Source organism: Apostichopus japonicus, chromosome 15 (genome assembly GCF_037975245.1).
Source record: "Apostichopus japonicus isolate 1M-3 chromosome 15, ASM3797524v1, whole genome shotgun sequence".
Taxonomy (NCBI): domain Eukaryota; kingdom Metazoa; phylum Echinodermata; class Holothuroidea; order Aspidochirotida; family Stichopodidae; genus Apostichopus; species Apostichopus japonicus.
In genome coordinates, this window is record NC_092575.1 from 19,755,656 (window position 1) to 19,899,834 (window position 144,179).

The 144,179-nt window shown below is 38.7% G+C and overlaps 5 protein-coding genes, 2 long non-coding RNA genes and 1 pseudogene across 10 annotated transcripts in view; 4 read left to right on the forward strand and 4 right to left on the reverse strand.

The window, feature by feature from the left end:
- Positions 1–1,810: 1,810 nt before the first annotated feature.
- Positions 1,811–36,223, forward strand: LOC139980455 (clathrin heavy chain 1-like). Its single transcript, XM_071992052.1, has 29 exons — positions 1,811–2,003; positions 3,475–3,682; positions 12,606–12,874; positions 13,374–13,535; positions 14,636–14,749; positions 15,286–15,459; positions 16,633–16,830; positions 17,482–17,682; positions 18,165–18,257; positions 18,624–18,806; positions 19,399–19,629; positions 19,910–19,981; positions 20,877–21,128; positions 21,610–21,828; positions 22,562–22,704; positions 23,860–23,982; positions 24,524–24,758; positions 25,087–25,232; positions 25,808–25,991; positions 26,510–26,702; positions 27,348–27,505; positions 28,049–28,213; positions 28,856–29,131; positions 29,882–30,031; positions 30,405–30,575; positions 31,126–31,368; positions 31,979–32,200; positions 32,881–32,953; positions 33,856–36,223. Exons 1-29 carry the CDS (start codon positions 1,965–1,967, stop codon positions 33,990–33,992), a joined length of 5,034 nt encoding a protein of 1,677 aa, XP_071848153.1. The 5' UTR covers positions 1,811–1,964; the 3' UTR covers positions 33,993–36,223.
- Positions 34,313–78,959, reverse strand: LOC139980454 (uncharacterized). Its single transcript, XM_071992051.1, has 29 exons — positions 78,800–78,959; positions 69,973–70,261; positions 69,364–69,506; positions 68,848–68,880; positions 66,680–66,968; positions 64,129–64,271; positions 63,153–63,185; positions 61,587–61,875; positions 60,998–61,140; positions 59,572–59,604; positions 57,998–58,286; positions 57,404–57,546; positions 56,326–56,635; positions 55,340–55,476; positions 52,997–53,032; positions 52,139–52,467; positions 51,089–51,244; positions 50,026–50,197; positions 49,330–49,521; positions 47,335–47,540; positions 46,547–46,727; positions 45,803–46,131; positions 45,100–45,255; positions 43,810–43,948; positions 43,499–43,684; positions 42,910–43,119; positions 40,642–40,812; positions 39,616–39,873; positions 34,313–38,574 (listed from the first exon to the last, which is right to left on the reverse strand). The coding sequence occupies exons 1-29, from the start codon at positions 78,852–78,854 to the stop codon at positions 38,396–38,398; spliced, it is 5,229 nt and encodes a 1,742-aa protein (XP_071848152.1). The 5' UTR covers positions 78,855–78,959; the 3' UTR covers positions 34,313–38,395.
- On the reverse strand, positions 53,748–53,824 carry LOC139981711 (U2 spliceosomal RNA; annotated as a pseudogene).
- A 17,677-nt stretch (positions 78,960–96,636) lies between the features above and the next one.
- LOC139981565 (uncharacterized) lies at positions 96,637–102,159 on the reverse strand. Its single transcript, XR_011797890.1, has 3 exons — positions 101,579–102,159; positions 97,815–100,103; positions 96,637–96,837 (listed from the first exon to the last, which is right to left on the reverse strand). It is a non-coding gene; the product is annotated as an uncharacterized lncRNA (long non-coding RNA).
- An 852-nt stretch (positions 102,160–103,011) lies between these two features.
- On the forward strand, positions 103,012–106,737 carry LOC139981147 (uncharacterized). Of its 2 annotated transcripts, none has more exons than XR_011797789.1 (3): positions 103,012–104,092; positions 104,884–105,098; positions 105,973–106,737. It is a non-coding gene; the product is annotated as an uncharacterized lncRNA (long non-coding RNA). The 2 variants fall into 2 exon arrangements; XR_011797790.1 differs by having other exon boundaries at positions 103,012–103,453.
- An 8,737-nt stretch (positions 106,738–115,474) lies between these two features.
- On the forward strand, positions 115,475–120,328 carry LOC139981127 (solute carrier family 35 member G1-like). The gene has a single exon (XM_071993310.1). The coding sequence runs from the start codon at positions 115,516–115,518 to the stop codon at positions 116,563–116,565; it is 1,050 nt and encodes a 349-aa protein (XP_071849411.1). The 5' UTR covers positions 115,475–115,515; the 3' UTR covers positions 116,566–120,328.
- A 1,658-nt stretch (positions 120,329–121,986) lies between these two features.
- LOC139980482 (E3 ubiquitin-protein ligase RNF34-like) lies at positions 121,987–139,444 on the forward strand. Of its 3 annotated transcripts, none has more exons than XM_071992114.1 (7): positions 121,987–122,114; positions 123,503–123,758; positions 124,250–124,834; positions 128,838–128,969; positions 132,902–133,115; positions 134,569–134,601; positions 135,442–139,444. In XM_071992114.1, exons 2-7 carry the CDS (start codon positions 123,516–123,518, stop codon positions 135,618–135,620), a joined length of 1,386 nt encoding a protein of 461 aa, XP_071848215.1. In that variant the 5' UTR covers positions 121,987–122,114; positions 123,503–123,515; the 3' UTR covers positions 135,621–139,444. The 3 variants fall into 3 exon arrangements, with proteins under 3 accessions (XP_071848215.1, XP_071848213.1, XP_071848214.1); XM_071992112.1 differs by having other exon boundaries at positions 122,065–122,532; XM_071992113.1 differs by having other exon boundaries at positions 122,065–122,252.
- Positions 139,445–139,920: 476 nt separating this feature from the next.
- Positions 139,921–144,179, reverse strand: part of LOC139980481 (uncharacterized) — a 24,618-nt gene continuing 20,359 nt past the window's right edge. The window contains exons 14-16 of the mRNA XM_071992111.1: positions 144,113–144,179; positions 143,396–143,672; positions 139,921–142,759 (exon numbers count right to left, since the gene is read on the reverse strand). The exon at positions 144,113–144,179 is cut by the window's right edge and continues 63 nt beyond it. Of these exons, the coding sequence (XP_071848212.1) occupies positions 142,699–142,759; positions 143,396–143,672; positions 144,113–144,179 (405 nt within the window). The 3' untranslated portion in view covers positions 139,921–142,698. The remainder of the gene's footprint in view (positions 142,760–143,395; positions 143,673–144,112) is intronic.

The following is a 144,179-nucleotide window of genomic DNA, read 5'->3' on the forward strand; positions in this document are numbered from 1 at the left end:
CGCAGCTCGCTGCTTCTGGCAGTCACACCATCAATGATATTTTTAGTCGTCGACGAACATCTTAAGGCGTTTATGTTGATGTCTGTAGAAAAAAGGATCAAGTTTGGCCAAGATCCTTTTCTCTACAGACATCAACATATAAACGCCTCAATATGTTAATTTTGAAAACCAAACACCGTACTGTACGTGGTCACTTTTATTCATACATAATCTCTCAGGAATTAGCTACTGAGCGATATCCAAATAATTTAATAAGATTTTACCTTATTTTACTTCGTTTTCTTGAGTTCGAGGTACAGATGAATAAAATATGTATTCTCTGCCAATGCTATGTATACATATGTCAGAATGCATTGGTCACCGTACTTGTATATTTTGTCGTAAAGAATATTAGCACGGCCGGGATGCCAATAACACGTTCTTTTGTTACGAACTAACAGGACCGACTAACTATATAGCATGGTGATTTCATAAGCTGATTCCCAGTTACAAATATATTTCTACACAGCCCGTCTGTATCTATTAACTACTGTGAAAATTGGCTGTAATTTTTATAAGGCTCCCCAGCCTCGACCGGCCCACCGGGTCACCGGCCCACCGGGCATTGCCCAAATGCCCCTGTGGCCAGTCCGTCACTGCGCTGGAGGCTTCGATTCTCTATATCTGCCTTCAGTTTAGGGAAGATCTTGGGATTTTCATTCCTAGCTATCGCTAGATATTGCTAGATATCCATACAGTATACAGTGCCCTTGGGATTTGGGAAAGTCGGGAGTGGTCACACACCATGTAGGCCAGTGCACCTCTAGACGTCACTAATACACAACCCGATCACTTGTTACCGATGAAGTGATGTGTTGCCGGATTTTTTCAAGAGGTCTTGGTACTACGGGCGAAGGTCATTAATTAAGTTTCGTAACTCATCGGGAAGCGATTAGAGCCTATGGTTGTGGGCGCACGTTTTCATGCAGATGGGAACAATCTCAAGAAGTGGTGGGCCCGTGCGTCCTTTTTCTCTCTTTCTTCTTTTTCTTTTCCCTTCCTTCCTTCCTTTCCTTCCTCCTCTTTTCCCCCCTCTTTTTTCCCTTTTCCCTTTTTTCTTCTCTTTTTTTCCCCTCATCTTTTTCTTACCAGGGGGGCGCGCGCCCCCAACCCCCCACCTGGATACGCGCCTGCATCACTACCGTAGGCGAGATATTTGGGGTATGAGCGAACCAGTTGTTAATAACTTATTGCCTGGAATACTCTCCAATTCAGTTCACTTCGCATTTCCTCAAATCCCACAAATATATTTCTTTTCCTGTAACATTTTGAAATAAACAATATATAATGAACATACAGTACATTACTAGAGGTAGAAATGTCGCGCCTTCCAAAATGTATATTCTTTTCTTATTAGACTGGGTTTATACCTTTCAAGTGTCACGTTTTCATTGCACAAATTTGCAACTGCATTCGCTTTACTCTGTACAGGTTGTACTAAATTGTCCTACTTCGGCCTACTTCCTGTAGGTAATTGACGTACTACTTTAATACACTCATGCGCGATTTACACAGATGTGTAGTTCTGCGAGGACTACCGAAGAAAATGTTGGTGGAAGGATACATGATGTCATCCACTTGCCCCACGTATCAAACAAAATATGTTCCCTGAAATTAATAGAGTATTTATTTTAAGTATCTGAAAGAAATAAGCGCAAATATAATTTGACATTCATCAATGATCATTTTGATTTTTTCAATATTCAAAAACGATAGAAATACCTTCTAAAGGTCAGATATATTAAATTCTTATAATGGCGAATATATACTGGATCTACTTCTCTTTTACTACAAATAGTCGGCCGATATACGATCAGCGGCCGGGAAAGATAGCACAATTTCAACTCAGTTTTCCATGTAAAGAACGAGTTCAATCGTTACACTAAAGAGTGAATTTTGGAAAGAACGTAGAAAACCGACGCAACATGTCGAACCTTCCAATTCGCTTTCAGGAGCATTTACAGGTAAGATATTTTCTCCGTTACATTGGAACCGACACGTACCGCCAATGCATAGGCCATTCATATTACACACTTGTTAATGGTAGGAGTTGTCAATACGATTTCATTCACAAAAAGAACGTACACGCCCTCCACGTGGATTATTCCTTACAGTTCATGCTTTCCTCAGTTTACGATAAATGTGAAAACAACATAAAAGAACTGCGTCCATCCAACTCGTATTCGAAAAATAGAGTCCGTAATCGCATGCATCTGACTTGACTATATTAAAAAATAAATTAGGGGGAGGCGTAGGTCACATGACCTCAAACACAAATTGCACTGTAACATGTACTACAGATATACTGTGTAAAAGTAAGCCTAGGCCTAAGCGAAGTTTGATATAACTTGGGCTATTTATAATGATGTAGATTGGTTGTGACTTACTTAATTTTGTTCAAAGACTAATGCCTATCTTTATTTTTACTACTTCAGTGTATTTAAGAGCAATCGTAGTGCACGCATTGACATGACACTCATCAGATTTATGGTTTTGAGCACAAAAGAGTCAAGATGACTAAGAGTAACAAGTAAGATAAAACTTGGCCTAGCCAAATATAGGCCTAAGTAGACTAAGTACAGTAACCATTACATGACCTTTAGTAAGGGACCTAGGACTAAATTGGTTATAGAAGCATGGTTCTATAATGGCCTGAGTCAATTAATTCCTTTAGGTACATACAAGTGTTTTCAGGAATTACAGAAGAAAAAAACTATTGAAACATATTCTACAGTACAGATACAGACCTGTCAACCAGGCATCTATTTTTTGAGTTTGGGTTTCGTTAGCATAATTGTACCAGTGGAGTGCTGAGCAAATCACATATTGGTTCTATATGCAAGTCACTCTGGCATATTTGTATCACCAGTATACACTAATACACCAATGATAGGGTTTGACAAGCTAATATATTAATTTTTATGATCCTTTCTGAGGATTGTACATTGGTACTAGAGTACTGAAACTAACATGGCTTATATAGTTTTGTTTCTTTAGAGGTGTGATCAACTCGAGGAACCTATAACCTGAAGCCACAATCACTAAACCCTATGTACAAATGCCAGTGCACATCATCATGTAGTTAACTTTCCACCATATCTCCCAGCCTCTGTACATCAGTGTCCCTAGTGTGACGACATGCTACATGGTTATTGAATCTGTACAGATCAGATTGATACCATTTCTTCATCATTAATATGTTGTCAAAGGCCTAGGCCCCAATAGTAATGTTTCCTCTTCATTTTCAGAGTGTTTTATTGAAGAAACAGACTAATGAAAAATAAAATAAACAGACTAATAAAACATGCTCTTACAGTAGGCTTAGAATCTGTGGCAGTAGTCATTTGACATGTTCAGTCTCTACAGTTGATAACAAATTATTGCCTTTGAAATTTTCTAGAGTTTCATTTGTCATATTTTATTCTCTTTTCTTAGCTCCAAAACCTGGGCATCAATGCCAACAACATTGGGTTCAGCACCCTTACGATGGAATCAGATAAATTTATCTGCATTCGCGAGAAGGTGGCAGACCAGGCGCAAGTTGTGATCATTGACCTTGCTGATTCGGCTAATCCAATTAGACGACCCATTTCCGCTGATTCAGCCATCATGAATCCAGCTAGCAAAGTCATTGCCTTGAAAGGTTTGTATAAAACCAACAAAATTGTTAAGCTCTGCACTTGTGTTTTTCCACATTACTTTTCAGTTATTAAATCCCTTCTGCTAGTGAAGAGAAATGAGACTATGAAGCTCATACTCGACAATTTTGTTCGTTTATCGATGCCTCAGTGTATTGGTTAGCTGCCATCCATTGACCATTAGTTGTGTAAGTGCCTATGGAGAGAAGAAACGAAAAGGCTAGGGACCACAGTACATTATAAAAAGTAACTGCCTATCAACCATAACATGGAAAACATCTGGCAACACGATAGTTAGTGTTGCGTCGATAATCGTTTGCAATATCGGTATCAACCAATGTTTGCAATGTCAGCGGCACATCAGTATGGGTAAAATTTGGCTTCATTGCCTTTAACGGCAAACCGATATTGACATTTTGTTCACAACAAAGCCACTTCTTGTTACTTGTGATGATTTATTAATCTGTTCTAAAAGCCCCATTTCTTTAGCCTCAGTTTTGATTTTGATTAATAGCCAGTGGTCAATATGCCAATCAGCTGGTCAAAGAAACATGACCTGAAAAATATTAAACGATAACGATCTGAAAACAGACCAGTTAGGCCAGTTACGTACATAGGAGTCTTTGTCGCCCATTAAAGTAATTTTCACCAGGCAGTCTGGCCACTGTATGATACAATTGAACACAACATAATTAAACCTGAACCTACTTTCTGATATCTGTTTTGCCCTTGCAGATATTCTTGGCAAGAATCAAAGTAGTAAACATGGCATATGCAGACCTACGAACAATGCACTGCGGTCACACACAATATAAGAAGTAACTTATGTTACATTGTCAAACATATGATAAAACTATGCATATAACTGCAGTAGTAGCCTATCACACTAACTTGCACTGTGCTTCTGAGTGTTACGCTGAGAATAAACGTTTATAACACGTGCAAAAACCCTACTTGATCATTCCCAAAATCTTTTTAAAAAGCTGCAAAAAGTGTACATGCAGTTTGTTCAAACATCAATGACTGATGAAAAGATTGTATTTTTAGAATCAAGTTTGCATATCACAATTTGTTGCCTGTTGGTTTACCGAAATATCGAACACAAAGCACTTGCAAATATTGGCTAGACTGAGTTGTTTAGTATAGCCGGCTAATTTTTTACAGAAGTTAGAGAAAATGTTTTGGTTTTGTTAAACACAGGGGTGGTAAAGATCTTAGCCAGGGTATGCTCTTTTCTATGTGAAAACAGATTTATTCACACAATTGTCATCTTTCAATATTTTTGCTAAGAAATTTGTGGCTGTAATTTTACGACAGTGTGTATAAGACTTTCAGCCTACTGTAAGCATTGAAAGTAGTTGGTCAAGCAGAGTAACAAATCGTTCAACAGAAGTAACAGGAAGGACAGACTTGTGTTTTTCAAAAAAAAAAAAAAAAACCCAGCTAACACACAGTCACATGCAAATCAACTTGGTGGGGAAGTTGATGGTTCATTTAAAAAGAGATTTGGACTAGTCTCATAGAATACACACATACTGTATATCTTTTAGTAATTTACTTACAGGATTCCACAAATGAGTTATATATACAAGTGGTTACTGTTTGTGAGTTGTGCAAAACGATAATAAGTTACGATAACCAATTCTAAATTTAATACTTAATGTTTTATTACATGGCTTAAAGTGCTAAGTGACCTTCATTCTGGCCGTCTAAAAATATGGGTATCAAGCCGAAATCATGAATGGAATATTGGATATCAGCCAAAACCGATATTGGCTATATCGGTACAACACTATTAATAGTGCATGTCTGAACTTGTAACTAGCACGTCCATAAACCTCAAAAAGTAATGTACAGTAGTACTGACAAACATGGATACTGCCTAACCTGTTCAACTTACCATGTTAAGAAGATAGATGAGAACTATCTTCTAGCTACAGCATAACAGTACTGTCAACTGCTACTAGCTGAATGACAAGTAACAATGGGCAGCTACAGTAGTATGGACCAAAGAAACACATTTGCATAGGGATGCCAGTTAAATTCACAAGATGGCAATGTGTATTATCTGTGTGAGGCATGATAAACGTATGGAAAAGAAAACCTATGGAAAAAAACCTATGTAGCGTAACTCAAAATAAGATTGCAATTGATCAAGTGAAGAGAACCCAGGGAATAATTTAGTGTTCAAATCCTGTGCAGCCAGTGGCATTGCAAAGAAGGGGGGGGGGGGGGACAGGAGCCCAAGCATTTCCCCAACCTCAATCGTTAGTCCAGTGACATTCAGTTTTGGGATTTGTTTGACACTCAGTTGGGGATGGATTAGAACATTCCTCTGGGTTGAGTATGCCCTCAGGTATGGATCAAAGGGGTGTGAGGTAGGAGGGGAGGAAATGGCACATGCACACCCCTTTTCAACAAATTCACACACTATTAATTAGCACAACCTTGTGCTTAGACCAGGCTATGTACATACCTAATTTATAGTCCAAATATACCTCACAATGCACCATTTGATGTCTAAGATTTTCATTTTTTTGCTGGGGGAGGGACCCTCACAAATCCCCTACATGGTAGTCTGTTTAAACAACCCAAGGCCACATCCCTTATATGCATAAAACTATGCATCTGTCTGGCTTTTCCATAAATTTTCTTGGCCCTTCCTAAACCAGTCGCAGAAATTTTGAAGTTACCCCCACACCATCCCACCACTGAAATTCTGTTCACTTTACTCCTTCAAATAATAGAACTTGCAAGAATTTATTTAGTATAGATGCAAGCTTGTCCAACAGTAGTTTTGGTGGAAGTGATAAACCTAATTGCTTTATTTCAAATATGACAGAGCACATACAGGTAGTGCTATTTATGACAACCTTCTTCAGACAAGTGTTCAAAGTTCATGTGCACTGAACTACTGAAGACTGTTACTGTACATACATTACTACAGACTAGAGTGTACAGTATGCAAATCAGATGTAGCCAAGGAAGAAGGATGTGAGCATTTACACCATGACGTTAGTAATTTGTATATACTGCATGTATACAGTACTGAAGGATAAATGTGTATTGATTTACTGTATGTTTTATCTGATACTGTGTTAGAGCTGGTTTTCAAGCAGTTTGTTTAAGTTCTGTACTGCAAAAACATTGTGGCACAAAATTTTTGAACCCAGCAGAGATGTAAACGTATTTGGCTGCTGCATCAGGTGCCCCCTTTTTGTTTCCTTCTAGAAAAAGGAAAATGACTCACAAAATAAACAAAACTCATCAAGAAGCATACCTTCTTTCAGTCCTTGCAGGTGATTGTTTGACAACAAATAAAAATAATATGATCAGCTACAATGACTCTGTACACCGCCAACAATATTGATACAGTATCATAGGCAACTTAGTTTGCATCCTTGCCTGCCTGTCTACTCACAATGTAAGCACTCTCGTTCCACGGTGCCAAGAATCTTTTTAGCACTGTACACCCTTAACAATCCAGTCTGTTCCGTGGATTTAATAACCCACCTTATTCTACCACCCGAAGTGTTGTCATTATGTGGATATTTTGTTACTGGTTTCCATTGGGACAATAGAGTGTGCTAATTTTGTGATAGGACAGGTAAGTTTGTCGCTGGTAAATATCGAAAGCAGGTAAGTTTTTAGGTTTTTCTTGCAGAAAATTAAAAATAGTCTTTTCTGGGGATTTTATTGACTACTGTACTAGGCGCTTACCAATTATCAGGAAGTCTTAAATGTCCATGCACATTAACCGTGAAGTTCGTTGTTGAATTTCACCTATTAGTTACAGTACTTTGTAGTGTTTATGTACCTGTATAATAATGTTTGTGCTATGAGACATCAAATGAGTATACTGTACAAAAAAAAAAAAATCAAAATTTTAAACTGTTGTTATTTTTTCAACTTTTTGAGTTTGCTGACTTTGTGATACTGTAGTTTGTTTCTGATTTTTGTTTGGATTGAAAAATTGATATTAAGATTGACAGTATGACTAGTGGTACTGTGCCTACTGAACTGTAGCATGGCAACACCTGTGCACTTGAAGTAAGCAATGATTAATGTGAAAATCTATAAATAGAAATGACCGATTATCTAGGTATGTTACAGTAGATACTCTCCATAACCACTCCCAGTGTGTCTTGTCTGGATGACTGGATAGATAGCCTCCACATATTTGGACAATAAGTCATTCTCATAGAGCCAAATTATTGTAAAAACTGCATGTATTGCACTACATATTTAATACAGCATGCCAAGAACTCATCAATTTTGTGTTATTTGCCAATCAACGAAAGATATTTTCTCAGAACATTTTTGTTTGCATATATTGGCCCTGGTGTTAATACCACAAACCCATATATGAAATACCCACAGTTAGTACTAGGGTGACGGGTCCAAGATAATATTTGTTTTTGTGAATGTTTTGTTACTGTGTTTCTTAAATTGATTTATTTGTTAAGAGTGCCATTCTTTATTAAGTTCCTCTAGATACTAAAGTAGACAGGTTTGATCTCACAGGTCTGCACACTGACAAATTTGATAAAAATTTTTCTTTAACATTTACAGTATTTTCTGCTTCCAAATAAGGATTTTTCTCCACATGAATACACTACAGTCATAGGTATATTGTTATCATTAAATTCCCTTACATTATGTTATAAACCCCATAATCCAAGGTCAAAACAATAACTCTAAAAAAAAAAAAATTAAACCCACCTTGCTGTCATTTTAAAACTATGACTGCTCACCTTGTTGTACCAGCTGTGACAACTTATCCTGAAAAAGCTTTGTTGGATTTGTCTACAAATTTCAACAGTATGTGCAGAATACTGTACAGTTAGTCTTACATCAGCCCCTAATATATTTTCCCCTGGTCTATCATTTTAAGGCGGATTTACTCTGCGAATGTCCCGTACTGCTGTATAGTAACCTCATATGATTAGAAGACTACACATACTGCAGATGTAACTTTACTTTTCCTTGTAACTGCATATTTGTTATGATTTAGTAAGTTATCAGCCTCATTCTGAATCAAAATCCAAGAAATATATTAGGGATGCACCAGAAAAGAATAATAAACCAGAAGAAAAAATTCTCTTCCATTATCACAAATTGTGAAGATTTGTTCAGAATTTAGCAAAAACCACAAATTTAAAGTTACTACCAACATCATTTTTCGGCTATGTTAATGTGAAAAGATATCAGTTTTTGCACACAGGAACAACTGTATATAGTATTGTACAATAGAGAGTCTTCAAAACTGCTACAGAAAATTTGAACACTGAATTATAATACCTTTGTGAGTAGTGTTTTGAAGTGGTGAAGAACAAATTGATTGTCATTTTCCTTACTCTGGAACTGTTGGCAGTGATTTATCTTGAGAATTGATAAAGTGCCTTCAGCTAAATTTATGAATAAAAAAATTCAAAAGCAGGTCTCAGGATTATATTAAACTTATGAGAATTGTGATATTAATTTTGTGATAATACGTATATTGTCAGGGGTAGTATGGCATTCATTTTATGCCTTTGATATATTGTGAAAGTAATATGCTGTTCATGAATTTTTAATTTAGTGTATAAAGTGAATTATATTAATCCTACTGTAGGCCAATGGGTTAAATTAAAGAAATAAAATATATATGATAATTATTAATTAACTACGTACTTTAGGAACCAACTGTTTCTTAAAAGTGCTGATCTCTGTATCATTTTCATAGACTACAGTCAAGGGCTTTTGATTTTCCATGGAATCATAAAACTTTCATTTTTGGCCCAGAAATTCACCAAAATTACACAAAAACCTCCTGTGCTCATTTCTTATGTTATTGGTTTTATGCCAAAATGATGAAAATAACAAAAAGAGAAAAAGACAAATATAAGCAAAAGCAAATTGTGTTAAAAACTAAACAGGAGTGAACAAAATGATTTATCCAGATAGGTTTCAAAATCCTGTTTTTTTTAAAACCAACTTTTTAAGTACTGCCATGTATTGTTTGTGTACACATACACACACAAACTGCAGAGCATTTGTAATGTATTGTACCCAACTTTGTCATTCAGTTAGGCCTAGGGGCCTAACTGCAGATTGATATCAAATGACTACATATACTTTATATACAGTGTACAGTATATGCAAATACTTCACATGGTTCATAGTGCATATTCAGACCCACAATACAAACTGAAGTACTTAGTACAGTGAAAATTTGTGTATACTGTATTACAGTAGGCTGTGAACGTACTACAGTAGCTATTGCAAGTGTTGCATAATTGATCACTGTTGCAGTCCATGTAACTTTTTTTGATGGACAAACTCGCAGCTTTAGGTTGAAATCTAAAATATAAAGCTACATGTTTTTCTTGGAATATTGGTGAGGGATAGAATCAATGAAATGTTTAAAGAAGACATTGTGTTCTGACATTCTGTTTGACATTCTGTTTTGACATTCTGTGGGAGGATAGGGTATTGGGTTGAATATTGAATATCTCTGTAGGAGAGCTATGGTTCATGAAAATTGTATCAAAGGCAAGTTACCTCATTAGTAACTCCAAAGGGGGCAGCACTAGGAGATTTATCTTGATTTTCTCCCCTAACATAATATATTAATTATGTTATCTAGTTAAAAAAATAATAGTTGGCCTATAAGTGAAGCAGTACTACCCAGGGAAGTTGGACACTAAATAAGAAAAACAGTTGAAAACTGAAAAGAATCTTTTTTACTGAAAACTAAGTAAGATTGTCAAGGTGCCATTTTCAGCAACACAATAATTTTCACCTAAGAAATGTATGTATAAACTGCATTATGTTGACTTCAACACACAAACAGAGAACTTGTATTCCATCATAGCAAATTACAGTTACGAGTGATACGATGAAATTATTCATAGTTCTGTAGCTGACATATAGTCCATTAGCACAGTACAGTACCACGATTGGTCGTGCCGATCGTTTGTGTGGTACGTAGTTATTCCATTTATTTTACAAGCTTGCTGCTTAACTGTCCGTCTCATCGAGTACTACTCCGGTAGATATGGAGCTGTCAACAGAACCCTATCTAGTATTGATTATGCAGTCAAGCATAGACCTATTAAGAAGTAATGGAATGCCTCTGCAAATAAGAATTTAATATACAGTACTGTATTATGTATGCTGTTTCAGTAGCCTAGATGTGTATTAAGTATGTGAGAGGCACCCTTACTAATGAATCTGGAGACTGCACCATTTTAATATACTGTACATACAGAAGGCCTTTTAGTTTAGATATCTAATAATGAATGCATCAACGGACTCCTTATTGTTAACTTGGTATATATAGTTTCCTGTTGTACTAATGTGCCAAACTTGTGTCTCTATGTGCTGTACAGAGAGAGCTGTATGCAATGACTGCATAGTCCAATGTACAGTATGTACTGTACATGTAAACATTATACTGGCCAGCATCAAATTACGCATAAGCTTTTATGTATGTTAAGGAATTCACAGACTGTGCTTGTGTAGGTCGTTGGTTGAAGGTGGTTCAAAGATGACAATGTTATGTACATATGTTGTCATATGCTTATGATACTGTAGTGGTACAGTAGCTCTCACTGGTCATGGACAGTGCATGGATGTAATGTTATAGATCTCCACACCGTGTAACACTGTCTCAACTGAATATTGTTACACATTTGGAAGTAGCAGTTATGTACTTTGCTTTCCAAGTCAACAAAGATGCAGTACTCATCATACTCAATGTACTCACTATTAAGATGTACTGTATGGCAGCTAAACTAAACTAAAACTCACATTACAGTAGACCTACAAGATCTTGGAATCATGCCACTTTATGAAAATAATGACAAAACAGATATCTGCAAGTCAATGATAATGATGACGATGCATCTAGTGTCTGAAAACACCTGCAAATTTGTGTAAATAACCTTCAACATTCGTTTAGTGCATGGTGACAGATGCACATGTATATTACTACTACTTAAATGTCAGTTATTCCTGTAGGAATTGAGTACAGTATTACTGGTGTTAAATCTCCTTTCAAATCCTTACACTGTACTGTACTTACTGTACATCATACAGACTCTAGTAGTCAGTATACAGTACTGTAACAAAGCACTGCTCACTCAGTGTTACAGCAGCACTGGATTCATTCCTGTGCAGTGCTTTGGATTAATTCATTTACTGCTCTGTGTTCCGTTCATGCTAATGAGATATCTTTCACTGTCCACCTTTGCTGGAAGCCCTTGTGCAATCAATTACTGTGAGGGAAAGGTTTTACCACTGGGCAGCAGTGTCCCTGGTGTACAGTATCAAAATAAACCATGACAGATTGGATTGATGTGATTCATATGGGTTACTGACTGTTGAGGCAGGCAATCTCCCTTGAAATTCATGCTTGCTGCTTACAGTTAGTATCATCGTGCAGAATGTTTATAGTTACTGAAGAGAGGCAGAGAAATATTAATAAATGGCGTGGAAGGGTTTTTCTTTTGATGATTTTCAATTCGAACGGAAATTGAAATGTTCCTCCCCACAATACAGTATGCTTATGTTAATTAGTTAATTTAATTAATAGATATGCATTCAGGCACTTGTAATTTACCAAGGTGCCATGTCATCTTTAGAAACAGTTTTGCCGTGGGATTTTGTAAGAAGTTAATAAAAAATAATTAGTGAAGCAAGAGGAAAGAGGGACATCAACACTGATTATATAGTAATGTTATGGCTAATTAATTTATTTGGAGGACTTTGTTATCTAATGTCTGGTATGAGGAAAACGTACGTACCTAAAGGGTTAGCTACACCTTGTTAAATTTTTTACTACTATGTAGGTAAGCAAAACCATAATGACTTATTTTGTGTATTACAGAATGTATGGAGGCAACTGTCTTCAAAGAATTAATGTAAACTGTTCTCTCTTTTTAGCTGGCCGTACTCTCCAGATTTTCAACATTGAAATGAAGAGTAAGATGAAAGCTCACAACATGAATGAAGATGTCACCTTCTGGAAGTGGATCAACCTTAACACCCTTGGTCTGGTAACAGAGGGCGCTGTCTACCATTGGGGCATGGAGGGCGACTCGCAACCTCTGAAGATCTTTGACCGTCACTCCAGTCTAGCCGGTTGCCAAATCATCAACTACAGGACTGATGAAAAACTCAGCTGGCTGGTTTTGATTGGTATCTCAGCCCAGGTATTGTATTTTCTCCCTTCTGGCTTACCTTCCCCTCTCCCCCTCCCCCCAAAAATATTAAATGTGATTTTACTTCATTCCTCTATTACCTGTCTCCTATACATACACACTCCGATCTACCCCAGCCTATGTTGTGGTAACTTCCTTACACTGCCTCCAATTTGACCCTCTCTAGGGTTGGTGTCCTCTTCACCCCCATCTACCATTTCAGAATTCCTTTTGATACGATTTTCTAATCACAACTTACAACCATTGGGTTCGACATGCTTGGTTAAGAAATGGACCATTTTTGAGTACAGCTGTTCATTAGTGCGAGTCTCAAATACATGTTTTAGGAACTGTACATGTTTAAACACAGGCTAACCTTCCCACGTTTTAGAGACACGCTAACCAACATAAATGGTTCACATGAACATCGTGTCAGTGTTTGTTGTGTTCTTTCCAAGTGAAATGATGATGTCTAACTCATGACTTTTCTTTTTTGGTGGGGGAATCACAGCAAAACAGGGTCGTTGGTGCCATGCAACTCTACTCTGTTGAACGTAAAGTAAGTCAACCGATTGAGGGTCATGCTGCCTGCTTCACTGAGTTCAAGATGGATGGGAACACTGAGGCCTCCACTCTGTTCAGCTTTGCGGTCAGGGGGACTGCTGGTGGAAAGGTGCATACGATATTTAAAATGTTTCTATGATTTGGTCTATAAAATTCATGAGATATTAACTGTCCCCTCCTTAAGACAAACTTTCCCTCTCTCATTGCCTGTAATCATTTGATGACAGCATTTTCAGCCCTATACATTAGTGTTATTGTCATAGCCTGTTTCGTCATACCGTATAAGAAATATATCTGCTACTACTTTAAATGTTCTCACCACCCGCACAAAACAGTTCGGCAACCGTGTATTTTCTGGGGCCAGGCAGTGGAATGACTTGCCGTCTTCGGTTGCTATTGAATCCACATTTCTCTCTTTTAAAAAAGCTCTGAAGACAGTTCTCTTTAATAAGGCCTTTAAGTAATCCTATTTTTTTCTCTTTTCTGTCTTTTGTTTTTTTTGTTCATTTGTATGTTTTATTTTTTCCTGGTAAAGCGCCATAGAATATCGTTTTAGTTGTGGCGCTATATAAATGCCTTATATATATATATATATTGGAAATTGGCAGGCAAGGCTTTATCAGATTTGCTGTTCCTCAGATTGGCAACAGAGGTATGCAACCTTGCATAATATCGTAATCGTTTATTATTTCATGACAGCTCTTCAGATCCCTGATCCTTCATATGTACTGTTGCTACTATTGGGTTATTACATGCATTTAAGTCATGTCCATAGCTTTGTATGTGATTTTGATTACATACAGTTTTGTATATCAATTCATTTCAAAGATTATTGCTGCCAGAAAGAACAGTTTAAGTTATTTGATATTTTGGAAAGAAGACAGAAATTCAAAAATTCATGAGAAAAGTTAGCTTAAAATGTTGCAACAAAGAAGGTGCTTAAGTAGCAATTATTCAGTTGTGGACGGTAGTGTTTGGAACATTTCTTAATTATTCAAGAATGGACCATTTTCTGCTAAACACGTCAGTATTGGTAAAGACTATGTCAAAATAAGAGAAAAGGAGTCACATAATGGTATTCCTCTTAATCTTGTAGATCTCAACATTTGAATTACAACATTTTTCCATTTCATCCAGTCAGTATATAATACTGTCTTATTCTTGTACATTGAACAACTAAATAAAGTCTTGACATTTCTTCTTTCTCAGCTTCATGTCATTGAGGTTGGTACACCAGCTACTGGCAACAAGGCTTTCCAAAAGAAGGCAGTAGATGTTTTCTTTCCTCCAGAGGCTCAAACCGATTTCCCAGTCGCCATGCAGGTAAAATAATTTATAGTTACCTTGTTTCAGCCACAGAGGATAACATCACAAATATCTTTTGCAGTTAATCTAGATCTAGGTGTCAAAGGATCAAGATTTAGTTTACTGATTTTGTTTGTTCCTTGATTCATTGATCGATTTCCTCCAGTCATTCTAAAAAATGAATTAAAGATGATGAAGTTCTGTGTGTCTAAGAACACCAACCTATCTATCAGTATTTTAGTGTGTATCTAGCAGCAGTCCTGTGCTCAAGAAATGTTTCGCCTACCATACAAGATTTAGTTCACTGATTTTGTTTGTTCCTTGATTCATTGATCGATTTCCTTCAGTCATTCTAAAAAATGAATTAAAGATGATGAAGTTCTGTGTGTCTAAGAACACCAACCTACCTATCGGTATTTTAGTGTGTATCTAGCAGCAGTCCTGTGCTCAAGAAATGTTTCGCCTACCATACAAGGAACAGGACAAAATTCTTTTCTGCTCTTGTAACATGGAAGTATGAACCTTGACATTAATTAATGTTTATCCATTTTCAGGTCAGCCCGAAGCACTCGATGGCCTTCCTCATCACCAAGTATGGTTACGTTCATCTCTATGACATTGAGACCGGGACCTGCATCTACATGAACCGTATCAGTGGGGAGACCATCTTTGTCACCGCTCCACATGAACCCACTTCAGGCCTGATAGGGGTCAACAGGAAGGGACAGGTGAGGAATAATGAAGAGGCTTGGCAGGAGGTGTCAGTGTCAGGAGGATACTGTCCTGGGTGCTGGGGATCAGTAAGGGGGTGGGGGCCAGGGGTACTCTGGCATCAGAATTATGTATTCTCACTTTCGTAATAAACTTTAAGGTAACATCAAAACACTCAAGACAATGCCTGACCTGACTCTCCATGCCACAAGGAATGAATGGGGGTTTGGTTTTTTTGGGGGGGGGAGGGGAGTTTGTTATGACCATCACATCAGTTTTTGCTAGAAAGTGGTCTTTCTTTGAACCTTATTAAGTTTGACTGCACATACTGGCTTATGGAGACATATCAGAAGTTTTACTTGATATATATTTTTTCTTAAAGCCTGGGAATTAACCTTTTGCTAGATAACATGATTTCTGCACTGTTATAGTTATAAAAATGGAGACAACAGAGTAACTGACTGACATGTTCAAGTGATATATCGTTCAGTCATGATCAATATCAACATTGAAAATTCTAGATGGTGGAAAAGGTTGGAAGATATTTATTTAGAGAAGTGTTGTGTGTTAATTTTATGTTGACCTCTTTTCAAGGGGCCTGGGTGCTCATCAGATAACTAAACACAACAATCAAGGTACCGAAAGAAAAACACAAAAAGTACTATAATCATTTATACTGCTGTGTAAAGATGCTAGCTAGTAATCATGTGGTAGTAGTATACAAATAATGAATGGTTATGAGTGCAATAGTGCAAATATTTCATGAGTTGAAAGATGGAATGTTCCATTCAACGAGGCGCAGCCGAGTTGAATGGAACAAATTACATCTTTCAACGAATGTAATATTTGCACTATTGCACGAATGGAAACCATTCATTATTTGTTTTATACAACATATTATATTAAGATGGGTAAAATGCACTCATGCAACAGATTGTTTTGAACAGACAGGTTCTTCTGCTCTCTTACCATTGAAAAAAGTGCTACCAAAAAAGTATAACCCATGGTTCTATTTCATAGAGTGGAATAGAGCGGATTTTGCATGCAATCAACGAGCAGTTGACCAATCAAATGACCAGAATACAATTAGGTGTTGTATAATATTCGATAGTGCAAGGATGCAACTAAGGCAGAGAAAAGCATTGCATTAGTAGTGTGTTTATTTAACTTATCCCTGATCCATTCCGCAGGTCTTGACCGTCAGCGTCGACGAGGAGAACATCGTCAATTACATCACAAACACCCTGCAAAATGCCGACTTGGCCCTGAAAATAGCAGTCAGAAACAACCTGGGTGGTGCAGACGAGCTCTTCACAAGGAAATTCAACCTTCTCTTTGGACAAGGGAATTACTCCGAGGCCGCCAAAGTTGCTGCCAATGCACCCAAGGTGAGTTCTACTCTTCACCTCTGTTATGTTTCACTTCAGATTGAAAGGAGAGGAATATGATGACACTGATATTGAGGGTAATTTGTGAGGGTTCTACTAGTTGACTTGTGAAAACCTTGAAACATATAATAGCTTTGCCCCTCTCCCCCTCTCCCTCTTCCTCTCCCTCTCCCTCCCCCTGTTGGTGGTGTTGTCACTGTTAGGAAAATTTTATACAGATTGGTCATGAAGCAAAAGAATTGATATAGAAGTTTCTATGTTGTTATGATTTACTTCACTCCTCACTTACCTGTCTCGTCAGAACAACTGCACTCATCTCTTTAACATGTTTAAGAGTGTCCAGTAAAATTGTAAGGTTAACGTGAAGTTCTGACAAAACTGGCCACCATGACCAACTCACTGTGCTATTAGTCTTGTAGGTAAAATTTGCTTTTTTCTGTCTGAGTCATTTTGAGCTCTATTAGGCACCTTTAGGTAGTGTAACAGATCCATCCCCCCCCCCAACCCTCACTTGCCCACTACCACTCTTTTGGTAGTTAAAAGTAACCATAGGTATAGGTGAAGATATTGTGCACAGTGTTTGCTTGTGTCTAGTCATCTGATATATTCGGGTCATCTCTTGTGAATGCTCTGTTGCTTGTTTCCATCCAGGGTATCTTGAGAACCCCACAGACCATCCAGCGGTTCCAGCAAGTGCCCTCTGCAGCAGGACAGACTTCACCCCTCCTCCAATACTTTGGAATCTTGTTAGACCAGGGTCAACTCAACAAGTACGAATCACTGGAACTTTGCAGGCCTGTCCTACAGCAGGGTCGCAAACAGCTCCTGGAGAAATGGCTCAAGGAAGACAAGGTGAGAATCAAACTAAAAGTCTTCTTAATACCTAACTTTGAACATTGATATCAGGAACGACACAAGCGCAGGTCTGTCGGTTGTGTACAAAAAAGAATTAAATTACTTAAAAACATAAAGAAATGTTTTTATGTTCTTCCACTAGTTCTATGATCTTGAAGAGACCCTGCAAAAAAAAGGCTTTCTTGATACAGAGTCATTTTGAATTTGTTGTATCTAACTATATTGATATATTTCCCTACACAAAGCTCATGTTTAAACTGTAACATTGTGGAGTTGATTACTATGGATACTTTTATACCTATATGGAGGCCCCATCCCTGTCTCTTTATCTTGTGTCGTGTCTCATCTACGATGGAGATGTCAATTGTAGTCAAATGTCTTTTATGAAAAGTAAGATTTTCCTGGCAAGAATATGACCTGACTATTTCTCATCTGCCAAACCAGATCATTCATACTAGTCCGTCTTTTTTCTTCTTCAGTTGGAATGTAGCGAAGAGCTGGGTGACCTTGTGAAGACCCATGACCCTACTTTGGCGCTGTCAGTCTACCTACGAGCCAACGTACCACAGAAGGTAAAGAAACATTAATGTCCTGCACTTTGTTATTCTGACACATTTGACCGTGCATTGGAAATAAAAAGACGGATGAATATCCTATATAGATCTTGTAAATATTACCTCAAAAGTAAATGGGAAAGATCAGAAGTTATTTCTAAAATTATTAAGAGTTATGTTTTGGTTGGTGTTCTTATATAGCCAAGGCTATTCCAAGGGTGGCCAGAATCCCATACTGATTTAAACTAACTCCAAAGCTTATGTATTGGCTCAACAGTTCTCACCTGTTTGCAGGTATTTGGTGGTCATATGTGTTTTAATCATTAATGCTGGTCATTTTTCCGAGAAAGAGGATAAACTTATTAGTTGAATAATCCTCCATAGGTGATCCAATGTTTTGCGGAGACTGGTCAATTCCAGAAGATAGTTCTCTATGCCAAGAAGGTCAACTACACCCCAGACTACGTTTTCCTTCTTCGTAATGTGATGCGAGTCAACCCAGAGCAGGGAGCGCAGTTTGCCCAGATGCTGGTGCAGGATGAAGAACCACTGGCAGATATCAACCAGGTAAGAGTTTACTTTTCCACACATCCACTTTTGATCTATGTGAATTCTTGACATGTGCTGTTTGGATGGAGATGTGATTGAATAGAAGAAAACAAGCAATGAATAGGAGATGGCAATGGGGATGAATAATGACAAGGTAGAGGACAATGGACAGTGAGGACAATTGACAGTGAGGACAATGGACAGTGAGGACAATGGACAGTGAGGACAGTGAGGACAGTTAGGACAATAGGCAGTGAAGACAATGGACAGTGAGGACAATGGACAGTGAGGACAATGGACAATGAGAAGGAAAACAAGAACTTCGAAGGGGCTGCAAGATACAAGCAGAGGAGAAATAAGACAAATGGAGAACTAATAATGGCAAGAAAGTATAAAGGGAGCAAAGGAGATGAAAAAGGCATGAGAGGAGAAAAGAAAATTATTTTTGCAGTAGATGAATAGTTTTGTTAACAGTTCTTTTATTGTCTCTTGAAAAGTAGTAAACAATGGTTTATAATCAAAAGTGTACCTCTGAGACTGTCATTACAACTCTACTGCGGACCTTGTCTTGTTCCTTGTCTGTATATCGTTCTCTTGATTCGTTTTCCAGATTGTAGATGTTTTCATGGAGCAGAACATGATCCAACCATGCACTTCCTTCCTCCTGGATGCCCTCAAGAACAACCGCCCCTCGGAGGGTCACCTACAAACTAGACTCCTGGAGATGAACCTCATGAGCGCCCCACAGGTAGCTGATGCCATCCTTGGGAACCAAATGTTTACCCACTACGACAAAGCACATATCGCTCAACTCTGTGAAAAAGCAGGTCTCTTGCAGAGGGTGAGTGTGAAATTGGAGTGGAAAAAAATGGAGTCCCGGTCAATCTTAAAATTGTTAAAACAGTAAAGCAGGCAATGATCATACCCCTATGAGTTGTCATGAAATGCTTGAATAGTAGTTTTCAAAGAAATTGTCCAGGGATAAATGTATGTTTCCATATTGATAATAATAAAAAGCTTGTACCTCAATTAAGAAGATGTAGAGAATAAAAATGATCTCTTTTCATTGAGAGAAATATCTTTCGTGTCATTCACTATTTTCCATCTCGTTTTGTTTACAGGCTTTGGAACACTACACGGATTTGTATGATATCAAACGAGCTGTAGTACACACTCACCTGCTCAACCCAGAGGTAAGAGATCATATTTACTCTTTTTACTAAATTTCAATTATCTCATCAGAGTGATTAATTGGGTCAATCATTGCTCCGATGATCCTCAATCACTCGTAAAGTGAACAAAGATGATGTCTGCTTGTTTCTGTGGAGGTCAAAGGTCCTTTGAGGTCGTGCAAGAGGTCAAAATCTGAAAATCTTGTTAGCACAGTTTACTCTAAAGGGTTAAAAAGCTCTGTGAACTTTGTAACTGTTGTGTATATTCTCTGTGAGAACCAGACCTCTATTGTTATCTGTGGAGGTCAAAGGTCATTTGAGGTCGCACAAGAGGTCAAAATATGAAAACCTTGTTAGCACAGTTTACTCAAAAAAAGACAATTTACTTTGCTACTCGCTTACCTGTCTCCTCACAACCTTAGCACCTTGTTCTACCGTGCCAATAAAGTCCTGGTAAAATAATAACACTGCGCCCTCTATGACCGGACCCCCCGGTCACTGCCCTTCCTTCTCGTTCTACCATTAAAAGTGTCATCACACAGATTTCTCGTAAATATCCAAACCAGTAAGTTTTGGAATTTGTTGTGTATATTCTCTGTGAGTACCAGACCTTTATTGTTATCTGTGGAGGTCAAAGGTCATTTGCAACCAGTTTAACGTTCTCATATGAACGTAACACAGTGTCTGTTTAATTACTATTATGTGATGGGGTCTTGCATTACTTAATCTTTTATGCTTATAATTGTTTGTTTTGACAGTGGTTGGTCAACTACTATTATGGGATGGGGTCTTGCATTGCTAAATGGTTTAATTCTTATTATTGTTTTGTTTTGACAGTGGCTGGTCAACTACTATTATGGGATGGGGTCTTGCATTGCTAAATGGTTTAATTCTTATTATTGTTTTGTTTTGATAGTGGCTGGTCAACTACTTTGGCTCTCTATCCGTGGAGGACTCTCTGGAATGCCTCAAGGCTATGCTGACGGCAAATATCCGTCAAAATCTTCAGATCTGTGTACAAGTGGCCACCAAATACCACGAACAGTTGAGCACCGACTCCCTGATCGACATCTTTGAATCGTTCAAGAGCTTTGAAGGATTATTCTACTTCCTGGGTTCAATTGTAAACTTCAGCCAGGATCCAGAAGTCCACTTCAAGTATATTCAGGTTAGTTTAAGAAAAAGGAAAAATATTCCAATCTGAAAAGAAAATAGCAGTTCCCCAAATTTTTCCAAAACTTTAACCATGTCAGTTTGTTTGGTAATTCCATTTCTTTGGTGTTATTCTCTTAGTCTCAAAAGTCAATCATTTAGTTGCAAAGAATCTTTATTTTTTGTTCAGAGGTTTTTCACTCTCTGCCCATTTTGACCTTTGGATGTGACCCATATACTGCTTAGAAGTAAACTAGAACTGACTGGTATTGATTTTATGCAGTTTATTTGAAAAGACAGCTTGTTATTTGAGAATTTATTCCATCAATAAAAACAATTCTTTAGCATCTAACCTTAAATATTGTTGAAGTACTCCCACGCATCATCTATTATCCACGGTAAAAGTTTCGATTTCAGTTTCTGTGCTAGTGATCACTTTCATATATTGTTTATCTATCTAAGCTTAAACTTACCCTTGATCAATTTGTTCTCGTCAGGCTGCTTGCAAGACAGGACAGATCAAAGAGGTGGAGAGAATCTGCCGTGAGAGCAACTGCTACAACCCAGAAAGTGTCAAGAATTTCCTGAAGGAAGCCAAGCTTACCGATCAATTGCCTCTCATCATCGTCTGTGATCGATTTGACTTTGTTCATGACCTTGTCCTCTACCTCTTCAGAAACAACCTGCAGAAGTATATCGAAATCTACGTACAGAAGGTAAGTTGCACATTCATTGTGTTGTTGGTAGAGAGTGGGGCTGGTTTAGGGATAGGAATGGGGTTGGAATGGGGTTGGTTAAGGGATGAGACTGGTTTAGGGATGAGGTTGGCTTAGGGACAGGACTGGGCTAGGCATGGAGTTGGTTAAGGGATAAGGCTGGTTTAGGGATGGAGCTGTAGGGATAAGGGGCTGGTTTAGTGATGGGACTGGGCTAGGAATAGAGTTGGTTTAGGGATGAGGCTGGTTTAGGGATGAGGCTGGTTTAGGGATGGGGCTGGCATAGGGACAGGACTGTTTAGGGACAGGGCTGTTTTAGGGACGTGGCCGGTTAAGGGACGGGTCTGGTTTAGGGATGGGCTATTCCAACTAACACACGATTGATGGTTCCCTTGTCAAAAAGAGCAAATGGCTGGGCCACATTTTCCAAATTAGCAAAAGAGAAATAAAAAGCTAACTTGATTACTCGTTGCCCCACTTAGCCATGTTTTAGGCAAAAAAGCCAAAGCCAAAATTCTCAGGGAAAAAGTTGTCCCAGATGTTTCATGAGCGACTGTTTTGGGAACGAGAAAACATGATTGATATTTTATCTTGACAAAAGATATAGAAAATGAGAATTCGACTAAGGCTCAAAGTTCCTTGATTGTTGTAAAACTATCAGGAATTTACACTTGAATGATGTCCTTTTGAGAGCAACGCGGTTAATGACTGCCTGTGATTGCTTCTATTTTAGGTCAACCCATCTCGTTTGCCTGTCGTGATTGGAGGATTGCTGGATGTTGACTGCTCAGAAGATGTCATAAAGAACCTCATCATGGTGGTCAGAGGACAGTTCTCAACGGATGAACTGGTGGAAGAAGTAGAGAAGAGAAACAGGTTAGACATTAGCAACATCATCACCCCCTTGTCACCACCCCCACCCCTCCCCCATAAACAGGTTAGACATGAGCAACATCATCAACCCCTTGTCACCACCCCCCACCCCAGAAACAGGTTAGACATTAGCAACATCAGCACCCCCTTGTCACCACCCCCACCCCTCCCCCATAAACAGGTTAGACATGAGCAACATCATCACCCCCTTGTCACCACCCCCACCCCTCCCCCAGAAACAGGTTAGACATGAGCAACATCATCACCCCCTTGTCACCACCCCCACCCCTCCCCCAGAAACAGGTTAGACATTAGCAACATCATCACCCCCTTGTCACCACCCCCACCCCTCCCCCATAAACAGGTTAGACATGAGCAACATCATCACCCCCTTGTCACCACCCCCACCCCTCCCCCAGAAACAGGTTAGACATGAGCAACATCATCACCCCCTTGTCACCACCCCCACCCCTCCCCCAGAAACAGGTTAGACATGAGCAACATCATCACCCCCTTGTCACCACCCCCACCCCTCCCCCAGAAACAGGTTAGACATGAGCAACATCATCACCCCCTTGTCACCACCCCCACCCCTCCCCCAGAAACAGGTTAGACATGAGCAACATCATCACCCCCTTGTCACCACCCCCACCCCTCCCCCAGAAACAGGTTAGACATTAGCAACATCATCACCCCCTTGTCACCACCCTCCCACCACCAAACACCTGAACCAGAGTTTCTGGCACCTAATAAAATAGGTCAACACTGTGTTTATTTTACATAACATTGAAAATTAAAGGCTGATCTAGATCTCCCAGGATATATGCAACCTCTTGTCTACCTGTCCGTGCACTCATTCCTTTGTGTTCATTAATGCTGGTTGCACTTAAGTGTTAGTACAAAAGTAGTGTTAATTCTAAAAGCAAACATTTTTTGGCCACTTCAATTTCTGTCAGCTCATTTTAAAGAGGCTTTGAATGAAGACTATGTAAGTTCTAAGTAAAAATAAGATTGGTGATGCATTTACAAAGCTTCATGTCGTTGAGTAGTAGAGTGTGAGAGCATTACCGTCAATATTTATTCACAAGACCTTGAATCTAACGAGAGGCGGCTATCCGAGTTGTTTTCCATTTCCATGTCCGACTATTGTTCTCACAGGTTGAAGCTCCTCCTCCCCTGGCTGGAGACTCGTATCCACGAGGGAAGCGTGGAACCGGCTACCCACAATGCATTGGCCAAGATCTACATAGACAGCAACAATAACCCTGAAAGATTCTTGCAGTAAGTCATTTGAAAATGGATTAAAACAAATCAAAGTAACAGACTGCAGGGCTGGCTTGGGGTATTTCTTTGCTAATTTACAGCAATAAGTAGTGGTGTGTGTCATGTAGTGAATTCAGCAAACTTCGCACAAGGTGCTAAGTTTCAGTGATGTTGCAGAATGTTTCACTTATAATATTTGGTGGTAATTGCAGTTATGTGCATGCTAATCTGTGTCTTCACATCCTCATAGAGGCTGGTCACGTCTCTGTACAGCCAAGATAACAAAAGTTAAGTCCATCACTCAGTTTGTAGTGTGTGATATTTATGTATTCCATTGTGACTTAGTTGAAAGGTTTATGTAATGGTGGTGCACCAAATCCTTTGGCATTTATGCTGTGGAAAACTGGGACAAAGGTGCATAACTGGTCTCTTTTGGACAAATATTAACTGTTTGAGTATTCTCTGATGAATTCATGAATCATAATAATTTGCCATAAAAATTTACTTCCACTAAAGTATCCACTGTGATGTGCAATATGAAATTTATCGTCTTTGGCAGAGAAAACCAGCATTACGATAGCCTAGTTGTGGGTAAATATTGTGAGAAACGTGATCCACATCTCGCTTGTGTAGCCTACGAAAGAGGACAGTGTGACAGAGAGCTCATCAAAGTGTGTAACGAGAACTCCCTGTTCAAGAGTGAAGCCAGGTACCTGGTTCGTAGACGTGACATGGAGCTCTGGGCCGAGGTTCTGCAAGAGGATAACCCATACAAGAGACAGTTGATTGACCAGGTAGGAGACCACTTTTCTCTCTCTTTTTTTTCTATTTCTTTTTTTCTGTTTGTTTGTTTTAGGTCTTTTTCTGACTGGTTTGTTCTCCTTTTTTACTTGAAGAAAGAATGTGTGAAATATACAAAAGTAGTTACAAAAGACTAATACCAAAGATAGATTTTTTTTTGTTATGAAGTCACTAAGTCAATTGTCAGATCATAGGTTAGCAAAGGTATTAATGAGCACCTGACCAAACCTTATCAGAGGAGATTATGCTAACCTTAAACCTGTAAGATTCACCCGGCACAAGTTACATTTTGTTTCCCTGCATTATCTTTGGCCTTCTTAGATCGTCCAGACAGCACTGACGGAAACTCAAGACCCCGAGGACATCTCTGTGACGGTCAAGGCTTTCATGACTGCTGATCTTCCTAATGAACTTATTGAATTATTAGAAAAGATTGTCCTGGAAAATTCAGTCTTCAGTGACCACCGGTAAGTACTCACAGATGGAGCGATGTAGTTGGAAATGATGTTGTCGGAGAGGCGCAGCAGTGGACAGTGTCATGAAGAGCCGAGACTCCAGGGCGCTAAATTTAAAAAAATGATGTGATGTGAACGAATCTGTCAACCTTTTACCAGTAGAGAATCATACAGGAACCATCCAGAACCCTCACAAGTAGTGCACAAAATTATGAACGCTAAATTACTTTTATTAATTCACACAGTGCTTTATAGGGATGTTTCTTCTGAGTAATATGAACAGTACAATCTTTATGAGATTCAGACATTACAAGTTCACCCTGGTTAGCCCCAGGCTTGGTTGATACCCAAGAAAAAAGGGCAATATTCCGGGTATCGCTCGATCTACAAAGTTACCAAAGATTTTTCCCTTATCTTACTCCGCAAGCTTTTTGGTGAAAGTTAATTCCTGCTGCAGCTGCTTCATTAGCTAAGGCTAAACTGTTTTGACAGTGAGGGTTCTTAAATTAGATCATATCTTTTTAAGAACCATAGAACCATTTGTTAAATATCTGTGAGTTTTCATATGATTTATTCTTGTCATCCAGAAACCTCCAGAACCTGTTGATCCTGACGGCTATTAAGGCTGACCGCACCCGTGTGATGGAGTACATCAACCGATTGGATAACTACGATGCTCCAGACATTGCCAACATTGCCATCGGTAGTGAGCTATATGAAGAGGCCTTCGCCATCTTCAGGAAGTTTGAAGTCAACACCTCAGCCATTCAGGTAACTCATCTGATCAATGATGAATCAGTACAAATTACTGATGTCGTTCACTCTCTACTATTACACTCTTGTTGAAGTTTTTGCTCAAGCGAAAACTTTCAGACTGTGAAGAGTATAGTTCCATTCCGACATGAAGTGTAAGTCGTAACCCATTTGGCATATCCCACGTGCGGTGTGGCTGTCTGCTAACATTGTAAAACGACTGTTTCCGACCAGTGTTGTCAAGATTTGGTATGTCAATAGTGAGCTTGCAAGGTAAACCGGTTTTAGTCACGAACCAGTTTTTTAGTTTTCACGAAACCGTGCAAGCGTAGTCAACAGTGAGCAAATTGCTGAGATGATTGCACCACTGAAAGCATTAACCTAAGCCAGTGTCTCTATATTGGTGTACCATAAGTTTCTCTTTACCTCCCTTTTCCCTTCCCATTCCGCCCCCCCCCCTCACTCCCACTCCAGTCCCCTTTCCATCATACTAAAGTAGGGTTATTGAGCACCTCTCCTCTGGTTACTTTCTCCAGGTCCTTATCGATCACATCAAAAACTTGGACCGTGCATATGAGTTTGCTGAGAGGTGTAACGAACCAGAGGTATGGAGCCAGCTGGCCAAGGCACAGATGGAGTCAGGAATGGTGAAAGAAGCCATCGACTCTTACATCAAGGCAGACGACCCATCCACGTACACAGATGTTGTGGCTGCTGCTTCAGGCTCAGGTAAGATCCACGTCACCAGACTAGGGGGTAATCGAACATAGGGTATGGAACGAACCATCTTAATACACAGGAAAGGAGGAGAGGTGGTGATCATGGAATCATAGACCCTTTTACAGATCTCCTTGGGTCATTCTCCCTTAAAGATTCAAAGGAGCAAACTGAACTGTTTCGCTGTCTTGTGTATTTGATGATGTCTGTCAATTTCTTATCGATTCTTAACGATTTTTTAAGGCATGTCACCATGCTCTATGCAACCAGTGCAATGTCAGTCACCATCTTGTGATTGAAGCAAATTGTAATTTTCTTTCCTTGATTATTGAAAACTTGATTAAAATTCCTTAACTGTTGTCGTCCAAGGTTGCTATTGACTGGAGATTAACCCGTTCTGATCTTACCTTCGTGTTGGAGTAGAGTCTTGTCAGGTCTATGAGAATTGATACAATCTCAAAACATTGGTGACTTAAGTTGGCCTCAATGTGTGTCCCGATAGTCGGCTCCTCTGTGGAAATAAAGAAAGGTATTTCTGCCTGAAATGTTATTTTTGTTTGCATTGGAGTAGAATAATGACTTGTTTAGGTAATCCCTGAAACGGTTTCGGTAACCATTGCCGTTTCTAACGTGCCTCTATATGATTGATTTATGCAGGCAACTGGGAAGATCTAGTCCGCTACTTACAGATGGCTCGTAAGAAGGCCAGAGACACCTTTGTAGAGACCGAGTTGATCTTTGCCTTCGCTAAGACTAACCGCCTAGCAGATCTTGAGGAGTTCATCTCGGGCCCCAACCATGCTCAGATTCAGCAGGTTCGTAATACATTCCTCTCTGTACAACGGCTTCATCCATTCTGGTTTCCTATTTCGTTTGTATTTAAAAGAGAAATATGATGTGAATTAAAATTTGATATTCTCTTGGTAACGACTCTTTCATATTATTGTTTCATGTTGGAATCTTAGGTTGCTTTGTGAATTGTTTGTAATTTTATAACTGTTCACAGTAGGTTAGGTTAGCCAGCATCTTGACAATGTTGAGAAATACAGCTGGAGTCTCCGACACGATTTCAAATTCAACCAGAAAAGTTTGGTTTTTGGCACAAATGAAATCTGTTCAGTCATCTTAGGTAGCTTTGTGAACTGGTTGTAATTTTATAACTGTTCATAGTAGGTTAGATTAGCCAGCATTTTGACAATTTTGAGAAATACAGCTGGAGTCTCCGACACGATTTCAAATTCAACCGCAAAAGTTTGGTTTTTGGCACAAATGGAATCTGTTCAGTCATCTCTCTTTATCATATGATCTTCACGGAAGCATCTTGTCGACTTACCGTATCGTGATCTTTCTTCCCTCAGGTCGGTGACAGATGTTACGATGAGAAGATGTACGAAGCTGCCAAGCTACTCTTCAACAACATATCTAACTTTGCTAGGTTGGCTTCCACCTTGGTCCACCTGGGAGAGTACCAGGCTGCAGTAGATGGTGCACGTAAAGCCAACAGCACCAGGACTTGGAAGGAGGTAAAATAATAGGCAGCATGTACAAAAAAACAATTGAAGTACAAAGATAGAAACTTGATGAGTGTTCTGTACATTGTTTGTTAGTCTGTCACTCTGTGAACTCTTCACATTCTAGAAGGTTCTTTGTTTGGGGTGGGGGGGGGGGACTTTTCGAGTATTTGCGAAACTTGTACCATATTCTGCCTAGTAGTGGGATGTCATAAAACAGTTAACTATCTTTTGTGAAATTGGAATTGATGTGATGTCTCTTAAAGGCAGCGGTTATGGTAATAAACAACCTCTCTACAAAAGCTGGTCCTATTTCTATTTTTTTATAGTGATTCTGCCCAATAGTTCACTGCTGTGATATAATCTTACATAGCAACTAGCAGCGTCAGTGACGATGGATATGTCATGAACAATCTAATGTTGCATCTTGTATCGATGTGTCACCCGCAAATTATTTAATGCGACTCATTGAGTGCCTCCAAATAAGGTATACGCTTCAGACTATCTGAAGCAGTTGATGTCAAAGGTCACTTGACTTATTTCCTTTTGTCACTAAACTTCTCTACTTCCCATGATTAGCAGTTTCCAGAAGAGTGAGTTCTCCATGTTGACTTCTCTTTTGCAACCTCTAATACGAGCTTATTTTCCCACCAGGTCTGCTTTGCCTGTGTGGACGGTGAAGAGTTCCGCCTAGCCCAGATGTGTGGCCTCCACATCGTGGTCCACGCCGACGAACTAGAGGAGTTGATCAATTACTACCAGGATCGAGGATACTTTGAGGAACTGATCCAACTTCTGGAGGCGGCTCTGGGTCTGGAGAGAGCTCACATGGGCATGTTCACCGAACTGGCCATTCTTTACTCCAAATACAAGCCTAGTAAGATGAGGGAACACTTGGAACTCTTCTGGTCCAGAGTAAACATTCCAAAGGTAAAAAAAGCAACTTTACTTTCGGATTCTCTGTTTGTAGTTTATCAGTTGTCATCATTTATTATTCCTCATTTTGTGTTATGTTAGCTCTGTGTGGATCTTCACATACCAAGAGTTGGCTGCGAAATATCTGTTATATCATATCCTAGTTCTGTCACGCTGAAAAACACAACAATACCGACTTACAAAAAAAAGAGGGGCCAAGCAAATAACCCCCAATCTTATGGTTAGTAGAAATACTTATTTGCAGTATATAACTAAGAGTGCCTTTAGAAGAAATATAAAAATGAAATGTTATTAATTGTTTAGGGAGGAATACTATTTGTTACCCTGCTATGCTACCTTTCGATTTGAAGTTTTTGTTCACAACCGCTATATCCCTCTGTAATGCACTCTCAGTGTTTCATATGTAAGTGAGCTCACCTGTGGAATAAATATTTATAGCTTCATGCTTAGTATGTAGATCCTCCTTATTAACCACAAGTACCTTGGGTGAGCACAGTTCATCTCCTATTAGATACAGGGCAAGGTGTCACTAAGCCTGTAGGCTCTCTGTTTATCGTATATTGTCCTATGATATATGATGTAGCCTATGTTGCTAGTGTAACATTGATATAGTCTGCAGTGCGATGGCGAAGTGAAGAACCATTCTTCTCGTCTTCCATTCATCCTCCCTATCACTACTCCATTTTCTCTTTGATTTTCCTGCTAAATGCTGTACTGTGTTTTTCATATTTGATCTTTCTTCAGGTCCTGAGGGCAGCTGAGCAAGCGCATTTATGGGCAGAGCTTGTTTTCCTGTATGACAAATATGAAGAATTTGACAACGCCATTGTCACAATGATGGCCCACCCCACAGATGCTTGGAGGGAGAATCATTTCAAAGATATTATTCCAAAGGTAAAGTGTTTGTGGCAATTTAGAAGATTCTGTGTTCTGTAGGATCATTGTTGAAGTGTGAAAGGTAGGATACTGGACTGAGGGAGATGGGGTGGGGGTGGTAGGGGGGGGGGGAAGATGGGACCAGTGTATTGGGAGGTTAGCTAAGATAACGTCAACAATGACAGGTCAGAGATAACATTCTCCTCTCAGGCTTGGTACTTTATAATTATGCCGTGATAATTTATTGATCCCACCACTTCAGCTTCAGATTGAATATGTCTATTTCATTTTTGGAAAATTTTCTCTCAAAATTTCAAGAAGATATTTTAAACTACATCATGGTGTAAGCTTGGTAACTACTCTTATTTTTCCACCTCTTTGGTTTATGCAGGTAGCCAACATTGAGCTTTATTACAAAGCCATTCAGTTCTATCTTGACTACAAACCAATGCTTCTAAATGACCTTCTCACCGTCCTTATACCAAGAATGGACCACACCAGAGCTGTGGGTCTCTTCAGCAAACTGAATCAACTGCCACTCGTTAAGCCATATCTCAGACAGGTAAGAACCGCTTAATTTACTAGGGTTTACTCCCAGTGAATCCATGAACAACAAGCACCAGAGAAAAGTCTTGTAGGTATCTCAAGGTAGCTACAAAATTACCTTAAGTTCAGGCTCTTTGCATTAGGTTTCAATCAAATTTAATACTGTAAGGTTTTAAAATCTCAATCACGATGTTGTTCGTTAGTTCAATTAGTAAAAGTTGATTTCTAACAGTGAAGCAACCTGTTAAAAAGTAAACATGAAATAATCTCTCTAAGGATGTTCGATTTGATGAGAAATGTACAAAACATGTAAAAAGTACTTTATGATTAACATAAAATAATTTAAATAAGTTACTGTTGCTCCTCTTTCAAGTTATATATTTTTTGGGCATTTTTTTGTCCTGTTTTGTGAATAATTAATTGCTCATGGCCTGAATCTTTCCAACAAAGAAAACATATGTAACTGATTAACCTTCATAGCAGAATGTAAGAACAGCATTGATGGCAAGAGGAAAGGCCATCCCTTGAAACAAATTGACTATTCTATTTCTCTTGGATTAAAACAGGTACAGAACCACAACAACAAGGCCATCAACGATGCCCTGAACAACCTCTTGATCGACGAGGAAGACTACCAGGGTCTCAGAGCGTCCATTGATGCCTTTGATAACTTTGACAACATCGCCCTCGCTCAGAAACTGGAGAAACACGAACTGATCGAATTCCGCAGAATCGCCGCCTACCTATACAAGAGGAACAACCGTTGGGCTCAAGCTGTGGAACTGTGCAAAAAGGATAGACTGTTCAAGGTATGTGGTGCTTGCTCAAAGACAGAGAAAGGGGGTGGGGTGGGGGGGGGGGAGAGGAGGAGAGGAAGGGGTTAGTCTTTGTCGTCAGTGCCAGAGGAGGTCTAAAGTCATTAATGTTGATTTGAAGGTGAATGTTTGGATCTCTGATGTCATTATCTTGCTCTTACATGGATATATTGTTTGATACTAACATCATTTTATCAATCATAGCCTCCATACTAACAATATGGAAGTAATGCCAGTGGGTGGGTGGGTGGGCAGCCTCTGCCATTTTCAGGATAGGTATCCTGCTTGTTGATGATCAAAAGATAGATGCTTGTTTGTTGGTTGCAAAGAATCAAACTCCATGACTCTTAGCACTCTTGAGGAGTGGTGAGTTTTTAAAGGAGCCACATAACCCAACCATCATTATTGGAAAGTTTGACAAATTATTGTCATGAAAAATTTCAACAAAACAACTAAGGAAAATGGTATTTAATTTTGATATATATTATCCCCATCACACACAAGGCTGAAGACTTGATCAAGTCTAAATATGAATAAATATGACATCGTTGAGCCACGTGTGCGTCAAGTTTCAATGTTTTCCTCAAACTTCTGTCGTCATCAGGATGCAATGGAGTACGCCTCAGAGTCACGAGAGACAGAAATAGCGGAGGAGCTGATCGCTTGGTTCCTGGATCAGGATAACTTTGAGTGCTTCAGCGCATCTCTCTTCAACTGCTTCGATCTCTTGAGGCCCGATGTGATCTTGGAGCTGTCTTGGAGGCATAACATCATGGACTTTGCTATGCCATATATGGTGCAAGTAGTCAGGGAATATTTAACAAAGGTAAACTCAAAAAATCATACTGAAATATTATTCTTATAAGAAGACAAATGCAATGTTTCTAACTGTTGTTGGGGGAAGGGGAAACATTCATCTAAACTGAGGAAAGGGGTTTTAAGCTCTTATTTTTGACCGAAAAAAATAATGGTACATATAGATTGTGGTCACGAATGTATCTATTTTAATACTTCTTTGCAGAAGTTATTCTTCCAAAGTAATGGTACGGAAGTTGTTAACGAGCTTCCATATCTTGCAAGTATTTAGATGAGTGACAGTGTCTCATATTGGGTGAATATAGAGTGCACACAAACATCATGGATGGTTTTAAGTACATTTTATTGACCTCTGATATTGACCTCCGATTGACCTGATATTGACCTCTGATAGAAGGTCACTTGAGTGTAGCCAAAACGTCGCTCATGTTTTTCATTCTCCATTCGTCATTAGGCTGTGACCTGTGTATCAGTCGTGACGGTATAAGTACATCGTAATTTATCTGATAAATTCAAGAGTGAAATCTAGTTCATTGCAGACAGTATTATTTTGTACATCAGATCAGATGTAGCAAGCAATACTGATGAACCAGAGGCTGTTAGTCTCAAATTCTCATTTAGGTAAGACTTTTGCTAAACGGAACCTCACTAGTTAGTATGCTTTAATTACCTCATCTTGTCCATCGTCAGGTTGACAAACTTGCTGAATCAGAGAAGGAGAGGAAAGAGGAAGCATCGGAGGCACCAGCCGGTATGGTCATAGGTGAGTAGATGCCGGGGGGGGGGAGGGAGTTTATCCATTGGGGCATAAAATAGACCCAGTAGGATGCTGCTTTCATTCTAAATTGTATGGCTGTATTAGGAGTTCCAACTTTTTGACTTATTTGAAACTGTTTTTAAACGTTATCCACAAGTAGTGCTTTTTTTGAAGGTGACTGCAGAGAGAGGTATTTGCACTTGGAACATTGATCTGTGGCTTTGTATGTTTCAAACTTTAAAGCAGCGTTAAATGTATTGGTGTGCAGTTTTACCAAACCATCTTTCCTGCATGTTACTCAAAACTAGATTGATATTATGAATAGTGTTGAGGAAGCTGAAGATTTTTCCCCTCTATTAGATGTTTTTTTTTTAATCAAGCATGGGTTCATTCAAGTATATAACTCAACATTGCCTCACTCAGATACCTTTCAGATCAGTATTTATGGAAATTTTGCAAAGGAAATCAGAAATGTTTTATCAAATTCTTTTGACTTTTTATTCATTGTACGATGTGAAACTTGAGTAGTCTAGCTAATGGATCAAGCTCAGGTGATAAAAAGAAGCTGCTTTTTGAAAGGAAAGCCACACACCTTACTAGTCTCTGAGATCTTTGAGTTGTGATGACTTTGCAAGGGGAATTGGGGGATGTTTCGTGGGGGTGGAGGGGGGGGGATTGGGAGGTCGTGGTGATTTAAGGCTGTCAGTAACTCTGGCATTGATTGCTCTGTTAAAAAAATTCAGACTAAAAATATGCTGTTTGATATTGATTGAAATATTGCAGAAGAGTGTGATTGGGTGATTGTGTTGGTACTCTCCTTTGGAGCCTGTTTGGTTTCCTGCTATTAAATCGATGTATTATTTAGTGTTGTTACTGTTGCTTTATCGAATGTGTGTTCTCATTTACAGGTGAAAGCCAACTGATGATCGCCGCACCACCCGTTATGGGAATGGCTCCAGGCATGGCGCCCGGTATGGTCCCAGGCATGGTCCCCGGAATGCAGCCAGGGATGCCACCTCAGCCTGGCATGTACGGAGGGATGTGATGTACAAATTATTTTTTAAACTTGCAAAAAAAATCATTTACTTCTATTATCAGTTGGTAGTATTTAGCACTATGAACCACCCTCATACCTGAGGAGGGAGGAGGAGGAGAGATGAGGAGAGGAAGGAGAAGATAGGATAGGAGAATTGGAATTGTCAGAATTGGAGAACCAATGAGCTTTATCCAGAGTCACTTCGATGTGAATCATAAGGCGTTGTTTTCGTAGGGAGGCCTGGGCGCGCATGGTCTCTGTAAAGGGCTGTCTTTCTTTGAGACACTTCCTCACAATTTGTATCATGTTTGCTTTCCAAATAAGAGATGAAAAATATTATTATTAAAAAAAAAGAAAAAAAAAGCTGTAACCGTTCATTTCTTAACTTTTTATGAATTTCTGCTGTGAAGAGAATAAAAAAAAAAGATTCAAAACTCTTTTAAAATTTTTCTATCGAAATCCAGGAAAGAACTTGTGGTCTGTTATCTATAGAATTATTCATATTAACATGAAGAAGAAGAAGAAGAAATGGAAGGAATTGTATTTTTATTTAATTTTTTGTGTTTGACAATTTGGCCAATATTTTGACAGCAAAGCATACTGTTTTTTTATGGGTGTCTGTTGTAAGAGAAATGGACTAACATGGTGATGAATATAGTCGAAGAAGGGTGAACATGTATAGTAGCAATTTAATGTAATTCTGGAAGAAATGAGAAATTTAAACCAGTGAACCTTAAGAAGTAAATTACGGATTTGTTAACATAATTCTTGAATGTATTGTAAGGGGAGATGATCTGATGTAGGTAGATAAGGAAAATGTGAACAAAAGCACATATGAAACCAACGACCAAATAAGGAGCTTCTTGGTGAGAATGTGTGATGGAGTTCCAGATGATTAATTTGGGACTTTTGTGGACCTCGGCGTTGTTAATATTTGATGTTTCTTTGGAATGTGGTTGGTTCAAGAAAGGATCGTAGAGAGAAGGAATATTTATGGTAGATGGTAGCTAGGAAACCCAATCCTTTTATCTTTTGATTTGTCGTTAGAAGCTTAGAAGCATTAACAAAAAGAAAGTATATTTGCACTGCCTATATTAGCTGAAGGGGCCATGGGGGGGGGGGGGTGTAGAGCAGTACTTAAAATTGATTGGAAATATGAAATTTCAGACTGGAATAAGCAGTATAAAATGGAATGTATATTAGATTGAGCATGCTACAAAAAAAAAAAAAACACAAAATTACCTTAGAAAATATTGCTTGATGCAGAAGCATCTTTTACACAAAAATAACTGCGTTGAAAATGTGAAACAAACTATATCAAAAGTTTTGTTATAGTTGTTTTTTAGTCAGAGATTTGGATATTTATGAATCAGCTGATGTAGAAAACTTATACCGAAGTGGTAGGTTTTTTGGGATAACCTACCTGGAAGCTATCGCATATAACTTTCTCTTAAATGTATTCACCTTTTTGTGAAACTTTAAAATCAAACAGAACAAGTTTCAGATACTTGAGAGCGATCTCAACATTTTATAAATGATTGAATAACTCAATCAAAAGCTTGTTGATGGATTCACCACGGGCGGATTTCGTTTGCCTCGTCATTCTGTCCACAATGCACTCCTTTTCTTGTTTGGTTTCTTTCTGATCCAGCTTTCTGTCTATCACAGGCAGACATTTCATTGTATTCAGCTGCTGCTTAGGTGACCAGCAAACTAGAGAATGGTTCTCGACAGAGCATCCTCTCAATCAGGGCGCGATGAAATGAAGTCATCTTAAAAGGACGCCCAAAGTGTGAACTTATATAACAAATAATCATCGGCTACTCCACAATAGTTTTTGAAATTCAAATTCGGTAGTCGAAGACTCCATCAGTCATCTTTCACTCTTTATATTAATTCTTATTCTTTTTAGTTTTCTATTTTGTTTTCTTTGGGAGGAAGGGGTGGGGGAGGGGGAGGGGGGTAATTTGATTCTTATTGTAACTCTAATTAGCATGGCAATATCATGAAGAATTTAGGAAATAAAAATTTCAGTCTATACTTTTTAGTTTCAGCGTTAATTATGTTGTCTACGTGGTTGGTTATTTGGTGGATTGTTTGTTTTGTTTTTTTCTTCAGCCATTGTTTCTTGGCAGATAATTTCAAAACCACTTGTTGCTTCAGCTGTGTATCTTACTTGTTACCATGTCCCTCCCTACTACAACAACAGAGAAATAAATGTACGTTATGTGATAAATCAATATATATATGCTTTATATTTGCCTATCCTTGATTTCTGATCAACTTGGGGCTCCAGTGGGCACCCTTTGGGGGGGGGGGGGTTTGCTATCAATAACAAACCCTATTGGGGTGCTAATGGTGGACAGCATTGCAGTCCCTTACAGTGCTGGAGTATCACAGAGAAGAAAAGTTGGTGCTTTAGCAGTCCCGACTTTGTTAATAATGATATGTATTGTATGTATGTTCGCGAAGAAGCCATCATTGGCTTATCAAAGCCGCAAGCTGACCGAAGTCAGTCTCTTAGATTCATATTTAACATCTATGATTATTAATTGTCAACAACTCTGTAACTGGATGACATACATTAATCTTGTAGTGACTCAACTCTGGACCTTATGATTGAAAGGCACCGGCTAACACTCCTAGCCACAATTGTGTGTACATTACTACGATACACAGCAGTCCCAGAGCGACTAGTAGTTAACTCAACTGTAATAAAGTGGTGCTTGGGATTGGCACCATTGCAGTCCCTTACAGTCTTGGACTAGTACAGAGGGACAAATATTATTATTATTATACACAGTAGTCCACATTGTGCAGGTAGATACTTACAGCAACCTTTACTGTAGGAATGCAAAGGATGAACATCCCATCACTCTAATCACTAACAGTGCTGACCTCAACTTTCAACGTCCATGAATTCCATATTTTCATTAATAATTACAGAGACATTCATTTTTTTTCCTTCAAGATCTTGAATGTTAAATTCTCGTTTATTTTTCTCATATTCAATTCAACAACATTTAAGGGCTGTGAATGACATCTTATAACAAAACGGCAATCCTTAGTGGCCATTCTCGGGCTTAGCTAGACCGTGTTGAGGTCATACACTTGCAACACTCTTGCAACAGAGTTATATTAGAGGAAGTCAACCAGGTAGAACTTGGGCACAAAAAAATTCAACTTTATTTCACCAAACCAATTGCATTCTCAGCCCAAGTTCCCCCACCCACCTCCCCCTCCCATTAATATCTCTCCTCCCCCTCAACTGATGGTATAATCTCTCAGTATAACCTGCCGCTCTGATCTTGTCAGAAATGCTTACCTTAGTTTAAAATTTTCCAAATCATTTAAATTTAGTTTTAACTGAAGCTGAGGGTAAAACACTTCTTACAGGCATTCTCTGGTGACATTTGATAGGGATAATTTGTGAAAAGAGAAACTTTTCCCATTACATGTCATCTATATCCTGTCCCTAAATTCCATTCGTACCTCAAGAAATCAGTTTTGTTTTGTTACTTTTGTTATAAAATACCTCGTTTTCCTCAAGATCACAGAATGATGTGAAGTGGGCAAGACTCTTTGTTAACTTTTTTAAATTGACGAACTTGTCTGGGATTGGAATTTGAAAAGTTTGCGTATCTTAGAGCTTGTATAATACTTGTATAGAGCTTGTACTTGTATAATACTTGTATAGAGCTTGTATAGAGCTTGTATAGAGCTTGTATAATAGAGCTTGTATAATACTTGTAGAGCTTGTATAATACTTGTAGAGCTTGTATAATACTTGTAGAGCTTGTATAATACTTGTAGAGCTTGTGTAGAGCTTGTATAATACGTGTAGAGCTTGTATAATACTTTGTCGTCTATAGAAAACAGCATACAAAGTTATTTAAATCTCCCATACATCTGTGTCAACATTGTGAAGAAAGAACAGCTATATGTGTAATCAATTTGCCAAGATGACATCACAGATTTCCTATCATGCACTGTATTTCTGGAGGAATAACCTTTCTTGAAAATTCATATCTTCCAAACGCAGTATGCTATTGAAATGCACTTTTCACTTCCAAATACATTTTTTTGTTGAAACCATCAAATTCAGTCACCAGCATACGCTTTAAATTCATAGTGGAACAACTGTAACAGTGTGAAATGTGTCGTAGCTCAACAGGCATTAGATCGATACTGTGTCCTTTTCCACATAATTCTTCTATATGTACTGGTTATCATTATTATCCATTAGCCAAACCCTAGGCTAGCCTTCCTGGAATTATTACAAAGAATAAATCTTCCGGATTTTAAGTCACCCACACCCCCCCCCACCCCCCGCCCAGAGTTCTCGACTTCTAAAACCACTAAACTAAAGGGACATGACAGGGTCTGTAATGTAATATTTTAAGGAATCTAGGCTAATAGCCATCAATTTCACAGATGAATGCCTTCTCCTCAGAGCAGAAATGGTCATTCCAAAGTCCAGGATGAAGGAAGTTGGTCTCCAAGCATCTCTCTTCACTCTCGTAGTTACTCGGTTCCCCATAACGAAAGTTGTCAAAGTTCCATGATTCCTCAGTATCCCACATGAACTCGGCTAAAGGAAACAAAAAATGTGTAATGTTACGTTCAAATGTGAATAGACAAATTATTCTTATTAAATGTTCGTTTCCATATATTAGATTGATATAGCTGGACTACACGAAAGAGTGATGTGGCTATACGGTCGTGACTCTTATGTACGGGGGTATGAGGTTCCTCCCTCAGAGACCCCCCACCACCCCCTCCCATTTCCAACTCATTACGATTTCAATTATATATATAGGCCTAATTGAAATCGTAGTGAGTTGGAAAACCAAGAACAGTGGAAAAACTTCCAGCCTCCACCGGGATTCGAAATTTCGAACCCGGGCCTCCCGCTTTGTATGCGGACACCCTAACCACTAGGCTATGGACGCTGATTGTAGGCTATGTCCAGAGGTTCGAAACCGGTAAGGAAGGTCGTATAATTCCACTTTTGGCGTTTGTCACCTGTATCGAACAATACTAGTTCTGTTTTGGTGACATATTTGCCTTACTCTATAGAGATCAAACATGATGTTAACCAACTCGAATTCATTTATATATAATCAAAGTTTAGGCGTCAAATGATACATTCTAATACATATTAGACTTCAAATAATTTATAAATGCAAGGTTGTGGTAATGAATACTTTTATATTATACCCGACTGAACGTTTTTAAAAAAATATTTTCCCTGACTAACGATGGAGGTATACTAGGGGTCATAGCCGCGGTGGGTGAATCTATTTTGCTAATATGGCCCGACACTGCTTGATTAAATTATTGAAGGAGATGAGAGTAGGGGTGAGGTGAAGGGGACGGGGACGGGGGAGTGTTGGGTTAGATATGAAATATATTTATTAATATGATCCATGCAGTTTTCTTTTTAAGTAAATTGTTAATTATGTTACAACAGTGACGGGAATGTGCAGTATAGGCCTATATCTAGCTGATCAAAAAATATTGAATATTCATAAAAAAAATTGATAGCCAATCATGTTGATAAAAAGGGTCTGAATGTATACAACTGGGCAAAAAAATATTCTGTTGTCCAAGGTTTTTTCTCCGGACTTACTTTCATAAAACTTCCAACTGCCAACTCTACTGACTGACTTAAATCCAATGTAGCGAACACGCATCGGTAAAGGATCTTTATACTCCAGTATCAACTCTCGGTTCTTCATATCACCAACTTGGATTTTACCCTCATGGAAATTCACGAAGAAGTCTCTGAATCTTCTCTTGTGGAGGTAAGGCTTTCTCTGCTCAACTCTCGGTGAACAGGCTTGGCATCGTCGGAGTAAGTTCAGTTTATTACGGTCAGCTCCGAGGACTAAAAACAAAAGCAACAAATTATCAACGTTTTTTGAAAGAATCATACTGTCAGTGAACCTAAACCCGTTGAAATTTGTGGTTTCTTGTTCTTAAATCCTGTGTCAAAAGGCAATGCTAGCTTTCCAAATTTGAAACAATATCTGAGGATTTTGTTTGTTTGTATGAAAAGGATAAATCATGTGAGTAAACCAAAACTCAAACGTGTAAACATTGTTGGATAATTTATACTTTTTAAGAAAAAGTCACCCAGGAAAGAACCTGGGCACGAAAACCAAACTACCAAACGACTGATCCGCTCTCAGCCCCAGTCCCCTTGCATCGGGACTGTGACTGTGTGATCATTTATAGACCCTTTTTGCTGTATTTGTATTTGTAAACAATGCTGTCATTTTGTTCGTACACAAAGAAACTTATCCACCCTCACCCTCAATGCCTGCATGTATATCAGGGAAGGGCAGGTTATTCCTTTTAAATCCTATTTCGATCACTACCACAACATATCGATCAATCGGTGAGTCTAAAGACATAGTGGGTATACACCGTAGCAATCTTGTAGAGAGATCATTGCTGTCAAACCCCCACACAACTTTCATGCAACACCTCCAATGATAATGAGAACGTGCAAACCAATTAAGTTGACGTCATTGCAATATGTTACAAATCCGCCATCGCTCAGTTTGTAGCAGTTCTATTTAAACCAGTTTCATGCGCCATCGACCCATGTATATATCAGTTAATGAATACATATATTATAATGTATAGTTACCTATCTCATAGAGGGGTGTGTTATCGTCAATATCTTTGGTGCTACTGAGTAATAGATGGGCCTCACTGTGTGACCTCACCGAAAATCTAAACGAACCGATTCCCCTGGTGAGCCGATCAGGTAGGAGTGTATAAGTATCGTCCGCCGCCGACTCGTACGCAGAAAACGTGGCTGGAAAATAAAATAAAAAAATGAAAAATCGGAGTGATGAAAGTTAATGAATGTTAAAATATTCCATGATATAATGAAGTCATGTCAATTTGATTACTACATAATATTAAAAACTTATAAGGACTATACCGTGACGTAGAACCTGCTAGAATTGCTAAACTGGCCACACTGTTTGGAAACTTTACTTTAGGAATTCATGCAATATTCTGTATGCTAGTATGGGGGAGGAGGGGGGGGGGGTGGGGTGCCCACCTGATCATTCTTCGGAGGGGGGGGGGGCAGTGGCGGCGGAACCGGGGGGGCTTGGGGGGCTCAGCCCCCCCAATAAAAAAGTTGAGGGGGCAAATGCATGATAAGCCCCCCCAATATTTACCAATGCTCCGAAACGTGCATCTGCCCATTTTTCAATGCATATTTGTCGATCTGTCCGATGCACACGTATACTCTATAGGTGTAATAATTTTAGTAATTGCTGGGGGACCCTCGGCCCGTCCCCTGGCTATAGACCACATTGTCACCCCAACCGCGTCTTCACGCGGTTGGGAAGCAGTGAAAAGTGGAAGCAGTGAGTGTGAGTACCGGTAAGCGTAACACAACTTCGTCTTAGGCCAATGACTTGCCTCATTTCAGCCAGTTCTCCAACATCCCCTTACTTAGTGGCGGAGCGTCCATATATACAGTCAGGGGGCGGATGCCCCCCCCCCTGACGGACTCAAATGGACTGCTGGCGCCCTTTTCAGCTTTTCGCTACTTTTTACTTATTCGCGAATTTTGACTATTTTATTGCGCTCTCATATACCTATTGACATTTGTCATATTCTGTTGGTTTAATTTTCCGACAAAATGGCGACGACACCTATTTATTTTCCGTTTATCTGCAAATTAGCAAGGCCCCGGAAAGGGTCATTTCCTGCAATCTAGGGAGTATCTTTACTCAAAAATTTTCTGTACGCTCCGTGCAATCTGAGAAATTGCAGGCTTGAGACCCATATTTTAGGGCTGGTTATTCGCAGCATAAAACACTCGGAAAGTGCCGTTTCCGGCCATCTGGGGGTTTGAAAAAACCCAAAATTTTCTTGTACGCTCCGCGCCAACCGATGGTGGCGCTCCGCTTAGATAGTCTCTACACATTAGCCCCCCCAATAATTTTTCCGTTCCGCCGCGCCTGGGGGGGGGGCTCTATAGCTAACTACCCTTCAAAACTATACATGGTTGCGCCCCTGCTAATTTTTCACCATTCACTCTGTATCAACGCAACAAATAACAAACCCTAGAAACAGATGCAACCATGAAATGTGTCCTTCTCCTTACACTACGATGATATAATTACAGTAAATTTCAACAAACAGAAGATACTTTGACTCATGAGTAATATAAACTCAAGACTTGTCAGAAGTTCATTGCTTATACACAACAGGTTGGTTGCATTACACAAAGAACCTTTTGGCTAAGACCATGTGATCATATGTAAACAGTAGACAGTAGATAGCCCACTAACCTTATCTTCATCATGTGTGTAGTATACGTCACATTCAAAGGACTAGTGATACTCAATTGACATAACATCGTCCTCTTCAGTACGGTTACAGTCTCGGAGTACAGGGAATGGGGTTCAGGGTGGATTAACTTGTTCGGTGGCGTAGGAAGGTACTTTTGAGTGGGGGGGGGAGGTCTGAAGACTGATGGCCGGCCTGGGGGAGGGGTATAAGTCCCCCTCCCCTTTGGAATTTTTTGGCATTTCCAGGTGGCCTCAGATGCAATTTGGTGCAATGTAGCACACTTCAACACCCACTCCATTTTTTAAATAATTTTGCATTTTCACCTGGCCTTAGATGCAATTTGGTGCTCCAAATGAGATTTTTTCTCATTTGGAAATGAAAAAGGGGTCTTCTGACTTGCGAAGCGGGGGTGGGGGGGCGGAATGATACTTCCGCCCCTCCATATTTTTCACTGGGGGGCTGGCGCCCCCAGCCCCCCGGTTCCTACGCCCTTGAACTTGTTTGGTTTTATTGATCATGCTCTCTTTTGGGGGTGAATTTTGTTTAAAAAAAAGAGAACCTTGAAGTATCTAGTTGTGATGGTAATTATCTAATTTACCCGAAGAGTTTCTGGTAGCTCCGAGCCACAACCTCTCACTCTCCCCGAGATCAGAGACAAACATATTTTCCGCTCTTGAGCTGATCGTCACCAAATGTGCTCCTTCCGCCTCACAGGTGTCCCTGGCAGCTTTATAAGTCACACGATCTGGTACAAACTTATAGCAAGACTGTTTGTAATTAGTGTAACCATCAGTACAGACAGCATCACCTTGAAAAGTATAGGTGAAAATTAGAAATATATTATTTTATATTCAACATTTAAAAACAAATTCCTTAACCACAGCCTATATTAATTTTGCTGCTAACAAGAAAGAGAGAGAGAGAGAGGGGTATACATATATACTCCATCAACCCAATAGGCTTATACCAACCTGGAAGTTTTAGCATGCTTCTATAATAGTGTTGAAAAATGGAATCATACAATTACTTCGGACTTGAAAATCTGGGCCTATGCTTCCTGGCAATATGGGGTAAAACCGTCTATGAGAATAGGACAGCCGATTTCATTATCACGTGAGTAGATTAATTCACAACATCAATTATCTGACGGCCAAGGTCTGCACCCAACATAAATTATTAAGACTCACCGCAGTATTTGACTTTGCTTTCCCAGTCTGCATCGAATATGCCTCCTTTTTCGGCACAGGTTTTCAGATACTGCACAGCACTGGAACAGAATAGATCAGTTGAGGGCAGTGTTCCACAAAGATCAAAGATGCATGATGATATGAAGCTAAATGGACTCTTGTATGCATGGCAATAAGCGAAAGATCCTATATAGCAAAGGGGAAAAAAACAAAACAAAGGTATGCATAAAGACATTGGAGCATTGTAATTGTTTTATGTTATTTTAATTATGTTAATACATATGTAAATGCTCATAATTATATATACGTACCCTCTGTGTTGGCTAGTTCCGAGCATATATCTACAGCGGTATTGTACTCCTTGGTGTCAGGTTCGCAAGTCTGCACAGGCTTGTCAATTGTTGGGCAATCACCCACTCCCCAAGAATTCGCAAAGTCTAGTTTTTTGGCCTGTCCAAGAAATGATAAGCAAATACATGAAGAAATATGTATTAGTCAATTCGAATGGTAATAACGCTTTCCCCTCTGTTTAATATTCCTTTTTCTTGTCCAAGGGGACACAAACCCCAAGGGCCAGTTTATGTGACGTATAGTTGTGAAATACAAATCCCCTTAGTAAACTTTTTTTCCGTTCCAAAAGTTGTGTCTGAGAGCTGTCATTTTGTAATCTGTGATGTCATAGTCCTGAAAACATTTACTTTTCTTTCCCCCTGTTTTTAGTTTTTTTTAAAGGTTTTTAGGAATGCTAACTGTTTTGACTCTATAGACAATGCCATTATTAGTTCATATATATATATATATATATATATATATATATATATATATATAGCCAGCTTCAATATTTTAGATTAAGCATTGTCAAAAGCTAATATCTACATTAGAGAAAATTAAAATTGTAAACAATAAATAAGAGAACAAAAAACATAAACAAAATTGAAGCACACTTGTTGCTCGATGATGTCATATTTTGACGAGATCAGGTTTACTTTTCATCTCCTAAATGAAATCGGATTTGTTTTTATAACTGTTTGGGATCTTGTTCATTATAGTTAGTTTATAGTTAGTATTATGGATATATAATGATGTTTGCCTTTTCTATTTTTTTTAATGCCACAAAACTGAGTATCTAGTGGCGGCACCAGGCAAGGCAACCTCAAGGGGGTGGGGGTTGGTGGGGTGAGGGGGAACTAGGGGCAAGGCATATTTTTCTTGGGCCAAAAATATAACACTGATATGGGGGAGGGGTTCCTCTCCTCACTAAAGAGCCTTAGACGCAAAGTTGTGCTATCATTTGACAATTTTGCACATTAAAGCATTGCATTGGAAGCTGTTTCTGATATAAACGATTAGTCTATAGTTCGATATATTTTGGGTAACTTATATTAGCAATTCTGTTCGGAGGAACTTTTGAGGAGAGGAAATCTGGGAGGGGGGGGGGCAATTTTCCCCCTCAGTCCGAGCCGTCACTGCTCATATCATATTTGTGACTGTCAAAGGACTAAACAAAACACATCAAAGTCCAAGATACCAAGGAAACGTTGTTACCGTTTCAAGTTGCTAAGTAATAGGCTACATTTCGGATTTACAGATTAAATGTTTACCAAAGTTCCATCTCGCATTTGCTTGTCGTTGGTGTTGTTTCCGTCTGCGTTACCACAGAGACCGCAAACTTTGCCAAAGTAATTTGGCGGGAGACTTATCTCTGCGTCATTTTCACCGTCGTAGGTAATAATTAGTCCAAAGGAGGTTACCAATGTCTACCGAGGTCAAATCAGAAGAAGAAAGTATTACAAATAAGACATAAAGCGATAGGTTATTAGAACATGGACAACAATGACCTCAATATACTGCATAATTCGAAACTCAATTCTTACTTGACATTTGGCAGAGCCTCAACAACGCCGCTTTTTGTGTGGCGGGTTCAATAGCCCCGATATTTGTTAGAGCAAATAATTCACAAATAGACCTTAAAAATCAAAGACATGAAATCGTAATTATTTTCACATTATGTTCTGTAAGGGCCAAACCAAAAAATGTACTGTTATGTTAATGTTGCCCATTACGGACAAGGTTAAGGTTAGTAAGGCTTTGAAAACCCATGTTTACAGTGCACTATAAATGTTAGCCGCCAAGGAGAATTCTATCGTTTACAGTTGTCATATACTTTTAAAACTGAATACCTTCAAACCTGGTATAGCTAGTGAAGTACACTAACAACTGGACTGCCGTTTCTGTTAAATATGAACAAGATCCGCGACCACAAACTTGCCTAAAATCATCCTATTAGTATATATGAGTGCTTACGATGTATTTGCCACTTTTAGTGATCTCAATATGATCATTCGAATATGGAAGAGACTGTGCAAAGTTATAATCGTTGACGAGGATTTCCCCTGTGTACTTCAACTTGTAAGTATTTCCAGCGAAGTGTAATCGGACCATGGTGAGGTAAGTGAACCTCTCCTCGGGTATCAAGGCATCGTTATGAATTAATAGTGTAAACGGTGGACTCCCTTCGGGTGGATCCTTGCACGTCTCCACAGCTACATAAGTGCAATCCCCTTGGAATGAGTAGAAGTCCTCGTCAAAAGTGTGGAAATGGGGATCTCCGTATATGTGACAAACTTTGCCAGCTGTGATATGATCGAGAGCAAAGGGAATACAAGTGCATATTAAATGAACGTCATACTTTCCACTATAAATAAAACGTAGAATAGTATTTTACTTCTGTTTATGATTCATTTGAATGTCAGATTTAAATATGATCGTCTCAAATTGGGGATGAGCCTGTGGTTTCAATGGGTGTGGGTGTTCGTACCCATGTCTTGAAACTTTTACCTTTCATGAAAAGTTAAGTGTTTCACCTAAATGAATTGCTCAATTTGTCAATAAAGAATGGTGTAAAGGGATATATTCATTGCTTCACCCTTCTCTCCCCTTGGCGATAGACATCTAACCATGTAATCACACATAAATATGTTAATTGCCTATTGTCCACAAACCCTCGTATAACCATCTGAAGATGCCTCGTGTCACTGGTCAACTCACCTACGCTACATTCTTCTCGACCGTTACCCATGAACCCATCATCACAGTAGCAGTTCCTAACACCACCTTTGACAGCGCATTGAGCGTTAAAAGCACAAGATAACTCGTGGCATTGCAGGTCTCCGTTTCCTTCACAGGTGCAATATTCACTGCAATCTCGTTTCATAAACTCTTCACCAATCTGTATGTCAGGAATGCAGGCAATGCAATTAATAAGACAATCCTTCATGTGTACATTTTGAATTGGCACAAATTCTGAAAAAAGAACCCCTCAAAGATCTAACGGGGGAGTACTTCTACAGATCTTCACTTAAAATGACGGGCGGAGGATGGGCAAGGGGGGGGGGGGGAGACATATACACACCATCACCACCCATTCCTCCACCAGGTCCGGTTGCATTGTTTCACATACAAGTCTTTTAGTTTACCAAAAAGCTTATATAGTCTTCCTTTCATTAACTAGAAATGAAAAATATGAGTAGCTCATAGTTATTACTACAAACAAAACGCAAAAGGTATGATAGCATCCACCTGTCAACTCATTAATCGTATCATTAACACAAGCATCTGATTACTACTGTGTCCATATACTAAAGGCAGTGTCCAAAGGCTTTGAGGCCGACAGATTAATGACGGGCATGATTAAAGGGGTCCTCTTGTGGTAAAATTACAGTTTATATTCAGAAGCTATACCAGACACAATTAATTGGCATTAACGCCTTAACAAAGGTTAAACTCATCGTGCAGCTTTAAACACTAAAAGATAAAGAAATGATGTCAAGACTTACCGAGAGGTATCTACCACTGGCCATTTTACATCCACATTCCTCCTCAGGGACACACTCAATGCCATTTAATAGAGTACCTTCAGGACAAAAGCACATCTCCAATGTAGGGAGATTACAAGACGCAGAAGAGCCCTCTGGATCAGCACAACTGGGTGGACAGGGTGGACCACGGGGGTCAAAGGTCATGTTACCTTTGCAAGGTGGTTCTGTGTACAAAGGGAAATAAAGCAATTGTGCTCATGGTTGTTCACCTTTTCAAGAGACATTCCCAGTGACTGATTGCTTAACAGAAGCTGCAGGGTATCATCTGCAAAAACACATCCGGATAATATTTTGCATCACAAAAATATGAATTTTGCATTTTATGATTTCTTGTGATGGTATCTAGATTTCTGCTTTAACTCATTTACTCTTAAAAGTTTCATTGCGAATGGTTTTTTTTTTTATGAAAAGTGACCCAGGAAAGAACATGGACACTAAACACAAACTATCGCAATTATACAATCCTTCCACACTCTTTTCAGGAAAAGTTACCCAAGAAAGAACTTGGGGCACGACAAATCAAATCAACGAACCGACTGATCCGCTCTCAATTAACCCCGTTCCCCCTGTACCGAAATTGACTGTGTGAGTATCATCAGGTGTTTAGCACGATTCCACTACAAGGGAAACATAATGCTAAACAGATCTTAGCCAAAAGACCGAGAAGAGATCCCTCAATATACTTTTTTAGAAAGAGTCGCCCAGGAAAGAACCTGGACACGAAAACCAAACTACCGAACGACAGATCCGCTCTCAACCCCAGTTCCCTTGCATCGGGACTATGACTGTATGTGTGATCATCGTCGGGTGTGCATCACCATTCCCCTCGAAAGAGAACAGATACTACACATGATCTTAGCCAAAAGGGCGAGAAGCGATCCCTCAATATGGGAGTTGTCACACTTGTATAAGATGTAATTGGATTTAGGCCGATATGTATATATCACCTATATATATATATATATATATATATATATATATATATATATATATATATATATATATATATATATATATATATATATATATATGTGTGTTTATTTGGAGTAAAAGGGATCTCACTTAAAGTTAAGCATAAAGAACAACAGTTTTCACGTAATAAACATACGCATTCATATCAAATGCAATATTTTTAATAAGCTATAGTGATGAATAAGACACACCTCCTGGTGATATGAAGATTTAGACAGATAAGTTTGTTAATTCAGTAAACCATATCTCGAGTTTCGAACAAGCTTTTTGAGTTGCGTGCTTCGACGAACAGTGTGGAATATTTTTTTCTCCCATAGATAAATGTTACATCGTTAAGACACCGAAATATCCCGTTGATATTGAACAACTGCATGTAAACACCTGACAACGATTAAACTATAAAAATGATCTTGCGTAAAATTTAAATAGTAAAATGATCGACCGAATCAGTGGCAAAGGTATAAGTTTGTGATCACTTCCTCGAAACGAATGTTACGTTCTTTCAAGGTATACCGTCGGCCAATAAAGGCATTGAAGACTCGCCCCAAACAGCGTGCCGCCATCTTTAAAAAGCTAACTTTCCGTTGCTTGTGAGTTTTCTCTTGTCGCTACAAATTGCAGACAGTAATGAAACGTGATACCTTGTCATCTTTAGCTGGACCTGAGATGTCCATCGCTGCACCGTTTGTACACTGTGATGTACTGTGGGTATTGACCGCAGCTGTATGTACTGACTGTACACTAGTGTCTAATTACCGACGGTAGCAAGCTGTGTGTGTATTTTCTGGGATCGATGGTGGTGTCCAACACTGCTGTTACACCTCATTCGAAACTAGGTCAGATTACCGGCAGTAGGCGTTTCTTTTTGCGGGAGACTACATGCCCTTTAAAGGTACAAGACTGTGTGAATGCGCTATATATAGGTCCGAGGCAGAACAAAATCAACTTTAACATTATAATGTCATCCAACTCGGAACTTACCACATGATGTGGCGACCTCTCTCCAATCGCCAACCCCAGCTTGCCAGTTAGATTCCCTGCCGCAAGCATAAATATATGTCTCAACACTACCACAGAGGAAGAAGACCTCAGGAAGAAGCTGACACACATCAAATTTACACGTGTTAAAGTAAATATCAGGGTCGACATAAGCATGGCAGTCAGCCAGGGGTCCTGCATGAAAGCAAATCGAAACATAATTTATGTAAAGGAAAGGAAATGGAAAGTAAAATTGATGTATCTTTACATTATAATTGAATATTCATGAAGTGGTTGGAATACATATAAATGATCGCTGTACAGGAGCTTGACAGACTATATAGATGCATTGCTATGCGTTATGTGCAGGTATACCTCAACAATCACATTTGTTTTTGTTTACATATACCAACAAGTTGCAAAAGATCGACCAAACATATCGAATTGTACTTTTCAGATTTGCCTGTAGGCCTGGTCTGGGTCTTATACGGTATGTGTTGGTGTTAACGGTATATGTATACATTGCATGAAACATACAAAACCTGATTTACCAGCATTAAATCATTTGCAAAAGATCGACCAAACATTAGAATTGTACTTTTCATATTTTGCCTGTATAGGCCTGGTCTGCATGGGTCCTATATGTGTTGGTGTTAACGGTATAGGTACATAACATGGAACATACAAAAACTGATTTACCAGCAGAATCAGTTAGAATACTGCAGTGTTCCATAGCCATATCTAGATATGGAGATCCTTCATCACACTGTCGAAGGGCAGGTTGAAAGTCCGTTGGATAAGGTGTATCTGGTGTGTCAAAGATCCACTCATCTGCGTGTATCAGCTTACAGTCCTCGTTGTGTTGGTTCATCTGTAGAATTCAAGTTACAATCACAAAGCAGCATTAAAGATGTAATGAACCAGTATATAATTAAGTTCATTGGTGACGTATAGACGTGTTAATTAGGCATTGAAAATAATTCAGTACATTAATGCTATTTTTCGGCAACGGCAGTTACATATACCTTTCATATATTTCTTTCAAATATATATGGTAGTGGTTGTGAGAAAGACAAAACCAATATCTTGATTACAATAAGAACCCAACGTTGAAGTATTTTAAGCAGTGCGTTTGGTGTAAATTAATTGTGTGTTTAGAATATGCAGCAGCATTTGGAATGCAGCCGCCCGATTCAAAATCCACTCATTGTTTAATTAAGTACATTCCACAGTTGTATAGTCGGCGGGTCCTGTAGACACTTAGCGTAGATAATTGATATTGTAATAATTCTGTCAATCGAATTTACAATTAATATTTATTGCATGCATTTCCCCAAGCTGCACCATTTTTTATGGGTATGTATTTCAAGAAAAATATTTAAAATCTCAAATATTCAAGGATTCTGACTGCGTTTTGTTTTTGGGTAAATTTGTGCCTTCTGTGTAGGATTAATACCATTTATTATACATCTGATTTCATAATAATATGTGCGACTATTTACCAAACTCAAATAGATACACATATTTGTCAGCAGAAGATAAAAATATATGATATATATTATATATAATATATATATAAATATATATATATCTGTGTGTGTGAGAGGGGGGGGGGGAGTGTTTGCATGTACGTATGTTGTATTTTAAATCGATAATGAAATCCCCACCCTCCCCCCTGAAAACCCACTCCCCAGGCCCTCGCGATAGCTCATATGTTTATACTTTACAAATCTTGAAAAATGGCATAATGTTTTATACTCACCAATGTCCCATTCCTATAATGACATTCGTTTGAGCGCACTCCATCATAGTTTCCGCATAGACCACAGACTTTATTCATGAATCGCTCGGGTAATGTTATGTCACTGTTGTGCATGTTGTCGAAACGGATCGTTAAACCAAAATCCGTTGTCAAAATCTATGTGTTTTAAAGACAAACGGCAATTTAAGGACCTAATATATTACTCATACACTGCAAATTGGACGAAACATGTATGCCTGCAAATTACTTAAACTGTGATTCCAATATCAAGCGACGTTTGTAAAATGAAGTAAGTAGGATTTCAAACATTGGTAGCTGGAATGGAGAAATTCCAATTTTACGGATTTTTTTTAGGGGCATGAACCTTTATTTATGGAAGAGCTATTGGCGGATGAAAATTTGACGAAAGAGGGGTGTGGTTCCGTTCAATGCGACTTCCATGAGGATATAGGGGAGGAGGGGGGGGGGGGGATTTAGGGTGTTCTCTAGGAAGAAATTTTCAAGTTTAGACGTCAAATGGTGAGACATATAAATTAAGTCTATGTTTAATGCAAGGGTTGTTAATGAATACTATTCAATTTTGAAGAAAATAAAAACATCCCGACTGAAAATCGAGGTGGTTGAAGGGTAGACCCTAGTCCCTACTTGATGAACGCCATTTAAATTCCATCAGGAAAATTCTAACTAACCTTCGTTTCCATCAAGTCAACATTACGAACTAAGAATTTGATTTACCAGTTCATGTTTGTTTTTTATTCTTGTTAGCTATACTTGTTTATACAACACCTAATTGTATTCTGGTCATTTGATTGGTCAATTGCTCGTCGATTGCATGCAAAATCCGCTCTATCCACTCTATGAAAGAGAACCATGGATTATACTTCTTTGGTAGCACTTTTTTTTACAATGGTAAGAGAGCAGAGAAACCTGTCTGTTCAAAACAATCTGTTGCATGAGTGCATTTTACCCATCTTAATATAATATGTTGTATAAAACAAATACTAACCGTTGTTCACTTTGATAATGTAATGGTGTTTGGTATATACTTGCCTTGTGAGGTGCCGCATAATGTATTTTGATTCCATTTTCTGCATCGATATAGGGTAGAGTAACTCGCTCACCATCCACTGACACATCGTCGGGATGCGTCAAAGCGTAAACCACATTGTTATAATATAATCTATGCTCTCGGATGTAAGTAACAGGTATGGAGGGCTTCTTACGGAAGTTATCTACAACAATCTCGAAGTTAGGGACGCTTTCGTCTTCGTTAAAGCAAGTAGTTACAGCGATATACTCTGCGTCCCCTTGGTGGGTGTATCCATAGGTATCGAAAGTGATCTGATGAGGGTCACCCCAAAGGCGACAGGTCTGGTATACTGCGATAATTAAAAGAATACATACATACATAAATATTTCCTGGTGGCTTATGTTGAGGTTGCATTCTCACCAAATTCACGTTGCCGTCACAAATATTTCATCCCAATAAAATTCACAAATGAAACATTATAATTTAGTCATATTACTGTTAGTTTAGCATTGTAATGACAACTGTTGAAACTCTGAAACTGGATGACTTAAACAGTGGCGTACCTAGAATATTTGGTAGCAGGGGCGGATGTTTCCTTTGTGACCCCGTGCAGGGATCATATACTATCCTGAGGGAGGGGTCTAAGAAGACAATTTTGTTTACGTAAGGTGCCTTAGATGCAAAATAGTGCTATCTTTGGCTAAGTTTTGAACAGATTATATGTGACATTGTACCCCCCATCCCCCTAGCTAGTACCCGGGTCGGACCGCCGCCCCCCCCCCGGTAGTACGTCACTACACTTCAGTAGAGCATAGAGCCTATTCAGAAGTCGAAAAAACACACCCCACTAGATAAATAAGATAGACATAACTACTTACCTTCAGGAAGTTTTAGCTGCTGGGACTCAACAATAACTGTATAGGGCATGACAAGAAGGACAATGTTACACCTGCCTTAATTCTTACAAACAGACAAATACTGTCAAATCTCATATCATAAAGAAGCAGTATCTCTAATCATTTATTTTAAAAAAATCACTGAAGTCGATGATACGACACATACGAAACAAAAGAAGAGAAAATCTTCTCAACAGATTAGTTTTCTTAATAGTCTACTGTGATTTTTGCTTAATCTGAAGCATGATCATAAATTTCCAAATTTCTGCACCAATTGCATGCCAATCTAAAATTGTAAGCGCGAAATATATTACTGTAACCTCCGTATATGGCTTCTAATCTACCGTTATAGCACAAACATATAGAACAAATAGAAACGCCTCTTAGTATGTAGTTTTCGTAGACTTATATTAACGTCCTTATGTTTTCATTGTGACGCAAAAGGCAATGTGTGGTCCGGCTATAATAACAAACGAAGGTACTGTTTAAGAACCTAGACACGATAACCAAATAACCAAACGATTGATCCCTTCCTCAATCCCCGGAGTCCCCTTGCATCGATACTGTGGCTGTCTGATCATCGTCAGGTGTGTTTAACGATTCACAGAGAAAGGATACTTTTTAAGAAAAAGTCGCCCAGGAAAGAACTTGGACACGAAAACCAAACTACTGAACGACTGATCCGCTTCTAACCCCAGTCCCCTTGCATCGGGACTGTGACTGTGTGATCATCGTCGGGTGTGTATCACCATTCCCCTCGAAAGGGAACAGATACTACACATGATCTTAGCCAAATGGCCGAGAAGCGATTCACAGAGAAAGGATACATATACTACTGTAACACAGCATCTTAGCCCAGAGGACGAGAAGTGGAGGTACATAAGGTCTATATTAACTCAAGACCTTTATAGGAAAATAACTTTAAAAGATAACAACTCCCTGCCTTTGTACGAGTTAAAGAGAATGCATAGCATGACTAAGGAACACACGATTGCTTGATCATAATGGCCAGGTAAGCGCATGCCACTGAACACTTATTTTGCAATGGATTTGCATAATAAAAGAGAAAGAATCTTTTACACTTTTACAGTACTTTATTTTCAAGGGATCAGGGTTCTCATGGACTCTCCGTAGGGCGGATCATAGATTTTATGAATGAGTGGTGTGGCTGTTGAATACGACTTCCTCCATGTAGGTTTTCCTGGGGGGGGGGGGGACTTTACTCCGACGTTTAGCGGTGAAATGGTGCATTTTGAGGCATACTTAGACTAAAAAGTAGGTATATAATTAGGTCTAAACCCAAATTGTGCTAAAAAATATTCTTCGATTTTGAAAACCTCCCGATTGACAATAGATTTGGGGGTTGGAGGACATGTCCATGGGTGGGTGGGCTGGGCTGGTGAGGGTCACTGCTGTATAATATGCAGATTGAACCTGTTGTTAATTCGTAACCTAGTCCCATGGAACACACATATATCGCCTCTTCATGACAACGCACCATGCTTGCTCTTAAAAGAGACTGGTGCACAGCTGTTAAATGATAATGTTCAGCAATAGATTTATAATATTGACTTGTCGTACAGTCCGAGATGGAGGAAACGTAGAGTGCTAAACATGTTTCTATCACTATTCTGGTTTTCAAGATATACAACTTTCAAATATGTTAAATTTCTGAATTACCCAGTCCTGTAAGGATCAATTGACTATGAGACTGGCTGCTTAGTGGAGTCCCAACGTTTAACTTGATTCCCTGGTTGAGATCACTCGAACAATGTAAACACTGTATTCAATTAACTTCATATGAACAAGGAAGCCCCGTTGGGGACATTCGAAACCAATTGACAATATTTGTAATGCATTAGCAGCTAGTTTCCATGAAGCCGACCAAAACAAAAATGTTTCCTACGGACTTGTTTGTTGCATCTGATGAACCGGTGTAGATGGTGTTTGTATTATAGACTAAGTAATTCAGCCACTGAAATAACACGTTTAAAGTGTCATTTCACAAATACTAAAATTGTTATAGAAATGCAACCTGGACTGACAGCAGTGTTTTCTTCTAAAGGTGTACAATATGTCGACATTAATAGGGATATGCTGGATAGTATTCTGACTTAACAGTGTGTTAATGTGCTATATAATGCCTCAATTGAACATATTTTGCAAATATTTTGCACATTTTCTGTCAGTGAGATACAAAGTATGTGTGATTTAAGAGCGATGGTTTAACTTAGTGGGTTTAACCCTGATTCCTGCTCTAAATTAAATACAGGGCACGTACGCTTAGTGACGGTTGAAATTTGCTGGAATGACAGTTATACTTACTCTCAGGGAGTTCGACACATTCTGTAGCCGTGGGATGCCCCGAAAATGTGATATCAACATCCGTTGTTGGGTGTTTGGCGAAAATAACGCATGCATATGGATAATCAGTGCCAGGTCCTAAGCCAGTATATTCAAAACTAATGAAAACAAAGAAAACAAAGAAGGTGTAATTGTTGTTTTGGGTTTGGTGGCCAGGGATTGTTACATATATCATCAGAAATTGAAAGACAACACCCGATTAAAAGTTGACAATTAACACTGTCAACCCATGACACATCAATAGTACTTCTGATGAAAGATCTATTTGATGCAAGTATAAATATCAATTACGACATGTTCTAGCTATGTCTTTATTGGGCTACTTTGGTCTTAAATTGGTAACGCATGTTGTTATATCCCAGTCTTGAACAGCTCCAACACAGGTGCGTGATGTCTTAAAGCGACTACATACAGTAACGCCGTGCACGTCGCCAAGCCACGATACACCAGGTTTTGTTTAGATATGCTAGAGGGGGGGGGGGGGGTGCTGATCGGAGTCTAAATGAAGACCAACTTTACACCCGTAGCCATACCCTACCCATTGTCCTCTCTAGTAGCAGCAGTACAGATAGATTTTCCTTAATTTGGAAAGTAAGTGCTATTAATTAAAAGTAGAGAATACTACACCTGTTAACGTCAAATATTTAAAAAGTGAATCTTTGCAAAACAGTTCCATAATACTTAATATTATGTAGTCTTTTATGTTGTCACTTCTTTGTAGAAATGAAGCACACATAAAAAACAATATCATATCATGTAAATATGGATTACAATTTTGAACCGAATTATAGCACGATCTCTTCTTTTATTAAAAATAATATAGGTATTAGGTACTAACGACACCGTCCAAGTATGCTTAGAATATGTTTGTCTGTCATCTTTTCATCTAAATGTTCCACCTGAATATCTTTTCAAATGATAACTTATTGATCTTTTCCTACATTTACCTTACGAAAGCTTTGAAAGTTTTGTCTGTATCAGGGGTAAGTGTTGCTGCTGCAGAACCCTGCAATGTAGTACTGATCAGCTTTTTCTCCCCTCTTCCGTCGTCAGTTTCACTGACGAAGAATCTGATCATCCATACATCTTCCCCTTCGATGACATCCGTACTACCGCCAAAGTGCATGTTGTAATAAACCGTGGAAAGCACAGAGGCGCTAGATTTATCAAGCTGCATGAAGGTAGTGTTGACACTTACGTCGGTTATCTCCACCTGTCGTCTCCTTTCTAAGGGATCTAAAACTGGAGTTTGTGGAACTGCCGAGAAGAAACGGAGCCAGAGAACATTACAGAGAGAGCAAACATATGGACGATTAATGTGAACAAAGAAACTAATAAGAATGGTTTGAACATATTCAAGGATTTGAATATACTTAACCAAGGGATTATATTATCTGAAAAGATTCCATATCAGTTGACAAACTACACAACAAATATATCATTCGTCAGATCAAGAGAAGAAGAAGAAATAAGCTGGCGTTCGATTAAGAACAATCTACATCAGAATTTTGTGTCCCAGAGGACACAAACTATTTGTACACAGCATGGTTTGATATATCACGCAACTTCAAACCCTTCGAGTTGCAATAATGAATGTTCCACAAGATTCAATAAATTCGATCATTCCCTTTTCTTTTTCTTTTTTTTCAAAATTTGTATTTGTATGTTTTGTTTATTGATATATGACCTTAAATTTGTATTTGTATGCTTTGAATCAGTGTGTAGTCCTCAGCTTTGACCAGATGAGAAGGCGGTTAAATAAAATCCCACCTTTTCAACACTACATGTGTTCGTGAGATACCTGTGTTTAGGACTGTTAAAAGTCTTATCTAAAATACCAATTCTCTCGTCAAAAACAGAATACAGAAAACATAAAGGGGAAGTCCCGACATTTTCATCAATATGTAGCAATCAATTTCATTGAATATGTCCGATGCCAAGAGTTTCTTTATCATCCTACCACCTAGATTCCTCTAACCCTCTCCGTGAACGTTTGTGCCACTATTTCAAATCATACCGACTCACCACCGGCAAAGTCAATTTCTCGACACAATGTCACCTCATCGTCTGGGCCGTAAACAAACTCAAAGTCTGGGTTGGCGGCGGGATCTTTCTCCATCTTAAGACACAAATACGTGTAGTCTGCCAGATTTGCATCCATATCCAAACTGAAATTCAAGTCAAAAGGAGGGTGGGGGTGGGGGGCATTAGATTGTTACAACTTTGTGAACATCAAAACATCATTCCCCAGTGGTCTTCAAGGTGTGGATTACCAATTTAGTTTGGTCTTACCATTTCTTATGACTGACACTGACAGGGCAAAAAATGATAAGGTTTTGATGAGCTCTTCCAGTCCTCCTCCTTGTGAAGAGAAGAACTAGAAATCATGCTAAACTTATCAAGATACCATCTGAAATATTATGATACATAATGGTGTATCACATACATTATAGGCTACAGAAATATGTCATTGCATACCCTCCCCGTCCTGTTTGAATTACATACTTCTCTAACTCCACAAAGCCATTGCAAAATCTTCCGCCGTACTCCTCAAAACGTCCCCATCGGTTTAGGAATTATAAAGCTGATGCTATGTATTAAATTTTTAAGGGGACTCACTCAACAGGAATAGAAAACTGGAGCAATCCACCAGGTGTAAAATCCTGTGCTGCTTGGTCTTGACTGATCATTACACTTGGAAATACTTCCAGCTGACTGGTCCCTTCAGCGTCGTTGCTAGCGTATAAAGTCGCCTTCCACAAACGAGAGTCGGGGCTGGCCGAGATTCTTGATGGGGCAGTTCCAGAAGCAGTCAATTTGGAAGCGACAGATGTGACAGTTCTTCTTCCAGGGACAGCGGCATATTCAAACTGGATTTCGTAACGGTCAAATATGGCCTGACTTCGAGCTTCAGAAGTATTGTAAGACAGTAGCACCATGGATAAGCTCAGGGTTTCACTTACTTTATCCACCCCCCACGAACCCCACTGTGGATGTCAGAGTTGTCCACGTACCCCCAACTTTCCGAGACACTATCTGAGTCATTAATATACTTTAATGCGCATAACAGTGCTTCGTTAAAGATCAAGAACATATAGTGTAATATTGTAATGAAAAAAAAAACAAGAGATGAACAAATATTTATTTGGAAACTTCAAGATCAGATCAGCTCTGTATCTTCACGACGTACTGTCATGCGTACACCAACTTCACCAAAGTCATGCGGCCTGTGTCCGTTTCATAATTCAGTTATTATCACATGTACGGTACTACTATGGCAACATATGCGTATGGAAGGCGAAAACAGTTTGCCGATAGGTTCGACTGTTGTACATTACTAAATGATATGATATATCAAATTTTAGTTCAACAAAAGGTACTTTTTGACTTTCAGAAACGTCTCACAAACCCCCTGGGATGGACTCACACACCAACCGGGGGTTCATGCACCCCAGTAAGGGAACTCCTGGATTAGCTGATATAACTTGTTCTTCTGCTGCCTATTCAGAGTTGTGCCTGATTTTATAAATACAAAATCTCAGTATGGTTCATAACTTCCACGAGGTTCTTTCTTCTAATTTATCAGACTTTGGGGTAGCAAACGCAAATGCCTCAGTAAAAACAACGGTTTTGATATTGACAGTATATATTATAAACTTATGCACGTATGGCATAATTGAAAGCTCATATTATTTGCCTGAAACCTACGTGACATTTAAGCAGAAATACCTAAACAGTGTCGAATGTGTATATACGTCTAATCCTTAAATGTGTTATTATTAGTACTATAGAATATCATTACAAGTGTTAGTAGAACTTAACTTGGGTGGTCATTGGTCTTGGTGTCTTGAGACCGGTGAGTCTCCTTCGTCAATTCTTCCTTTATTAGTTTTAATCTCGGTCTTTGTCTTAAAGTTATGTGATTTGTCACAGTCGTTGTTTTAGACATCACTTTTCAATGCTTTGAATCCAATTCCATCTAACACCAGCTTGTGAACAGCGTCATGGTGTGCATGCAAGTTTTTCTATGAGGATTATGGGCACTATGCAACCTTCCTTTTGCACGTGTGATGGCTTAGAGTATACATCTCAGGTTTAATTTAACAGATATGTATTGTCTCAACATGTGAAATTTAACAAAATACAGCTTTAATGTCGTTTTTAAAGAAACCACTGCTGTATACTATACATACCTTGGAGTTCTTCTGGATATTCAATTTGAGGAACTGAAAAGAACAAAGTGATTTGATTACTTTAACAGCTAGCTGAAAAATGTTAACAAATACCGAAGGAAGAGCAACTATATCATCAAGAATCTGAGGATTACTTAACAAACAAACAGTAAATAAATATATACATATATATACATATATATATATGTATATATATATATATATATATATATATATATATATATATATATAAAGCGGGAGGCCCGGGTTCGAATCCCGGTGGAGGCTGGTATTTTGTCACTGTTCTGGATTTTCCAACTCAATACGAACTCAATTATATATATATATTTATATATATATATATATATATATATATATATATATATATATATATATATATATATATTATATATATATATATATATATATATATATATATATATATATATATATATATATATATATATATATATATATATATATATAACCGCTACATTGACCTCTATATCAACTCGGTTAGGTCACATCTCGACAAATTCCTATGTTCCATCTCCGAAAGGAAGATACAATCTCGTCCTAACCTCAACAAATCGCAGCACATGGCACTCCAAACCGTGAAGAACAATATCGGCATTGTGGTGAAACCAGCTGACAAGGGAGGAGCCATTGTCATACAAGATTGCGACGACTACACATCGGAGGCACAAAGGCAACTATGCAACGACACGTACTACCTGCAACTCAACTCAGACCCAACAGTAAACCATCACAACGAACTTAACCGCATAATCTCAACCTTTCCTGAACGGCTCCGCCAAACCATCGAACATATCATATCCAAAGCTCCATCACCCGGTTGCTTCTATATGCTCCCCAAAATCCACAAAATGAAGTCAATACCTGGATCCTCTGAATCGACCGCCACCGCCACAATCTATAGCAGAATTTTGTGTCCCAGAGAACACAAACTATGTTTACACAGCATGGTTTGAAATATTACACAACTTCGAACCCTTCGAGTTGCTATAATGAATGTTCCACAAGATTTAATAAAATTCGATCATTCCCTTTTCAAGTCCAAACCAGGCTTCTGTTTATTGATATATGACCTTAAATTTTTATTTGTATGTTTTGAATCAGTGTGTAGTCCTCAGCTTTGACGATATGAGAAGGCGGTTAAATAAAATGCCACCTTTTCAACACTACATGTGTTCGTGAGATACCTGTGTTTAGGACTGTTAAAAGTCTTATCTAAAAAACCAATTCTCTCGTCAAAAACAGAATACAGAAAACATAAAGGGGATGTCCCGACATTTTCATCAATATGTAGCAATCAATTTCATTGAATATGTCCGATGCCAAGAGTTTTCTTATCATCCTACCACTTGCTTTCCTCTAACCATCCCCGTGAACGTTTGTGCCACTGTTTCAAATCATACCGACTCACCACCGGCAAAGTCAATTTCTCGACACAATGTCACCTCATCGTCTGGGCCGTAAACAAACTCAAAGTCTGGGTTGGCTGCGGGATCTTTCTCCATTTGAAGACACAGATACGTGTAGTCTGCCAGAGTTGCATCCATATCCAAACTGAAATTCAAGTCAAAAGGAGGGGGGGGGGGGGGCATTAGATTGTTGCAATGTGAACATCTTAACATCATTCCGCAGTTGTCTTAAAAGTGTGGATTACCAATTTAGTTTGGTCTTACCATTTCTTATGACTGACACTGACAGGGCAAGAAATGATACGGTTTTGATCAGCTCTTCCAGTCCTCCTCCTTGTGAAGAGAAGAACTAGAAATCATGCTAAACATATCAAGATACCATCTGATATATTATGATACATAATGGTGTATCACATACATTATAGGCTACAGAAATATGTCATTGCATACCCTCTCCGTCCTGTTTGAATCACATACTTCTCTAACTCCACAAAGCCATTGCAAAATCTTCCGCCGTACTCCTCAAAACGTCCCCATCGGTTTAGGAACTATAAAGCTGATGCTATGTATTAAATTTTTAAGGGGACTCACTCAACAGGAATAGAAAACTGGAGCAATCCACCAGGTGTAAAATCCTGTGCTGCTTGGTCTTGACTGATCATTACACTTGGAAATACTTCCAGCTGACTGGTCCCTTCAGCGTCGTTGCTAGCGTATAGGGTCGCCTTCCACAAACGAGAGTCGGGGCTGGCCGAGATCCTTGATGGGGCAGTTCCAGAAGCAGTCAATTTGGAAGCGACAGATGTGACAGTTCTTCTTCCAGGGACAGCGGCATATTCAAACTGGATTTCGTAACCGTCAAATATGGCCTGACTTCGAGCTTCAGAAGTATTGTAAGACAGTAGCACCATGGATAAGCTCAGGGTTTCACTTACTTTATCCCCCCCCCCACGAACCCCACTGTGGATGTCAGAGTTGTCCACGTACCCCCAACTTTCCGAGACACTATCTGAGTCATTATTATACTTTAATACGCATAACAGTGCTTCGTTAAAGATCAAGAACATAGGGTAATATTGTAATGGAAAAAAAAACAAGAGATGAACAAATATTTATTTGAAAACTTCAAGATCAGATCAGCTCTGTATCTTCACGACGTACTGTCATGCGTACACCAACTTCACCAAAGTCATGCGGCCTGTGTCTGTTTCATAATTCAGTTATTATCACATGTACGGTACTACTATGGCAACATATGCGTATGGAAGGCGAAAACAGTTTGTCGATAGGTTCGACTGTTGTACATTACTAAATGATATGATATATCAGATTTTAGTTCAACAAAAGGTACTTTTGACTTTCAGAAACGTCTCACGAACCCCCTGGGATGGACTCACACACCCCCTGGGGGTTCATGCAACCCAGTAAGGGAACCCCTGGATTAGCTGATATAACTTGTTCTTCTGCTGCCTATTCAGAGTTGTGCTTGATTTTATAAATACAAGTTCTCAGTATGGTTCATAACTTCCACGAGGTTCTTTCTTCTAATTTGTCAGACTTTGGGGTAGCAAAAGCAAATGCCTCAGTAAAAACAACGGTTTTGATATTGACAGTATATATTATAAACTTATGCACGTATGGCATAATTGAAAGCTCATATTATTTGCCTGAAACCTACGTGACATTTAAAACAGAAATACCTAAACAGTGTCGAATGTGTATATACGTCTAATCCTTAAATGTGTTATTATTAGTACTATAGAATATCATTACAAGTGTTAGTAGAACTTAACTTGGGTGGTCTTGGTGTCTTGAGACCGGTGAGTCTCCTTCGTCAATTCTTCCTTTATTAGTTTTAATCTCGGTCTTTGTCTTACAGTAATGTGATTTGGCACAGTCGTTGAATTAGACATCACTTTTCCATGCATTAAATCCAATTCCAACTAAAGCCAGCTTGTGAACAGCGTCATGGTGTGCATGCAAGTTTTTCTATGAGGTTATGTGCACTATGCACCCTTCCTCTTGCATGTGTGATGGCTTAGAGTAGACTTCCCAGGTTTAATTTAACAGATATGTATTGTCCGAACATGTGAAATTTAACAAAATACAGCTTTAATGTCGTTTTTTAAAGAAACCACTGCTGTATACTATACATACCTTGGAGTTCTTCTGGATATTCAATTTGAGGAACTGAAAAGAACAAAGTGATTTGATTACTTTAACAGCTAGCTGAAAAATGTTAACAAATACCGAAGGAAGAGCAACTATATCATCAAGAATCTGAGGGTTAGTTAACAAACAAACAAACAAACAATAATTAAATATATACATATATAGAAAGCGGGAGGCCCGTTTTCGATTCCCGGTGGAGGTGGAATGTTGTCACTGTTCTGGATTTTCCAACTCAATACGATCTCAATTATATATAAATATATATATATATATATATATATATATATATATATATAAATATATATATATATATATATATATATATATATATATATATATATATATATATATATATATATATATATATATAAATATATATATATATATATATAAATATATATATATATATATATATATATAAATATATATATATATATATATACATATACATATATATATATATATATATATATATATATATATATATATATATATATATATATATATATATATATATATATATATATATATATATATATATATATATATATATAATATGTTCCACAAGATTCAATAAATTCGATTCCCTTTTCCAAGTCCAAACTAGGCTTCCGTTTATTGATATATGACATTAAATTTGTATTCGTATGTTTTGAATCAGTGTGTAGTCCTCAGCTTTTTAAATAAAATCGCACCGTTATAAACTCTACATGTGTTCTTGAGATACCTACTGTGTCTAGGGCTGTTAAAAGTCTTATCTAAAATACCAATTCTCTCGTCAGAAACAGAATACAGAAAACATAAAGGGGAAGTCCCGACATTTTCATCAAATAGTCATATGTAGCAATCAATTTCATAAAATATGTCCGATGCCAAGAGTTTCCTTATCATCCTACCACCTGCTTTCCTCTAACCCTCTCCGTGAAAGTTTGTGCCACTATTTCAAATCATTCCGACTCACCACCGGCAAAGTCAATTTCTCGACACAATGTCACCTCATCGTCTGGGCCGTAAACAAACTCAAAGTCTGGGTTGGCGGAGGGATCTTTCTCCATTTTAAGACACAGATACGTGTAGTCTGCCAGACTTGCATCCATATCCAAACTGAATTCCATGAAAAACCAAAACAAATTTCCCAGGTGGTAAAAATATAATATATATCAAGTATCTATAAAGGAATAAAGATAACCAAATAAGCTGCAGTCTACTTTCTGACCTACAACATCACCAGGCTTTTCGTTATCATTCATACCATTTAGATCAGAACGTTAACGAATCTACGCCATTGGCTGTCTATTTATTGCTAGCCACCCATCCCCCTCCCATCCTAACCCCCCCCCCCGACCTCCTAAAGACATTGATATATTCAATCTGTATCATAGAGTGAACAGGAAGTTAAGATCGCTATTCGAAATTGGTATATTTTGAAAATCGAAGCGGCCATTCCATAAGATCTGCAGGTATGGCATCTATAGATCTTGATACGTCTATCTGATCTCACACCGCTATGACCATGGGCGGCGATCATGGGGGGGGGGGGGGACGGGGACATGTCCCCCCAATATTTTAGGTGGGGGACATAGTATCTAATATCCCCCCAATATTTGGTGGCATAGTTGTTTTGTGTTGATATAAATAGAAAATAATTCGTAAGATTATTTTTACAAATCATCATTGGCGGCGGTGGCTAAAACTTCATCCAACACATGCTGCATGAGGTAAATGACTCTTCGTGGTCATTTCTGTGACCTGTGACCGTATAGCATGTTGTCACTCATGATTATTATCATAATGTCTGTACATCTCTTGTGTATGAGTGTAAGTACGTACAATCGTATACAGTGACGTAGCCAGGAATTTGAAAGGGGGGAGCACATTTTGCGATCGATATGGAGGAGGGGTCTAAGGGGAGGAGGTGTCCCCCTCCCCTTTGAGATATGTTTGAACAATTGAAGGTCCTTATTTGCGATCTGGTGCAATGTTTTGCCAGTTTCATCATTTTCATATGATACCATATTATCAGCAGATTTTGTTTCCTGTTTGAATTCTTTTACAGGTTCTTTTACATATTATATCAGAAAGACAAAAATATAGCGCTCTTTAAAAAAATTTCCAGTAGTATAATTCTTTTCTATTGTCCAATGTCTGGACTTTAATACATTTGACGAACTTAACTGATGGACAATATAAACTTTCATATTTTGCAAGATAGCCAGATGTGCAGTGCCCTAAAAACAAATATCGTTATAGCAGTGTAATAATTATTTATAGGAAGTGCGTATCACGTACGATTGCTGGCTTAGTATTCATAACATGCTGTTCGTGCAACAACTTGGGACGTATCATAGAAAGGATGAGAACGAACGTTGTTGACGTCGTTGAGCATACGGTTCGTGACACTCCATCGAGTGCGGTTAGGTATAGGCAATAGGTATTTTATTACGCAGTGGCCAACTGTAGGCTTGTAATAGGCTATAGGCTAAATTTAGCTAATTGCATCTGCCAAACTAAGTAAGTGCTGAATCAGTCGGTCTGAATGTTACTACGATTATAATCGAGTTAACGGAGCTGACGAGTATTCAAGATCAAAAGAGCACTGACAAATTACCATGCTAAAAAACAACAGTTTAAAAAAAAAATTCGACACTGAAAGGGGGGAGCAGTCGCTCCCCCTGCTCTCCTCTGGCTACGTCCCCGATCGTATATATGATCCACATCGATATGGGTTCACTGGTTTTCCATTTGGCCTGTTTCCTACAAGATTTATAGCCGCAGGCGCGTAGCGAAGGGGGGGGGGGGCGAAGGGCAAGACCCCCTCGAGCATATTTTGTGTATTTTTTATATGATATCGAAGTTTTAAAGTAGCCTTTATAAGAGGTTTTAATATTTGTACACCAATAAATTAACTTTGTCTGAATTTTCGAAAATTCCCTGACCAACATTCTTCATCATACTTCCCTCTACTCGTGCAATTTTGACCGGTCTGCTAGGGGTTGAAGTGGGTTATTCTATATTGGTTGTCCATAGATGAAATTTTGTGCCACATTATGGGTATGTTTTGAAGTGAATTTATTATTCTAATTCTGAACAAATAACGGGCTTAAACCCTTGAAAAGTGTCATTTCTGGTGATCTGGGGGGCTATCAAAACCAGAAATTTTCTTTTACGCTGTGCGCCAACCAATGGTGGCGCTCCGCTTTGATAGTAATTCGCGTCCCCGGTTAGAAAATCCTGGATACGAGCCTGTACCCAAGCAAATGCCCCCCCCCCATATTTGAAACAAATCGCCGCCCCTGGCTATGACCTCTCTTGTCCCTTCCCCAAAACCATAACTCACATAATATCAGTTGAAAGTGGTACTCGAATATCGTGGGATCTGTGCTACACAGTTTTAGATATCATTATGTGTTGCGCTTTGCCAAATATCGGATAACATCCTTCGCCACAATATCCCCAATCTAGCATTTATTATCGCCCTAGGGAAGGAAGACATAACTCAGAAGCAGACTTACTCAGCACCAATAAAAAACCGGAGCAATCCACCAGGTATAAAATCCTGTGCTGCTTGGTATTGACTCAACATTACACTTGGAAATACTTCCAACTGATTGGTTCCATCAGCGTCGTTGCTAGCGTATAAAGTCGCCTTCCACAAACGAGAGTCGGGGCTTGCCGAGATTCTTGATGGGGCAGTTCCAGAAGCAGTCAAGTTGGAAGCCACAGATGTGACAGATCTTCTTCCAGGGACAGCCCGATATTCAAACTGGATTTCGTAACGGTCAAATATGGCCTGACTTCGAGCTTTGGAAGTATTGTAAGACAGTAGCATCATAGATAAGCTCAGGGTTTCCCTAACTTTACCCCCCCCCCACCCCTACGAACCCACTGTGGATGTCAGAGTTGTCCACATACCCCCAACTTTTCGAGACACTACCTGAGTCATTATTATACCATAATACGCATAAGAGTGCTTCGTCAAAGATCAAGAACATATAGTGTAATATTGTAATGAAAAAACAAACGAGAAATGAACAAATATTTATTTGGAAACTTCAAGATCAGATCAGCTCTTTATCTCCACGACGTACTGTCATGCGTACACCAACTTCACCAAAGTCGTGCGGCCTGTTTCTGTTTCATAATTCAGTTATTTATCACATGTACGGTACGGTACGCGTATTTTTCTTTCCAGGACGAACGTGGGCATCGGCCAATCAAATCCCTGGAGTACGGTACTACTATGGCAACATATGCGTATGGAACGCGAAAACAGTTTGTCGATAGGTTCGACTTTTTGTACATTACTAAATTATATGATATATCAGATTTTAGATTTTAAATGATAGATAAGATTTTAGTTCAACAAAAAGTACTCTATTTTTGACTTTCAGAAACGTCTAACGAACCCCCTGGGATGGACTCACGCACCCCTGGGGTTCATGCTCCCCAGTTAGGGACCCCTGGATTAGCTGATATAATTGAATTCTTCTGCTGCCTATTCAGAGTTGTGCTTGTTTTTTTTTTATTAATACAAGTTCTCAGTATGGTTCATAACTTCCACGAGGTTCTTTCTTCTAATTTGTCAGACTTTGAGGTAGCAAAAGCAAATGCCTCAGTGAACAACAACGGTTTTGATATTGACAGTATATATTATAAACTTATGCACGAATGGCATAATTGAAAGCTCATGTTATTTGACTGAAACCTACGTGACATTTAAAGCAGAAATACCGAAACAGTGTCGAATGTGTATATATGTCTAATCCTTAAATGTGTTATTATAAGTACTATAGAATATCATTACAAGTGTTAGTAGAACTTAACTTGGGTGGTCTTGGTGTCTTGAGACCGGTGAGTCTCCTTCGTCAATTCTTCCTTTATTAGTTTGAATCTCAGTCTTTGTTTTACAGGAATGTGATTTGCCAGAGTCGTCAGGGGCGTAGTGAAGGGGTTTTTGTTGGGGGGGGGGGGGCGTGGAGAATTTGATTTGCCGACGGATATGGAAGTGGTGACTGAAATGGGGGAGGGGTTAGAGGGGAGGGGTTTCCCCCTTTTTTTTAGTTTAGAAACGTCCTTAGATGCAATCTGGTGCATAGTTTAAGTCAAATTTGATTTGCCGAGGGATCTGGAAGTGGTGACTGAAATAGGGGAGGGGTCTAAAGGGAGGGGGTGTCCCCCTCCCCTTTTGAAATTTTTTAGTTTTGAAACGTCCTTAGATGCAATCTGGTGCATATTTTAAGTCAAATTTGGCACGGAAGAAGCTCCCGTTCTCCTTTTCTCTATTCAGCTTTCCTTCTTTCTTCCCCTTCCGCTCTTTTCACCTTTTCTCCTTTTGCCGACAGACCCAAAATTTGCCGACAGCGACCAAATTATTGGGGGTGTGACACCCCCCACACCCCCCGCTCGCTACGCCCCTGACAGTCGTTGTTTTAGACATCACTTTTCAATGCTTTGAATCCAATTCCATTTAACATCAGCTTGTGAACAGCGTCATTGTGTGAATACAAGTTTTTCTATGAGGATTATGCGCACTATACATCCTTCCTTTTACACGTGTGATGGCTTAGAGTATACATCTCAGGTTTAATTTAACAGATATGTATTGTCTCAACATGTGAAATTTAACAAATACAGCTTTAGTGTCGTTTTTAAAGAAAACACTGCTGTATACTATACATACCTTGGAGTTCTTCTGGATATTCAATTTGAGGAACTGAAAAGAACAAAGTGATCTGATTACTTTAACAGCTAGCTGAAAAATCTTAACAAATACTGAGGGAAGATCATAATCAAGAATCTGAGGATTACTTAACAAACAAACAAACAATAATTAAATACATACATATATATAAAGCGGGAGGCCCGTTTTCAATTCCCGGTGGAGGCTGGAATGTTGTCACTGTTCTGGATTTTCCAACTCAATACGATCTCAATTATATTTATATACATATATACATGAGATACCTACTGTGTCTAGGGCTGTTAAAAGTCTTATCTAAAATACCAATTCTCTCGTCAGAAACAGAGTACAGAACATAAAGGGGAAGTCCCGACATTTTCATCAAATAATCATATGTAGCAATCAATTTCATAAAATATGTCCGATGCCAAGAGTTTCCTTATCATCCTACCACCTACTTTCCTCTAACCCTTTCCTTGAACGTTTGTGCCACTATTTCAGATCATTCATACTCACCACCGGCAAAGTTAATTTCTCGACACAATGTCACCTCATCGTCTGGGCCGTAAACAAACTCAAAGTCTGGGTTGGCGGAGGGATCTTTCTCCATTTTAAGACACAGATACGTGTAGTCTGCCAGACTTGCATCCATATCCAAACTGAATTCCATGAAAAACCAAAACAAATTTCCCAGGTGGTAAAAATATAATATATATCAAGTATCTCTAAAGGAATAAAGATAACCAAATAAGCTGCAGTCTACTTTCTGACCTACAACATCACCAGGCTTTTCGTTATCATTCATAACATTTATATCAGAACGTTAACGAATCTATGCCATTAGCTGTCTAGTTATTGCTAGCCACCCAACCCCTTCCCATCCTACCCACCACAGTATATCTCACACTGCAATGGCTTCTCTTGTCCCTTCCCCAAAAGCATAACTCACATAATATCAGTTGAAAGATGTACTAGAATATCTTGGGATCTGTGCTACACAGTTTGGACCTCATTATGTGATGCGCTTTGCCAAATATCGGATAACATCCTTCGCCACAATATCCCCAATCTAGAATTTCTTATCGCCATATAAGAAAGGAAGACATAACTCAGAAGCAGACTCACTCAGCACCAATAAAAAACCGGAGCAATCCACCAGGTATAAAATCCTGTGCTGCTTGGTATTGACTCAACATTACACTTGGAAATACTTCCAGCTGACTAGTCCCTTCAGCGTCGTTGCTTGCGTATAGAGTCGCCTTCCACAAACGAGAGTCGGGGCTGGCCGAGATCCTTGATGAGGCAGTTCCAGAAGCAGTCAAGTTGGAAGCGACAGATGTGACAGATCTTCTTCCAGGGACAGCCCGATATTCAAACCGGATTTCGTAACGGTTAAATATAGCCTGTTGAGCTTCTGAAGAATTGGAAAGACAGTGTATAAATGATTACGTCAATAAATTTTAGCAGAATAATAATTCCTTTACTTGATATAATTTGATCCTCTTTAGTATTTTTTGTTATAGAGATGTGCTTGTGCTTTCATCATGATGATATATCACATCTCCCGTTACACCAATTAATCTGGTTGCAAACTATACCACTGGAATGGTGAACGATGATCTTTACAATCTTTAGACAATCGGCGTATAGATGTTCTACATGCCATTTACATTTCCGATTTAAGAGCACAATTAATGTCGAATTCCACATATTTACACTTGATTACAAAATATATCCTTTTTTGTTGCATTTAAGAAAACTGAATGTTATAAAAACTTGAGATTGTAACTCCCCCCCCCCTCCTCCCCTCCATCTTTACCATCCATATTTGATTTAATAATGTAACTTTAATTACATCGAAAACAAATGACTCAGTCATGATCTAAACTGCACACAAGTTGTTGTCTTAAGATTTGAGACTGCAAGTCTTTGGGCCTACAGAACACTCATTGTGACTGACTTGAAACTATAACCATGGTTGATCAGTGATAGGACATTGCTCAGACTTTAACTCCGATCCACTCAAGCAGGAACACATAACTTACTAGTGTTACAATTCAATTAAAACCTTCATGCAAGCACCACTTTCCTCATCATGAAGATGGTTTGTTATGCATTCCCAGAATATCCTTGCAATGTAGACCTTTGTATATATTAACCCCCCAAAATAATGTCGATCTGTGGATGTTTGTTTCTATTAGAGTTGTCAGCAAAATTACAAAAGAAGGCTGTTCAATATTTCACTGACAATGCAACAAGGCCTTGACATTTTTGATAGCGCACATTCGTGGATTAACGTATGTTTGACCTACAATCCTGCAACTGCAAAATATGTTTTCGAAATTGTATAAGATACTTTAATAATGATAATAATAACAACAAGTTTGTCCACCAACCATGCGTGAATAAAAAATATAATGTTATCACACGTCCACCTTCTGAGCGGCAAAAGTATGTGAAGTGATTAGACCGGTGTACTGTCACATCCGGTTACACTCTATCAGGTGTAGACCGGTCTACCGTCTGATCTCAGTAAATTCATGAAGTTTACAGGCCCAATATATGAATCTGAAATGGAGACCAGTCTACAGTCTCATCTGGATATGGATCTGAAGTATAGACCAGTCTACCGTCTCATCTGGATATGAATCTGAAGTGTAGACCAGTCTACCGTCTCATCTGGATATGAATCTGAAGTGTAGACTAGTCTACCGTCTTATCTGGATATGAATCTGAAGTGTAGACCAGTCTACCGTCTCATCTGGATATGAACCTGAAGTGTAGACCAGTCTACCGTCTCATCTGGATATGAATATGAAGTGTAGACCAGTCTACCGTCTCATCTGGATATGAATATGAAGTGTAGACCAGTCTACCGTCTCATCTGGATATGAATCTGAAGTGCAGACCAGTCTACCGTCTCATCTGGATATGAATCTGAAGTGCAGACAAGTCTACCGTCTCATCTGGATATGAATCTGAAGTATAGACCAGTCTACCGTCTCATCTGGATATGAATCTGAAGTATAGGCCAGTCTACCGTCTCATCTGGATATGAATCTGAAGTATAGACCAGTCTACCGTCTTATCTGGATATGAATCTGAAGTATAGACCAGTCTACCGTCTCATCTGGATATGAATCTGAAGTGCAGACAAGTCTACCGTCTCATCTGGATATGAATCTGAAGTATAGACCAGTCTACCGTCTCATCTGGATATGAATCTGAAGTATAGACCAGTCTACCGTCTCATCTGGATATGAATCTGAAGTATAGACCAGTCTACCGTCTCATCTGGATATGAATCTGAAGTGCAGACAAGTCTACCGTCTCATCTGGATATGAATCTGAAGTGCAGACCAGTCTACCGTCTCATCTGGATATGAATCTGAAGTATAGACCAGTCTACCGTCTCATCTGGATATGAATCTGAAGTATAGACCAGTCTACCGTCTCATCTGGATATGAATCTGAAGTATAGACCAGTCTACCGTCTCATCTGGATATGAATCTGAAGTATAGACCAGTCTACCGTCTCATCTGGATATGAATCTGAAGTGCAGACAAGTCTACCGTCTCATCTGGATATGAATCTGAAGTATAGACCAGTCTACCGTCTCATCTGGATATGAATCTGAAGTATAGACCAGTCTACCGTCTCATCTGGATATGAATCTGAAGTATAGACCAGTCTACCGTCTCATCTGGATATGAATCTGAAGTATAGACCAGTCTACCGTCTCATCTGGATATGAATCTGAAGTGTAGACCAGTCTACCGTCTCATCTGGATATGAATCTGAAGTATAGACCAGTCTACCGTCTCATCATAAATTCATGCCTGTATCGGTATACGGTCTGATCTGACAATTTTCAATGAAGATTATATACATAACATATACAGAAAGGTGTACCGTGGGGTTCCATATGTGAATACGTGCAGTAGGCCATTCGCTACTGTCATAAATTGGATATGTTGACCCAGATCCCTTTAGGTGACGAAGCTGAAAAACCATCTGGTAGGCTGGATGTATCTCATGTTCATAATGGTCTACCCGTGACACCGTCAAGATCCACTCACGGACAATAAGATCAAGGCCTATCTAAGGATATCACACTATATACGTATCTATCGAACACATGGACCAAAAACGAATTCCATGTGGGTAGAATTGGTGGAACTCGTTCAGTGGTAACACTGTGTTCTGGTATTTAACAAGGCTGGAGATGAAAAGTATCATGAAACTATCATGTTTCCAAGCTGGTCGATATATTAAAATCTCATATCAATGTATAGCACATAATTAATTGCATTAGCACGATGGTACATCAGCATAGTAGTACCTTAGCACATGTAGTACACTATGAAACGTGTCCTTATAAGTCACGTTTCAGTTCATAAGTCAAGCATTTTAATTTTGCAATTTAGCTGTTTGCAAATGCTCAACACTGACAGACTATGAAAAGTGTCTGGGCGACGAATTTATCCATCATTTAATTAAAGTTATATCAATTACTCATTTATGGATCTACTTGGTGAAAGTCTAAGAAGTGTGTCGCGCTTCATTTCAACCATACTTGGCACACTTTTGGTCTACCGAATGTAAGAACGCAAGCTTCTTTAAAACTTTTCCATTTCAGAAGTTTCATCCGTGCGATTAGAAATATTAAATATACTTTTTAAGAAATGTCACTCAGGAAAGAACCTGGGCACGAAAACCAAACAACCGAACGACTGATCCGCTCTCAACCCCCTTGCATCCCCCTTGCATCGAGACTGACTGCGTGATCATCGTCAGGTGTGTATAATGAATATAATCTAGAAATATTTAGCCCGTACTAAAAGAAAACAGTCACCTAGGCCCAAAGATCATAACTCAGTGATGTATGTGTCGAACGATTTTTACATCTGGTGAACTGAGTTAAATGTTTTGTGACACGTTTGACCTGTCAACAAACAACATCGAATTGGTAGTGGGTGTGCGTGAAATGATAGACTGTTTACAGCGCTTCATATATCATTCATGTGCACCTGCCAAAATCACTTTAGGTGAATGTCAGTCGCTCTCCGTTGGGGCGGAAGTAAAGTAAATCGCAAGCGAAGTTATTTCCCACTGTCTAACATGCTACATGTTTAGCAACCAATCGGTGGTGCTGTAAAGGTCATGTGATATCTTCAAAAATTCTATAACCCCTTCCGTCATCAAATATGGAAAAAACTGTAGGATAGTCTGCGGGAACTCGTTTGGCAGAAACTAAATAGGCTTCAACGTAGCAGGTGTCTGGAATGATTTCCATTCAGTCTGGGAAAACTGTTGCGTTGAGATCGAAAAATTGACCATATTTATAGCGTAATTCAATGTGTCTTAAAATGCACCGTTTGTCTAACCGTCTAAACTTACATTTTGTCTGGGGGTGGGGGGGGGGGGGCGGGACACCCAGACTGCCCCTACACGGGTCCCAACCTATACAACGACATCAGGGCCACACCATGCACCTCCTCCATATACTCCTTCATTCGTCTCTACCCTAGTACCATAAATCATAATAAATCAGTCGGGAAATTTAGTGTTTCGGCACGGTGAACATCTATTGGTGATGGTGGACCAAGCCAGCCTCACTTTGTGGGTGACTATTCTTAAAAAGAAAGTACTTTTATTTATTTCAAGTTTTCTTTTTTTTAAATCTTCGGCTATAGTTGTTCCCAAGTCCCTCTGATCACATGATTGGGTAGAAACATATACAAGTAGAGGGAAACATACCCCCCTCCCTCCCCCCTCCCTCCCCCTCCCTCCTCCCAAAAAAACTGTGAATAGAGAAACCACAAAAAACGAATTCTTTTCTTTAATATTTAAATTTGAGAAGTTGCGATTTTGATTGCCCTTTCCATTTCTTGTAAACCTCATCGACTGTGGAGGGGTCTATATACGAATTCTGAATCTCTTTTACGATTTTTCTACGGTGAAACCTTGCTACTGTTCCTTACGGTATTGCTCCCTCCATCTGTTAATGCAGGTGACCGACGGTTACTCTAAGAGAAGAGAGTCATGCAGTGCATGGGAGAGGATACACGAGAGTACTACCGTATACAGACAGGGATATGAAGGGAGTGACCTCGAGGGACAGGTCGAGACCCGGGGAAAGTTGTATCACCAAACTCGAGCCCCCTTATTTCTTCCTTAAGTATTATATGAGAAAACAATATTCTTCTTCCCATATTTCTCCTGGTCTCAGTCATTGACTCCGGGTCGCGGGTTGTAGAACCCATGCCCCCATCCTCCCCTTACCCTCACCTCCCGATCTTTCCATGCCTGTTTATGGGTGGGGAAGGAAAAATTCGCCTGATGGGACTTGTTCAATTTATTTTGAATTACGTTCTGCGTCTCTCTGGCATAGAATAACCAATGTTCGTGGAAAAGGCGGTCTTACTTGGTTGAAAGGATAAATAATATATTTAAAACATCAATTAATTGACTGCAATACTTACTACTACCATTAGGTTACTTCGCTGTGTAACAGAAAACGCAATAGGAACACGTAAGGCATTTTGGGCATCACATTGTAACATTTTCTTTATTGTGCATTAGAAATATGCCCAGAACAAATAGTGTCGATTAAATTCGATGGTTCACTTAACAACAAGAACATTTTGGTTGAATTCCTAAAATTTATGAAAAAATGTATTAAAATTAACATTTAAGCCTGTCATGCAGAGAAAACGATGCCACCGTCGAATTTGGTCTTCAATGAGAATTCCAGAAATTTATCATAGTTCAAAATTTAATAGTTTAATATACAAGAAAAGTTTTAGAAGAATGTTACTATCACAAACATTTTTACTTCTTGTCTTAGAATATGAATTAGCTGACGAAAGTCATCCTTAATTGAAAGGACATGTAGTTAGCCCAGAAACGGGGAATGATAAAACCACAGATCCAGGAAGCAAATGTCAAAGGTCAACCGTGTCATTGTCAACAATGTGAGACGTCGAAGCCACCTCACATTATGACCCCCCCTCACATAATGAACTCTTCGGGGAGCCAGGGTTACACGAGCTGTAATTTCAAACCACTTTTATTTCCCATTGTGAACGATACATAATTCATGTAGTATATAAGAAACAAAGCGCTCGCCCTGCGTGACTACCGTCTGCTCGGGTAATGTTGAGACTCCATCCAAAAAAAAGGAGAGAACATATCTATATCCAGGGCAGAGATAATTACGGAAGCGTAGAAGGGACATTGCATTGACGAGTTACCGACTTGACAAAACGACAGTTATCTGCAAATTGACGAGTTGACGAGATGGTAACGTGACAAAATTCCGAAAATTGACGTTTTGACGAGATAACGGATCTCGCCAATGCATCAATTTTCTGCAAATAGACGAGTTGCAAACTTACTACCATCTCGACAAAATGACAAAATTCAGAAAATTGATGCATTGACGAGATCCGTTATCTCGTAAAAGTTTCCAACAGAAAAAACCCCGTTTTTTCTGTATTTTCTTTTCCCTTTTATTTGGGGGTTGGGAGGTGGGGGCGGGTGAACTAAACAACACTTGGATATAGTTGAAAATGGAATTGTACGTTCACTACAGTCGAATATCAGGACGATTTCATAACTTGAGAGAGCATACAGTCGCTTTTGTACGAAGCTCTAGAGAGGACATGGTAAATTATAAATCCCGTTTTACTATTTATTACCAGCAAATATCATTGAGTTGCTCAGTGGCGTGCACAGTATGTCGAAGTTATGGTGTGTGGGTCGGGGGGGGGGCGATTCAAAATTCCACGACTGATTAAGGAATATGGCTGAACCTTTGTGGAAGGGCAAGAGGCGAATGAAAGATTTTATAGAAGGCGGTTGCACTTGGGTCATTGTAGACGGTACTAGTATAGGGGGGGGGGGGGTCCAACCTATATAGCAAAACATTAAAGTTTTAAACGTCAAATGCTACATTCCGAAATTTAGGTCCATACAAGTAGCTCTAATAAATAATAAGAAACTCTAAATTCTCGCCGACACATTTAGGTAATGACTTGAATCCTTATGGGAGTGCCAGATGTGAATAACGTATTTTATACTGGAGTGGTGCCGCCGTGGAGTCATTGTAGCCAACTTCCATGTATGGGTGGTCTTGGGCTATATCCCCCCAGAAAAGAATTACAAAGTTAGATGTTAAATGGAATTCTCTGAGGCATATTTAGACTATAATATAGGCTCTCATAAGTACCTCTATAAACGGAAGGTTAAGCTAATAAATAATAATAAATTCAAATATTTCCCCAGCTGAGTAAGGTAGGCCGGAGCTGAATCTTATCTTTATGTGAGGGCCAGAAGCGAATAAATCCTTTTAGAATGGAGGGGTTATTTTCCTGGGATCATAGAAGCCATCTCCCACGTAGCGGGTTGAGGGTCCTTCCCCGGAAACAAAAAGAACATTTAGACGTCAAATGATGCATTCTTAGGCTAATTTAGACTATAATTTAGGTCTATAGAAGTAGCCATTAAGGCAAGGTTTAGTCAAATAAATACTTTGTGTAAGGTTTAAAGGAAGGGGATGGGGGAGGGAACATCCGTGGTAGGGGTCCTTTTCCTCTCCCCGGCAGAATGCAAAACCCCCGACTGAAATATTTCCCCCGACTGACGATCGGGGGTGGCCAATGTCCCGCCCCACCCCGATCCCCACCACACCGACCGGCCCCTACCTCTTGAGCACGTCACTTGGGCTTCGTTCATATGCCTGTAAAGTAACTGATGCATGGTGTTGAAATTCAGGAAATTCCAGGTGAGAACTAGATTTTAGCCATTAGATAGACCTGTTTGCATGATGTGTTGCTCATATTAACAGTCTTCTTGACGGCGATAGCCCGAGCCACATATACATATATACATGTGCATTATATGAGCAATGATTTTACCTTATAGACGTAACGTCAGCTTTCAACCCAATTTACCTATACTAGCACTTTTAGGTGAGTGGGGTTCGGGTTCACCTACTTGTGTGAAAATTTCAGAGTCTGAAATGCTAAATCATGATGGATTGCTTATGGGAGAAACACCCGTCACACTCATCACTGAAATGTACACAAACTTAGCACTGATGCCATGTTTCATTGAACAAGTGTGAATAATACAGACAAGGCGACGGGCCCACAGAGGGCACATGTCCCTCCCTCGCCTCCCCCCATCGTCCCTAACCCCCACCCCCTCCTCACAAACCTAACAGTACCTTTTAAAAACAATTAGAACGTTCATTGTCAATGAAAGTCATCTTTTCCCCATTTTTGTAATCCATAACGGCCCTTTGGTCGTGTTTATTTTTATTGATCATTAATAAGTGCCCGTTTGTTTTTATTCAAAAAAGTTACCATTTGTTGAAAATGAACGTTTTTGAACTTAAAAAAGGTTTGTTAAGAACATTTCAAATACAACTATTTTCGGTACCCAGCGATCTAGTTTACAGGGGAACTTAATGGGTTTATTTTTTATTTTCATTTAAAAAGCAATTTGGAATAGATCCGTAATAGACAGACGTGAAAGTAAATATTAGCACAACCTTATACGTGTAGAGTAATCAATAAAGACCTAGCGTATAGCCTACAACCCTTTCACCATTTTACGTCTGAAATCTTCTGGGGGAGGACTCCCACACATGGGAGTCGGCTTCAGACACCTCAGAGCCATACCCCTACGTTTTAAAATCCTGAATTCCGCCCCTGCTTCATGCCTCATAACAATTAATAATTATCTTGTGACATGTTAATAAACTTTACTTTATACACATTCAGACACAATTAAAGCTAGGAATATGTTACGAATAGTCTAAATTTATAATAAAAAACAAAACATGGAAAATGAAAATCAATTCAAAGTTGACCACTTTAAGCAGCAAAACAATATTGCTAACTTGTTCATTAGCAATATCTAGTACACATAAAAGAAACTCACCAACCGCAGACACCAAGCAGATTATTAAGATAGGAAATAATCTAAGAGACTCCATTTTAATGGCAAGAATCACTCGAAGCAGAGCTGATAGCGAAACTTGCAGGTCAAGTTGTTCCTTTCGGGTTTGCCGTCCCTCAACCAAGATTGCCAGGTGCCTTGATCCTTTATATACCAAGCTTTCATGAAGAACAAGTACCGATTTAAATCATACAGGGCATATGGAACGCCCACCGTTTTCTCAGAACAATGCATTTTGTTATGGTTTTCATCGCAACCTTTTTGACCTTTTGACATTTAATTTTTAATACATGAAAAGAGTTGTTTTCCAACCTCATATTTTATTCTTATTTCATATTTCTTAACAGACGAGGTTTATTTTTCTTTCTTCTTCTTTTTCTTAAATTCACATTTTTTTTATTTCTTGTTATATTAATAAGCATAAAAGTAAGACAAGTAAAGCAACTCATTGAAATGTTTTTATTAGGTCAATCATGGCATGTATTGAATACCTATACGTAATTCTTGACAGCTCAACTTTTGCTATATTTTGTTCAGTCAAATACATGTTATTGTATGGCCTTGCTATGATGATCATTAAAAAAACTTTACCGTCAAATCACGTATGTTTTACAACCTGTGCATGGTATGATGGATGTATATGTTTATGAAGAAGTAAAAACACATTTGGGGATTCAGTTTTGATAACGGCTGTCCGTTGATATCATGCCCTCGCACTCTCATCTGTTTTAGTATAGAATTTCCCGTTGGAGACGGAAAGAGATAATCCTCTCACATATTGGCCAGAATATATGCTAGAAATGCAAAATAATGGTCACCACTTTATCTTTTTTTTAAATCAAAACGAATGTCCGAAAGTCGGAGTCAGTGGCGTAGCTAGAGGTTTTGGCGCCCGGGTGCAAGAGTAGAAAATTGCGCCCCGCCCCCCCCTACTGAAAAAGTAAATTGCGCGCGAAGCACGCAAACATTTTTGGTTATATTTTTCGGGCAAGTCGTTACAGCCCCCCCCCCCCCTAAATCAAATTGTGCTCCTACGCCTATGATATTTCCACCTTTCGAAATCTACTGCCTTGGAACTGTATACTGAAATACCCGAAATTTCCGTGGCATGTAGTCATTACAGAATAATGAACAGAATAAAAAAAAAACAGAAAACGGTCGAAATGGACTGAAAAGAAATCACAATCATAAATTTGCTAATAAAAACAACTACATTCAGTTCAGATTCAATTATTAGTAACTGTAAAATATTCATGCCTAACGACATACATCAATTACGTCATGTTTTTCTGCGTGCTTAATTTTTTTTACTCTCATTCTCCCATTTCAGCCCCCCTAAACCGGCGCCCGGGGCACGTGTCCTCCTTTGACCCCCCTAGCTATACGCCACTGGTCGGAGTGCCACCGGTGCCAAAATCGTCCCTCTCCTCTGGGATATATTCCTGTCCAATTGAGAACTACAAAAAGGTTCACCAGTCTCCGGACATGAATATACCGTGCCGGTCAATCCTTATGACTTCACGATGACGTCATTTCTCATTTTGGTAGCTAAATCGTATTTAATGATGACTTTAGGTACAAATTAATTAAGATATTTTTTATAGACCTTTATAAAACACTGGTATCAGATGCAGGTTAAATATCTATGTACCACATTTATGCTCTAACCTATGATAACACCGTATACGTCTGATGCTCATCAATTAAAGTGGCTGGAATTCTTAGTCTAACAGATCATAATGTCAGTTCCTCAGGTTTGACACCAAGCTCAACAGGATAAGATAAGACTTTACAGGACTCCAGTAACATGTTTGCATGGCGTTACAACGTTGTCGAGGATAAATTGGTGTTAAATTTCATCCAGCGGTATACTCTGTTTTCCATTTAGGCCTATAGGAAGTTAAAACGAACATGTTTCGGTTGAGTTAGACCTATAGAATTTATAAAATCAATGTAATAACATTTATGGTTTGGCTAGCACTGAATGCCAAGCTGACGACATCCGCCTTCCATGAGATTCTTAGCATATTTTAAAGCTAAATATAGGATATATACCTTGTAAACCGGAAAAGCTACAGGAACATTATGAGCAGTCAATTATTATTATTTTTTTAAATTTTCTTTCACTTTGTCATTTCAAGTTTCCTCCAAATTAGTTGCTCCGGAAAGGATTTCCACATGATACGTTTATATAACTGCATGGCTGACATATAAGCTTTTACATCGTGTGGTGTGACCTACAATCACATTTGTTCTAGTGTTTAACACACATGAAATATTGTTACCGAGTCTCGAAACTTTGGTGATATTATCAGTGAAACATTTCAACTGTAAACTGATCTTGGTCTGCCGAACTTTAGAAATAATAAACACACGGACTGATCCCAACAATTTATCCATGTGACATAGTCAACTGCGGATTAGGAGGGAGTTCGTGTGTGATATAACATTTTTTCAGTTGTTTAAATCACATGTAAGTCATTCAGTTCACCGTCTGGTGTTTTAAACGCCAACAGGAAAAGACAAAATTGGGGTTTTTACAAATTTCATTAGCTGGAGGGAAATGATAGGTACTGCTGGCATACAGCGTTTTTGGTGGGTTTTGTTTTTGAATGTTCTACCAGTTTAAGAGAAATGGTATCTGACCCCCCCCCCCCCAAGAACATTTATTTTGCTTTTTCCCAGTTCTTTAAATAGGGATATAGATGGAAAATGCATGATGAGGCAGCCGCGAGGCACTCTGGGACAAATACACAGAGCTTGAAAGAAAAAAATATTTGTTTACGGTAGAAACAGGATTTGCTCTTCCTCTGTTCAATTAACCAGACACAGACTTCTCTGAGATTTAAGGCCAACGATCTCGACTACAACAAGCCAAGTTGAAAATGCAGTGTCCAAGATAAACTTCAACTTATTAAGGAGATTTGTGACTGCTTATATTCGTATTCAGGGGTCGTGGTATGACGAAATCGGCTACAAGATTCGATAGCCCATATCTGCGTTTATTTTAACCACTTAGTGTATTGGTGTTGTATAGATACGGTTTGAATCCGCGATATGCAACGGTCGTAACGATAAACGTATTTTTACGTAATAACTCAACTACACAAAGAGAGTAACACCCTTGGGCTATATATACGTGATCAAGCAAATTTGTCACTTCTTTTATTCAATTCAAGTTTATTTTTTATTATATATTTGTTCACAACTGACAGGTAGCCTTACAATATACATAAAACATAACAATGTGTATAAATCATGTGTGTGAAGGAAGTGTTCTATAAAACCTGTAAAAAAGGTTTAACAGACTAGAACAATCCCAACCAAAAAGAAATATTTTCATGTACTTATTTCCTTTTTCGTTCACAATTGCACTACTACATTAATTTGACAAATTGAATGCCTTGACGATTGTTGCATAATAATTCTGGTGCTATTTAGATACATCATATGAATACCATTTATGAGCTGAAGGAGAGTTATGAGATATATATATATCATATTAATAATGTATAGACATTGTTTAGTTGTCATTCTTTTAAAAAGTGAAGCAGACTTTAACATGTTAATCTCTGTTGATATTGTTATTCCAAGTCTAAATGCAGGCACGATATCTTAAGCATAAACATTCCAGAGGTTCGTAAACGAGCTGGACAACAGCGAACGTTATCAGCATGTCTTGTATCGTGGTTATTAATAGTCACTACTAGAGAGAAAAACCTCTTTAAATGCAATGCAGGGGTAGGTTGTTATTAAAGATTTGTAAAATGAAGCATGCAGTATTTCTTAATAAGATCATCAAGTTTAAAAAGAGTTAAATTGCGAAATAGAACACTAGTATGATCATGAGATGCCAAATTGGCAATATATTGGCAATAGCTCGTTTTTGTAATATAAACAACTGGTTCATATTGGATTTTCTAGTACACCCTTCTCTACCCCCCCCCCCCCAGATTATAGTACAATATTGTAGGTGAATTAGGAGAATCAAAGTATACACCATACATGTTCTTCGAACACCCTATGGTAGAAAATGTTTAGCTTAGAAAACGGGACCAACGTTTCGGGCTATTATTTGAGAGAGTTTTCGATACGATCGCGCCAGTTTAAATTCTAATCAATATAGACACCTAAAATATTTACAGTTTTAACTGGAGTAATGCACTAATTACCGCCCATTGTAATCTGACGATCCAACTTATGCTTACGATGTGTAGAAAAGAATATATAATTTGGATTATCCATATTTAGTGAGAGCTTGTTTGCAGCAAACCATTCGCAAAAAAATATAAAGTTTATCGCAAACAGTTTTTGGAAGGTATGAACGTCATTACTTTCAAAATGAGTACATTGGTGTCATCGGCAAATAGTACAGTGTTAGCTACCTCTGAGACCTGGCATATGTCATTGATATAGATAATGAATAAGAGTGCAGGGCGAAGAATAGACCTCCCGTGGTACTCAATAAAAATTTCTCGAAGCTCAGAATAAGGTTTTTGTATAGATGTAAACTGGTGCCTTTTTATAAGGTAGTTCTTGATAGGAACACCTCTTATACCATAGAATGAGAGCTCAGATAATATCATGACTTTCAAACGTATCGATAGCCTTGGAAAGGACGAGAAATACACCTATAGTAAGTTTGTTGCTGTCAAGATTAAAATTTAACTTGTCAAGGGCATCTGCTAGCACAAATTCTGTAGAATGGTTAGGTCGAAAACAATATTGACCTGTATATGGAATATTACAAACCTTTAAACAAAAGTTGGGAAATGATTATTATTATATATTATTATTTTTATGGTTAATAAACTTTATACTTTCAGTGTGGTCGTGTTTTAGGCCTAGCATCACCTATTGCTAAATCAATCAGAAGTACATTCCTCTTGTAGACATATCGCATCTTTGACGGTCAATTCTCAGTTTGATCCTGCTGAGCAAACTTCAAACATTTACAAAGACAATACAAGGAGTGGAAGCTGATGCCCATGGGAGACAATTTACGGAGACGCAAAGTTAGGCTTTACTTGAAAGTCGAATATTTGGGTTAAACGGTCTAATTACCATTTACTGTACCCAGGTCACTTGACAACGATATATATATATATATATATATATATATATGTATGTATGTATGTATGTGTGTGTTTAGGTGTGTGTAACCCTTTGAAAGTGGTGTGTTCATAGAAATTTATATCAATTTATATGGGTGTGTTATTTTAATAATTGGTGACGCTGTGTAGAATTCATTAGAGGGTTTACTTAGGGGATAAATACGAGGGGAACCGGTCTTAAATTTGATTTGAGACCGATGATGACGTCATCGAGGAGGCTGAGCGGACCGAGGCGATAGCCGAGGTCCGCTGCCCTTCTCGATGACGTCATCAGAGGTCTCAAATCAAATTTAAGACCGGGTACCCTCGTTTTTATCCCCATTCATAAATGACCCTCACAAATGTTAGAAAACGGCATTTTTTCGCTAATTTTTGCTGATCTGTATTTAATTCTCCTTATGCCTCCCTTGATCTTTTTTCCTGAATGACGTAATAGTCACCTCATGTAAAACAGCATTTTCTTCCGACGAACATTAAGAGTGAAAAAATACGAATGAAGCAGTATCGTTTGGTCTTAAATTTAAGTAGTCTAATCAATTCAAACACTCAAAAATGGAGGGAAATGACAATTAAATAAGAACAAATGAACAAATTTCTAAAGATAACATTTTCAAACTTATTTTTGACCTACCAGGTCAAATTGCGCAATAAACAGATGCTGAGTTATGTGTGTTCTGAAAAGTCCGTAAACGCTACAACAGTTGAAAGGGGGCTATAGCGCTTTCGAGGGCTAAATCTCTGGAAAAAAGACTAAGTCCAACAACACTGAGAGGTTGACAAAGTTTTCGCCCCCCACGGAAAAACGCCACATCTTTTCGCCCCCAAATTAATACAACATGAAGAGGGTACATACGAAATTTATCACAACCCCCTTCATTGACATGGCTAATATGGTTGTTGCACACGGGAACAAAAGGTTTCTAGAAATGTTTCACCCACACAATGGGATGCTTGCTGAACCCTCAGCAGGCATTATGAGGCTGATTGAGACGGGTAATTTTGTCAAAAATTTGCCTTGGCTTGAAGAGCAAAAGCCTATCCATGACACAACTGGACATGTTCACCCAGTAACTGGTTCAAACGAACACTATTGCCTTTTTGACAGACTGCACGAAAGAAATACTCGTGGTGAATTTGAAATTTTACGCAGAGTACAGTTTGTTCCACAGTTATTCGGCAAAGTTAACACCCAAGCACAAGAACAACTGCACAGTGAAATGAATAAAAACAATTATTTCTTGAATCAAATGTCACCAGTTAAGTATATCTTCTTATTCAGATCTATATTGGACCTGCGAAATAGAGAAAAAAATCAACTTCAGCAACACAAAATAACAAAAAATATGGGAAAGGCATTGACATTCGACTATTTGGGTAAAATAGAAATAAGTTTCACAAATCCATCAAAACCGGGAGGGGGCCATAATACTTTTAAGAACCAAGAGGGGGATAAAAGTCGGGAAATTAATCCATCGAAATCAGAGACACCAAAACACCATAACACGTGTAAAGACGAAACAAGGAAGAGAGGAGAGCCTACTTCGCCAAAGCCGCAGAAAGTAAAAAAAAACAAAGAGGAGTAAGCCTGCCATGTGGTTATCACACTTACAACTCACTGAAGATGAAAGATCGATACTTCTGGAAAAGAAATGGTTAAATGATCTCATAATAAGTGCAGGACAAAACATATTGAAAAATTCATCAGGTGTTGGGGGGTTGCAAAATACTTTGTTAATGCAATCTACTGGTTTCGTTCCTGAATCTGGTGAATTTGTGCAGGTGGTTAACATGACTAATTCTCATTGGGTTGTGCTAAGTAATATCGGTATGACAGGGCCAAACGTAAGGTTGTTTGATAGTTATGAAGCTGGCAGAAAGTCATACCCACTCGACATTGTTAAAGCCGCAGCATGCCTCTTGCAAACCAAGGAATCAGAATTATTTATCCACGTAATGAATGTTACTCAGCAGACTGACGGTTCTTCGTGTGGTGCGTTTGCACTTGCTTTTGCATCTACCCTTTGCGCTGGTGAAGACCCAACAAAGATGCACTATGACGAGGGAACCATGTGGCAAGAGTTAATTAATAACCTGAATGATTTGCAAATGTTACCTTTCGGTATTAGAGCTTTCAACAGATCCGTGAAAAGACGGCGAATACAGATATTGACAGAAGGAATATTTTGTACGTGCAGGAGACCAGATGACGGCAATACAATGGCACTGTGTGCATTTTGTAATGAATGGTTTCACGAGGCCTGCGTACGACGGATACCGAGACGGGAGTTTTATTGCTCTTTTTGTCAGAGAAGGTTAAGTAAGCGAAAGGTTAAGGCAAGTAAAGAAAGCATGGGCAACATTCGATCATTCCAAGACTTAGTAGCATTCAAGAACCGTTACGGCGTACACAAGTGGCATGCTGTGGCTGTACAACTTTATAACTTTGTTGATCGAATTGCTTTCAACAATACTTTTCCTGACGTAAATGAAAAAATAGCTGTCTTAGAAAAGCAACCTGAACATTTAGCTATGAATATTCGGGGATTAACACTATTCCATACAGACAGTGCAGATGGGTTTGATCTGATATATATCAACGGCCCTTGTCATAAATCACCAATCTCGTTGTATGAAACACTCATACACGAGATGGCACATGCAAAAGTAGGTTTAAATGGTAGAAATCCGTAGGGCCACGGCTTATACTACAAGAAAGTAGGAAGGAAAATGATTAAGCTTCTTAATGATAATTCACAATCGGTACCAATCGAGGACGTAATTAATGTAAAGTTCAACATTAACATATTGAATGCTACAATGAAAGATCACTTTTCCTGAAATGGGACTTTAACAAGAATTTAGTTTTATTGCCATATAGTTTTTATGTTTTATATATATTTTATATATTATTTTTATATTATATATTTATATTACATATTTTATATTTCATTTTATATTTGTATATTTGTATATTTTATTATATTATATATTTTATATTTTATATGCCATATAGTTTTTACATACATACACGCATACACGCACACATACATACATACACATACACACACATACACCCACCCATACATACACACACACATACACACACACACACACACACGCATACGCACACCCAATACACGCACACATACATACATATAGTTTTTATATTAATTTTAAACTGCCTCACCAGTAGGCGACAATGAATCGGATGGCTCCGATGATACCCTCCAAAGGTTGGATAATACATATATCAAGTGGTGATGCGAAATGCTTCATGAACTTATATATGGGGGACCTACAGCTAGGCAATAGTTCAGTCAACTTTATTTACTACGTATATATAAAGTTGTGTTAAAGTAAGTTGGCCTGACGTTTCGATCCTAGCAGGATCTTCTTCAGAGGCTTTATATTTAAGGTTAATAAAAAAGAAAAGAATCAACATCAGATTATTTTTCGCTTTATTAAAAACTTTTGTGCATTAAATGAGTTGCAATTAACCTTAACCATTCTAAGTATTGCTCATGTGTTTTGTGTTGTTTATTGGACAAGTTTATTTGAGGAGGGGAAATGGGGTGGCGAGAATGGCTTTTTTAAGGTTTTTTTTTTCTTGCTTTGCTTTACTTGCTGGACAATCCCCTCGCCCCTATTAAACCCCTATTGTCAACCTCTCAGTGTTGTTGGACTTGGTTTTTTTTTTTAAATCGTTTTACGTGCTAAGTCAATGGGTGTAAAATTGGCAAAGTTGACATGCTTGACGAGCCCCTTGTCCCCATTAAACGAGGGAAATAGCCCAATGAAGGGGGTTGTGGTAAATTTCGTATACACCCTCTAAACGTTGTATTAATTTGGGGGCGTAAAAATGTTGCGTTTTCCCGTGGGGGGCGAAAACTTTGTCAACCTCTCAGTGTTGTTGGACTTAGGTTTTTTTTTGAAAATTGTTTTACGTGCTAAGTCAATGGGTGTAAAATTGGCAAAGTTGACATACTTGACGAGCCCCTTGCCCCCATTAAACGAGGGAAATAGCCCAATGAAGGGGGTTGTGGTAAATTTCGTATACACCCTCTAAACGTTGTATTAATTTGGGGGCGTAAAAATGTTGCGTTTTCCCGTGGGGGGCGAAAACTTTGTCAACCTCTCAGTGTTGTTGGACTTAGGTTTTTTTTTGAAAATCGTTTCACGTGCAGTCAATGTGAGATTTTGGACACAGTCGAGATTTGTGTACTACTGCTTGAGATTTAGCCTCTGTTAGCGCTATAGCCCCTACTGCAACAGTTAGGCTATAGCAACGTTGCCTGTTGCTAACATTCTTTTGAGTAGAACTCGTCTATCCCTAGTCGGTAGATGAACCGTTCAAATAAACGTTTACTGGGCCTGAGAATGAGCAGTTTTTGAAGAGGTTCCGAGCCCCATTGTACGATTGTTCGACAGGTTTGGACTTGTAGTAACCGCAGTGTTATTGCGAGTCTGAAAGATCGCTAGGCCTAGTCCCTGGTCAGTCATGTCGTTACTGCTAGAATTAGTAGTAGGCCTAGTGCTTACGATATTGCTAGGCTTAGCAACAAGGCTTCTTCTGTTATAGTGTCAACATTGTACGCATTACGCTTCGGTTCTTCGTTGAAGCACCTCGATAAGGTTGCTGACATTGACTCTAGCTCAAAATTAAGCTCAAAATTAATCCCTAAGTCATTCATGTTACTCGAAGTATTAAGCTGGATGATTTAAGAAGTACGTACAGTGTGTATTGAGACTCGGTGTGTGTGAAAACATATACAGTACTACTGCTGTAACTTATTGCAAGTAGGCTATATATACTGTACAGTATTCTTTTTACAATTTGAAACATTTCTTTGTCCATAAACATATGTGCATATACTCATGACAATGTACACCATGTCTTCATTTCTTTTAATTATGACTTCATGATTGCCACGGCAACAAACCAGTGTTTGTCTAACATTTCGATCCTGAAGCAATTCTCCTCTCTATACACTCGACCAGTCTCGAATCGTATTCGAGACTGGTCCAGTATACAGAAAGTTGGTTTAGGCATTTATGAATGTTATTTAATGCCACTGCACAAGTCAAAGATTTTGTTGCCTGGTAAAGTGGTAGCCATCTTTGCCCGTGCAGCCGCTTGAGCCTTGCTGTCCTCTGTAAGGCATAGTTTAGCTGGTAAAATTTGTCAGCTGGTGTTTTGTTGTTTATCGTGAGACCTCCTGTAGCTGATTACTTGGCGGCTCTCCAGGTACGGTTTTCCCTTTTGTTTTTAAGTTAGTTTTGATAATAAATATTCACATCGAGTCCATGCGATGTGCTATGCTTGTTAGTGTATTGTAGCGCACGTAGCCTGTTGTGTTCGTTGATATAACTGAACCTTTGATTAGTTGGTGAAAGACTTTTTGTTGACGGTGACCAGGGGCGTATCCATGATTTTCTAACCCGGGGGCGCGAATTATTATCCAAGCGGAGCGCCACCATCAGTTGGCGCGCAGCGTACAAGAAAATTTCTGGTTTTGATACCCCACCAGACCACCGGAAATGGCACATCTCGGGCTTGAAAATGACCAACCAGATGTTTACTTTTGCCTGCAGAGAACCACGTATTTCCCAATTTTTTCCCCATCATAACCTTTTTGAAGATTGTCACCAGTCACACATCATGTTCGACCTCATCGCATCTCCTGTAGGTCATTGCTTTTGTAGGTGATTCTACTTTGCGGCCAACACAATACCCGTCAGCCCCACTTTTTAAGGTTTTAAGCCAATTATTTGTTCAGAATTTGAAAATTCACATTTCTCGTAAAAATTGCACGAGTAGAGGGAAGTACGTTTAAGAATGTTGGTCAGGGAATTTTCGAAAATTCAGACACAGTTAATTTATTGGTGTATGAGCGCAGATCTGTCTTGGATAATGGTGGGGACGCGTGTCTGTTCTCTGATACTATCTAAGCGGAGCGCGACCATGGGTTCGCGCGTAGCGCACAAGATTTTTTTTTTGGCAAATATACTTCCCAGATCGCCGGAAATAACTTTTACCAGACCCAATGATGCTCCCAAACCTCCTTAAGTTTTAGATCTCATGGGTTAGAAATTTAGTTTGGGTAAATACATGGGCGTCTGCAGAAAAAAATCAGGAGACAAATAATCCAAGTAGACTTTTGTATACGATGGGTATGGGGTCCTCTCCCAGAGAACAATTATAGACTGCCGCAAATGCGATATCCGTCCTTTGTTTAACAACTGTGGATAAATATAATAAAATGAGAACTGGACGTGAAGCTAGCTCAGGGCCGTATCCAGGATTTTCCACTAGAGGGGGGGGGGGGGCGTCAGGCATGAATGATCGCCTTCCTGGGGGATGGGTCTAAGGGGAGGGGTGGACAATTTTTGCTTTCGAAGAAGGGCTGAAATGCAAAATAGTGCCATATGTGATCCATTTTTCGGCCTTAATAATAAGCAACATTTCCAGTAAAAATGGACACAAAATGCACAATTTAGTATGGCTGGCATGTCACTTAGTGTTTATAGTGGTAATACAAACACAATTACCATCTATGTTTCTAAAACTATTATGCCGCCGAACTTCTCCAGAACCTTTTTTGGGCAAACAAAAAATAAAGCACACGGGAGGGGGGGGGGGGGCAAGGGCAGCGGAAGCACTTTTTATCTAGGGGGGCACAAACGTCGAAGGGCACTTTGCAGAAATGTTGAACGCGCGCGTAGCGAGCGAAAAATTTTGGTAATATTTTTCGGGCAAGTCGTTACAGCCCCCCCCCCCCCCCCCCTCCAAATCAAATTGGGCTCCTACGCCTGTGGTAGTAAACATTTAAAACTTCCCGAAATATTTCATTCGACGTGGGTTTCGCTTTGTAAACTCTTTTTCTATTTAGAAATTTTTATGTAGAAAAATGGCACATTTTTAACCTGAGGAAAAGTGGGGGCACGTGCCCCCTGTGCCCCCGGTTCCGCCGCCCTTGGGGGGGGGGGGTTGAGCGATCACCGACATCTCACATAAAGGTCGTCATCAATTTTTTTTTTTTTGCTCAACTTTTTTTTTGGGTGACGGCCAATAGGGGGGGGGGCGCGCGCCTGTTGCGCCCCCCTGGATACGCCCCTGTAGCTCAAATTGGCAACACACAGTGTGGGTTGTTAACGATTGTTTTGTTCGCACTCAGTCCGTTTTGCTGACCACAATTTACCAGTCTCGTGTATAGATTATGTTTCACATGATTGAATGTGTTAATACTTCAGCGGAGAAGTCACGCCTAACAGTGTCAATAGTAATACTTCTCGTCTTTTATAGCATGTCATTTGCACAATGCTGGATCAAACTGCGCCAACTTCAATACAGGGGAATTTTAAATGCAACGTTTGGTCAAGACAACTTGTTGGGGACACAGTATATCATGTCCCCGCCACTGAAAAAGTCGGCGGGGGCGCGTCCCGCTGTTCCCGACAGGATCTGCGCCCATGTATTGGTGTGCAAATATTAAAACCTCTTATAACGGCTACTATCAAACTTCGTTGAAGGATATGAAAAAATACCAGATATTTCCGAAACCGAACACTACAAACATAGACAGTTTGGAGGCTGTTCATCCTGGAGCGCCATTTTCTATGGAACGCGAAAAGGACCACAACATATGTTGATGTTAATGATGATCTAATTTTATACGATCATGTACTGAAAACTTACGATCATGTACTAGAAATACACGATCTGTACTAAAAATTGACGATCATGTACCAAACATATACGATCATGTACTAAAAGTATACGATCATGTTCTAAACATATACGATCATGTACTACAAACGTACGATGTACATCAAAACAAATACGATCATGTACTAATAATGTTATGTTCCAAAAAAAGTGGCGTCTGCATACGCGTATGTATATTCATATGTGGCGTATGCATACGAGTATGAATATTCAGTGTAAACTCATTAAGAACCATTAGGGGCGGGGCTTCGGTATCAACTTTGATATTCCTAGGGACACTTATATATGGATATTCATATACGCGTATTCAAACGACAATAATGGATATTCATACGCCACTTTTTTGTAACTTGCGCTTTTTCATCATCATCACAAGTTTTCAGTACATGATCGTATATGTTTGATGTACATTTTACGTTTTTAGTACATCATCGCATGTCTTGATGTACATCTTAGTTTTTTAGTACATCATCGTATATGCTTAGTACATGGTCGTAAGTTTTTTTAATAATTGAAATGAGACTGAAATAAATTACTGTTAATTGGCATGATGCCCCACATTCTTTTCATTTCGAAAGACGCAGAGTTTTGAGTTCATTACACACTGAAGGCTTCGATTCTCTATCTGCCTTCAGTTTATGGAAGATCTTGGGATTTTCATCCCTATAGATATCGTTAGATATTGCTAGATATCCATACAGTACAGTGTCTTTGGGATTTCCTGTGATTTTTCGGGGCCTGATCTTTGGAAATTGCAAATCGGGAGTGGTCACACTCCATGTAGGTCAGTGCACGACCTCTAGACGTCACTAAAACACAACCCGATCACTTGTTTTCATGCAGATGGGAACAATCTCAAGAAGTGATGGGTGCGTCCGCCCCCCCCCCCCCGGCAATGATACGCCCTTGGATCCACTACATGATATTCACAGGAAATGTGCTCAATACTCAAGTCGCATGCGGAATTTAATTTTTAGATTCATTGTATGAGTTACGGTACTATGTTTGGGGTAACAATTAGCATTTAATTTTGGTGTATAAAATTTTATAAATTGTTTAAGGCGTCCATACACACACACGCGTCATGATATACTATATATAGTATATATATATATATATAGGCTATATATATATATAGGCTATATATATAGGCTATATATATATGTAGGCTATATATATATAGGCCTATATATATATATATATATATATATATTGGTGAGAGAGGACAAATGGAAACGTCAAAAATTGAATTGTCGGTGTAAGGGGTAGGCTGAGGCGCACCCCCCTTCCGAAATCCTCGATCCGTCACTGGCTACCCTGCGTAGATAATAGGGATCAGCGCTGTAATTATATCACTGTTCCTCTTTCTCTTCCCAGTGTCTTAGCGTTTTTCTTCTGCTCCCTCCTTTTCTCCCTTTCTCCTTTTTCTCTCTTTCTTCTTTTTCTTTTCCTTTCCTTCCTCCTCTTTTTTCCCTTTTTCTTCTCTTTTCTCTCTCCTCCTTTTCTTACCCGGGGGGCGCGCGCCCCCCGGGTACGCCCTCCCCTGGATACGCGCCTGTATAGGCCTATGAGCGTAACTTTACTAGAACTAGGTCTCTGACAAGGCTATTACTCTTACTAAAAGTGATAGTGAACTTAAGTTTTAAATGACGTTCGATGAAGCTGATTGAAAGAACACTGACTTACTTTTTGTACTACAGCCGGACCATGCATACATTATCAATGCATTACCATTATCAGTAAGGAAAACCGCTGACGGACCATGAAGCTAAATAAATACATGTATGTATGTATATGTGATCTTCCCGCAAGCAGGAACTCGCGAAAGAAGCCATGGAGGCTTGTAGACTCGCAAGCTGACCGAAGCCAATCTCTCGGCACACATCCATTTAACGTCCATGTCAGGAAGTTGTTATTGAACAACACCCTTGCCAGACGACGCACATTGCTGTCGGCGGGGAATCGAACCGGGGATCTCATGACTGGGAGACGCCGGCGTTAACCACTAGGCTATACACTCCGCCTAAAGAGGCTATGAGGCAGTTAGCGACTACGAATGTGGGAGAAGCCCGCAAGAGCTTATGGATTACATCATCATGTCGGGTGGCTTTATTTTACCTCAAACTTGGAATCTAAAACTAACAATTGAGTTGTATGCATGTGTTACACCGATGATACCGTCGCTGTTTAGTGTTGCATATTCATGACTAAACTCACATCTAGGCGTGATCTAGCTCTTATAACGAAAACCGTTTTGTTGCGTTTTTGAAAATTGCTTTCAGAATTTAACCGTCTTTACACCATATCCATTAGTTTTAACAACTGTTGGTACATTGAAACATAGGGGAAATTATAACATCAAACAGTTGTTATGTTTTTTTTTCTCTTTTCGGTTCACACGTCATCACTTTAGACAGTAACGTAAACATTGGTATACGAGTCAATACTATATTTATTATAGCGAACAAACTACATTTAAAGGTCCATAGTCAACAGCTGTTTTATTTAAGCCCTATCAAAAGGCACATTGACCAAAACAGCGACATTATGATCCAAATTGAGTTAATCCCTTTTCTGATTGCAAGGTTTTAATTGGGCCGAGGTATTAATTCATTTCCTTCCTCCCAAAGTCCTCCTCACTATTTATAATACTCATGTTCTACATTTTTCTCTCCAATCGTGCTATTGTTTGGAGCTATACAAGCTTCTCACAAAAACAAGCTTTCAGTAGCTTTCCAGTGAATCTCCTCGACTTTTCTGTATATCTTTAACCTGCATTTGTCATTCCTTGTATCATGTAGCCATGTAATCTTGTTCATACTGTTATTACAATGGTTGAAATGTAGTTGAATTGAAAAGTGAACCTATATATAAGAACGAGCAAGCAAACGACGTCGACTATCAATATCAGTTCTCTTGAGTGGAGATTACGTCGGTGTTACGTGTGAAATAGCACATTAGTGATCCCTGGGTGATCCTGGAGTTAGGGTTAGGATCAGTGATCCTGGGTGCGAGAGGATAGCGAGATGCGATAGAACAGACACCACATGTGATATTAGCTAAATGTACAATGTGTATGGGGAGACAAGTACCACACTGTACACCCGTTACCAGTTCGTGAAACATATATGTATTCTGGTCATATGATAGTAAAGCCGCATTATGCGTTCAATCTCGTCGGTCTGTTAAACTTTCAGCAGTATATGTGTAGAAAATAATCACACAATACCGTTCTATTTTGCCAATATTTTGACCTATTGCAGAGATCAAGTGTACGAAAATTTAACGAAAACATGGTTGCCATTTTATTACAAATACAACGACTAGATTAAACTATTGATTGGATGCATAGGCAACTGTCCTGACCTCTATACGTGATATTACTGAAGACCAACGTAGACTACACACTGAACAATTTTCGCGAGACCCAGTGCAGGTGAATCAACTAAGGACTGGAGGATAGTTGTGAACAGTGGCGGAGATTTCTCGTCAGAAGTGGGGGGTTGCAGGCCATTGATGAAATAAAAAGTCATAACTGCTGGCTCACTATCTAAGTGGAGCGCCACCATAAGTTGGCGCGAAGTGCACTAGAATTTTTTGGCAAATATTGCCTCCCAGATTGCAGTAAATGGCACTGCCCAGGCCTTGAAAAGCTGCATTTAACCAGGGGAGTATGCAGGATTTTCTAACCCGGGGGGCGCGTATTACTATCTAAGCGGAGCGCCACCATTGGTTGGCGCGCAGCGTACAAGCAAATTTCTGGTTTTGGTACCCCCAGATCACCGGAAATGGCACTTCTCGGGCCTGAAACTTACCAACCATATGTACACTTTTGCCTGAGAACCAAGTTTTTTCCAAATACTTTTTTTTTTCTCATCTATAACCTTTTTGAAGATTGTCACCAGTCACACATCATGTTCGACTTCATCACATATCCTGTGGATCATTGCTTTTGTAGGTGATTCTTCATCGCGGCCCACAATATCCGTCAGCCCCACTTTTCAAGGTTTTAAGCCCATTATTTGTTCAGAATTTGAATAATAAATTCACTTCAAAACATACCCATAATGTTGCACAAAATTTCATCTATGGACAACCAATATAGAAAAACCCCCCTCAACCCCTAATAGACCGGTCGAAATTGCACGAGGAGAGAGAAGTATGATGAAGAATGTTGGTCAAGGAATTTTCGAAAATTCAGACACAGTTAAATTATTGGTGTACAAATATTAAAACCTCTTATAACGGCTACTATAAAACTTCGATATCATAGAAAATACCCAAAAAATATGCTCGAGGGGGAGGGCGGTCTCCACCCTTCACCCCCCCCCCTCCCTTGGCTACGCACCTGCGGTTAGAAATCTTGTAGGAAACAGGCCAAATGGAAACCCAGTGAACCCATATCGATGTGGATCATATATATGATTGTACGTACTTACACTCATACACAAGATGCAAACCAAGTTTCATTACGGATGCAGTCCGTCTAGCTATTCATTTCGAGAAAAAAAGTACTTTCGGTCATATATAGTAACAAATTGTGGCACGGTTAGACAGGCGCCTTGCGAGGAATTTGGCAAGGGAGGGGCAAAGCTTGTACCCAGAATTTCTAATTGTAGCGCCACCATAAGTTAGCGCGAAGTGCAAAAGAAAATTTTTGCCGAAAATGCCTCCCAGATCGCTGGAAATGGCCCTTCCCAGGCCTTGTAAGTTGCATCTAAGCATTTTCTATTTTGAAATTACTAGCGATATCATAAAAAAATACAAAACATATGCTTCAAAAAAACTATGCCACCAAATATTGGGGGGGGGGGGATATTAGATACTATATCCCCCACCTAAAATATTGGGGGGGACATGTCCCCCCGTCCCCCCCCCCATGATCGCCGCCCATGGTCGGGGGTTTCACTATAGCAGGTGTTTAACCATTCTGAAATGTAGCCAGGCTCATCAAATGATTCCCAGATTTTACTCACCACTAGGTATACACGTCAGCGAGCCATCACTCCAGTCACCATTACCCAAACAGCTTCGCTGAATTTCTCTTGTTCCACCGATAGGTAGATGGCCGGGAGAACACGAGATCGTTGCAACTGTCCCAAATACTAATGTTGACGGATCTAAGGTGACATCTGCATTATCTACTTGAACTAGGGTAATGTCACAGTAGTTCTCTCGTGCTTAATTGTGAAAAGAGAATTGAAAACTAAAAGTCAGAGAACTAAGTTGAATCAACTTTCATATATATCTTACGACGTTTGATCACTGACCGCTATCCCTATAACGGCATATAGAAACACTACATCATATGCATACACACTCCAGGTTTTAAGTCCATCTGCCTTGCGGTTTATAGGAGTTTGTGAAAGGCGTAGGCTATATTATCGCACACATATAACACGTTACGTTGACCACCAACCCAGAACTGGAAAGTTCCCCCCCCCCCCCCTCATGTCATTTGCTAGTAACAGGTACCGCCTTCTAATGCACAATAACGCACCAAGTTTCAGTTAGCCTCCAGCACTAGCGCACTAGTGTTGTGAGGAGGACATTCAGTTTTTACAAAATATGTAACTAGGAAGTGTGATATCCCACCTCCAGTACATTTATATGCAGGGATCAGATAAAAACAACTACAGATTGCTTGTAACCGTAAGGCCGATGGACTTCAATCCTGGTGCAGTATTTATAATAGCATACAGGTTGATGTAGTTGTGTGAGAAGAGGTAAAGGCAGGAATTTGTTCTTTTATCCACCACGAGCATACCACACCCGTCTTCTCCATTTTGGATAAGATGTAGCCTACGATACCTATCATTGCTGCAGCGGTCAAACTCATATCAATGATTGAGATGGGGTGTCCATTTCCATGCCGTTGCATAGTGATTATTTTTTAACACAATTTGACAACAGTACCAAGTTTAAGGATCTAAACAACTTAAAGAATAACACAAAAACACTTCGGACTCATTGATGTGATTTTTAAACTTGCTCAATTCTTTTCATGCAGGGCGCATATAAAATGAGATGTATTTCTTACTGGTTTTGAGTAGCTATATAAAGCTGATCATCATCATTTTTTAATGATGGAGTTTGTGCATCTCGACTTATGCGAAAATGTGTTGTTGCTACTGATAACATTTATGACTAGACTTACTTGTCGGAATACATGACAATCCACAGACGCCATCGCACACACAGGGTCTACTGCGTAAACAGTCGTCATAGTCCATCGGCTGAGTACCAAAAAGAGGCCTAGAAAATGGGTTCCGTTGCACCCCCCTGGCAGCCTTGTTTGCATAGTTGGGTTTGGTAAATACATCCCTGAGCAATATAAATCTGTATGTTTTCCAGTCTGAGAGGTGTTAATTTGCAAGTAAATCAAGTATGCATACATTCGTAATTTATGTGCATTAATTAAATATTATACTGTTAACTCAGTCAACGTAGCACATTTGCTCTGGAATCACTTCATTTTAACTTCCAATAGATGTTATTGCAATCATAAGAGTTATGAAAATGTACCCTTGAACCTCATATGCGTAAAAGCGCATTTACAAATATGCAAGAATGCTTAAAATTGCATAATATGCAAATTAGCAAACAACTATTGTGAATAAATGGAATTTAGTTTATGTATCCCATCATATCAATTGTGAAAGTGAAAATTGACATTTTTAGGGCTGGGAAGTATGATTAACATATGTATGACTTATAGTAATTATATGCTATGTATGCATGTAATTATTTGAAATATGCAAATTAGTAAAGTATGCATATAGCTACATCACAAAATGTACGATTATGATAACCCTTTATTTAAGCATCATATCATTAGGAATCTAATACGTAAACCTACGTTTTGATGCAAGGAGGCACAATGAATTACCACATGTGAATTTAATGGTAGCATATATTGCTATTTGAGTTATGTAAATTAGCTAATCATTACTACAAGTCTGGTTAAGACTGCTAATTAAGAGCTTACTTTTCATCAAAAAAAACTTTATTCTATCGATGCTCTGTATCATTAATTCTTCTTACGTTGGCGATTTAAACTTCTTTGTAAATTTTTGAAGGTATTGGCAAAATGAGAGCAAAGTGTGAGAGCCAAATGTAAATCAACATTGTATACTGCTTAGCATAAGCTATGTGTACAGATGTAGCCAGGTGTACCCTCGTAACTTTTTGACCTGATTGCACAATATTAACCGTGAACTGGCTTATTTGCTCAGAGAAAAATATATGACAGATTTGTCATATTTACTGTATGATACTGCACACGCAGCTGTGTTTTGGACACTGAATGGCCACGCAACCACCTTGATAAGGACCAAGTGAGGCTTGGGTCATATACACAGTTGACATTTCAGTTGGACTAGACTGAATTACTGGTAAGTATCCAACAGAACTTTGGTTTGGAACTTCCTCCTTGATTGCAGCATTAAATCCAGACCATGATGGAATTACTTGGGAACTTCCTGTTTGACATTCAGATTGGTCATTCAGAGACTGGCGGAGCAATAGCCATGCAAAGTCATGACGTTCAGCAGTAACTTGAGAAGATTTGTCTTCAGCCAATTTAGTTTCTTCGATACTGTATTTCCCAGGTCCCTGTCTCTTCTGTAAAAAGTAAGGTACAAATGTAGATGGCTGCTGTTCCAATGATCGCTGTCCGCTTCTCTTCTGTCTTGGCGTTTGTGAGCTATCATTGGATGACGTCCTAGTCATACTGTTGTCACCAGACCGTTGTATTAGAATACCATTAGTGTTGTGTGTTGTCCCTCTGCCCGACAAAATTTTCTCCGAAAGATCATTGTTATCCCAAACAGCTGTAGTGTAAATCTGCGAATCAATGTTTTGAGGCAGGACCTTATGTTCCTCAATGACATCTTGTGCAACAGCAGTTTCAAGCTCACAAATGTAGCTGTGAGAAACACTGTGGCCAAATCTGTTCAAAAGTGTGAGGACTTGAACATTCTTTGTCAGGTGGTGAATGCTCACACCAAGAGCAACATGCTTCGGAGTTACTATCCTCCCATGATGGTAAGTATAAATTATATCCTGTGCAATAGATCTTAGCCTAACCATGATATCAACCGGTAACTCTACTTTATCGCTGTTTACAGGCAATGCAGATATTGTGGGTTGCATCAACCATGCTAATATGTTATGTAATTGCCAAGGTATTATGCTGTCAGCAACTTCCGCTGTTAACTGCTCACTTGTCGGAGGCCAGATGGTGCCATCGGGTGAGTCCTTGAGTGATTTCTGCAATATTTGAGCAGAATGGTAGAGGTGTCTTGTTTAAAGAATTTCAAACCGGATTGACCACACAGCTTGTGAGGAGATGACGCCAAATGAAAGATGCATTTTCGTGGCAGGATTGCTGTTTGGCCTTGTTGTCGTGATCGCGTTTTTTTCAGAGGAGGCGTCTCATCAAGTTCTGTAATACATATAAATGATTTTCTAGTTATACAACAAAGAGGATAAATACAACAGTAGTGAAAGTTAGGGTAGGCGTTACGCCATCCAGTAAGTGCGCTTTTTTGGAAGGGAATGTCCTCTCTGTGAATCATAGAGGAATCGAACTCCCAACCTTTCGATTTGTAATCCAGAGCTCTACCGACTGAGCTATTCCGCTCCATAAAGAAATGTAGGCTAAGCTAGTAGGATATGCTATGGCTTAATAAATATAAATGTGTATCTGATACAGCAACAATTTTGGCAGGGCCTTCGGCCTATACTATAACATTTTGTTTATTAACGGCAAATTTTACTAATGTTGGCTAGGCTATAGAAATATAACAGTGTATATGATACAGCAAAAGTTTGGGCAGAGCCTTCGGCCTATACTACAACATTTGTTTCTTTTAACAGCACATTTGATGTAAAGAAATGTTGGCTAGGCTATAGGCTAAATATAAATGTGTATCTGATGCAGCAAACATTTTGGAAGGGCCTTCGGCCTATACTACAACATTTGTGTCTTTTAACAGCACATTTGATGTAAAGAAATGTAGGCTAGGCTAATAGGACAGGCCAAGGCTAAACACGACGGTGTATTCGATGCAGCCAAATATTTGCACGGCCTTCGGCCTACTATAGAACATTTTCTTTTTTGTTATTTTAACGAAAGAAATGTAGGCTACGTACTTAGGCTAGGCCAATGCTAAATATAACCATGTATCCAATACGGCAACAATTTCGGCTGGGCCTTCAACTAAATTAGGCCTAGTCTACTGCACAAACTTCCGGAGATTTTAGGCTAATAAGGTTTTTTGACAAATCATAGTGTTTGGATTCAGTCACATTTTAATCAAAATATTTTTGATATTGAAATCTTGACTGGCTTGATTTAAGAATCATGCAGTGGCCCCTGTTTCCGCCTTGTTACTTCGACACCCTTTTTCCTAACCCTGTCCCCAATCCTTACCTTATCAACACTAATATGACGGTAGCCTAACTATTAAGGCCTAAGATGAATATCCTAGTAAGCCTATGCCTAAAGCCGGGTAAACTGCTACGTTCACCAGCAAATCGAAGCTAACCTAGTCTCATTAAGTCATAGCCTAGTTCGTAATTCGTAAATCAAGCCTCTTAACCTTTGCATATTGTTTCAATGTCAAGTATGTGACTGTGTACACCTTTTGTTGGCCCATAACGTTAGCTAACAATAACGTTAAACCTAGTCTAACGTATACTAGCCTAGGCCTAGCCTATATAGGCTAGTACCGTTACTAACGTTAGGCCTTGCCTAGTAACTACAGTAAACAGTTACCCTAACGTTTACTCGTTAGGCCTAAAGTTAGGCCTATAGCCTAAGATAGCATAGGTTAATAAATTCAGATTATAGACACCATAAATGCATTTCTGAATCTGTATTTCAAAGTGATAACAATATTATTAGGGCCTAATTACCTTCAGTCGTTGCCGAATGTAGCCTCCTTCTGGCCTTTGCTTGATTTGCTTTATTGGTAAAGTCTTGATAGCAACGGCGATGGTAAACGAATTGGTCGAAGTTAGCTAGCCTAGGCCTACTACATTCCATAATGCCTCCGTTTGCTGTGCAATTTGAAATTTCCTCCCGGAATCAATTTCTTTCCACTCTCTTGCACTTGACACAAACGTTTTCCAACTACGATCTGTAAAATGTGACAGTTTCTCGTCGTTTTTTAACCGCGTATGACACAAACAAGAGGCAGTTGTGGGGGCAGCCATGTTTTGTGTTGACAAAATACTGAAAGCAGATCACATGACCTAAATAAGGGTCATTCATTGGTTGAAAGTGCAGCAGCGGATGGGCCTCATTACTGCTTTTGGGCTTCCGCTCATTTAAAATATGCCCATGTTTAACCACTGTTTTCTTCCAAAATAACTCATGTCGTTGCGGAAAACACACTGAATGTTGTTTCTTTTACTTTTAACTGCCCATTTCATTACTCAAACTAAAGCTGCAAGGGGGGTGCAACGAAAGTGTGGAAATTTGATACTCAGCCGATGGACTATCAGCGGTTACACATGTCTTCATACATGTTCGACGGAGTGCCGTAACCTGTGCTGCGTCTCTATTGCATTCTGCAAACAAAATATTCATTCTCGTTAGAATCGACTGAGAATTACTTAATAGCTTTAGATGTAAACTTAGAGTTACACGTTTGAAAGATGTGAAAACCTTCCATTGGTGCTGTAAGCAACAGCCTGGGGATTGGGAAGAAAAACGCGAAATCAATACGTTTGACCTATACCCACTCCCAAGAGAAGGATTCATGAAGCGTGGGGAAAATGCGATTTATTACACGGCGATCTTTACGCCTTTGTACTATACTTACCATACTATTACTTACGTACTATACTTGTTGTGACGTTGAGTCACTTCGATCATGGCAAGAAATATTCATACATTTTTTCTTTCGTCTAAGGTCTAATTCTTAAGTAACCGAATTTTTTCAGGTAATGGCTTGCGCAAAGTGGTAAGGGTTCATGTGTCTCCCCCACCCCCCCCCCCCCCACCTCGATCGTCAGTCGGAATGTTAACTTTCAGTCTAGGAAATAGGCTAGCCACCCCAATGGATATAAAACCATTACGTATCCAGAAGAGCAAGAGAAAGTCGCAGTTGAACCAACTGTTCTGTTTACAGGGTCGTAGATAACATTACCATTCTCCGGGGATTCGAAACATTGACAACCTACACAGAGAAAGTTTTCCGTTAGGCATGGAAGGGAGTTCAGAGGTTTTAAATTACAGTAAATACGTAACCGTTCATAGAAAACGATTATTAAATGTTTTGCTTTAAAGTTACGTCCATTCCTATGTAACGTTATTTGATTATACAATGAAACAGCATAGGACGCACACTGAAAAAATAAACTAGTCAATATTGCCACGGACTAACGTTAAATTAGCCTGTAACGTTAGTCAATGCACACGGACTAGCAAAAATCTTCGTTTCATCGCTGCTTCTTAGTCAGTTTACACTGACTAAGGAAAATATAATCGCAGCTGAGTCGGTGGCGACGGACTAAGGTATTTTAACCCATGGACTAAGAACGATACGGACACCCGATTTACGCCATAATCGTAGCTTAGTCGGTGTCGACGGACTAATGTATTTTAACCCACTTCGATGCACTTCAATTTGGAAACCGAGAGGCAACGGCAGCTTGCTGGACTTGGCATAGTTTCATACGATCACTCTAAGCAACTTTCAACCGTAAATCACCCAAGAAGGTCTTTAGAAGAATGGAGGTATTAACTGCCATCATCGGCCTACCTGTTATTCCTTTAACTTGAAGGTAAAATTAAAGTTAATTGTTAGGCCGCTGGCACTAGTACTGTATTATGGTTAGTGTAACGCTATCGTTGTCACGCTGGCGTTTCGCAATACACAAGTGCAATGACAGTGAGTAGCCTATAGGCTTCTACAGTGCATTCTTAACACTAAAGTGTGCATTCTAAACACCAATTAACAATGTGTTATGTGTGTATTGGGCTAGATTGAACAGTGGCACATAATCTTCTAATTTATTCCCAAACAAATGCTGGAACTATAAGTCTCAATAGTATATTTGAAGTCTACACTCATTTGGTAAAGATTTCCTGTAATTTCCCATGTGAATCTAAATGGGTAGGCTTTGTGATATTGAATAAGCAAGGCTAGACCTTCAAACGTACAGTCACAGTAGGCTGAACAAATTATGTTGGCTAGTCACCGGTATTATATGTTGCGAGCCGTCAGGATGCACGCTTCAGTTCTATTTAACCTTTTCATTTATCATTTTTTAGTATTTAATTTCCGGTCACGCCCAGGAAACAATTGCGACATTCCTTCACGGTCGACTTGTTTACTGTAAGAAGTATTAACCGTTTTTTCTCAGGAAAGCTTGATAGTCTGAAGTTATTATAACATGTGCCTTTAGTATACTGCAAAAAGAGTAAGTTGTTGTATCTGTATTGATATTTTATGTAGAAGTAACGGAAAATTTAGTATGTTTAGTTTGGTCTAATTGCACGTTTTTTTCTGTCCAATGTAGTGCAGGGTTCACTTGCGCGAATTCAAATTATTCTGTTTATGTATATGTATATGCATCGATTCGTAGATTATGATGTTTTTTGACATTTATTTGTAATTCAAGCATATCTGTTTAGTAGCAAAGTTTAAAGGTTAAGATTAATTAGTTTCTCTTTTTGATCCTAGATTGAATGAAACTCATTGACGTAAATAATAGATCAGATGATACAGTTTAACGCTGTTGCTAAAACTCTGGGTATTCTCTAGTCTTCGCCGGTCCATTATGTACTTTAGTACTACTAGTAAGACTAAATCAAAACGACCGAAAAACAAACCTAGTGTAAGAAAGTACTGATTCTCCTCTAGCCTAGGTCTAAACAGGCTTGTTATGTGAGCAAGCAAAATAACAACTAAAAACGATTAGGCCTATAAATAAGTTGGCTCAGTGCATTTCTGTTTCTAAAATTTTATATTTTTAAAGATCATAAAAACAAACAAAGATTTAGCCCATGTTTTATTATCTCTGTATTCTGGGCATTTGATTCTGGTTGCAATGGTGATGACACTCTCGTTCAAATTTTCAGCTTTATACAGTCTGCTTCAAACTTTGGGATTGTTTTTTGAGACTATGGTGGAAGCAAATCTCACATAACTTTGTGGTGACAACTTTAATTTTTTTTTCAAATGATGAATACTTTGCTGTTTTTTTTCCAGCAGGAATTGAAAAGCCAAATATCTAAGTCGAGGTTGAGGTTTCCTGTGATGTACGGCACCAGTGTGGCGGCAACAACAGAAGAGGAGAACTGTGTTATATATGGCTTAAAGACATGTTTTAAGATGATATATTGGTACCCTTCGCAGAACAAAAGAGTTTATCCAAGAGTCCAAAAAGCAAAGGAACAAGTACCATAGAGAAAAAAGATGGAAGAGTGAGTTTAACTATTGTACCCAACTGTTTAATGATATTAAAGATACTTTTCATAACCTGTTTAAAAAAAAAAAAAACAGTCTAGTATATCATTTACGTGCAAGCTTCATCCTTACATATGAAGTGATACCATTTTCCAGTAGTTATCAACTGGTTACATCATGAGCTCATCTAGGTCAATGGGGATGGGCATTTTGGGGGTCTACTGGCAGGGGTACCCCACCAATAAAAATTACTGACAATGCCCATCCCTTGTATCTGAAGTCCTAACCAACATTTTCCAGTAGGTTTCAAGTGGTTACCTCATGAGCTGACCTAGGTCAGCCTTGAGGGGTCAATTATAGATCACTGGCAGGGGAACCCCACCACCAATAATTACTGGCAATGGCCATTTGTTTCTCTTGGGGCTATACCTGACACATTGTACTTACTTTGATGTGTTACCATGAAAACTGATCTAGGTTAGCTATCAGGTGACTTTAAAATTGCTCTCCCAGCCACACCCACCACAGTCGGTTTGCCAGTCGTCTGGTTTCATATACAGGAATGCACTGTGAACATTGTGATGTACAAGGCAATTGGTTACCTTCCCAGCTAACCAAACCCTCTGGGCTCCCGGTCTATTGGGATCATTATTAACATGATTAACATAATTCTTAAGCTTTGAAAAATAACTTGGTGTTATGCTGTGCAAAGCTAATAATTATTTGGTAAAGCTGCTATTCCTGGCTTATAATTTGAAGGACCTAGATTTAAGTGTATACCTCCCAATATGTTATAAAATTTTAATGTAAATGTATGTTTATGATAATGTGAGTTATCATGTGCTATATCTGTATCTGTGCTTACACGTATATCATATTTTCTGTTCACAGGTCAATAATGGTGCAGATTTTGGCTTCCTAAAGACAAGTGAGAGGCCATTTGTAGTTAAGAGAAACACTCTTTGTTCGTGAAGACTTAACTGGTGTCGATTTGGGGTACCACTTTAAAACGAAAGTCATGAGGAACCTTGCCCAAGATTCAACTTTGCATTATTGTGCAGTGCTATACTTTTGCGATTCATGTTTGATCTATTAACTTGTCTTAACCTCGTTGGAATAAAATCATATTTTCAAATTTTTGTTTACAGTGATTTCTTCTCTATCTGTCGAAAGTCAGCCTTTGTAGACATCAGAAGTTATATCAGAAATAAATACTGCCAACGTACACATTATTTGTGTTTCTTCTGCTCTCTTTTCTTTCAGTGATGCTAGTCAGTGAAACTAGTCGGGTTTAATTCTTTCAGTGATTCTAGTCAGTGCAACTAGTCAGTCGATACCGACTAAGAAAGGTTAGTCGGGAGAGGCACCATCCTGACTAATGTAAAACCTGCTATAAACTAGTCGGTGGCTCATATAAATTAGTCGGTAAAGACCGACTAATGTCACCAACTAATGTAACTGACTAATTACATTTACCGACTAAGAAATTGTTGACCGACTAAGCTGACGGACTAAGATGACCGACTAAGAAATCCAACTGACTAAGGAATAAATTAGTCGGTATAGCAACGAACTAAGGCTATGTTAGTCGGGAGAGGCACCAGATGGACTAACGTTATGTTAGTCGGTGAACCAATTTAAGTTTTCAGTGCAGAGAACATGTCACGTTAAATGGAAAGTTTTATTTTGCACCTATACCTATGTCACTGACTGGCTAATGCATACATGTCTGAGACACGAGTGGACTAAATCGTAAGCCTATGATTTACTAAGGCAGCAATATGTTTTCAGTTCATAGAAGAAAAACAACCTCAAATCACCTAGTATATGGTACACATAGAGATATAACCTCCATTGAACACGAAGGGGCCATCTCCGGGACGTTGCTAGGGTCTTGTGATTGCTGAATAGGCGGGGGTTGGAAGGTAATATCAATATTAGAATCATAATTTTGGAACTGGGTGGATTCGTAAGGAGGGGTGCCGTACCGCAAGATCGAAATTTTCAGCAGTATAACACGAATGGGTTATCAATTCTTTGTACCTTTAATAAGGTTAACTGGTTACTTTATTATAGTAATATGATGAGATGCTAAAAGAAACGCCAATTGCCATATTCAGACAATTGTTAACTGCTCGTAGTATTTTCAACTTTACTATGGGTTGTGCAAGCAGTTATAGAAACAAGATTTGGGCTAATTGTAAGGTCGAATTTCGTCAATATTGCAATCATGTCAACCTAAAATTAGAAATATTAGCATCGCCTAATAGTATAGACTCAGAAATCAGAATTATCCTGTCAAGCTTAGAGTGCTATCATATTAAATTACTTTAAGAGATGTTGCAGAGATAAAATTTCCAATTATCATGTTTCTGACCATCTATTGTCCAACTATTGAAGATTTAAGCCAATTATTGGGTGAGAAAGCCCCACTCCCCCCCCCCCTCTATGTAGCTGTACGTCCCTGTGTCATCTGAACTAAGAACGTTCCGGCAGCTCGCCTCTCTCTCCCCACCTGCCTGTTTCATTCTCCACCTCTCTCCACCTCCACCTCTCTCTCTCTCCACATCCCGTTCATCGATACAAACATAAGTTCATAGTGTCGGGCTATATTTATGAAAACTTAAGTGTGATGAATGCTCTGCTGTTATAAGTAAGTTACGGGCCGTACGGCTCGACAGGAACGACATTGAAAAAAGTCAATCTTACCTATCCTCACACAGGACCAGCCACAATTGTCGACGCACTGACATGTTCTACCGACTTTTCTACATGTCCGTGTATCTGCACAGCTTTTGTCGTTACATGTTGCGGTTACATTTCGAGTAGGACATGATTCTTGCGCTGTAAATAATTTTGGCGATGTTAGAGAGGAGGCACATACCATCCTAAGTCATATAAATTCAAATAATTATTGGCATATTTTCCCAGGGTACTTCCTCGACACTTCAAAGTTTACTCTAAATTCAATCTAAATTCATAATATAATAGTTTCGCCTCTCGTTGGTTAGTTTGATCTTGTAGTTTACTTGAGCTATACGCAGGGATTGCTGTCCAATTAGTAGCCTTTAATTTTAAGAGAGCCTTTAATTTTAGTTGGATTAAATTAAATTCATAATCCCGACAGAGTTATACCAGAGAGGTAACACCTGCCTGGTGGTACAGTAGTATGAATTTGATATCGCTACAAAAACAGGTCCTCCGTTAGGATTTGTTCTAAATATACACCTATATGGACTTCAGATGGTGCCACGCCAACATGTTTTCTTCAGGGGAAGGGAGGGGGAATAAATGTTTTGAAATCCTTCAGGTATATTTTTAGGAAAACTTGAACAATTTATTCAAAATCGGAAGAACGACTAACGAAAGGTTAATACTTACAAGCAATTCCAACGACTTATCTGTGGGCGCAGAGTTTCTGGTTGCAACTGACACTGATGGATTTGGTATGATAAAGCAAACCAAGTATGACTTGACTATCAATGGTGTATGTGTATAAAACATTCCTTACCCATACTGCGTAAATATAACGCGAATCGAGACTACATGAGTTCCACATGATGCTCTTCATTAGTATACGTATAGGCTACAGGCTGACACGTGCCGTGACGAAGTTTTAAGGAGTAATCAACCATCTTAAATTATTCATAGAAACAAACTAACCATCGAAGACTGAATTCGAATTCGACAGGGCTGAAATCGAAGACTGAATTCCGAGGCATACTGACCCTTGATTTGCATATATGATATATACTGAATTACACATATTTACCGTTGACAATTCGTAATCATGGATGTTAAATATGAATGTAAGAGACTCACTTCGGTCAGCTTGCGGCTTTGATAAGCCACTGAGGATTCTTCACTAGTTCCTGCTTGCAGGAGGATCTAAAATACATACATACATATATGCTAGACTGCCCAGCGAAGGCACTGCGTTGACGTAGTGTATATGCTAGACTGTCTTGCAAAGGCAGACCGTTGACTTATTATATTCAGGTGCGTATCCAGGGGGGGGCGTTGGGGGCGCGCGCCCCCCGGGTAAGAAAAAGAGGAGAGAAAAAAAAGAGAAGAAAAAAGGAAAAAAAGAGGGGAAAAAGAGGAGGAGGAGAGGAAGGAAGGGAAAAGAAAAAGAAGAAAGAGAGAAGAAGGAGAAAAGGAGGGAGTAACAGAAAAACGCGAAGACACCGGGAAGAGAAAGAGGAACAGTAACATCATTACAGCGCTGAAGGGTAGCCAGTGACGGATCAAGGATTTCGTAAAAGTGTGTCTCACCCTACCCCTTACACCGACAACTCCATTTTTTGACGTTTCCATTTTCCTCTCTCACTAATGATCTATATATATACTATATATGGTCTATCATAACGCGTGTGTAGAATTGTGCTATGAAACCAACTGTGGCTGGTCTCGAACTCGACCGTGTCGTCGGGGAACATGACGCATTTTGGGATGGGGGCGACCGCCCCCCCTCCATTCAGCATTTTTTTTAAATGATATCGCTAAGTAATTTCAAAATAGAAAGTGCTTAGATGCAACTTACAAGGCTTGGGAAGTGTCATTTCCAGCGATCTGGGAGACATTTTCGGCCAAAATTTGCTTGTACACTTCGCGCTAACAAATGGTCCTGGGTAGTGCCATTTCCAGCGATCTGGGAGGCATTTTCGGCCAAAATTTTCTTGTACGCTTCGCGCCAACCTATGGTGGCGCTACGCTTAGATAATTTGCCTACAGGCTTCGCCCCTACCTTGGCAAATTCCTCGCTACGCGCCTGTTCGAATTTGTAACGCAAACAGCAGATATCACATCATATCAGTGAGCATGAAAATGGCGTTCCAGGATGAAAATCCTCAAAACTGTCCGACTTGCCTGAAAAAATAACCAAAAATTTTCGCGTTCAACGTGTCAATGTCCATATCATATAAGCAAGCATCGGTTATTACATCGCATGCCATCATGTACCGTACGGTCCGTTCAAATTGCGCAGTATACCGCGGGATGCTAATGTAAACAACGACATGTCTCATGTAGATGTATAAAAAGCATGGAGGTCCAATTACGTCAAAAGTTTCTTTTACATTAGTAATGGCGAATTAGGGGCTGCACCCCCGCCGCGCAGTGGCGGAGCGTCCATACGGTCAGGGGGCGGATGCGCCCCCTGACGGACTCAAATGGACTGCTGGCGCCTTTTTCAGCTCTTTACCACTTTTTACTTATTCTAGATTATTGACTTTTTTATTGCGCTCTCATCTACTTATTGACATTTGTCACATTTTGTTGGTGTAATTTGGCGATGACACCCTATTCTTCGCTAATCTGTAAATTAGCCAGGGCCTGAAAGGGTCATTTCCGGCGATCTAGGGAGTATCTTTACTCAAAATTTGTCTGTGCGCTACGCGCCAACTAGTGGTGGCGCTCCGCTAAGATAGTGTCGAAAGCGCCCCTACAGACCATTCTCGCCCCTCCTGACCAATACCCCTAGCTCCGCCACTGCCGCCGCGCCTCCTACGCCTATGTGTGTAGTGTTCGGTTTCGGAAATATCTGCTATTTTTTCATTTCTTTCAACCAAGTTTTATAATAGCCGTTATAAGAGGTTTAATATTTGTACACCAATAAATTAACTGTGTCTGAATTTTCGAAAATTTCTGACCAACATTCTGCATCACACTTCCCTCTACTCGTGCAATTTTGACCGGTCTGTTAGGGGTTGAAGGTAGTTTTTCTATATTGGTTGTCCATAGATGAAATTTTGTACAACATTATGGGTATGTTTTGAAGTGAGTTTATTCATGAGAAATGTGAATTTTCAAATTCTGAACAAATTAAAACCTTGAAAAGTGGGGCTGACGGGTATTGTGGGCCGCGACGTAGAATCACCTACAAAAGCAAAGACCCACAGGACATGCGATCAGGTCGAACATGACGTGTGCCGGGTTTACAATCTTCAAAAAGGTTATGGATGGAAAAAACTATTAGGAAATACTTGGTTCTCAGGCCAAAAGTGTACATCTGGTTGGTCATTTCAAGCCCGAGAAGTGCCGTTTCCGGTGATCTGGGGGGGTATCAAAACCAGAAACTTTCTTGTACGCTGCGCGCCAACTGATGGTGGCGCTCCGCTTAGATAGTAATTCGCGCCCCCCGGGTTAGAAAATCCTGGATACGCGCCTGATATACGGTTGCAGAGAGTAAGCAAAGACTTTTGGACTTTCGTAATGAGTTTTTTTTTTTTGGCATTACTGTAGTTAATAACAACGTATATACCTCTTTGTTCTCCAATCTTCCGATAGCCATGTGTGGTTCAATATGTCACGCATGCGTAGTCTCGTCAACAGTCTCTTACATCTTCCGTATAAGATCAGCACATTCTATTTGATAAAAGGATAACAGATGAGCATAACAGAATTAAATTCTGATACATTTTCAAAACTACAATAATACGTTACCATTTGGCGATGTGTTAACCTCTCCTAGCCGTTACTCAGGGCTGTAAACACGGGAGGGGAGGGGGCAACGTTGCAAACCCTCTGTGCTAATCAGAAGTCGATCTCTAATCGGAACCGAAAGCAGCAAAAGGTATTTACCCCTTCCTCAAATTCTTGCCCCACCCCAACCCCCCCCCCCAAAAAAAAAATAGTCATAACAATAATCATAATACATTTATGAGGAGAAGATACATCCCATTGTTTCTGCATTTCTCAGTATTACCCTCATTCTGGCCTTTGACTTGAAAATGGATAAGAAAGAACATTAAATACATGAATATTTGTTAAGCTTTGGGGGCTACTCACCCCCCCCCCCCCGCTCCCGCAGCTCCTGCTATGACTCTGAAGTACATTTGCAATATTATTCAGAGTTTTGTTATTCTTCATCGCTATTTCGGTAAAATTTAGACCCGTCTTTTAAGAAATCCCCTAGATTCGCCACATGGATGTATGATTGTTCAATGTTATGAAGTACATAATGATTTGACCTACAATAGGGACTAAAATGAGTGTTTGCGCCCCCAGCCGCAGTACGACGCTCTGTTACACACTGAGTAAGCGTATCAATCTCTTAGACTATATACACACAATCCACAACGCAGTAAAATGTGTTCTGAATTTTATCAGTATTAAACTCAATGACAACTTTTAAAAGTAAAGGATTATTCAGCTCGATAGTCTGTCTTCAGTGTTCCACTTTAAAGACATACGTAATATATGATGTTAATTCAATGAATTTAACAGACACTATCAAAGTAAAAATAGAATCACTTTAACGGAAATGGAAATAAAAGCAAATGCTGCAGTCATGTAATATAGAAAAGGTTAAATTGTGAGAGGCACAGGCGAACATTATGGTGAATATCCGCTTTAAAGATGTTATCATTTTTGTTTGTGGTACTTACGACGTGATTGAGTATTTCCTGTTACTGAAGGTACCGCACCACAATTAGAGTGTAGTGTTCATCCGCTCGAAAGGTTAACCATTGTCAGAGAAAAAAGGTAAAAGCACCTAAGGTAAAGCTTGTTTAAGCATGTTATCAGTTACTGTCATTGTTTGTTCTGCCTTTATATAAAAGAGCATAGTTTAAAGTACAGATGGTGTGAAAATAGGGAGGATCGAAGGTGATATAAACCATTTTATAAACTCTTTGGTTAAATGTTGATATTACTCCGAGCGAGCAGATGGAAGGGTGGGGTTCAGTATGCTGAACTTGCTCCTCTTCTAGCTCAAAATCTAAACGGTCATGATATGGAAGTTTAAAAGTGCCATAATAGGCCAATATCTCAGCTATCATGTGGTGGGTAGGATATACCAGTTGAAAACTTATATCTGTGCTTTGTCAGGTCTTGAAAGTGACGAGTTTAGAGTGTAAGTCAATGGAACAATTAATTGAGGTGCTAGACCTGAATTATAAATCAAACTATACCGTATGAAATTTTTCCCCCGAAAATAAGTGAGGGCGGTAATGAAAAACTTAACATGCATCGATTCCGGATATGTCATCATTAATCGTCATAGACTCTGAAGAGTCCGTGGACGCTGTCTCAAAGCGATGCGAGATGACCGGCGAAGTGGAGCTGGTTGGTGGGTTACATCTCTATGTTCCGACGTCTCTATATTCCGACGTCTCTATGTTCCGACGTCTCTATGTTCCGACGTCTCTATATTCCGACGACTCTATGTTCCGACGTCTCTATGTTCCGACGTCTCTATGTTCCGACAAATTGTTTGGACTCTAATTTTTTTTGACCAAAATTTTTTCGGACCCATTTTTTTGTGACCCAATTTTTTTCGGACCCCATTCTTTTTGGACCCAATTTTTTTGGACCAACATTTTTTCGGACCCAATTTTTTTTCGGGCCCAATTTTTGTTCACCCCAATTTTTTTATGGACCCAATTTTTTTGGACCTAAATTTTTTGGACCCGATTTTTGGGGACCCATTTTTTTATCGGACCTTATTTTTTGGGACCTAATTTTGGGTTACAAAAGAATGGGGTCCGAAAAAAGTTGGGTCCCAAAAAGTTTTGGTCCAAAAAGATATTGGGGTCCAAAAAAAATTTGGTCCAAAAGAATTGGGTACCCTAAAAATATTGGGTCCAAAAAAAATTTGGTCCAAAAAGATATTAGGTCCAAAAAATGGTGTCCGAAAAGATATTGGGTCAAAAAAATAGGGTCCGAAAAAAAATTGGGTCCCAAAAAATTTTGGTCCAAAGAAAAATTGGGTCCAAAAAAATTTTGGTACAAAAAAAATGGGGTCCGAAGACAAATTGGGTCACAAATGGGGTCAGAATAAAATTTGGTCAAAAAAAATTAGAGTCCAAACAATTTGTCGGAACATAGAGACGTCGGAACATAGAGACGTCGGAACATAGAGACGTCGGAACATAGAGACGTCGGAACATAGAGACGTCGGAACATAGGGATGTCACCGGTTGGTGACCACGAATCCGCACGTATCCTATGACGATATGTGCCAAGATTAATTTACATTTGTCTTCGGTTTTGAGTACAACGTTTCTGTATGCTGCCGTGTTGTACGAACCTCATCGTAATAGTGATTGTGCGATCCACGTTACAGTCATTACCGACTTTGCAATCCGCCGTCCCCCTCACAAGTTCGCATATGGTCTGTAAGAGTGACTGTATAGTTTTCCCTTTCATTCGGGAAACCAAAAAGACAAAGAATTCGAACAAGTCAGTTTTGTGTCAATTTATAGGTCACTCATGTAAAAGTTATATTCTATGCATTATTTAATCCTTGGTTTTAAACAGTATATTATAAAATCGTACTATTGCACAACGTTTTAATTTCTGGGTTTTCCCGAGAAACCTATCATTGTTGCTCTTCCTCAAGAACAGGATGTTTACAAGGTCACTTCTCAAACAGTAAATATTGTATAGAAAAGAAGAAGACCCCCCCCCCCTCACTGTTCCCATCTTGACTGCTATAACAATGTTTTTGCACGGTTTACAACTTATTTTAAGTAAGTTAATTTTGTGTCAAGCCATCCGTTAAACAGATATATGGGTAACAACACGGATGTTTCACCATATACTTCCACTCTTTTTTTCCATTGCAATCGCCAACTTAACGCACATGTTACGCGTGTTATATATGGTAGTGTACATGCGTTTTGTAGGAACGACTGTAAAATTCTCACCAATACGGACAAGCAAAAGCCATATCTGCTCACAAGGGAAAAAAGGTGATGTCGCTGTAACTATCCTATTTAATTCTTTTTCATGTATAATAACGGCACAATATAAACTTGGTTGGTTGGAGACTGTTACAAACCACTATTGCACTATATGTTTATGTGTTCCTATTAAAGTGTCCAGTGGCATATTGGACCTGTCAGTGAAACACGCTTATCATATTTTATGCGGTGGTGTTAAACATTCGTTAAGTTACTTCAAATTGTTGGATGAGATTTTCGTCTTTATTAATAGCAACCCACATATCGTCATGCGCTGACCGTGTGTATAAAATAACGGTTAAAAGAATCTAAATCAGTATTATCGATGTCAAGTGAGGACGTTTTGTACTTGGCATTACATCTTCTTATCACAGCTTGCAGTATTCCGCATAAGTCATATACCTGCAGCATAATAAATTGATGATGATCGTCTATTGTTAGCGGTTTATCATATAGAAGAAGTTCCTACAACCATCATGGCAGTCAGCCATGCATTTATCCATTTGAATACCTTATAGTTGGCCTCCGTATTACCCTTATTCATGAAAATGGAAAATGAAAGAGATTTGCCATTATACCATCGAATATCAGTTGTGAAGTTCTACCAGCAATTATCCGCCAGTGGTGCATATATTAACATAAATACCACAATTTGTTTCGAGTAGAAACAGTAGGCTATCTGGTGTGGTAGCTGCCTATGTGTAATACTGTATGATTTACTACACCATCTACAGTGACTTTCGTAGAGATGGCCTGGGGTACTAGTTTGGCCAATTTTGGTCAAACGTGTTACGCGAGACGAGGATTAATTTTTGTGTTCATGTCAGCATTTTTGGCGGGCCTTATGGATCTTTGTATGAAAGTTGTGTTACCAAGGTTACACCCAATAGAAGTAACAGCGGTGCGATGTACGGTGATGTTTTTATGTATTATCCCTGACACTGTCTATAACTCAGAACTCAGTTGTTTTGCATCTGAGCTACGCAAGGAGTACAGATTGATTGTGATTCGGTCGCTCTTTGCAACAGCAGGATCTACTTTAATAATATGCGCAATAAACTACACAGAAATAGGTGATGCGGTTTCAGTTTACCATACCATGCCTGTCTTTGCTGGAATCCTTAGTACTTTGTTATTGAGAGAGAAATATACAGTTGTACAATTCGGTCTTTCAATTCTTAGTTTTACGGGTGTCATCTTAGTCTCAAGGCCGCCGTTAATTCATTTCCTGAAGGACTACGGTATCTCCCAATCCGTCCGCCATTTATATGGAACCATTTTGGCCTTAAGCTGCGCCATTGTCACAGCTGCTAGCTTCGTTTTGTCGAGGAAACTATCAAGTCGGAATATAAGCGCGAATACGATTTTGTTTTATTTCGGCTTTGTTTCTACGGTAACAACAATCCCATTGGTTAGTATTTGTCGTGAATGGAAGGTTCCAGAGTGTGGGAGTGATCGAATGACTCTAATAATGTCGGGTATTCTCAACTTTCTTGTTCAAAAAACCTTAATTGCCGCACTGGAATTAGAAAAAGCAGTTTATGTAACCGTCATGTTTACCTTGAATATTGTCTTTGTGTTTCTAATTCAATTTCTATTTTTGGGCGTGCCCTTTGATCTGTTCTCGGTATGTGGTGCTGTGATAATAATCTTAGCAAGCGTAGGAATAATGTTCGAAAAGAACAGAGAGACGACAGAAGAACAATCACCATCTCTCCAACAACACCAACAACAACAACAACAAGAGGAACAATGGGAAATGAGTTCTCCCTACGAGAGACAGAAACTACTCCCATAGATGAACGACGTTGCAAACTAACAATAAACATTCTTATTACCCTGACCCGCACGCATAATTTTCTATGTCGGGGGTTACGTTTGCTAAAGATGGAGCTCATTTTCTTGAACCGCGTCTTAGAAGAGGGGTTAAATGTGGTATAATTAAGGGTGAACCATATCATTTTGTTTCACTGGCATTTAATACAATGTCAATCGTCATTCCACGAAGAAAGAAAGACCATTCTCTACAACAATAATATGGATAATTGAAGACGGAGCCTGTGAGGTACCTATACTCACCAGTCGCATGTACACCTATAGCTCCAACCCCGTCTACCTATAGGAGCCAGGTGTACTTTGAAAGTTTTATTTTCTTGGGTTTGCTGAATTTGCTTTACATTATGATATAATATATGAAATCGTCATATATTTCAGATATACAGCTGATGACGGGACAGTTTTTCGAACTTATCGGAATAAGTTAAACTATATAATTCACGTCATTGAGTATATTTAAATGAGAGTAGCAATCCATTAACGTGTTTCTGACTCCAACAGATGATTATGAAATAATTGTTAAGATTTCCATGCCGTTTTTACAGCCCAACTAAGGCTGAAGGTTTTCATAGAATTAAGCCTGGTATTGTTGAAAAAGTTACTATACCTCTTATATCTATATTACCAACAGGTATAGCTTGTGATTGGTATATCATTGCTTATCATATTAAAGTAGCTAAAGTTATACCCTTTTTCAAGAAAGGTGATGCTATGAATTGTGAAAATTTTAAATAGGCCCGTTGATTTAGAGTTTCAGATATCTAAAGCTCTCCTTGAGATATCGGAAATCTTTTGTTCGCAAATTTCAGATATATAAAGTGAAATTTCTGCTCGTTGGCCTCCCTTAGTTAACGCTCTTCACACAGCAGTGATGTCACCTCTATGTATGATGCCTTCAAGTTCCAGGCATGGAGTGCTTGGGGAAAACTTCTTGATGGCTTGGTGTTCTGTTCGTGCTTAAAATAGTCCCTCTTTCCACTTCTAGGTTGTCATGAATGTTATAATATTCCCAGATTTTGTGATCGAAATGAATCAGAGGATTCCATGTAAGTCAGGTGATGCCATTTAATTTATCAAAATAATAGGTTCATGTTTTTGGGGCAATATATTAGTACCCTTATAGCCTATGCCTTGCCGGGAAGAGGAAGTGAATATATGTTCAGATAATGGTATCTACCGAGGACTGCATGAGGGTGTGTTATGGTCTCTCGACTGGATTTTACTGGCCGACGCTGCTTCTTTTCTGTTTGTTTTTGAATAAAGGTCATATAATATTTTAGAAAGCTTCTCCTGTCATCATGTAAAAATGATTTTACAGTGGAAGATATATGATATATGAGTAGTATTCCAGACTTTCAAGGGGGGGGGGGGGTGGTCCTAAACTGGATACGGTCTTATTTCGGATGAGGTTGTCTTAAAGGAGCTGCTTTTGTCTAAATGATTCTAAAGCATTTGGGCCTGATACAATCCATCCGTATTTGTTGAAGACTTTTGCACACCATTTCTGCGTTCCACACTCATTGGTTTTTAGTAAATTTATGAATTAAAGTTATATGTTCCTCAGGACTGGAGTGGTGCTAATATTACCCCAATTTTCAAGAAGGGTGATAAGTATAAGCCCTGTAATTACAGGCCCGTTAGTCTCACTAGTGTTGTTTGTAAGGTCATGGATTCTATTGTTAAAAACGTCTATGGTCAGTCAACTCAGTAGTCAGTCTTAGATCAGAGAGTCTCAACATGGATTTTGTCAAAAAAAGGTCTTGTCTCAATAATATTCTTGAGTTTATGGAAGATATAACAAGCTCACTAAATAGGCAGAAGTCTGTAGATGTTGTGTTCCTGGATTTCCAGAAGGCCTTTGATAAAGTTCCCCTTCAGCGTCTTTTACTTGGGCTGAACAGTATGGGTGTCAATGGGAATTTACTGTCTTGGATCGAGAATTCGCTTGGTAATAGGAAACAGAGGGTGGTAATTAAAGTGCTTCTTCTTGGCAAGACGTTACTAGTGGGGTTCCAAAAGGGTCTGTTTTGGGTCCCTTGTTGTTTTTTGCCGATATAAATGACATTGACGGAGATATTTTTTTGTGTACAAAGAAGTTTGCTGATGACACCAAACTGTATTCTGAGCTAGGTCTCTAATTAAGCCAAAAGCGATTCTGAGAAATTTGAAATGGATATGGATAAGGTTTTTTACTGGTCTCCGGGATGGCAAACGCTTTTTAACATTGATAAATGCAAAGTGATGCATATTGGTAGTAGCCTGTAACCGAAAGTATACCTACAATCTTAATGGTGAGGAGTTACAGGAGGTCTTTGTTGAAAGAGACCTACATTGACTCATCTCTGCAACCTTCTAAACATTGTCTCGAAGCTGCTAAGGGTTTAAGGTATTATCAAGACGAGTTCAGATATCTGTAAGAGGACATAATACACACAATCGGTGACTCCGAGCAGCGGTGGCCACGTGAGGTATAGTGGGTACAGAATCATAACAAACCATCGCGCGACATGTGCGCAGTGTTTAAGAACGGAGGATTGTCGTATCAAACAATGAAAAGTGTAGCAACAAGAGGCAACTCAATTCCTTTCAGTTTGTCATGATTAATGTGTAATGTAGAAGAGAAAGTATCTCAAGTCATAAGGTGTTTATGAAAAAGTAACAGATGGTAGGTAAGTGTTCACAAGAAATCAGCAGCAACTTATGCAATCAAAGTCATTCTTTACACTTTTCTTTTTCTTTTGAAAACATTTGAACAATGTTGCTGGTTTAACTAACATATGGAATTTTAAATTGAATAAGTTTCTGATCACCCTTCCAAGGAAAAACATAAGTCCAGTAGGTTTCATTATTGGGAAAATGATATAAACATATTACGTAGTTATTATTGGCTGTACCTTAAAATGCAGTTTTCTTTTTTTTTTTAAATATCAGTATTAAAATCCAGGTGCTATGAACCAAAGTATAAGATTGTAGGACTAGGAGTAGGATTGTAAAGTAGGATTTTGAACTTTGCATGGTGGAAATACTATCCAGTAATTTTTGCGGTGAAACCATAATGATCTACCAATGAGTTGGGTGGTTTTAAACAAACAATGGTATTGAAGACGATCAGAGCTTACTAAATGAAACGTTGAGTTGCTAAAACCACCCCAACTCATTGAGAGATCATGGTGTTACCTCAAACCAATTAATTAACTGCCATTCATTGCCTTAAAAGTTAAATGATTATGTTTCCATGTTGTATTTATTACCAGGGGCAGATCAAGGATTTTTTTTTTGGGGGGGGGGGGGTGGTCATGCGTACACTCATAAAGTTTACCATCACAGATAATAACCCCTGCATATTGTCATCTTTTTATTTGTCTTTGTCAGAGCAGCCCCCCCCCCCCCCCCCAGATTACACATGAAGAAATTCAGCCGGCTAGGCCAACATTTCTACATGTATTATTTAGTCAAATTATAGGATGTTTCCATGTAACTGCAATAATTTTCCCCTTGTCATGACAGCATCATACATTATTCTATCAACTCAAGGTAGTGTTGAAAAGAATTTGTTTTTGTAGATGACATACTGTAGATGTATACTCTATTCAGTACATGATAGTTATTGTGTTGAATACATGAATTAAACTTACAATAATACTGTTTGTTCGGTGTCAACCTGGTTTTCATTTATTTATTTTGTCAAATAAATACAACTGTAGTAGACATATATACAGCTTTCTTTTTTTTTTAAAGCACATTTTCACATAGATCTGATAAATGGAATGGATTAAACATAAAAATTGTTCAATTTACTTAACAAACTATTCCAATATTCTTCATCAAACAGTATCCTTATTACTGCCATCTCATGTGAATCACTTAAATATACAACAAAGTCACACCATGATAACCCTGAGATTGCTAATTGTCCTTGGACCTGATCGTAATACCCATGAGGATGATTTTTCATGAGGGAATACATGTTAGTGTGTCGTTCTTTAAATAGAAACCTTTAGAGGATACAGCTTCCTCGAGAGAAAGTTCTTTCTGAACAAGTGGACACTTTATCTCCAACAGTCCAAAGCACTCCTCCATGGATGGATCATACACTTTGCCATTTGGTGGATTTTGTGCCACTGTTTTTAGGAGCTTTGCCAAACCATTCCGACAAAGTTTGGCCGTTGACACTGGGCACACTAGTACTTCCGATGGATTTAGAATAGTTGAAATCGTGATGTAACCAACAAATGCAAAAAGAATCATGACCCTTACAACAGTGGCACTCGGCTGACGCCATGTTGTTGCCATACACCGCACTTGGTTTGTTTACATTGTATACCCACTATAGGTCACGTGACGCCGTTCGCCGATTGTGTCTATTGTTAGGCTTATAAGCAGTTGGTTAGCAGGCGCGTAGCCAAGGGGGGGGGGCGAGGGGGCAGCCGCCCCCCCCCCCATTGAGCATATTTTTTTGGTATGTTAGTCGCTAGTAATTTCAAAAGAGAAAATGCTAAGATGCAACTTACAAGGTCTGGGAAGTGCAATTTCCAGCGATCGGGGAGGCATTTTCAACCAAAATGTTCTTGTACGATTCGCGCCAACCTATGGTGGCGCTACGCTTAGATAGTTAGCAATGCCCTACAGTATCAACGGCTCTGATAGTTTGCCTACAGATTCGCCCCTCCACTGGCAAATTCCTCGATACGCGCCTGTTGGTTAGGCCTCATCTGGAGTATGCTGTGCATGCTTGGAACCCATATTTTGCTAAGGATAAGGAAACTTAGTACTCGAGAAGGACGGATCCAGAGGAGGGCTACTAACAATTAAGATATGATGGGTGTTCCTTATTATAGGCGGTTACAGCTGTTGAATATCACTACATTGGTGCTTAGGGGGTTACGTGCACTGATTCAGATTTTCAAGATTGTGTATGGTTTTGACAATATATCCTTCCCTGACTTTTTCATAGGTTTGCTTAAAGTAGTTGTTACAGGTCAGGTCATGGTCTTAAACTCCAAAAGTCACAAATTAGGATTAATATTCGGCATAACGCTTTTTCTAATAGCGGTTGTGAATGAGTGGAACGGTTTGCCTGATAAAGTTGTACTTGCAAAGTAGTGTGAATGGGTTTAAGAATGCATTTAAGAATGGGTTTAAGAATGCAAAGCATGCTTTGTAATCGGGTCTGAGTGTTTGTGTCTTCAGTTTTTTCCTCTCCTAGAGGGTCCTTGATGGGGACTTGAGTGTCTCTCCTGATCCCGTTTTTCTACTAAACTAAACTAATCATTTGGTTGGTGGGTCGATCCCTACAATCAGGTCGCTCCCAACGGGTCCTACTATACTACATCGGAAAATAACTTGGAATATGTGAAACGTCTTTCCATACGCAATGACCTGCACAATTAACTTTTTTGCTGACATCACGAAGGTCGAAGATAGGAACTTTTCAAATGACGTCACTCACAAATTGGTACGGTTGTTTACTGTATCGACTGACTGTGTGAAATCGTAAAGTGCTGGCCAACTGTTAGTCAGCCACTGTATATTTCAAACGAATTTTCTAGAAAAAAAACATACCATATATTTTAACGTTTGGGAAACGACGAAGTTTTATACTGATTTAAAGCGATTACAGTGCCTGTTGAAATCATGACCTCTTTGATAGTATTTTACAAAACTATTCACAAACTTACGTAGCCTATTATGAGTAGGCTATGGGGCAAACATGATTGAGATTGATACTTTTGTACAGGAACTGTTGTTAGATACCGTGCAAAGCTAATGTTAGGCTAGTAAAGTACATTGAATTTGAAGACTAACGTTACATTGCAGACGTTTGTGGTCATAGCAGAAACAGTAAACATACGTTTCACCCGTCTTTGGCAATTGAGCTATATTGTTCATTTCTGACGTGAAGTTTACATGGATTGATATGATAAAATTGGTAAATTTAAGTTAGGCTATACTATATATTATCAGTAATCAGTGCTTAGGCCTAACGTAAGGCCTTGGCTAGACCCAAAAATTAACCTACCCCTACGGTCTAACAGTTAGGCTATTGTTGTTGCAATTTGATTATGCTAAGTAACATTAAAGTTAGAATAGGCCTTTAGCCTAAGTTAGGCTAGTCGAAATTCATGAATTAACATTAAATTAGCCTGACTTAATTGGGCCTAATGCCTTTTATTAATCAAACAGTCTCAAATTGACTGATTTAGGCCGATTATCCCAATGTTACTTGTTAGGCCAGTAGTATGGCTAACAAAATAAGTAACATAACAAAATCTGAACAAAGGCTAGGCCCAGGTAGGCTAAGCCATACTTCAGCAAAATATAAGGATGTAACTGCATATGCCTAGTGGCAGATAATAATGTCTACATGCCATAGTAGGTTGCTTCAGAGCTCAATACACAATTTGAGAAGACAAAATAATGAAAGCCCTGTAGGGCAAATCAGTGTATTACTTCTGAATAAAAACTCATGTCCACACATTGGTTGGTCTCTGCAACTGCCCTGTGTTAATCTATGAATGCATGACGACATCAGTAACAGTGCTACAGTACCACCTACTGTATCCATAATTATAGCTTTGGTGCCATTACAATTCATCAACTTTTTGAGCAACTTACATTATCATGCAGTAGTATCCAAACTTGAAAAAGAAAATGCTCAGTTGTTGCAAGAGACATAATTTTGCCTTTTTGTTGCTTTTAGTGGACTAACAGTTTTGCTCATCGGTGTCAAAACATTTAATGAAAAACCAGGTTGTAACCAACAAAGCACAAATGTCTTTAAACATTTACCCAGACGTTAAGTGTATTTTGCATATTGCCATGGTTACCAGGTTGTAGAACTTGTATGTAAAACCAAACCTCCTAACTCACATTTGACATAATTTTGTCTTTTCCCTCAGAGATCTCAAGTCCATGGGCTCTTCACCAAGTTCTCAACCTGGTGCTAACTTTCAGAACCATTCAACTCATCCTAGCCATAGAGCTTCGAACAATTTGTCATCTAGGCAATCGCAAGCGTTTGTAGCTTGGAGTAGTCAGGCTCACCTAGGGTCAGAAGAAACATCAACAACAACATCAACACCAGCTGAAGGAAGAAATAATGACACAATGGTGTGCGAGGCATGCAAAGCCAACTTCAATCTACTAAGGAGGAAGGTACTGTACAGTAGTTATAATAACAGTATAATTTATTCTTTTCTTGTTTCAATCTCAAGTAATGTAAAGAAGGTGTAACAGCCTTTGATAACCCCCCCCACCCCACCCCACCCCTATCCCATCCATCCATCCATCCAGAACAAAGATCAAAAGATAGTTACTATTGTGCTACACAAGTTTGACATGACCTGATATTGTAAAGCAGATAGGAGAGAACAATTTGGTGGTCGCATTTTGTGTAGTAGTTATCAGGATTACAAATTTTATTATTCGTAAAATAGCCCAAAAAGGATACTTCTGCATAAAAAAAATGCTCTACTGCCTTGTTTGCATCTTCTAAACTACAAAAACCATAAAACTTGACTGAATTCTTTCAGAGCGTGTTGAACTATTGAAACACAAATATTGACTCTTGAAAGGAATCGAAAAGCAACACGTTTTTTTTTTCTTTCTTCAAAACTTAAATATTTTTCTGTGTTTTGCTTTCTCAGAATCTGTGTTGTGATTGCAAGAAGCAGTACTGCAGTTCATGCAGTGCCAAGGAGCACAGAAGATGCCATAACTGCCTTCTGTTTAAGTGCCCTATCACACGTGATAAACTGCACGAGTTGAAGATGAAGGACCTCCGCCAGTATCTCAGCGTACACGATATACCCACTGAACGATGTAAAGAGAAGGGCGACCTGGTGGAATTAATATACAACTTCTTGAATTCGAGAAGTACTAACGGACCGACAGGGTTATATCAGGGATCTGCCAATATATCTCAGAACAGATCAGGGTCGGGGTCGGGGTTTGTGCGAGCGCCACCACTGCCCCCTAACCATCCACCCAGTGGTCCTCAGACAGGGTTCACAAATCTACAGAACACTGCCGAAAGACTCTATAGCCAGGCCCATCAGCAGTTCTTCGGTGGGTCGGCCGGTGCGACAGAAGGAAGACCTTTTGGTAGCGTGACAGTGACAACGGACTTTGGAAGAAACCATCCGCACGGTCCGTTCGCTACCAGTCAGGAACAGTACTCATCTTCGGCTGCGAGAGAACAGCACCCGCAGCATTCCTCACAAGAAAGTAGAGTAAGTACAGTACATCATAGCTTTGTCTCGTTCCTTTCAAGGGATTTGATATAAGAGTGTGTTGGTTGTTTTTGAGTTTGTGCCATTTGTGATGTACAGAGAGGGTCTTAACAAAAACTTGAATGCCATAGTTTGTGATTTCTCAGTCCATTTTCTGGTGTGCACTTGCTTAAAATATTCTTACAGTATAAAAATTGTTACCTGCTCCAGGGAGAGTCCAATGTTTGCAGGGTTTTCAATGTAATATCTGTCTACATATCTTAAAGGCTGCATACAAACCATGACGACACCTGTTATTCACTTGTGTTCAAAATACAAGTGTATAATAAATCATATGTCAATTTATTCAAGCTGTTGTAATGTTTGTGCTAATTCTACCTTCCAAAGAACATCGTTGTCTTGTACAGTACTTGCTTTTGTGTGTGTGCTGTATGCACCTCTGTGAAATTGCTGCAGTACTTAAATTATGTAAATTGCGTACTTCATTTTTGATGAATGCAGAGGGATGGTTGAGGGAGGGGAGGGAGGAGCAGGGAGGGGCACTGTACTGGGGCAAATGATAATATCTAAGAACCGTAGGCATTATTGAAGATATTACAAAAGGTATTTGAGGACTTGTGTAATTAGTACGAGTTCCTATTCTAGAAAGTCATGCAGTTGCCCTTTGTTGAAATGTTTTCTTTACAATGAGCTACCATGTTAGAAAGGGTATTGCAAGGTTTTCCAGTTCAAACTACTGTATCTGTCAAGAAGAAGCTCATGGCACAGTGAACCACATTGAAAAGGACAAAGCAAGTACCAGACAAAGAATAAGATTTTAAAGTCTCAATACGTGTTTGCTGATGAATTTCGGAAAACAAACTTCCGAAGCAGATTCAATGTTTCTTACTCTAAATGCACTCTGACCAGGTGGGTTTAATGGAGAAAAGCTGTCGCAATCGAAAGAAAGAAATTTGTTTTCTGTTGCCCTTATGGTGCGAACGATTTACCGTAAAATCACTGCGACGGCCCATATTAGCCTATTCATTACACAAAATGTAAAATATATACTTGTATCGTCCACTCTTAAGTCCTATGCCTAACGGTCGTAAACAAAACAGAGAGATTTGATTGGTGCAAGATCTGTTAGCCGGGGCTTGCAAATTTGAGTGAAGTTTGTAGAATCTACGGACTCGTTAAAAAATCTGGCAAATTTCATTCAATTCAGCTTAAAAATGTTTAACGACAGATAACTCAATAAAAATAATGATTATTATTATGAAAATTGCATAGAATGGTGTTATTTTCAGTGAGCAATTAGGCAGTAAGCTAGAAAGGTCGATTTTAAAATTGGGCAAACACACATTCAGACTTTAAGGTTAAAGTCAAATAGAAGTCATTGAGTTCTAGAAACAGATGATTTGAAGTACACAAGAGAATCAGATAGTTTGATGGATTCAGGTAATTTGTTCCAAAGATGTGGGGCAGTAGAAGCAAACAGTGCTTTCCGCAGGATGTGTTAGTAGGCTTTATGGTGTCAAGACTTGAGAAATGATTTTGTAGACCATGTAAGGGAGTTACACATGTCCATGTGGGAAGTAATAAATTTCATGTACAGCTGTATCTTGAGTGAGATACTTTATAAATAAGTCCTGTGCTGCATAGATTGTAAGTGGAGCAGATGCACACAGGGGAGGAGATATGATCACCACAGTAAATGACATGCCAGACTCAAATATTCAGCCCAAATTGCAAACTCTTGATGCACGACGGTGGGTATATTTGAAGAGCCAACACCAAGACAGGGGACTTTGACTTTATCGCTGCGATCTTTTGAGCCAAACATAATAAATTCAGTGTCATTATCATTTATTTTCAAATATATAGTTTTGAGATATCCAATAAACGTACTTCATCGACACAAGACTCAAGTCTGGATAAAGTAGCATCGGCTGCGACTTGATTGGCAGAAAAAGTTATATAAATCTGGGAGTCATCTGCATAGAAATGTATTGCAGACTATGTTTCTGGATTATTCCTCCAAGTGGATTTGTATATAGAGAAAACAGGACAGAACGTAACATATAGCCTTGTGGTACACTGAAGGGTAGCCTAAATAGGCCTGGAAGTATGTTCATGTACAGTAACTTAACACATTGAGATCTGTCATGTAGATCAGACTATAACCATTTTAATACAGTACCAGCAAAACTAAAAGAGAGACATCTGTTCAACAAAATATGATGGTCGACTTTGTCAAATGCAGCTGAAAGATCCAAAAATAGCAACTGCAACAAGTTTCCCATTATCCATGGCACAATGCAAATGTAGCTACTGTCCTTAATAAATGCTGATAAAGTCCTGAATCCAGTGAACATGTGTAGACACTAGAGATCATTTATGTTTTGCTAAATTAGTCATATTTCATTCCACATATGTCATATTCCATCTCGTGAGTGGATTAGTAAACGTTTCAGAACTGTTTGACATCTGTCACTGATTTAATAATGTTACTCTTAATAACAAATAGTTGGAGAGCTATTAGTTTCATGATGGACCAAAGTTTGTTAGAACCTATGTTCTGTTACCATTGCATGTTTTAATTGATTCAAGTACACATCAGGCCAACAATTTCACACTTTTAGCCAATTTGCTAACAAATACCAATGCATGAAACTTCTACTTTGCTAAAATCAAATTCCCACTGGAACTTTCCTTAAAATAATAAAAAATGTGAAGTGTCATATACTGGCAGAGAAATGCCAGTGTTTTATCTCTACCGGCACATAGCAAAATCCACAAGCATTTAGCCAGTAAAAGTCTTAAAATTTGAAGCCTGTACATGTATAGTCAGTATACAATTAGTTCAGCTCAACTGTTGAGATGTTGTTTCATTCAAGGTAAAGCCTCCAGGTTTTAAATTCTCAGCATGATATGTATCTTAGAATAGTATTAGTGAACCTTACCCTAATCCTGTTTGTTTGCTTAAAAAAACAGGAACAACAGTAGCCAAACAAAATTTCACAAGTTGTGAAAGATTACAGGATTATGACATAGTTGTGAATCACAACTATGTCGTATTAATTCCTGTAATCTTTGCTGTTTTTACTTTCTCTGTCATTGTGTGTGATGTCTGTAATTATATTCCACAAATAGGAGGCTGAAAGTCACTTGCTGTCTTACGTGCTCGTATATTTATTTCTTGTCCTGAAAAGTTCCATCCCAATTTTCAACTATTTAAAGAGGGACTCTGTTTTCATAGTATACATGGCCGCTTTGTTACAGAAATATGTCCTTTGCTACTCTTTATTGGTAGCCATCAGAGCAGTCGATATTGTGGAGTCCTGCTATGTATGGTGGTGGTCCCACTCCCTGCTGGCATTCAAATATATTTACTTGGTGACCCCAGATTCACCTTGATCTCCATGGTGATCCTCAAAGGGGGAATGTTTTGACCCAAAGAGATTTCTACATGGGGGAGGTATCCCCTTCCATTTGAGAGCTGTTTGTTGTATGATCAAGGATACTTAGTTGTAACATGGTGTTATATTCTGTACCTTTTGAAATAATCTATACTGTGCAAGATTTTTCCAAATTTGTTCTCACAGAAATGACAATTTGTTTCCCAGTTTGAATAACCAATCGTGTAGGTTACCATTTGAATAAACAACTGCACAACACCTTCAACAGATGCAGTAAATATCAATAATATTGTCATGTACAGTAATGACACTAAAAGCATTATTAAATTCAACACTTCGGAAAAAAATCTGGATATGCGGTACAATACTGTAGTTGTCAGACACCTTTCCTTTTTCCACAATTTATGACCAGCTGTTTTTTTTTACCCCTCTCGTTTGCTCCTCCCCCCTTTCTTTTAACATTTACTGTATGCCCTGACATGTATACCCAAACTACAGTACCTTCAGTAGCGTGAGCATTGTGAGGATACATGTAAATTTATATGTCGGCACTAGTTTTTGCATTATATATATATTTGCATACCTCTCGTCTCCATATCCAGCCGACACCTACGCCAGCAGCGGCCAGATCTAACACAAACACCACGACCTCGGGTGATCAGGGACAAGATCAGACGGAAGAAACCAGTAATCAGAATAATGAGGCTACAGACCAAAATAACCAAGGAGATGCAGTAAGATATATATTTTTACTGGAATGAATAAATAAATTTTGTCTTCTCTTGCATTTTGTGTCTGATTTTAGATTTGCACAATTGAGAGAATGGGGCATTGGGGAGGGGAGATTGGGGGTGATGGGCAAATTTCCTGTTTTCTTTAATTGAAAATATAAGGGACACGAACCTCAATGGATGGATCGTTGGTGGATAAAAAATGTTACAGAAGAGGGACGTACTGTAGCAGCAGCTGTGGAGATCATTGCATGAACTCCTCCCATGTACAGTAATGTGGAGTGGGGTCCTTCCCCAGAAAGAAATCAAAGTTAAGATGTCAAGTAATGCAACCCCTTCCATTCCCCTCCCCTCCCCCCCTCCTTTGCTCATGAAACAAACTTGTCATCTCTTGTCACTTCTTATATTTCATCATTGTACATTTGGTTTAACAGTTTTTATTCATAGTTTGTCATTCTTACATATTTTTTAAAAGTAGTTTGGTATATTGGTGTTTTGTTTTTAATCCTCATGCATCCAAGAAAGTCAATCAGAAGATACTATACATGCACATTAAGCAACTGACAATGTTCTATGTAAATACAAATAAGGGACGAGATTGCGACAACAAGCTCCCCCTGGTTGTTACTTTCCACCCAAATCTTCCTCCTCTTCAGCAAATCACCTCTAACAACCACAACATTCTCCTCACTTCAGATAGACTCCAATGAGCCGTCCCTGAAAAACCCATCATTGTCTACAGACGACCCTGCAACCTACGAGACCTTCTTGTGCGTGCTTCTGTTCCACCTCTTACTTCTAACCCTACATCCATTCAGCATGGTACTTTCAAATGCGATTGTACTTCGAGATGCATCATCTGCAGCCACCACATTGTTGAATCCAATTCCATCACCAGCCACAGCATGCAACTCACACACAAGACTACTGTAAGGGTCACATCACTTGCACAACTACTAATGTCATATATCTGATCTCTTGTAGGGTTTGCGGCATCCAGTATGTTGGCGAAACCAAAATCACCCTCAAGAAGCGATTCTATGGTCACAGATCCACAGTCAACACCATGAAGACTGAGGCCCCAGTTGGAGAACACTTTAACCTTCCCAACCATATCATTAACGACATGTCCCTACAAGGGATTGAATCCTTAGGTAGCCGTCCTGAGCTAATACGAATCAGCAGAGAGAGGCTGTGAATGCAACGCCTTCGCACCATTCAACCTCATGGGCTCAACATTCAGGAAGGACATGACTAACTTTTCTTCTTCCCCCCCCCCCACATCACTCCTGTTCTCATAGTTCTTTTCCACCCTTTTTTCTCCACACCTTTCTGTCTTTGACCTTCTCCATTTTATTCCCTACCCCCTTCCCTTAATCCTCTCTTTGTCCCCCGACTGTTTTACTCCTACCTCTCCTCTTCCCCCTGTTGGTTTCTTTCTTTCTTCTATCCATCCCTTGTCTACTAATCCCCTTACATATATCTCATTGTGTTCACCTTGCTCATTAAACCTGTCTGTATTCTGTGCATGTTTTTATTCCGTCTGTTACTGTTACTTGTCATTTAGCCTTTGAAGAAGATTCTGCTAGGATCGCAACGTCAGGCCAACTTACTTTTACACATTCTCCTACACAGGCTCTCTAGTGGATAAACAGTTTGCTAACAGTTTTATTTTAATTTAAATACAAATAAAGCAGAACCCTGTGATAATACAGGGAGAACATTGTTTGCTTACCACCAAATAAACAGCATAATGTCACACTTTTGCACCCTCTGTGTATATACTGTACTTTCATAAGGGACTCACGTTAACGTACAGTTAACATGTTTGTACCGTTAGCGTAAACTCTGTGTGTACCAGAAAGATTGTCAATGGTGACAAGAGTTGCTGTGTAGTGGTATTTTATCATATGTATTGATAGCATCCTAACTTTACCTTGGAAATGCACCTCATGTTTTCTAAGTGATGACAAGAGGGGAGGGAAGGAGAGATGGAGGGAGGAAGGGCAGGAGAGAGGGCAGGGAGGGAGGGCGGGGATGCAGGGACGGCAGGGAGGAGGGCGGGAGGGAGTGAGGGCAGGGGAGGGACGGCAGGGAGGGAGGGAGAGGAGGCACAGGATATGTAGCCTAGTGCAGGGGACAGATGCTAGCTTTCTTCTCCACTGCCTACCACAGTTTGTTTTTTCCTCCAAATTTTACTGTTTTTACGCCGTTTCTGTTAGTTAATAACTATCACTGTCATTTTCAGTCACTTAATGACCTATTTCATCAATGAACCCACAACGGTGGTACATTGAAAAATAAGGAAAACATAAGATCAATCATTATATTCTGTCTTTCCCCTCTTCGGTCCGCACAAAATCACTTTAACGACTAGTAGGAAGCAAAACTGTTCAAAAACGATCTTCTTTTTTTTAAACATGATCAATATCATCAACATTTTTAATCATTATTGCAGAAATTATCAATTTTGGGAACGCTGCAATTTTAGGCTTGACATTAATGTAGCTTTGTGTATGTATTTGGTAAGTTTGTTATACTTGTAATGAATACAAAATTAAATCTCATATAAAAAACTCATATAGTCTCAGGACTGACCTAAAGTCACATTACAATTCAAATGAGATAGAAAATAGATGAAATTTGTGTGAACACTTTCAATTTGCTGGTTGCATGTGACTGAGTATAATACTGATATCAAAATGTGTCCATTGACAAAATGTTCAACTCAAATCAGAATTTTTTTTTTAAAACTTTTTCATGGTCAATGTTCATTTGGTGACATTATGCTGACAGAAATGTTCTAGTTTGATCAGTTACATTCTAAATATGAGGAAAGAATCTTGCTTTGAGCAATATTTTACAGGTTCGACAAAGTTTAAGAAAAAGAATGAAGTCTTTCAGAAGTCTCTTTTTAGAATCACTGTTTTCATTCGATTACGTAGGTTTGCCCAAAAAGTGATATGATTTACGTTGGATTGCTTTGTTACATGAACAGCACTAAAGGAAAACTGGTTGTTCATCATGCCAAGTGCATTTACCACATCTATACTACTGTATTTAGGCATAGAAAAAGGATTTCTAGCACTTGTACTGTTTTGTTGAAAATCACTTACAAGTGAATATAAAATATTCAGTACTCAACGCTGAAGACAGCCGTGTTATTAAATGTTTAGACAAGAATTGCTGTGCCAAGGTAATATGAAGTGGGATTGCCAACACTTCAGAAAACTAATTTGTCATGCCATTGGTTTTCACACCTGATCTCAAATTCGAGTAGCCTTTCAAGGTGAAATATTAGCTACATACATCATTATATTGCTTCAGAGGTCAAAACAAGCAACTTCTATTGTACCTGTTTGTTGATACAACAAAATGTAAAACAAATTCACAAGACTTTAATATGATTGGGGGAAGGTCGTTGATGTTTAAAATTTTGCTTATAATAATAAACCTTATGGTAACCAAAAATGAAAAGTTTAAATATTGAAAAAGCAAAGGATATGGACCTAGAACCAGCAGTCAATGTACAAAAAAACAAAAACAAACAAAAACAAAAAAACAAATTGCAATTATTAACCAAAAGTACAGATCTGCTTTGTCAGCTCTATTAAATTGCTTAAAATGCTGTATTTGTAATGATTTTTCATGACCCAATAAAATGATTTCTAAACATTGATATCAACAGAAGTTTCCTACAGAGAGGTTTCTGCTATTGGTATGGTGACACTCATAGCATGTGTGTGGATAGTATCATGAGATTATATGTTTACTACAATACTTATTAATGAATATATACTGTAGAAGTTGTGTGTGTTTACATTAGTGTACAGAACTTTGGGTTCTATCTGAAGACTTAAACAATTCTTCCCGTATTTTTCTGACAAATTTATGAAATAATTATGGATTTTCCTCTTTGCTGTCTTTCTTTACAGGCGGAACAAACCTCTGAGCCACCGCCTAAGGTAAAGAGAAGGGCATCTCTGAAGGACATCGTGAAACCGGAGGACATAGAACAATTATCCGTACGTCAGTTGAAGGAGATACTCCGGGCCAACTTTGTGGATTACAAAGGATGTGTGGAGCGCTACGAACTCTTGGATAGGGTCAAGAGGCTTTATGACGATAGGGAAGAAATGAAAGCAAAAGGTGAAACATTTGATATTAATCTCCCTCTTTGTTTGATGATCTCACAGGTTGGGAGGGGAAGGGGGGAGGGGAGGCATATGGAGATGGAGGGGGGAGGGCAGGTTGATGAGATGACATTTTGTAGTTTGATGGTCCACTTGATTTTTGAGGTCAGATTTGACCAGGGCTCAAATTAACCAACGTCAGTTGCGGCCGCTGCCAATAGCATTTGCTATAACGCTCTTATCAACGGTTATCTGTTACAGACGGCAACAATTACCGTACCCTTCGACAATTTACTGTAGATACCCTCCGTTTGTCTTGATTATTAACTCCTCATAATCAAGACAAAGTCAGGGAGTGTGAAATATGTCCGGTACTCCAGCAGTTATGAAGCAGCTGTGAGAAACATGAAGATCTGTACGTTCAGTTTATGAATGCCAATCTCATAAATTGTTCAGTGATTGTCCTTATTTTATGTGCGTTTGCTTCTCGATTTGCCAAAACCAGTGCCTGTTTGTACTTTCAAATCTATGTTAAATTGTTGTAGTGCCCCTGTTATTTTGATTCAAAATTTAAAGCAATTTGAAAATTGCCCTAAAAAGATTGCAATGCTCTCTACACCTACTTGCATGTACCTGCATATGATTATAATAAACCTTCTGGAGCAATGTTAAAGAAGCTGTTTGCATCTATAGAGATGCATCTTATGTATTAAATACATATTTAAATAAATTGTTGATAACAATCACAAAAGATGTAATTCTAAGTCTGGTTTTCATGAGCACAAAACTTTACTGGTAATTTGTTGTCATTGGGGCAACGTTTATGTTTCATCGTGAATATCGTTTTGCAGCTTTTCGAGCTTGATGTTGATAAACTCTTTGTTACAATTCCCAACTTAAAACCCATGATATATGTGGATCTTTTCATTTGCCTAACTAGTAAACACTCTTTTTCATATAATAAGGCAGATAAACAGTGAAAATATTTTGAAAAATTTTCTTGTATGTAACAGTAAATGTGGTGTTATGATAAATGTTTTATAGTTGAAATTTTTTGAAATTTTCCACCTTGAGCTTTAAATGTGACTAATAATAACTGTGATAGAGGGTAATGGTGGCAAAGTGATGAAGATTGAATGATAACATTAATTATTTTATTCATTAGGCTTTAATTTGGTGATCATAAAACCCTGAGGGTGTGTCTTAGTACGATCAATTGCAATCTTATTTTTGGGGTAACACTCGTTGGGGTTGAAAAACGTGGCGACCAAATCCAAGCTGCTTCTTGAAATCACAGATATCAACAGTAAAATTAGTCCTCCTGCAAACACCTTGAACACATAACTGATGCACCCGAGGGAAGCCCAGTTTACCTTTGTAAAATTTTCTCAAAGATTGACCTCAGTATGAAGGGAATGCCAAGTGTATCTAATTATATGTGACATTCTTGTTTTGGTTTCGTTTTACAGAGGAAAAGGCAGCAACTGCACCAGATGGAGAACGTAAGTTAAATTTCGTAACCGTTTTAGAATGTTCATGGTTGTCTGTTTCATGGGTGGGGTGTGCTAGTTTTAGTTGTATGGTGAATCCTGACAACTAAAACTAGCACACCCACTAAACAGACATCACATGCAAATATGCAGTTCAGATTATTAAAGCTTTTTTTTTTGGGGGGGGGGAGGTTTTCTTCATTAGTTAAGCTAATGTAGTGCACATTATTGTTGATTTTTGTAAACTCTTGTGTCATGAAAGTGTTGAGAAATTAAAAAAATAAAAGTGTAAATGATGCTTTTCCGCAGAAAAACTGAAACTAGCTTTACCAACATACCATTGAGAAGGAAATAAGTCAAGTAATATGATGATTGGTAAAACATTTGAGCTGTTGTCTGACAGCAGGGACTAATATTTCAACTTTTGTAACTATGTTGGCCCTCAAGGGACATATACAGTAAGTTAGTTTGTAGGATTAGTGTGTTTTTCTTTAACACAACACCACAAAAATTTGCATGGTATTACTCGAGCTACCAGCCTTTGAGTGACTGATAAATCATGGCAATAATTTAAGCGAATTATTCAAGTAGCCGTCTGAGACTGAATTTGACAAAGTGTCAGGAATGCGAAATTTGTCGAGTTGTCGCGTTTACAATATTCTAAATCTTGCTTTTTGCTCTTTTCCATCGATAACCCTATCCCAGTCAGTTTTCCATTGTTCGTTTACGTGTATGTATTCCAAATCTTCACAAAAATTGTTTCAAAGTCTCAAGTCTTTGTTTTTCTCTTGTTGAGTTACACTATACGTCGTGATATCTCGACATAACTTTGCCTTTTTATCCCTTCCCCAGCTGCTAACCTGACATCTACAGAGGACGATCTCTGTCGAATCTGCATGGACGCAACCATCGACTGTGTCCTGCTGGAGTGCGGCCACATGGTGACCTGTACCACCTGTGGTAAACAGATGAACGAGTGCCCCATCTGTAGACAGTATGTTATACGATGTGTGCATATATTCAGGTCGTAATGATATCGCCTTGAATTACGGTTCTTTCTTCTCGTATGGCATTTCATTGGATGGCTCGAGAAATTGACCATTTTCTCTATTTTTTTAGGCTATTAAGAAATGGAAAATAATCGCAATATTTTATCATTCTTATTAGTTTATAAAAAAATTGGATCTTTTTCTCTTTTTTTACTCTTTTTGGTTGTTGTTGTTGTCATACATGTTAATAGAAAGTATAAAGCTGTGTACATTTACAAGTCATGCACTTTTTTTGATCTGCTTTAACAGTGCTTGAGGTTGTATTTCCATAAATCATACAAAAGACATTCCCCTCCCCCATCCCCCGGGGTTTGATATATGAACACTTCTGAAGGCATCTGTTGTGGGTATCATAAAACTGTATTTTAAAAGCAATTGGTATATTACAGTACACATTGTATAATGCTGAAGAGGCACACTCTTGTAATACCTTGTATCCTAGCTCACAGTTACACCCATCGGCGGCAGGTATGTAGCCAGACTTGTTTGTAGAGTGGGGGGCCGGGGTGGGGGCCCAGTACGTTTCGGGGGCAGGCAGGCATGACATATCTTTTCTTTTAAAAAAGTTTTTTGGGTGGCCTGTCAGATTTTTGGCCCCCTCCCCTAGCTTTTTCTGGCTCCAGATGAGGAATCCTTATTGTTCAAGCCCTGGTGGCATCGCTTACTTTAGTTGAAGTAAACTTAAAACAGAACTAAAATCACTTCCTTACAAATAATAGCTACCTGTATATTCAAACTAATGAAACTATGAATTTTAAATTATACTTAACCAAGTTGTTTCATATGAGAAAGTCATGATTTTGGCTAGCACATTTTGAAATCATGATAAAACCCAGTATTTTCTTTTGCTCTAATTTTTATGCTTTATATTTATGATCATACTTGACCATTTTCTTTTGTTTTCCTGTCAAAATGTAAACGCCTTCTTTTATTGCGCAGCTATTGTCTCTATCAGCCAATAAATATGATGATTTATTACTCCTCCTAGTTTTAATGATCATATAATTTATTCACGAAAAGCTTGATGTACGGTTCTCACCACGTTTATTCTTTATTCATCTATTTTTGCTGAATTAGATTTTGCCAATCAAAGCAAACTATTGTGTATGCTCATTATGTACCATTTTGTGCTTAGAGGTTATGCTTCTCGGAGGACAGGTATATGAATTTTTGTAATGCAATGTGATACATTTTCACTGCATCTACTCCAGAATGTTGAGGTGCTGTTTAATAATTTGTTCAAATAAATCATCAAATTATAATCACAAACCCTGAAAATTTCAATGCAAGGTATGTGAAAGATTGTTCATGAAATGTTCAATTCAATTTGCTTGAATAATGCCGAAATTTGGCTGTGTCAATGATGCTACTTAGATATAGAAGGATGAAGTTTATAAGGGGGTGAGGGCAAATTTGTTTTTTTATTTTACAACTGAACAAATGTCATATTTTTGTGTCATGATACAGTTGCTCTGGGTTTGATATTATAATGATAATAATAATCAGCAGTTATCTTTACGACTCTTAAGCGATCACAAATGTGGGAGAAACCCGCAAGGGCGTATGGATTATGACTTACACTTCGGGTGGCTCCCAATTCAACATCTTAATTCAGATTTGGAATCTAATCAATTTAGGTATCCATTTCAGATGGGAAACACTGTAGATTGCTCTTGGATGAAAAACCCACCTTACTATGACCCGGCTGGGTATTGAACCCTGTACCCTCTTGATTGCTAAGCCTCATTGCTTCAATTGCCACTGCCTTTATCCACTTGGCCACAGCACCGGTCAGATGTTGATGCGGCATTTTAACTAAGTACAAGTAGTACAAAATAGAATGACTTGAAATGTTAGGTCAAAGCATCAGACTTGCATGGTAGGTCGCATTTTAATGTGATAGTATTCAGCAAAATATCATATTTAAATTATGGTCAATAAATTTTTAAAGGATAACAGTGACACTTCAACAATTGCTAAGCGACGAGATCTGGGCGTACCATGATGGCAAAAGTATTTTTCATGAGGGAAGATCAAAAGCTGGCACAAACTTTTCCTGCTTTGACATTCTTCAAAATTCTCTTTTTCAGAGTAAAATTAATATCAAATTTTAAAAGGAGTCTTTTTAGTTTTAAAACTTCATTTATATATTTTATGGAGTTTATTATAAATTATTGTTTCATTAGCATACCATAAGAGAGAGTTGAGAAAAGTATGATAACTTTCTATGAGTTCAATGTGAGGAGGTTTATATGTGTGTCATGTGGTACTTTTAAGCAGTGAATAAATGAGAACTCAACTGCTACACAAGTTTCAACCTCTTGTGAAACAGTTCGGAGGATTTTGAACTTGTATCTTATGTTAAAGAAATACACTTTAGTGCATCCTCAGCACTTGTAGAGCAGTTTGCTTATTTTTGCATGCTGTAGCATTTGCTATGTGTGATACCTGGATAAAGTATACCATATGATGGACAGTTGTTTGATTTGGTCCTTCTGTGAAGTTTAATTATTAGTGAACAACAGAATTCAAGCTACTGTGCTCTAATGCTATGGATCACTTCAGATTTTAAATTTTGAGTTTAACTTAATTTTCCTGTCTTGAATTTAAGTTAATTACTCAACACACAGTATTGTATTTATGTGAAAACCTAAAAAGAAAGCATTTTGTCAATAGTGGGTTGCTGAAAGGGGCTGCAGCCTCTTGCAGCCCAGGCTGTTATAAAATACTGAAATTTTATTTCTTTAGATCTTTTTTTAAAACAAGTGATTGGTCAGTAATTTGGTATGTCACAATGGTAACCCTTGATTATTACAGCAAACTTTTTTGATTTTGGTTAATTTTCATTACTGTAGGTTAATACTAAAATGGTCCCATAACATTTTCTTTCATTAGCATCGCTTCAACATTGTTTCCATGAATGACAAAACTGTTGAAGAATTTTGATTGGCTATTTGTGGGTGTGTGAATACTACACAAGTATGAAAATATCTCTCAGGCATAAAAAACCTTGTAGAGTCAAATGGTGTCACCAATCAATCGCTACTTTATAGGGTTAACCGGATGCAGGAGAATCTAGTTTGGTGACCCAGACTGATCAATTGCAATCTGTTATTTTCAGCATTGTTTGACATGTTTTGGTAAGCACATTTTCATGACATCTCCAACTTTCTGTCATTATTAATTCATCAGATTGCAAGAAATGGCTCTTAAACACAAGACAAGAACCAAATGTTCCACGGTTCTCATCCTTGACATATATGGTTTGTCACACTACATTTGTACAATCAACCGTATTCTTTGTGTGAAAATCATGCATATTAATCAGTGAACATAAAATTCTTCATCAGATATCTTTTGAAATAATGTCTCATTAGCTTGATACATGTAGTTGGATAAAACAATAAAAGTATATAGATACTTGCTAGTGAGGTGATCAAATTTGACCCTTTGGTATTCTTGCATGTATTTGTTTTAATGGCACAAAATAGACTGATAACTGATTCCAGGTACCTGCCTTTATATGTTGCTGCTTGAGTCATTAGATAATCCTTCTTCATTTTGGTGTGCACAAAGTTCATGAATATTAACATGGGCATCGAAACCACTAAACGTTTTCATTTTCTACTTTCTAAAATGAGGTTTCTATCTGCAATTTTATCCTGGGGAATTTCTTTTAAAATGATGCAGATCATGTCAAATAGTTTGCAGAGGCAGTGCAATTCATTTCAAAATTTGTGTTTGCTTTTGTGAATATATTTCAAATCAAGAATTTCAAAAAAGGAGAGTTTTTGTGTATAAACTTATTTGGATGTGAGTCGTTTCTCTTTTTGTTCTTTTCGATTAAAAGTGCACTTTTCCTGAAAATAACAATCCCAGTGTAGATCCCCTAAGTTACCTAAAATAAGTTTTGTATGTAAATTATGTCAATTCAAATTAATACACGTTGCCATCAACAACTCTGTGTCCGGCAGTAGTTTCCATGGACACGTTGAAAAGTGACTTCTCTTGTCGAGGGTGAAGGCTGCAAATCTTCAACCAATGATTCAGAAATAGTCAAGGATTTACATTCATATACCCCATCCCCACCACTTCCAAACCCTCCCCTCCCCCTCCCTTTAACAGTGCAATGTCCCCATCCCCACCACTTCCAAACCCTCCCCCTCCCCTTTTAACAGTGCAATGTCTGGCACGACCGGAAGAATCGACAATGTGCATGCAAGTATGTTCTGGAAGAAAGAAACAAAAGTTGATGATAAAAATAAGCAAAATATAATCAACGTAATTTCAGATGAGTATATTGACCCCCAGAATGTTCTGCATAGATATAGAAAACAATATGTTATAACGACAGACAAGATGACAAGAAGATAGAAAGATGACCTCTTAGTTGGTATGAAAGGCTGAATTATGTTCCCAGATCATTGGAAAGGACTGAGAGCTCTCATATAACTAAACACAAGTTACTTACAAAATGGCAATGTTTTGTCATTTTAATATAAATTCACAAAGATCAACTTGTGGTTAATATAAATTAACAAATCTGATATTATGGAAGTCATGCGCAATGTGTACATAGCACATCGATCTCTAGAGTAAGGCAAAATATGTCGGCAAAATATGTCACCAAAACGGAACTTGTAATGTTCGATACAGGTGGCAAAAGCCTACTGTGGATTGAGGACCTTCCTTACTGGTTTCAAACCTCTGGACATACAATCAGTGTCCATGGCCTAGTTGGTTAAGGTGTCCGCATATAAAGCAGGGGGCCCAGGTTCAAAGCCCAGTGGAGGCTGAAAGTTTTTTTCACTATTCTGGATTTTCCAACTTCATTATTCACATATTTAAATTGGATTAAAGTATTCAGAACTTTACCAAATGACATTATTTCTGTATGTTAGATTTACAAAGAGTGATATTTCAGGTAATGATGGATGCATGACTTTCATTCAGGCTAGCTTGTATAGGTACATTTCATTTTAATATTTTTAGACTTCCTTGGACTTTACAAAAATTCTTCCATTTCTATTTCATTAATTACAACATCAAAAACAACCAAAAAACAAAAAGTATAACAGATCTAAATACTACAAAAATAAAATTCTACAATGTTTCAATATTTTGAAATTCTTTTAAGTAAAATATGAGAGATGATGATAAGCATGACTAAAGGCAGCAAGTAACAGTTTGAAACAAAGAAAGAAAGAAAAAAAAAAAACCTAATATATTGTAGAACATCAGTCAACGATTGTGTAATACTGCAGACAAGAGCATTAACTCAAGTCTCCAGACCACGAAACATGGTCTCTTATTTATGCTTACATATTGGCCCCAAATATGTACCTGGTAAAGTGATTCTGTTATTCATGGCCTATATTATACTTGCATCACCCTGATGACTTGACCATGGTAACTGACTATCAAATTTTTTGTTTCTTGAATCCTTACCATCAGAGTTGTCACAATTACCTTAATTTTTAATATCGAGTCCAGTCAATTTCTTAGTACAGCTGTATTATCTCTACAGGAAAACAGTCGACAAATATGTTTGAGTCACTCCAATTCTGAAATTAAGTGACTCACAACAAGACTTGCAATTATCACTGTTTCCTCGACAACTGCATATGTCTAACTAGTAACATCTGAAACCAGAAACTGCAACTTATAAAATACCTAAATACAAAACCTGACAAATATTCAGCTGTACATATTCAGCTCTACGAAAATTGTGCATAACTACGAATTGTAGGTGAAAGCAACCTGTGCATAATCCCACAAAGTTTTAACTTCACGCTTTTAGCTTCAAGACTATCAAAAAGAAATACCAAAGAATTTAGGAGAAAGTATGAAGATAATAATGAAAGAGGACACATCACCACGGGCTGTTCGCTATCCAATCAGCTAGTTTATAAGGACTTATTGCTTCTACAGAAACAGGAAAAAACTTGCATTTCCCATGTGTGTTTGAGGAGAACTTCAATTCTGGTTTGTCTACAAATTGCAATATTTGTACAATGATGGTTGATACTAGAATTAGCCAGCGTAGCCAGGTTTGGTGTTGTCATTTTGGAAGTTTTGGAACATTGGAATTTCCCCCCATATTTCACTCCATAATGGTCATCTAAGAGACCCAATAAAGAAAATGCAAACCCACAAACTTCCTACACATACACAACGTCAAAAAATTACAACAAATTCATTTTTGGTTTTTTTCACTGCTTATTTAGGCCGCTTGCATCACAGAAAAACTGGCAACCCTGAGATTAACTGAAAGACTACTAATTTGCTCAATTGTTTCACTATAATAATATGTTTCACTATAATAATACTATGATAAAAGTTGAGTTGTGGCAGTTAACATAACACTCACTCAAATGCAGTAGAGTACAAATACTAGTTTTTTTATTTTTATTTTTTGGTAGACATATTTTGGGTAATTTGTTAAGGAATTGTGGCCAGCTTAGCATATCTAGCAACACAGTCCCTCTAAATTTATGTTTTGCAGCATGCTAGCCTCCGAAAAAGCTTTATCAACAAGCTTTGAGCATCTGTAATGCATCTTTCAACAGAATATCAAGGAAATTTCTTTAAAAGAAAAATACCCCAAATGTTATAGTAAACATGAAAATATGTTTGATGAGGGGGGGGGGGAGGGAATGGATGTGAGGGGTAGGCAAAGGGAAGGGTAGGGACAGTGGAAGAAAGACACACAAATTTCATATCATGCTGATTTCTTCAACTCCTGTCTAAGCAGAAATCCTGCGCACTATACCTCACACATGATACAGCTATTCATTTTGTGCAGTACCACCACCAACATAAGAAAAATATACAAATACAGGAACAGGTTTGTGGTATCTGAGAAGCACATCAGAGCTCACCAGTAATCTGGAAGGGCAACATCACCAAGATAGGAAGAGAGTTAGAGGAAAGAACAAGATATTTTTGACAAAATGTTATGAATAAAAGCTTATAATTTGAATTTAGAGATTTAGTTAATGTGATAAAGATGTGATAAAAATGGTGATAAATGATGGTTACTATGGTAATAAGATGAGCATCATCCTTTAACCTGCTTATCCAGGCAGGCAGTTACGACAGCCGTCCATCCAGTTTGGTGACTGTGAGAGAAAAGAAATAATAGTTCAGATGTTAAAGGCATGTTCATCAGTAAACCACGAACTAAGGTCTTGGTGTTTGGAATGTCACAAATCCCAACACAAAGATATGAATGCATGCAGTTACACTTTAGGGGCTACTTCATCTTATCTGAAGAAAGGAAGAACAAGTTGTCTCAGTCTGCAGGGGTCCCCCCAACCCCAACTCCCCTGTTGCGGGATTTTTTTTTCTATTGAGATGGGTGCCAATAAATACATGTTACCACATTTGAAGCAAACAAAAGTGATTTGTCATGTAAAATCTGAGCTGCTGAAATAATTTTTAATTACATGTCCTTCATAAAAAATGTTCTATTGATTTTCATGTTTGATTAGGATAAAAAAAAAAGTGTCACACATTGGATATCTTACATAGAGATAGCAGTTATTATTTTTTTCATAGCCTAATACACCTACTGTGTTATAGAGACCTTAGCATAAATTGACTATGAAAAGCTATTACAGATCAATGATGAATTATCTACTGTCTGTATCCTTTATACAGGGATAGAAGAGATAAGAACGAAGTACGAAGTATTAATTACGTGCATCTGTATCAAAGAAGTGGAAGTAACACATATGTGCATGATATAAACTGACCTTGCTCCAAGACCTCGACCATTGTCGCCGTGGAAATATTCATAGAAGAGCACCAGATCTTTGAAATGAGGATCATCTTTGTACAGGTCGTTGTCCCCATGGCAGGGCCGCCTGCCGTTCTCATCGGGAACAAAGAGCTTCACGATGCGGGATGAGATTTCCTTTGCACAATCCTGTAACCGCAACATGTTACCAGAGCCGGTAGGACACTCTACTTTAAGAGTTTCCCCGTAGAAGAAGTCATAGCGCTCGAGGGCTTCGATCAGAAGATAGTTGACTATTAAAAAAAAAAATAGGAGAGAGAGACGTAAGAATTGTATAAACAGAAGTACGAATATTCATGTTACTAATTATCAATACTTACTATTTAGACATCACTGCTTAGTGTCACACTAAGCTATCACCTGACATATCACCTGACATATTTGCATTCAAGTGATCTGAATATTCACATAGATGAAAAGCATTAAAGGGTGAATACTATTTACATGGAAGAGTAAAAAGAGTGGGGTAGTTGAACATACCTTTCATTTTAACATTTTGTGTTGCATAATAATTACCTCCATAGACACTCGTCCCACATAAATTGCTTTCCTATTATACATGTCCATGCAGGCCCATTTTCTGTCCTTACAGCTCCTACCAAGCATTCACCATTAACTTAAATGATAATTTAAGTATATTTGAGTTCGATGATTGCTTTCATCTGTAACTCACCACAAAGCCAAATTGGTCCTCTCCAGTTGCTGTTACCACCAAACAGATAAGTATTGGACTCCCCTGG

Excerpts from the sequence above, each read along its gene's own strand:
- LOC139980455 (XM_071992052.1), top strand. The coding sequence starts at position 1,965 with ATGTCGAACCTTCCAATTCGCTTTCAGGAGCATTTACAG. Across the intron at positions 23,983-24,523 it reads AACCCTGAAAGATTCTTGCA|AGAAAACCAGCATTACGATA; the intron begins GTAAGTCATTTG and ends CGTCTTTGGCAG. Across the intron at positions 30,576-31,125 it reads TTAAGCCATATCTCAGACAG|GTACAGAACCACAACAACAA; the intron begins GTAAGAACCGCT and ends GGATTAAAACAG.
- LOC139980454 (XM_071992051.1), bottom strand. The coding sequence starts at position 78,854 with ATGGAGTCTCTTAGATTATTTCCTATCTTAATAATCTGCTTGGTGTCT. Across the intron at positions 63,186-64,128 it reads AGAAATTGACTTTGCCGGTG|TTCCTCAAATTGAATATCCA; the intron begins GTGAGTCGGAAT and ends TGTTCTTTTCAG. Across the intron at positions 39,874-40,641 it reads CACACCCCTCTATGAGATAG|TCCTCGGAGCTGACCGTAAT; the intron begins GTAACTATACAT and ends TTTTGTTTTTAG.
- LOC139981127 (XM_071993310.1), top strand. The coding sequence starts at position 115,516 with ATGGCCTGGGGTACTAGTTTGGCCAATTTTGGTCAAACGTGTTACGCG.
- LOC139980482 (XM_071992114.1), top strand. The coding sequence starts at position 123,516 with ATGGGCTCTTCACCAAGTTCTCAACCTGGTGCTAACTTTCAGAACCAT. Across the intron at positions 124,835-128,837 it reads ATTCCTCACAAGAAAGTAGA|CCGACACCTACGCCAGCAGC; the intron begins GTAAGTACAGTA and ends CTCCATATCCAG. Across the intron at positions 134,602-135,441 it reads AACTGCACCAGATGGAGAAC|CTGCTAACCTGACATCTACA; the intron begins GTAAGTTAAATT and ends TCCCTTCCCCAG.